General features: G+C 39.6%; 4 protein-coding genes and 1 long non-coding RNA gene across 14 annotated transcripts; 2 read left to right on the forward strand and 3 right to left on the reverse strand.

The window, feature by feature from the left end:
• Window positions 1–3,502: 3,502 nt before the first annotated feature.
• LMBRD2 (LMBR1 domain containing 2) lies at window positions 3,503–38,595 on the reverse strand. Of its 5 annotated transcripts, none has more exons than XM_074813499.1 (18): window positions 38,334–38,595; window positions 30,933–31,162; window positions 30,394–30,473; window positions 28,440–28,535; window positions 27,512–27,679; window positions 26,442–26,652; window positions 22,278–22,352; window positions 21,813–21,926; window positions 21,001–21,184; window positions 19,978–20,159; window positions 18,473–18,606; window positions 18,157–18,262; window positions 17,326–17,423; window positions 15,476–15,579; window positions 14,233–14,279; window positions 12,369–12,471; window positions 11,003–11,132; window positions 3,503–9,076 (listed from the first exon to the last, which is right to left on the reverse strand). In XM_074813499.1, the coding sequence occupies exons 2-18, from the start codon at window positions 31,104–31,106 to the stop codon at window positions 9,016–9,018; spliced, it is 2,067 nt and encodes a 688-aa protein (XP_074669600.1). In that variant the 5' UTR covers window positions 31,107–31,162; window positions 38,334–38,595; the 3' UTR covers window positions 3,503–9,015. The 5 variants fall into 5 exon arrangements, with proteins under 5 accessions (XP_074669600.1, XP_074669601.1, XP_074669598.1 ...); XM_074813500.1 differs by having other exon boundaries at window positions 30,933–31,142; window positions 38,317–38,595; XM_074813497.1 differs by having other exon boundaries at window positions 38,317–38,594.
• A 135-nt stretch (window positions 38,596–38,730) lies between these two features.
• SKP2 (S-phase kinase associated protein 2) lies at window positions 38,731–51,008 on the forward strand. Its single transcript, XM_074813209.1, has 10 exons — window positions 38,731–38,808; window positions 39,570–39,817; window positions 41,150–41,261; window positions 41,539–41,682; window positions 42,255–42,389; window positions 43,723–43,821; window positions 45,367–45,494; window positions 47,678–47,729; window positions 48,435–48,542; window positions 49,703–51,008. The coding sequence occupies exons 1-10, from the start codon at window positions 38,801–38,803 to the stop codon at window positions 49,914–49,916; spliced, it is 1,248 nt and encodes a 415-aa protein (XP_074669310.1). The 5' UTR covers window positions 38,731–38,800; the 3' UTR covers window positions 49,917–51,008.
• Window positions 51,009–51,547: 539 nt separating this feature from the next.
• Window positions 51,548–69,849, reverse strand: NADK2 (NAD kinase 2, mitochondrial). The gene is made up of 11 exons (XM_074812281.1): window positions 69,806–69,849; window positions 69,384–69,472; window positions 67,778–67,859; window positions 66,379–66,462; window positions 63,311–63,447; window positions 62,294–62,372; window positions 59,804–59,899; window positions 57,529–57,584; window positions 57,392–57,445; window positions 56,815–56,938; window positions 51,548–54,344 (listed from the first exon to the last, which is right to left on the reverse strand). The coding sequence occupies exons 3-11, from the start codon at window positions 67,846–67,848 to the stop codon at window positions 54,206–54,208; spliced, it is 840 nt and encodes a 279-aa protein (XP_074668382.1). The 5' UTR covers window positions 67,849–67,859; window positions 69,384–69,472; window positions 69,806–69,849; the 3' UTR covers window positions 51,548–54,205.
• Window positions 69,850–86,810: 16,961 nt separating this feature from the next.
• Window positions 86,811–109,496, forward strand: LOC141918697 (uncharacterized). 4 transcript variants are annotated; one of them, XR_012621777.1, is made up of 6 exons: window positions 86,811–87,375; window positions 87,943–88,018; window positions 93,617–93,681; window positions 94,420–94,511; window positions 94,928–95,109; window positions 108,791–109,496. It is a non-coding gene; the product is annotated as an uncharacterized LOC141918697 (long non-coding RNA). The 4 variants fall into 4 exon arrangements; XR_012621776.1 differs by lacking the exon at window positions 108,791–109,496 and having other exon boundaries at window positions 86,811–87,089; window positions 87,192–87,375; window positions 94,928–97,312; XR_012621775.1 differs by lacking the exon at window positions 108,791–109,496 and having other exon boundaries at window positions 94,928–97,312.
• On the reverse strand, window positions 91,140–128,171 carry RANBP3L (RAN binding protein 3 like). Of its 3 annotated transcripts, XR_012621774.1 has the most exons (16): window positions 127,730–128,171; window positions 115,878–115,936; window positions 115,575–115,611; window positions 114,886–114,963; window positions 113,733–113,807; window positions 112,534–112,605; window positions 111,742–111,866; window positions 111,195–111,298; window positions 106,737–106,821; window positions 105,573–105,672; window positions 104,312–104,442; window positions 103,287–103,407; window positions 102,556–102,698; window positions 99,125–99,317; window positions 93,479–93,732; window positions 91,140–92,411 (listed from the first exon to the last, which is right to left on the reverse strand). XR_012621774.1 is itself a non-coding variant. In XM_074813502.1 (15 exons), the coding sequence occupies exons 1-15, from the start codon at window positions 127,983–127,985 to the stop codon at window positions 93,689–93,691; spliced, it is 1,623 nt and encodes a 540-aa protein (XP_074669603.1). In that variant the 5' UTR covers window positions 127,986–128,171; the 3' UTR covers window positions 91,140–93,688. The 3 variants fall into 3 exon arrangements, 2 of the variants coding, with proteins under 2 accessions (XP_074669603.1, XP_074669604.1); XM_074813502.1 differs by having other exon boundaries at window positions 91,140–93,732; XM_074813503.1 differs by lacking the exon at window positions 99,125–99,317 and having other exon boundaries at window positions 91,140–93,732.
• Window positions 128,172–144,179: the final 16,008 nt, after the last annotated feature.

Genomic DNA, 144,179 nt, shown 5'->3' on the forward strand with positions numbered 1-144,179 from the left:
ACAGGCTTTTACCACTGCTCTGCAGTGAAAGCTACATATTCTTAGACCTCGGGGGCCAGCTGGCAGCATGTTGCTATCAGATTTCCTACAGAAAATTTGAGGTGAGGCTGTAGGCAACGAAAGGTGTAAACTTAACCCAGGAGCAGGCAGAGCTCACACCCTCCTTGTCACCACGGCTCAAATACTCTCCCACGCTTTGCTTTGCCTCTCAACCCACTTCCTTTGTCCCGTCTCTCTCCGCCCTGGGTTTGTTCTGCCTCATTCCTTTCCACACGCTGTCTGACACACACAGGCAGCCTCTGAAGGGGGTGATGCTGTGTCACACTGGCTGCCACGGGTGCTAGTCTCTTACAGTAGACTTGCCAGTTATTTGTGAAACCTGGGCTTGAAAGCTGTTGTTTGCTCACTGAAACATGTCAGAGTAGTACACCGCTTTTGCATCTTCTCAATTCCCATAGACTTAAAAACCAGCAAAATCTTCCAAAATAAAAAGCATGATGCTTTTACAGGAGTACTAGTGCTTAGGGAAGGAGGCAGCCTCTGGGGGACAAAAGGAACACAGAGCACACAAGAAAAATTCCCACCAGCATCCAGCCTTTGTGAACTTGTCTTAGAATAGATGACCTTTCCTAAGCTTTGGAAATCATTTTGTCTGACAGTGAATTGTTTAACTGTGAGTGTTCATTTGGATTTCAAAGGCTTAGCAGGTTTCCACAGAGCAAGTCTAAGCACTGCCTCAGTTACACATTTGATGTTGACTGAGCAACACAAAACACACAGCTTTAACCAGGTAAGCTGTTTCTGTGGAATGAACCTGAGAGCTTTTCTTCTGTTTGTGCATAACCCACATTCATAAACCACTCCAATGCCTGATCTCTATTTATGAGTTGAATCTTTCTTTGCAGCTCAGGTCACGTTCCCTGAGAAGGGAAGAAAAATTGTGTCTTTTGTCCAAGTAAGGCCCTGGCCAGCTTTGGCTTCTTGATAAAGCTCTCAAAAAATCCTGAAGGCAATGGTGTGTAATGAACCAATGCATAACACAATGATGTAAAGATAGGGCATTCATGAAGAGAAAGGGTTAAGATCTTTATCACAGTATGCAGAGCAGAGACTAGGAAGAACAAGCAACACACTGTGGCAGGCACACCATGGCACTGCGCAGGCGGAGATGGAGTGAGAAGGGCAGAGCAAGGTTAATTCACAACCCTGACAACTGACAGTAAGTCAAACGCTATTTCAGAACACTTAAAAGTCACTGAGCATACAAAGTAGTTTCATTAGCAACTGCTGACAATGAAACAACAGAATTTACACTGCTCTCTGAGCAAATAAAAATATGACAATGAATAATGAAAAGTTAGTATTTAATACAGGAAAACTCCTATCCTCTGAACTATATACTGTTGGGCTTACAGTGGCTACTTATCACAGCAAGTCTGGAGGAAGAGTGTCGCTGGTTAACCATGCTGAGAGTGATTCACTTCAATATGCAAACTGGCTCTGGAAAAAAATAAAAAACATACACAGAAGATCATTCATAGAATCATAGAATGGTTTGGGTTGGGAGGGACATTTAAAGGTCATCTAGTTCCAACCCCCTGCCACGGGCAGGGACATCTTCAACTAGATCAGGTTGCTCAGAGCCCCGTCCAACCTGGCCTTGAATGTTTCTGGGATGGGGCATCTACCACCTCTCTGGGCAACCTGTCTGCATTTCACCACCCTAATCCTAAAAAATTTCTTACTTCTATCTAGTCTGAATCTACCCTCTTTTAGTTTAAAACCATTACCCCTTGTCCTATCACAACAGGCCCTACTAAAAAGCCTGTCCCCATCATTCCTGTAGCCCCTTTAAGTACTGGAAGGTTGCTATAAGGTCTCCCTGGAGCCTTCTCTTCTCCAGGCTGAACAACCCCAACTCTCTCAGCCTGTCCTCATAGGAGAGGTGTTCCAGCCCCCTGATCATCTTCGTGGCCTCCTCTGGACCCACTCCAACAGGTCGATGTCCTTCCTATGATGAGGACTCCAGAGCTGGACACAGTACTCCAGGTGGGGTCTCACCAGAGCAGAGTAGAGGGGCAGAATCCCCTCCCTTGACCTGCTGGCCACACTTCTCTTGATGCAGCCCAGGGTACAGTTGGCTTCTGGGCTGCAAGCACACGTTGCTGGCTCATGTCCAGCTTTTCATCCGTCAGTACCACCAATCCTTCTCTACAGGGCTGCTCTCAATCCCTTCATCCCCATTCTGCTATTCCTATCTCTTCTCCTCAGTAGAAAAAATGCCATCCACTGGATTATAATATCTGGCTCAGTATGGTCCACTGAACATTCTGTTACTAGTCTTTCTTAAAATCTGCATGCACCATTCATTCACTACATTATTCTAAACGCACGTATATTAAAAATGCCTTACAAAAAGATCCAGAAAAGACACTTAGTAGTCCAGCAGATCAGAGAGGGTGACAGTCCCAGAAGGGGTGTGACACAAGTCTTTACTAACAGTGCCAAGACATTCCTACTGCAGTGATGGCACAGACTGGTCTTGAGCATGCAAAATGTTTCCTGCAACTCACTTAGAACAGCAGTTGCAGATTAACTAGAGGAGACAATAAATAATCAAATACAGGAATCACTTAGTGTTAGTTATTATAGATTTTCTGATGTGCTAAAAAGATTAATTGCTCCAGGGTATGGCTTTTCAATTTACAATATGCAGAAGATACTTCTGTACCTCTCAAGAAAAATGCCACTTCAACGAAAAGAGAACCTAAAAACATACCCTGCCACTGTAGCTGTATAGAGACAATATTTAAATTTTTAAAAAATTCTCTCTCTTCAACTTATTTTTGACTTTTTTTTTTAGCTGGGGAAGACAAAAGTGATAAATATGCAGACAATGAAAGAAGAGAGTTAACTCCTTCATTTTGCTTGTCTCCTCACAACTGTAGTGGAAAGTCTCTTGCCTCTATTTGTACCAATGGCTAGGTACATCTAGAAGGCATTATATCCCAGCTTGACTGCTTACAGAAAGGAGGCAGGGGCATAGGAGCCCTACCTTCTACCCACCTTATGTCCCACAAAAATACCCAGTGCCCAGTCAGCCCCATTAGCATACAGGCTCCTTACAGGCTTCCTCCAGGCGCTGCAGGAAGCCCACATCTTCAGCTAGCCTGGCTGCACTTTGTCTCCCTGTCTTCGCAGAAGCTGCTCGCGCTTCCACAGTTGGAGTGAGTGGTCAGTAAAGATACCAGCCCAAAGTGTGGTTCCAAGTCTCGTCCCCGAACTCTGTCAATGACACGTCCAGGTATACAAGCTCATTCTCAGTTTCCCTTTTTGATCCGCTTTAAAGAAGAAGCAAAAAGATCACTAGAACAAGGTTGGATTGTCTTCTAGAAAAAACTTAATTTCCACCTGTAAAAAAGAAATAGGTTCAATTTCTCCGAAAGATCACTATCAAAAACACTTCAAGGAATTATGAGTATCTAAAATACACCACGGAAAATGTATTGCAGAAATGATTTATTTCATGCCAACTTAACTCTTTGACTAGATATTTTAACACACATTTCAAAAATATATCCATTACAACAATAATTTAGAACACTACAGAGAAAAATGTGTAACTCAGTGAATTTCAAAACAAGTATTATGCACACATACTTATATCATAAGGCAAAAGAAGTTAGTCTATCCGTAAGCAGCACTCCTACAGCTATCCTCGATATACACTGGAGAATGAAGATCTTCTATTACTAAACCTATACTTACAAATAAATTCCCTTATCTTCCAGATATCTCTATAGAAATGTAAGGTATTTCTATAGAAAATAATTAATTTCTACAGTGATAGCTAAGCTATCACTCTGAATGTATTATATTTCACAGGAATATGTAAAATATAACATTATTCTCAAGAAATAAATGAAGTTGCATATTACTATTGCCTGCCAATTACAATTAAATCACACACACACATAAAAGCATGCTGAGGAATACATTCCAGTGCATTTTAACAGAAACAAAGAATAAACCTGATTGGGCTCACTATATGACTGAAACAGAAGATACTCAATATAATGCACCATAATCAATGACAGGAATTAATGTATTAGAAAGGGATCTAGTTCAAGGTGCTTTTCTGCTAGCAATGCTGGGGTTCTGTTAACATAATGAAATGGTGTAGGAGTGTCTAGGCTTCAGACTAGACTACTTACTTAGAGGCACAGCTAATATCAGAGAACTGCCATGAAGCTGTACATATTCCCGCAGAGCCAATTAGGGAAAAAAAGGAATGCAAAAGTTTCAGAAAGTTTACAAGATTCATAAATAAGCTCCTCTGACAAAATTAATCATTTTCTGAATTTTAAAGAAAAATTAAAAGCTAGGAGACAATATATACCCTAAGTAGTGTTTTTGTTAATAATTAAGATGCAGATATTTGTCTGTAATTAATAGGTCAGATTTCTTTAAGAAGCCTCATAAGAAGTCTTCCTTCATGAAGTGATCTCTATTTGGTATTGTAAATGCCTCTCAGATTGGAAGTAATTACAGCAATAATGAAAACTGGAACAAAACATTGTATTTTTCACATAATATTTACAGCATTCCAAGATAAATTTAATAAAATACAAATTATCATTACAGAAAGAGTAATCACTTTTTTAGTACTTCATATGTCAAAATTGTCATGTTTTAAAATAGCAAGAACAAATATTCGAAAGATAGCAGCTTTCTGCCATTCCCATTAATACTGTTAATGACTATTTTACAAGTGCTTGATTGCAAAATAAAAGCAGATTATATACTATGATCTTTCCAGTAGTGTAAGTTACAGTAGTATAAAGTTTGTTTTTTCTTAATGTTATCATACCTAAATAATAAAATATATCATACTTTGCCCAAGGTGTCACTATGAGCACAGACTAGAAGTTGCACATCCTTTACCTTCCCTCATAAAAAGACTCTCTCACTATACTGCACTGCTAAGAGCTGCACCTTTCTTAAGCAGAGTGCAGAGGATTCATTTCCCAATATAGATATCAGAACATGTATATCTTTAAACGCCTGAAGAAACAGAACTACAAATCTAGTAAGAGTAGTAAGCTTGACTAGAGCTTTTTGCTATGCATACTTTTTAAGAAATCCAGAACTGACACAGTATGAAAGTAGCTACAGTTTTCGCTCCCACTTTTCAAAGTTCATTACAACTTGTATGGATTCTTTTCACTGGTTTAAATCTTTGACATGAAGATATTCAATCATATGTGCTTAACTTGGGTGGGTTTTTTTGGTGTTTTGGGGTTTTTTTCGTGTTCACAGCTGAAGAGGAAACTGCAGAAATGATAATGAAGTATACCTTAACTGCTCAGTAATTCAGAAAGTGAAATCAGAAATACATAATTGACATTCTTTAGCTGCAAATAAATACGACTATATACCAACAGACTAAATACGTCAACATTCAGTTCTCAAAAGCACAGTTTGCACAGCAGTTATATTTTAAATCACCTAATCTGGAGCATCAAATGTGATGCAAGAACACCAGTAACCTACAGTACAGTCACTGCTTAAATGTATCAAAGCTAGCTGTAACTTTTTTTAGCGGTGATACTGTTAGGACTAGAGCTATAGTAGCAAAGAACTCATGGTTTGGAAGGGACATTTAAAGGTCATCTAGTCCAACCCCCCTGCCATCAGCAGGGACATCTTCAGCTAGATCAGGTTGCTCAGAGCCCCGTCCCACCTGGCCTTGAATGTTTCCAGGGATGGGACATCTACCATATCTCTGGAGTGGGGTAAATCCTTAGGCACATAGCCACCAAGCAAGTTCTGCATTATTCGTACTGGCAGTAACCAAACTAGTTTAAAACTAGCTCAAGCACACAGCAAATGCTGTGCAGGCATATCCCTTATTTCTACAATGTTCTTTTATAGTTGTACTTTGTATTTATTTGTTTAAAATCTTTCAGATTTGTCTTCCATATGAGTCATAGGAACTTTGACTTTTCAAAACTACTTTTGGAGGAACTACTTGTCAAAACACACTTTAGATTAATTGGCCTACAACTTGTGCATAATTACAGCATGAGTAACTGTTGGTCAGCAATGAAATCTATGGATGAAACCTGACACTTATCAACTCCTTACTTTAACACCCAGCATCCAGGGACCACATGACACTGGGGATCTCCAGGTGCAATCCAGAAGAGAACTCCCGAGAGATTTTCAGAGCTCTAATTCCCATGCTTGGAAAAAGCAGCCATTGGTTACTCCACTTGATTATCAAAAAAAGGTCAGTGGATTCCCACCTCAATGAACTCTGAATTTCTATGTTAGCAACTGAAATCCCACTGCCATTAATTTATATAGTAAACTCCTCAAATTATTGTATCCCAATGAAAACTGCACAGAGGGCTTACACCAGGGACTAGTTAGCTTTTGTATATAAAATCCTGACCAAGTTTCCACTGAAAATTCTGTTTGCAGCCATTCCACCAGGAGGGGGAAAACCAGGCCCCAGCAAGGCTCAATCCAACTCTTTGAAGTCAGCAGGGGCTAGGTAAGGATCCACAAGCATTCAGAAAAACAAGTATTCCCTCTATAATTTTTACACTAGCACTGAATTAGATCCCTTTGTAGTGACATTTCAAGAGTCAAACAAAGAACTTGAACCTTATTTCATCCAAAGATTTTTAGAAATAAACTTTTGGGCAATTAAATGAGATGCAAACTTTAAAAATAGAAATATAAAGTCTAAGAAAATTCATGTGGATGGATGTCCAAGAACATATACAACTCCTTTCATATAAGGCTGAATTCAGGATAACATTTTTAAGTAGATCTAAAATAAATTAACTTGGTGCTAGAATAAAGTTGCTAAAGAACAATTTGAATAAAAAGAGTATCATTTTCTCAACTTCCAGTCCCTGACACAGCCATAAGAGCCATAATCAAGCTTTTACAATACACGAAATACCCAAACTGAAAAAGTGCCCTCTTACAGGTAATCTGGAAATTGCATGAGCTTGAATACTTGTGGGCATGGCTGTTGTTCAGTGTATTCACCTAAGAATAAAACTGATGATTATTTTATGTCTGCCAATTTATTAATGTAGTTATTTCTATACAAATAGAGCATTTTTTCTCCTTCATAGTAACAATTTTAAAACAGGCAGATCAATATATTGCAAATGCCACTACTGTTAGAACACATGATGTACTAAATCACAGGAGGTAGTAGATTCCCATTACCAATTACTTCAGAAAACAAAGACTATTTTGAAAAATTAGTAGAACACCTCATTCACGAAAACTTACTTTTCAGAAGAACTCTTTCCTAGCTGCTTTAAGGGATGTCATGACAGAAACATGTCCTGTTTCAGTTTTCAACATAACTTTGCAATAAGCACATAAGAAAACCTCCAAGTGGTAAAGACTTAAGACAAACCGTAATAAAGCAACATTTTAAATTAATCAAATTTCCAAAGATATCATGAATTTGACCACATCTTTTACCTTATGATTACATTTGAAAATTCATTCAACTAACTATGGTTTAAAAAACATATCTATACAATGAAATTAATGTGAAGCTTTTTTACACTGTTAATAATTGGCATTTTTGAATGGCATTCAAATGAATCTTTTTGCAACAACTTATTGCAAAATACAGGCACCTTAAAAACTGATACATAATGCAACCAGGGCATTTGGGACGTTAAAGGTGTTAACCATTATCTAGTCATGCTATGTATTTCCCTTCTTTTAAAGAAATACTCTACAATTTGAAGCTGTGCCTGAGGTGTGTGCAAATTATAATGTTTCAGCATTTAACTCAATTTTCACATTATATTTCTTTTACAGTTACAAAACCACTAATGTGCCAAGATTTTCAACTGTTGTAAGTGTAAAAAATCTTAAGCAAACATTGTATCTTCAATAATGTATTCTTGCTATTGCACATATGCTCATATGACAGTGAAACTCTGGTCCATATTCAATTTCAACTATTTACACATGCTAAAATCATTTATCTGCATATAATGTTGGAAAAGAAAAAATACAGCCTTTCTTGACCAATCTACCTTGCTCCAAAATTTATGCCACCAAATTTCATAGAATCATAGAATACCAGGTTGGAAGGGACCTCATGGATCATCTGGTCCAACCTTTCTTAGCAAAACCATGGTCTAGACAAGATGGTCCAGCACCCCATCCAGCTGAATCTGAAAAGTGTCCAGTGTTGGCGAATCCACACTTTCTTGGGTATATTATTCCAGTGGCTGATTGTTTTTATTGTGAAAAATTTTCCTCTTGTGTCCAATCGGAATATCCCCAGCAGTAACTTGTACCCATTACTCCTCATCTTTCCCGTGTGACTCCTTGTAAAATGGAGTCTCCATCACCTTTGTAGCCACCCTTTAAATACTGGAACATGCATTTTATGATTTTATGAAGAACAGCCTGACATTCAGTCTTTCTCCTTATACAGGGTCTGATTCAAAGACCACTGAAGCCAAAAGAAGCTTTAATTTAATTCAGTAGATTTTGGACTAGGCATAAAGTTTAAATAGAAAAATTATAGAAATTGTTTACTATAGTAATTGATATAACTGCACTTTGGATGCATTAAGATGCTCTTGCAGCATCTGATAAAATACAAAAAAATTCCTTCCAAAAAATCCTCTTTCTAAAACTTATGATGTTACAGTTCAGGTTGAGCCCTAGGTATATTTATGACGTTTACCCTCTATTACTTTAATTAAGTTTTCTCCTTTTGGTCATGACACAAAAGCTCACACTGATGCACAACAATATCTACAATAGAAGAAGCATATTCTTGTCATAAGTAGTAAAGTTACCATACAGGTGCATTTTCAAAATAGTTGTTCCTTCATATTCTTTTTTTTAAACAAAAATGGTCTTTCTGGTTCAGTGACATATCATAAATACAGTATTTTCCAAGCAATGAGTAAGAAATCGATTTCCACTGAATCTTCATTAGCTTTGAGGAGTTTAGACATCTTCAAATATTTCACTTCGAGACATTGACAGGTATCTTCCACCAGGCTGGTACCTGCAGAATCAATTTTAAATATGAAAAAGTATCACAGGAAATAGAAAAATAAGGACCCGTGAAACCATATAACTCTCGAAATAGAAAAATAAGGACCCGTGAAACCATATAACTCTCACTGTACTCTTACTCCTTAACTCTCAATTAACTATAGGATCTGAAGTTCTGCTTAATTACTGTTTCTGTGAGAACTTGATAGGCAGTCATTAAATTAAATCTCATGCGACCAAGAAAAACAGTGATATGAATACTGGGAGTCTTAAAGAACTTTGTTTCCCGACACAAAGGAAAGAAGTTGAATGTTTTGTTGTTTTCTTTAAAAAAAAAAAAACAAAACCCAAACAAAAACAGCATCCAAAAGTAGTTTGGGCAATTAGCAGAACACCTCATTGGGTATTCTAGAAGAAATACAGTATCAAAAATAATTAAAACAAATGGCCGCATATTTAGTGGGAAAAAAGAAGCTTCACAAATTGCTGGTCAAATATATTTTGAAAGCATTTTAAAAGCACAAATATATACTTCCTCTCTGCAGTACTTACCAAAACCTGAACAGACACAAAGTGAGAACCCACTGTCCCTAGTGCTCTTACTGTCCTAGAATGCTTGTAACTATTGCAAGGGCTATACTTTTAAAAAACAGTGTTACACAAGCTATTTTTAAGTTAATTGAAATTTCATATGCAATTATGCTTGATTTATTACCTCTATGAAATGTAATGCAGTTTATTAGAGGAAAACTCAGCTAAGCTCCGCGGCTCCAGATTTTCTTTTTAAAGAAAAAGTTCAGAATGTTCCACTCTGCAAAGTCTGTATAGGTGCCAGAAATCTTCAGATACTGTACTTGAAAAATATTTGCTCCAAACCAATTATATATGCATATTCCTAATTTTGTAGACTACTATCCCTTTCACACTGTATAGAAGTCAATAGCTGACAGAACTGCTAGGCTACTTCCTCTTTAAACCAGCTTCAGAAATGTAGTGACATTAGACTACAGGAGTTAGCTGTTGATACAAACTAACATTACAGAATCAATCTGTAAAACCTGGCAGTGCCATTTAAGAACATTCCTTGCATGTTTTTGAACTGGCATTTACTTGTTGACATTATAGATCAACAAAAATCAACAAAAAGATTTATGATCTTTTATTGGATTGGGTATGCTACTTCTAGCTGAAAAATAATGTAAACTATAACTTTTTATAAGGGAATTTAAACTTATTATCATTAAATGGTTCTACATCATAACTGCCTGGATTAAAAAAGCACCGATAAAATGTATTACTTGTTTCTTAAATATGAGCAGAGCTTAGGAGTTATAGAAGATAGTCTGTTTCGCGACTAAGGAAATCTGGTGTTGCAGTCACACCCACAGAATCACAGAATTCTGTTATAGATGGAGCTATACTGTGCAGTCTGGGACTTCTTGTTCACTAAATTCAGATTTTAATTTACTTCAGTAGTTCCAAGATCTGATCCCCAGGTGTATTGCTGCAACTACTGGTTCTGCAATACTCAGTTTTCTTTCTTGCATTCCCTTATAATGGTTTTTATACAGACAAATCAAGTAAGCTTTCCAAAGTCTTGTAGAAAATTAGAGAAAACCTTATATTCTACATATGCAGGACTCCAGTTTTCTGATTTTACATACAGTATTTTTCAGATTATGCCAATATAAAAAATAATATTCAACTCAAATCTTACTCAGACATTTCTAAAAAACTGAAAAACATCAAGGTTTTAATTGGTTTTAAAACAATTCCCATATCATGAGGGAGAAGGAAGAAAGGGAAGGAGCCAGGTGAGATGATAAATTTTGTTTACAAAACTATTATTATGAAACCATCCGATACAGCTGTCAGATGTCTGAAGACAGAAGACATGAGTACCTTTTAATTGTAAATAACACAGAAGATTCCTCACCTTCCCAAGTCCAATTCAAGAGGGTCATCATTAATTGAGTCTGCGTTAAAATCCAAAGGTTCTGCATCCTGGAGGAGTTCTATTGTATCTCTTTCAGTCCTACCATTTGATCGGGTATACTTTGATAGTGCTGGAAAGTAAAAACATTCATTTGCTCTGTGAACATCCTGGAGCATGTGGAGACATCAAACTCAAAAGACCAGAATAGTAATTTGCTACTATCTCATCCAAAGTGTAAGTATAATCATTTAGAGTACATTCAATATTAAGCCAAATCTGGCTAAAATGCTTGAATTTGTAATATTTCATTTTTGTATCTCCATACCAATATAACTACAACTTTTCTTTCACCCCTCAAGTAGATGGGATCTACTTTGCAATGAACCAAAGAAAACAAGAAGTTATATGCAAACTTTACTTTTAAACCAACCAATCATCCGTTCATCTTCCCAACTTCCCGCTTTAAGCCAGTTGGAGGTTTTTTGGTTTGGTATTGTTTGCTTTTGAAGAGGCAATCTCATGAATTAATGAAATACACCTCTTCTGCAGTTCACTCTGCTACTTTCACTAGGCCAGTACCTACAGCTTGTTTTGGTGTTGGAATGCTACATATTCATATGTTTAAAATATAATTTTGTATCATTTCAGCTAGTCTACCACTGAAAATCTGGGTTTCCAACTCTGGAAAGAGAATGGGGAAATCTACCAGAGTTGTCTCAAAACCACGTTTAAAGCTTCCCTCCTCCTCCCCCTCTTTTTCCTTCCATTTTTCAGTTTCAATTCTTACTTCTTGTGAGCTTACAAGAGCACATAGAATACATAAAAAAACATTAATGCTGTGATAAATAAACATTTTGGAAGTTCAGAGCATCCACAAAAAAGTTTTTTGCTAACAGATGTTATTAAATGAGCATGTATACACTTGTGTGGTGTGTTAGTGGCTTTACATTTGTTGGTCATCTGAGTATTCCATTATTCCAGTCTGGGAGAGTTCATTTGCAACTAGAAGAGGTAAATTTTAAGATTTAAAACTCTCAACTTCAAGACATATCTTAAATAAAGTCTCTTTGTTGACAGCTGCTACTCTAATTGCAAACATTGTAAGTCCCAGAAGACTGAGTAATTGAGACTAGTCAGAATCTCCAACCTCAACTAGTTGAAGTGTTGAAGATGGGAAGAAACACAGCACTCTTTCAGGTGTCTTTAATGGGAAAGATGGCACTGTGCCACAGAAGGGAATACATCAGCACATCATCTAAGACAAAAAGGAATATATTTGAAGCTAGTCACACAGCCAGTGTTGTGCAGACAAGATATTAAAAAAACCAAAACAAAACAAACTCCATCCAAAACCCACAAAGCTTACGTCTATTGGTATTTGTCTCTGAGAAGCTGGATTCTTTTTGGTCTGTGTGGACAACTCTGTTTCTAGTGGAATCATCTCTATTTCCATACCGTTCCTTCCATTCCTGGAAAAAAGACAAAAAAAAAGAAATGTAAGCTGTGAGGAAAAAGCAACACAACAAAAGCATATATAGGATCAAGAAATATTTCAGATCCACAACTTAGAGCTAATTGATCAGTCACATCAGACTATGAAAGTAGTACTTTGAAAATGTTCCTGTTCAGTTTCTTGATACAGGAAGAATTTCTGTTTTGTTTTAAACTCAAGACATGTCCCTTCACTAAACTGGTTGCCATAACTGCTCTTTAGAAAAAAGACTTGCAGAAAATAAACTACATATTAAATCTGCATGCAAAAGTTCACTCAACTGTTCTGGTGGGAACATTGCTTTTTTTTGATTTCTACTTCCATCTAGTGGTAGAATGGAAAAATAACCAGATGCAGATAACAAAAAAAAAACATTTGGACAGGCCATGTTTACTTGTTGTTCTGTTATGCTTCCATTTCATGCTTAGTATGTAAACATTTTTGTATGCAGTATAACAAAATTTTAAAGAAGAAAATGTCTCACGATTTTATCAATAGACAATTTCATGTCTTAATAGAAACTTTTCCAACTGCTCCAGTTAACTTTAATATGTTTCAGATTCAAATCTAGATCCCAGATTACTCACTGGTAGGAACTGGAATACTCAAAGTTACTGTGCTAATTTATGCCACATGTTACAGTTCTAAGATCCAGAAGGATCAAACATTTAATCATGATCCACTCTCAAAAGCTCCAAAAGTTTCAAGAATTACTTATTTGCTATGCAAAGTCAAAAAACAGGTACATCTGAAATTGTTTGCTGTTGAACTAAAATTGTTGATTAATGTTGATTAATGAATCATTTCAGTGTATACCAAATGCATCAGGCATTTGCTACTATTTTGTTTCACAATAAGTTCAAATTCTAAAATTATGAGGTGGGGGGGGGAGAGGATCAGAAGAAAGGTCTATTCAGTATTGGCTGTCATCCAGAATTAAAGTATCCCTGAGCTTGAAAAGTCAACAGGTTTTCCCCTTCCTCTAGTCAGTTCATTTTTTGTGTGCATCCTTTCGATTTATCTCTTTGTGACCTTCTATACTAAATTACAAATATTATAAATTAGCAAAAAAACGAAACTATAGTTAACTGAAGCTCCTTAAAATGAAGCTGCCTGAATATTTTTTATTCATATTGACTATCTTCACAAATCTCTCAATTCAGTATGCAAAGTACGACTTGAATCAAACATTCTGTCCCTCAGTGCTAACAGTATTAATCCTGTCTTAAATGTAATTCCCTCATCTGAAAAAAAAAATTAAATAAAATTTAAAAATCTGTGCCAAATACTTTCCAATGAGTCCACAAAGCAACAGGTAAGTTTGGGAGGAGAATACAGTCCTCATTTCAGTGAATATGATGACACTACAACTGCAGTTATTTCAAGAAGAGCAGTATCAACGTAAGAGACTGATAATAAGCCATTTCAGGTTATTCTGCATCCTAGAAATTGAGACCCTTTTTAATGCTTGTTACACCTATTGGCACACACTGTTCTCACAGCACACTGAGTAACTGAAGTGTCCAAGTAGTGTGACCACAATCACCCTCTTATCATTTAAAACTGAAATGTAATTACTTTTTTCCCCCCAGAAAAGACTATTCTGCAAGATTAAACTGATTCCATCAATTATTGGCGACTTATTTTTTTGTGAAATAGATCATGCTGAATTAAATAGCAATGGAAAATCCTATCAGATATTGAGGTATATTAATAATTAGCTAAAACAATCTCATACCCTTCTTCTGTTTTCACCTTCTTCCTGCCTTTGTCGTTTTCTTTTCTCTATAAATATAAAAAAAATAATATCATCTGAGCTTCATACAAGAAAAAATCATTACCAATATTTTTGTTTAAACAAACAATGAAAATCTAGCAAAGATTCTTATTGAAATATATGGCTTATACAATTAAATAAAACCAAATGACAAAGTTGCTTGTCTATTATTATGGAGTTGCCCATTAAAGTGAATTCATCATGATGATATCTTGCACCAAGGCGTAACATCTGGATACCAGTTGGCAAAGCAAAAACCAAGCTTCTTAAAAATAGCTGGAAAAAGTATGACATTAAGAAGAAACTTGAGCATTATTGAATCAAGATCTTCCTGAAGTTTTATGAGGCCTAAATCATGACCCAAATAGTTTGTGTCCATATCTGCTATTAAGCTGGAAGTGTAACATCACAGTACCCCTCTTGTTTAAGGGAATGACAGACATTCCTCTTTCTCCAAAAAAATACTACTACTCTAAGTAAATCTAGGTTTTGTTTTTCATAAACTATGAAAGGAGAATAAAAGTATTCCATAATATAACATTGTATCCAGAGATTTTAATTTTGAAACACTTACTCAAGAACCACAACAGCTTTTAACAACTTTCAATAAAAAGAAACATTTTTTATTTTCTTCAAGAAACATTTTCAATAAAAATTATCATAAAAAAATTTAAAAGGCTCTCCAAAACAACAGAAAATTACATCTCTATAGAGCAACAAGCTTTCTGTGATAAAACACAGTTAGTTGAAACAGAAATGACAGCAATGACAGAATTTGGGCAGCTCAATCAATGCACTTACACAAAGAAAGATTAAAATTAGTTTGTTGATGATAAAGACAATTTAAGTGCTAACTATCCTTTCTGACATATTACACAAGCACCTGCTCAGGTATTATTAGATCAGTAATGACTTCAGAGGAGTACCACTTAAATGAACTGTAAAATATTTAGAAATATCTGAATTCAGATACTGGATAAGTAAAACTGATACATTACTTAAGATGTCAGTGTAGTCCAGCACTGTTTATATAGCACATAATGCTGTAAGTCTATTGTATTTTGTGCAGCAGACTGCCTCAGTACAGTTTGCAAAATACTGACAAGCTATATGTTGGGGCTATTTTTGTGCAACGTTTCAGACAAGTTTAATGCAACAACATATTATATTTTGTATGAAAACTGGGATAGAGAACCTAACTTACCTCTTCTGATGAGCTCTTTTCCTTCATCAATCAAATCAGAGGTCATTTCACTATCCCCCATGAACTGCTGGAATCCCAAAAGATTCAAACAACGAGTTCCTAAACTGGTAAAAGCAGAAGGAGAAGCAATTTCCTTTGTTAATCTACAATGAATAGTTTAGATGTATTACAATGAAAAATGTAAAACAAATTATTCAGAAATTTATGGACAATTCAAGCAAAAAAGCAATATAGAAGACAGGTTATTATACTAGCTCAGAAATCAGAAAATTCAGAAGTGACATGTTCCTAAATCCAATTGAAAGTGATAGAATAATCCTATTGAAATAGAGAGATAAAACTGTTTATAGTCTGAGATTAGTGCAAATGATTAAGACAATTGCTTGAAATGTTCACATATATAACAGAAATTATACCTATATCTCATTGACTCTTTTTTGTCAGAAGACAATTACTATAAAAATTGTGCCTATTATGATTTCTGCGGTTTTGAAACAGTAATAACATAGGAAAGCTACCTTCACCTCAGGTTTCACTCAGGAGAAATGTTTCACACACTCTTAAGCTGTAGGGATGCTGGCTGCCACTTGCGATACCTGTTAGACAGCAGCCAGATAATAAGCTTGCTCCATCTTTTTTAAGCTACTCCGGGAACTAGATAGCATGAAGCCACTTTCACCTTTTCAAATTCACACCAGAGAATGCAACTGTTGTTTTTGTTATTGTTTTCCTCTCTACAAACTGTAGAATCAATATCATGTTCAAAATTGGCTTCATTGTATATTTATGTTGAAAAGTTCCTTCTCTTATACTATCTGAACTTTAAGACTGCTGGATTAAATAAGGGAGACAGCTTTCCTTGACAGATTTTAATTAAACATTCAGTTTTGCATGTATCTGAATTATTAGAGGGCATTAAGGTTCATGCAAAGCAGCTTCCTCTCCTTTAGTTTCTCTTCTTCCTTTTCACTATGGCATTCAAGACCCAGAATCATCATGGACAAGAAGCCACACAAACTATAATCTTGTCACTGACTTTCCTGTTTAGGTTTTTTTTTTGCCTCCACTACCACTTTTGCCACCTAACCTAAAGGTAAGCAGGGAAAACCCAGGACTGGATCCTTGTTGTCTTACCATCTATGGATGTATTACTGGACATTCAAGGCATTTAACTACATTCTACATGACTGAAAACATACACGTTGCTCCTGACTGAATGGTAATACAAAATATAAGAAGTGAACGTAAATGTAGCCAAGCAAGGTCAGACCAAAAGTATCTCATGCCTTACATTGGTCAAAAGCAGATATTTGGAATGTAAGGATAAAGTAAGCCTACAACAGTATTTTCCGCAAATACCCTTCCAGCCAACAAACTGTGGCTTAGGGAAACAAGATCAAATGATTTAAACCACTATGCTTTCAAACTGAAGTCTGGTAACAAATCAGAAATTTGTTATGAGTCTGTTAGAAAGTTCATTACCTAAAGTTTCTGATAATGCTTATTAGTTTATTAGAAAACCTTGCTGAAAACATGGTAATTTTAATCTCAAAAGCAGAATCTAAATGATTGTGGGCTCCAGAGTTTGAACAGATCAGACCTCAAAATCTAGGAACGAAGTTTAATGGGGAAAAAAACTCCACAACTCACTTATGAGTTAATACAGTCAATATTCTTAAAATGCACACATTTCACATATATAAATAGCCACTTATTGGTTTAGTTTTTGCATTTTTATTAATGTGTCACAATTCAACTGTTGGAAAAGGAGAGTGAATCTTTTCCTGATCACTGAAACTAATATTATTAATGTAAAGAAACATGGAGGATCTGTCTTGCAAATCACTTACCTAAAGTATGTGGCAATACAGAGAATGACAACAAGCATTGGGTAGTAAATATAGAATCCATCTGCAATGAAGGACAGCACTCTCATGGATCCCATTATCTGGAAAAAAAATCCACAAGAACAAGCTCTAATCAGATATATTCTACCTATATCCATAAAGATTGTGCCATCTCACTATTTTCAGTCCACTACATACAAACACACAATCCTTTACAGTTACTGAAACCTGTGTAAGTATTATCATCACAGATCTGATTCAGATAGTTGACCCAGAATAACTAGATATAAATGCCACCTCTAACAGTGTATCCATGTAGAGGTTTCTAAGATGCTAGATCTTCTTGTCTCACCTAATCCAGAACCAGTTCAAATCTGGTGGATCTTTTCACCTGCTGTGAAAGGAGTGTCTGGACAATACTAAGAATCTACTTGCTAATTAAGACATGAGACTTAACTTGCTGTCCTACAGAAATTTGTTGTTTAGTAAAACCAAACTCACTGGTTTTCAGTGGCAAGTTAGGTTTGCCCGATCTATAAAGGTGTCCCATACATTAAAGCCAGTGGAAGCTAAAACTATTAGGAAGTGAAGAACAGTCTGAACTCTTCAGTATAATACTTTCTTAGGATAAAGAGACCAAAACAAAATAATTGAGCTAGTGATGACCCCTAGCAATCATTACCAAACTCCTGGTCTATCAGTAAGTATTTGTACCCTGTTTAATACTAGTGAAGAGATTTGAATGTCTGAATCTTACTATAAGAAGTATTTTAAAATATTTTGCCTATTCTCCAAACCATATAGAAGGCTCAAAATGACATTTTCTGTACTTACAGATGTATAAGCAGTTGGCTGAGTGTTTTTGTGAGAGATTGTTGCATCCATATGGGTCAAACCCAAAAAGTTCAAGCATAATGGTGGAGTGAGACGGCAAAATAACCTTCACAAATGCAAGAGGCAACAGCATTTAAAACAATTTCTTGCACTAGAAATATCAAGAAATCATAACTGGACACATCACAGAATAATGATGTACAGCTTATTAGGATTTATACTCGTATGATTATAAATGAAAGAATATAAATCAAAGTTTTACGGACACTTTCAATTATTTGACAGAAAATCTGGAAAATATATGCCACATACTCACATGCCACTGAAAAGGAGACTGTATGCATCTGTCTGATGATGTGAAGCTAAGTAATAATAGTTAAATACACGGATCCTGAAGACAGTAGAGTAAACACAGATACTTAGGAAAAAGATGGTAAGAAAACAGGCCATCTGAGGGAAAAAAAAAAGTTGTTTGAATATAGAACTCTGCTAGAAGTTGTAATGCATTCAGCACATAGTGTGTGCATGCAACAGGTCGACTGCAGTCTAATTTTTCATTTTGAGATGGGACAGTAACACCAGCTTTAAGAAGAGTTTCAGGAGTTTTGTTGACTAATTGTTCTGGTTTCAGCTGGGATAGAATTTATTTTCTTCCTAGTAGCTAGTACAGTGCTGTGCTTTGGATTTAGTGTGAGAATAATGTTGATAACACACTGATGTGTTAGTTGTTAAGTAGTTCTTATCCTAAGTTAAGGATTTTTCAGTCTCCCATGCTCTGCCAGTGAGCAGATGTACAAGAAGCCAGGAGGGAGCATGGCCAGGACAGCTGACCTGAACTAGCCAAAGGGATATTCCGTACCATAGAGCATCATACTCAGTACATAAACTAGGGGAGTTGGCCAGGAGGCATGGATCACTGCTCAGGCATTGGTCAGTGGGTGGTAAGCAACTGCACTGTGCATCCCTTGTCTTCATTTTTGGGGTTTGGGGTTTTTTTTAATTATATGCCTTTTCATTACAATTATAATTATTATTTTTTTTTTAGTATTATTATATTACATTTTATTTAGTTATTAAACCCTTCTTATCTCAACCCACAAGTCTTACCTTTCTTTCCAATTCTCCTCCCCATCCCACTGGGAGGGGGAAGGAGTGAGCAAGTATCTGTGTGGTGCTTAGTTCCTGGCTGGGGTTAAACTACAACACTAATTTAAATTAAGAATGATACTTGTAACATTCTGCACTTCATATAAGCTAACACAGTGGAACCTAGGAACACTTATTCTTCTACTTTTTGTTATGTAAATGAAATTGCTGTAATTGCCTCAATAATTACTGACTAATTTGACAGTTTTCTTCCCACAAAAAGTGATAAAAACAAGTGCATTCAATTCAACCTATTTTGTTAGTATACTGGAAGTTTTCAACTCGGTTCCTTTACTGATAAATTTGTTCATGCATGTGTCACACCTGTGACTGGATTTCTGATCAGCAGCAAATTCCTGTTTAGGAAAGAGAGGTCACACACACGGCTAATCAGACACAAAATCTGAACACCTATGCTCCAAGTTAATGTTTCACAAATTACTCTACACAAGATATTCAGCTGAACTGGGTCACACCTTCATCCCATACTGGAGAGTTGTAAGAAGTGGCAAAAGGTAGACTCCCTCCACAGAAACAAAGTTTGGTATTATATATATTAGGGATCTTCTGAAAGTTGACAGATTATTTAGAGACTTATTTTTAAATCAATCTCATCTACTATTGTAATAAAAATTTACCTGAAAAGATTTTGTTGAGTGATTAGCTCAAACTTACCTCTATGTATATATAATTATATGTCTTTTCTGCCAGCTGTATGAAAACTGCGAATAGCGATAAAACTGGTTTTGTGCTGAAAAATGTGCACTCTGACCACACAACAATTACAGAGAAAGTGGCCAGAACAACTGCAAGCACCCTGTAAAACCATGGTCGTAGAAGACATTCCCAGTACCACTCTGGAAAAAACAAGCACACACACATTCGGAATGGGTTAATGAAAATTACACAGCCAGAAATGGAACTCCCTCACAAAAACTGTTACAAATTTCTTGCATGCACACCTGGAATCTTTGGGGTCACACACTTACTTTCAGGGCTTTTCCAATGCCTAGAGATCTGGCTCAGCCCTAAGGAATCATATGCACAACTGGGGAAAACAGAGTGGGATTTGGGAAGCAAATTTTGCTAACGGATTAGGGGTGTGGGGCATGTAGAACAGAACTCCACTTTGGCACAGATACTATGGGTGACGCGCTTCTTGTCTGTTCATCTGTTAGCCTCTCAGAAACAAAGCTTAGACTGTAAAATTATATTGTCCTATCCTGGAAATAACTCATTGCTAGTACACAACCAATTAAAAGTTAAAACATTATTAAGAGAAGACACTTTCTGAAAAGATGCACAAGCAGGCACATCTCCTGATGTGTGGTACGTGACAGATGAAGAGTGCTTTCCTCTTTGCTTTACTAGAAGAGCAGTGTCACCTCAATAACATCCCACAAATGTAGAAGGTAGCCATGATCACATAATTTAAAGTTGTTATTTTTCTTTCTTCTTTCTTCTTCTAAGGCTTCAAAGTTTTCTATTGCTATTACAACATATTACTGTTGTAAAAAAATTTAAGCTTATGGTCAAGATCGTAAGTCAGTATCTGATGGCTACTCCATAAATGCATTAAGATGTATATTTGCTTCCCTTCTACTGTAACTGAACTTTTTACAGAAAACAATCAGTTCTTCTTACAAAACAGTACCAATTACTCCTTTACATATTCAAAATCTGTATGACAGCACTTACCAACAGTTGGTGTGTAGAAATACTGAATAATTTTATTTTCTGGTTCCTGGGAATGAAAGGTATGAACAAACTGTCGAGTTGCACTGGTTTCATTTTTTGCCACATCTTCTAGGTAAAATGCTTGTTCTAAAAGAATTTGCCACTGGACCTGTGTACGACGATGTCTTTGTACTGAATAGATTACCTACAATAAATTCCAAGAAACTATGGTTATAACATACTTGTTTCAAGAAATGAGAGAAAAGCCTTGCAAAATCCCTTAAAAATGTCTACATTACAGAATTGCAGAGATTAATTCTGTATACTCAAAAAGCAGGCAGTTAATTCTCTAAATATATAAATGGTAAGAGGACTGCATACATGACTGCTGAGCTTTGCAGTTCTTTTATCACAATCTATCTGTAGCAATAACAGCCTACTTTTTCCAATACACCACTTTATTTTGTTATTTTTTTATATTTGTTATATAAATATATATATATTTATTTATATTATTTTCTTAGTGAATATAAATCTTTTATTACAATTTCTTTTCTAGAATGCACTGTCAAGCAATCATTACAACGCTTACTCACAGACAGTTAAAACACTGTCAGGAACACTTTTTACACATCCAGAAATTTGATCTGGACGTCATTTGGGATATTAAACTTCTATGTTTTCTTTCATTGAGAAAAGTTTCTGTTAAGTAGCAATCCCCAAACCCCCTATACTCAGCAATTCAGGTAAAGTGCATTGAAAATCCTTGTTTGACTAGCATTTAGTCTCACTACGTTAGCATAAGTGAGGCATTCTCTCATTTATTAGTATACCTGCTTGTGAAGTTTGACCAAACTTTTTTCACTTGGATAACTGTTCTGTCTTTCATCAAAATCTTCATAATCATCCATGTTCCTACCCATTCTTTCCTGGTACTCAGTAGGACACTACAAGGAAAAGGGAAAATTAAATGGAAGATGAAGGAATAGCAAGTGCTCTTTGCTAATTATTTGTAAATGTTTGGGGCATTTCATGGAACTGAAAAGTTCACTCTAAGTGTAGATTTTTCTGTTTCTAAAATACTACATATGTCGAAATAATTACAGCAGATAATTACAAACATCTTAAGACAGCATTGCGCAAAGAATTTCAACTCAAAGTCTCATCAGAAATTCACAAGATGCCAGTTAGAGATTTTCTGTTAAGGGAAAAAGAAAATAATGTACAGGTATTCAGTAGGTGCAGGAGGCACCCCCTCCCAGTTGAACAATTATGGCTGAAGATGAGCAATTTATTACCTTTTTCAGTATTGTATCAACACATTTTCTCAAAGGGTGGTTATACTTGATACTCTCACTTACTTTACGGACTTCCTGTTGAAAAAAAATAGAGTTGTTTGATTATGTTTAATAGATTAAAAAATTTTACAGGGTCAGATAAGAGTTCCAGCGCTCTCAGTGGAAAAGATAACCATCAGAGCTTAAAAACAATAGAACTTCCTAAAAGCCACAGCTTTACTAGACATGTAATAAGAGGTAATTGAAGGTACTTTTTTTACATGTATGTATTTTCTTTTAAAAACCACAATGCCAGTGTGAAAACATTATTCTGTGTGTGGAGGATTGGTTTCTATGCATATATGTTGAAATGGAAAATACTTTCTTGATTCAGTTGTAGGTAAAGAGGAAGAGTTTCTATCTTACCTGGTTTAGTTTCACTTTTACTACTTTAAGCAGCTTGATGAATATCACTTTACACTACTTCATTTTGTACCTCCCTCACATTTATCTCCATATAGCTCACTTCTGAGACCATTTTGCATTTATCAGTAATGAAAAGATGCCACCTAAAAGCTAGGTAAGTAGCGTCAGAACTGGCTCTAGCAGTTTATCAGGCTTAGTGTGGTGGTTTAGTCCCTGCTGGGGTTCGAGACCACGCGGCCGCTGCCCTCCCTCACAAAGGGAGGGAAATACAAAGCCCCGGGGCTGAGATAAGGAGAGTTTTAATACAACAGTGCAATAGCAACACAACAAACAACAACAATAACAGTAATAACAATGAACAGAGCAAGGTATGTACCGATAGAGCAGTGAGAGCAGAGAGATCACATAACACACGCGTTCACCGATTCTCCCGTGCTCCCGTGCTTGGGTGCCAGGAGTTGACGTCCTGCTAGAGCTTCCCCCCAACTGCTGGGGAAACTTAATCCTATCCTAGCTAAACCAGGACACTTAGTGAGAACTAGCTTTTATTCATCATCCTATTGGCAATCCAGAGATAACCTTCTGATGCTTTTTTGTTGCTATTACAAACAGCACTTTAAAAACAAGATGTAAGTTCTAGAGTCTGGAGGACAGAAATAATTGTAAAGCCTTAGAGATCTTGTCAAATATGATTAGGCAGACAGAATTGTATTTGTTTAGTGTGACAGGGGAAGCTAAATGCATATAGACAGTCCTTCAACATATAAAAGGCTGTTTTAACAGATGACTGTCAGTAAATCTGGATTCCCTCCAAATCTCCTAAAATCTCCTATCATCACAAGAGATCTGATTAGTGTGGCAATTGAGTGTGTGGCAAAATAAGTCTGTGGCTATGATCTTACTGACATCACAGAGACTTGGTGGGATGACTCCTATGACTGTAGTGTAGGAATGGAAGGATACAGGCTCTTTAGGAAGGACAGGCAGGGGAGACGAGGACTCCAGTGACCAGCTGGAGTGCAGGGAGCTCTGCCTGGGGATGGGTGAGGAGCCAACCAAGAGCTGATGGGTCAGGATTAAAGGGAGGGCAGGGACAGGAGATGTTATAGTGAGGGTCTGCTACAGGCCACCTGACCAGAAAGACCAAGTGGATGAGGGCCTCTATAGACAGACAGGAGCAGCCTCAAGTTCACAGGCCCTGGTCCTCACAGGGGACTTCAACTACTCCGCTACCTGTTGGAGGTACGACACAGCAGGGCAGAAGAAATCCAGGAGATTCCTGGGATGCATTGGTGATAACTTCCTTCTCCAAGTGGTAGAGGAGCCAACGAAGAGAAGTGCTATGCTGGACCTTGTTCTCACTAACAAGGAAGGGCTGGTGGGGAGTGTGACCTCAAGGGCAGCCTTGGCTGCAGTGACCATGAAATGGTGGAGTTTGAGATCCTTAGGGGAGCAATGAGGGCACACAGCAAGCTCGTTAACCTGGGCTTCAGGAGATCAGACTTTGGCCTCTCCAGGGATCTGCTTGGCAGAGTAACATGGGGTAAAGCCCTGGAGGGAAGAGGGACCCAAGAAAGCTGGTTAATATTCAAGGATCACCTCTTCTAAGATCAGGAGTGATGCATCCTGACAAAGAGGAAGTCAGGCAAAAATGCCAGGAGCTCTGCATGGATAAACAAGGAGCTCCTGGACAAGCTCAGACACAAAAAGGAAGCCTACAGAGAGTGGAAGCAAGGACAGGTAGCCTGGGAGGAATACAGAGAAACTGTCCGAGCAGACAGGGATCAGGTTAGGAAGGCCAAAGCCCTGATAGAATTAAATCTGGCCAGGGACATCAAGGGCAACAAAAAAAGCTTCTATAGGTACATTGGTGATAAAAGGAAGACTAGGGAAAATGTGGGCCCTCTCTGGAAAGAAACAGGGGACCTGGTTACCTAGGACATGGAGAAGACTGAGGTATTCACAACCTTTTTGCCTCAGTCTTCACCAGCAAGTGTTCCAGTCACACTGCCCAAGTTCCAGAATGCAAAGGCGGAGACTGGGAGAATGAAGAACTGCCCACTGTAGGAGAAGATCAGGTTTGAGACCATCTAAGGAACCTGAAGGTTGTACTGGGTTTGTGTGGCAGGGTTTTTGGTAGCAGGGGCGGGGCCTACAGCGGTGGCTCCCCCAGCTCGAAGTTGGACCCACCTCTGGCAAGGCCAAGCCAGTTAGTGATGGTGGCTGCACCTCTGCAATAATGTATTTCAGAAGGGGAACCTGAGAGGGGGTTGGAGGACTTGCGAGGAGGAGTTACAAGAACAACATCTGTGTAACACTAAGGTCAGTGGAAGAAAAGGGGGGAGGTGCGCCAGAGCAGAGACTCCCCACTGTATCCCATGGTGAGAGGGCAGGTCCACGCCCCTGCCACCCATGGAGATCACCAGTGGAGCAGAGGCTGACCTGTGGCCTGTGGAAGACCCCACACCAAAGCAGGCAGCTGCAGTTAACGGAGGCTGGGACTCTGAGGGAAGAAGAAGTCCCTGCTGTTGTAGTGGAACAGTAGAAGAATGCCAGAAGCTTCCCTCCCTCCTTCACAAGAAGGAAGAAGCGGCGAACTGACTGCACCTCTGGTCCCCTGACCCCTGCACCACTGAGAGGAGAAGGAGGTAGAGAGATTGGGAGCAGAGCTGAGCCCAAAAGAAGGGAGGGGTGGGAGGAAGTGACTTCTCACTGTCCCACTCTGTCTGTTAAGTGTTGTTGTTGTTAGTGTTTGAGTTAAAGTAACATTCTTTTTTCCTTCCCCTAAGGAGTCTGTTGTCTTTTGCCATAATGGATGAAACATACCTCCCTGTCCTTATCTCAATTCCTGAGCCAAGTCTTTTGCTTCATTTTCTCCTTCCCAATGCTGGAGCAGGGAGGGGGTGAGTGAATGGCTGCGTGGTGTTCAGTTGTCCTCCAGGCTCAAGCCACGACAAGGTGCACAAGTCCATGGGACCTGGTAAGATGCACCCAGGGGTCCTGAGGGAACTGGTGGATGAAGTGTCTAAGCCACTATCCATCATATTTGAGAAGTCATGCCAGTCTGGTGAAGTTCCCACTGACAGGAAAAGGGGAAACATAACCCCCATTTTTAAAATCACAGAAGAAGTTACCACCCTATCCTACAGCTCTTCAGAAGTCTTATTTCCAAGCCATGGTATCAGAGCAGTAGAACAGGAAATAGCTATTCAATGGGTTGAATTCTATTCTTGAACTACATTAGAGCCTATTGCTCACTAAACCATTTGAAAAAAAACAATGATCTATATATTCTCTTCTCAAAAGGCACATAGCATGGTCCTGCCAATCCAGCCTGGAAACTCAAGAATCCAGAAACGTAATGGGAGCAGAGCATAAAAACAAACATACACAATTTGCATGAACACTGGTGAAACATCTGTACACTATACTTTCAAGTTCACTCTAGAATGTTATTTCATTAGTGACCAATATAATTCCAGAAGTGTCACTAAAAGAATAAAACCAACAAATAATGGTTATCAAGTTGCCATGGCTATCAAGTTGCCAAGTTCTTCACATCAGGGCCTATTTCTCTTGATTTTTACACAGGATTGAGCGCCATCAAGTAGCACACTATGATGATCTTCTTAATTTACTGGTATTTCACAGTAAGTTCATGCTACTTATGTTTTCCTGCCACAAGTACCCAACACCCAGAAATTCAGAGATAATTAACAACAGCCTTCACTTATTTCATAGCAAAAACTAGTTACTTACCTCCATAATATCTTCTAAATTCTCCTCTGCATCTGCTTTTTCAGTTGTCAGTTTGGCAGCTTTGAAATAGGTCTTCATGAGTAGATAACCCCTCTTGGCCCCATTCCAGTGAGAACGTGGAATTTCTACCAAACCATAACCCAAAAGCAACACAAGAAGAAATAGACCCCATGTGTTTGCTGCAGCTATCCCAATAGTCTGAAGCTGGTTCCTAAGGGAAAAAAAAACAGCAAAAACAAACAAACAAACAAACAAACAACATCCTCCTACCCCACCTGCAAGAAAGCAGCCTTGAAGCATCTATGCACCAATATGGTTTTAAAGTTTACAGAAACAGACTTAGTATCTGTAATTCTTGCCAAGTGCCAGTCTGCTACTTGGTTGCAGTTAAAGCTGTCATGATTTTTTTGTATCTCCCATGTTTCTGTCCCCTCTGGAGGGAAGACAAAAATGTTTGTTCTCAAAGGAGTATGTTCCTTTAAGAAACAACATGAACTTAGCAAACTTGTTGAAAGTGAGGTCAAAACAGCGTAAGGGCAGTCACTATAAGAAACAGCCTCAGAACCCAGGATTTGTACTCAGCAGTGGAAGTTCAAAGCAACTAGGCATTACATGACAGTGTTTACTACTGTATCTAGTATGGAAGACCATTAGCAATGTTCTAAATACCAATTATTTTAACTTACCTTATCGCCTTTAACAGAATATACAGTAGATGGAAGCACTACACAGGAACTACTGACAGACTTTTTGAGGGATGTTATTCTGAAAACACTGAGAAAGTTTCTGCACTAACTTTGCAAATGCATTTGTAGGGAGAAAAAAAAAACTTTGCAAATATAAGAGGATTCCTCTGCCTTACATATCAAAATCAGAAAACCAAAAGACAAACTTCCATAAACAGTCTAAAGAACCCTTTCCACAAAAAAAGTTAACAAAACTTTCTAACTGCCTATCAAAAAAAGATCAACTAAAATTGTTTTTTAAAAAAGACCCATTTCATCTACAGAAGAGATTACCTGTGACAATTTTGTAAGAACTCATGCAAGTACTTACAACATTATTCTTACCATTGTAAATTGAAGTTTGGATTTACAGCCACATATATTAAAAATGCTCCAAAAATCAGCAAGTAAGTGCCATAATAGATTGCATTCTCAATCAATGCAGTTTTAATCTTTCCAGTAATGGAGAACCCTCCTGATCTAGCATATGACTGCATGAAAGGTAGCAGAATCCTAGGAAGAAAGCAAACAAAACCAAATCACATCAGCCAACCAGGAAAAAAAAAGAAGTAGTTTAGTAGTGGCAGGATACTGAGACAGGGGTGTTTAAGCTAAAGACTCCAAGCTTAATTACCTAGCTATATGTTTTTATTCTAGATGTACTGGTCTGATGGCAAACCTTAAACAAGCTGCAGACAAAAACAATACAGTTAGCTTTCCTATGAAAAATCTGTGTTAATTGAGAACTCACTACCAACCCTGATATTCTTGACTGATCTAGCAAAATAATTATTTGATAATAGGTTGATCAGAAACCACACACCAGTCTAACCCAAAAAGCATAGACAATCAGTTTGCTGTAGCTATATCTACAGCTTTATACAGCACATTCAATAAAAACAAATAATTTACAATATTACTCAAAAATTACCCAACTTATTCATGGAATTATTTTGGTGTTCTTTGGCCTAAACCCCATTATTTTCAGACAATCTATCCATAAACACCTCTATATGTAAATTGCTCAGTTTCAACTATAAAAGTGAGCCAAAAGCATATGGTTGCCACCTGAAAAGGAACAAAAAAAAAAAAAAGTATGCTCAATTTAGTACAGTACTTATTCAAGAAAATTCACTGCTAGCAAATAATACATGATTAGAAGCTCTGTGGAATAGTGATATATATTCTTAAAGACTATGCTATGACTGTTAAGATGATGTACTTAGAAGTTGTACCTGTATCATAGTCTGTCATATTCTTTTGCCTTACTTACCATGTTAAAAACTGCGACGTCCAATATACAACACGCCAGAAAATTGGCATAATTCCATTAGGAATATAACTCCATGGCTTGAAACATTTTTGCTTGCTGTAACAATGTAAAGAAGCTTATTGTTAGTTGTAGGGCCAAGAGCATAAAAACCATTTTCTATAAATTCCCCTATCTAGAAAGGTCGTTGAAAATAGCAGAGGTAATACACTAGTATTTGAGTACACAGACAACCATCAACCATCTCAGAAGAAAATAAACTAAATCACCACTTAAAAACATTTATCATTCTCCTCACTGCAAATATCTGGACAAGACAGATTTCTTAGAGAAAAAAACAGTAGCTCAAAGACTAAAGAGAAATAAGCAATTAAGCAATTTAAGGTTACAAATTTTGGGGGGGACAGGAAGTACTTTCTTCACACAAAGAAAAAACATTTCTGTAGACAGAAGACCACTCAACTTTAGTTACTGCAGCAGGTTTTAAAAAAATATCTAGGGACCCCATCATCTAGCTGTTTCTTCTGTCACCCACCCTTCTGTCACAACTAAATACTAAATAAGTATTTAGTCAGGCTTGTATAAACTTTGATTTGTTGAGCCAATACTTTTCTGACAGGTAGTGTTTGCTTCATAGGCCCAGAAAAGCCATGAGAGCCTTTTTAGTGAAAGAAGAGCAAAAGACAAAGTGCCTATCCACACTAAGACACTTGGGTTTTTTTTTCCCAACACCTGCCTGGGTAATGAAGCAATGGTGAGTCAAGGGACAATACAATCAATTTAATAGGAGTATCTATTGAGAAATAATTAATGTTTTCCAGGGTCAAACTAGTTAAGCTTGAGTTGTGAGTTTTTATGTACACAGCCTAAATATTTTCAAAACTATCAAATTACCATAGAATGACAGGTAGTGTGACTACAGGTTTCAAACAAAGTTTTAAGATATGAGTTGCACCAACACAGTATCTGCTCTGTTACTACTTAAATTGATATTTCTATCTGATATACTTGTCATATACTATACTATAACAGGCACCAGCATGTTCTGAAACTGCAGGTAAATGGAAAGGCTATTGAATATATTTCAAATTGTGTATTTATCTAACTATGTTTAATTAAATTACACTGGGTGGTCTCAAATAAAGGGTACAATGTTGTGTCACTGAGTCTGACATTTTACTGTTCTTCCATGGATATACATCCAAAGAGCCTCCACTTTGGGGCAACTAAACTGGCAATACTTTCCATGGACGTATCAACTGACATCTTAAATGCTCTAATCATCTTACAGATAACTATACTGCACATATCCACAAGATGTGGAAATAGCCAATGGTGACTAAAGAATGAGCAGCCACAGAAAGAGCCCACATTCACCTACATTCACCATGTTTTAGGGGTTACCTCCTTCCTGCCAGAAGAGAGCAAGAAAGCTATTGTTACTTTGGTAGAATACAGTAAATTTCAGATAACTCCAACTACCACATACATGCAATTATAATAAGCAATTAGATATGCTGCTTACATATAAGACAAGCCTACTAATTTCATTCATAAGATATAAAATTAGATTTTCAGATCTAAAGTCCTTAAGATTGTGAAGAAAAGATAAGCATTCACCAAGGCCTCTCCTCATAGATAAGCTTGAAAAGCTTAGTTCTAACACTTTACCAACAAAATAGAAGAAATCTAGCATGAAATTAAAAAAAAAAACAAAAAAAGAATATTTAGGATAATCAGCTAGAACTACTGTATAACTACTACCAATAGATGCAAGGCACTTTTCTTCACCTCTTCCCTCACCTTCCTCTGTGCTTACAATCTTCAAATGTCGTATCGCACAGATAACACTTGCTTATTAGTCTTAAAAACATGGTACATTCCTATCATTTAAAAAAAGAAAATCATAAAATACTTCTTTAAAAACAGTCCAATGAAGAAAACATATAGCTCATACCTTGGAGCAAGTGTAACGTAAGACCCGTTACTTTCTGCAGGGCTGGAGTTAACAGCAAGTTTGCACCGATTATAAATAGTCTAAAAGACAATTAATTTTATATCAGTGACCAAAAAAGGTATAACATTTAATTAAAAATAGTTAGTCCCATTTTTAAAGATGTTTCCTGTATTCCAGGTTTACATTTGGGAACAATTATGCCAATAAACCCTCAAAACAACATACAATTTGCAGGACAAGTAAGTAAAAAAGTGGAAGTGTTTTTATGTTGCCTAAACAGATAAAAAAAATTGTTATAAACAAAAAATGAAATTTTAAAACATTTGAAATAGATTTGTTATCTGAGGAGATCACCAAAAAATAAAATTAATTGTAAACACGGACATTGTCATGCAAAAATGTAACAAGTGTTTAGTTTAATAAGATACTATTTGGAAAATTTATTTGCTGTTTAAGATACTGTCCTTTGAAATAATGATTTTGAAAAAATATCATACATATTTTACATAACTAAGCGGGAAATCTCACAAGTTTCTTACCGTACTGACATCCAGAGGCAGTATAAATACAATAAGAAAGCAGAGATACCAAGCTAATAACGTTGCTATGATCACCAGTCTATGCTGTTTCTTGAAGTCCCCATAACGATGAAGTAGGAATAAGGCCAGAAAAAAGACAAATACTATCTCAAGGCCCAGCGCTGCACCACTCATTATTGAATGTTCACTCCAGCCACACAGCACAGCTCACTTAAGAAAGCAGATAAGAACTGTGAGACAAAAAGACATTTAATTACATTAAAATCTCTGGAAAGCTATTTACACAGAAAAAAGACATTTGAAAACATATTAATAGACTTCTAATTTCACATGACAAAGACTCTGATCAGATGAAGAACAGGATTTTTTCAGCAAGGTGCTCTAAAGTCCTCTGCAGAAATCAAACTATCATGTCATTCCAACATTGTCATTTCTAGGAACATATTAGGACAACTTCTCTTCATCTTCTTGATATACAATAGATCCAAAGGTCAAATGTCTAGACTATAAGCCTAACTTTTAAGTCTAGTATAAATTTCAAAAGAAAATACATTCTGCTCTTTTTTTTCTTTTAGAAGAAATAAACTGATTTGGACAAAGGGTTAAACGTTTAAATTAAATGTTTCTGGAAAGCTAATGAGCAACTTTTTTAATGGACCGTTCCTCAACTATGCATTTAAATTCTGTACTGAGTGTTACCAGAGCATAAAAATACAGCAAAGTATATGCTAGTCCACTTGTGATATACCTCTTTTAGGTTTGAAATTTCACGTAGTGAGAGGAAACATGCTAGCTAATTCACCTTCCTACTACTCTTCTGTTCTTGTTCAGAGATATGGAAGTCTCAATTTGTTTGTTACTAGTCTTGACATAATATATTTTTGCTTTGCTCATCCTTCTGTGTTTAGTTATTCTGTGTTATAGTCAGGACTGCTAGAAGTGTCTAGGAAGTACATACACCTTCATGCAGGCATGCATGAAAAGGGCCAGTGAGCTGCACAAATCTATTACAGAAAATTTCACTGACTTGGTAGATTGCTAATTAAACTGCTTCTAACCTTTCTAATAAGTATCATTCTACCACAGGCACTTCACACATTAACAAAAAAAAAAAAAAGTTTATTACTATGGTCAGGCTGACTTGCTGCTCCATCAAGATTATCATTTTAGCTGGTTTGATTTAACAGAAACAGTTTTTGCTATGGCTTCCCCACTGTTGTATTTTCAGTGCTTTCACTTTTCCCTGGAATTTTAAAGATTTAAAAGAAATGCTACTACTAAAATTTCCCTCAATTTACTTTTAAACCCCTTCAGAATTTGTTAAAGTGAACCATTTCTTTTACTAACCTCTCATTATACTGCTTAAGCAGATCTGTTATGGATGAGGGCACTAAGCAGTGATATCTGTCTTATTTCCACCAAAAAATTTCAAAGTTTGTAATGCCAGTACTTCCTTGAGGACACACGGGACAAGTATTCTGTGATTTTTCCCCAAAGATTTGTTTCCTGCCATTTTGCTACTTTCACATTTAATTTTCAAATAGCGAGAGCAGCCTCTTTACTCCATGTTGGCTGTTATACACAGAGCACACCATATTCTGATAATAGCTCAAGTTACCTTCCTGTTTCTTATCAAAGATGCACACACTTTTTATCTTCTGCCTTTCATCTAACATGTTTATCAAATAATTAGCATTTCTGTTAGGTCAAAGCATCCCCTTACTATCTGCCTTTACTACATTTTGGCCAGATCATGTGCAAATCATGAATCCAGGATATCTAACATATTTCTCAATCACTTACTCGAAGCAAGTCCTTTTCTATTCTATTGTACCATTCTTGTTTCCTCGGAAAACAGTCTTTTGTATTCAGAGTATAGTAGCAAATTCCACCAAAAAATTAATGGAAAAGAAATACTATATATCAACTTCATCAAGGCAGTGCTATCAGACATATGTAGCTTTGGGTGCCCATTATAGCCACACCTTATGCTACGTAAACAAGAAAAACTATACAGCATACCATCCATTAGTCACACCTATATAATTTTTTACTACAGTAACACCTTAAAAGTTGCTATCAAAACAGAAGGCGAAAAGTTTTTGTGTAAGATGCTGTATTCAGTTACTACCATGAGGTAACTTCCAAAAAGATTATAAAAATGTATGGAATATCCTAAAATAGAGTGGCAATTGAGTCCTACTGCAACTTAACTCACTTTCAAAGTCAAAAGCAACTTTGTAGTTATCAAAGCAAACTCCATTTTTCTGTTCTTCACCTGGTCCCTATTTTAATCTCAGAATACAAAATGAAACGCCTGATTTTCACCAGACTGCAACTGATGACTAATAGGAGTTGTGCTGAAATAATGTATACACATTTTCAAAATTACAAATCATAATTTTTAGATAGAAACCACTTAAAACTAGCTCTCCATACAAATAACTTGAATGGAAAAAAATCTACAAGGTGAGGAATACAATGCTTAAGAGGAGCTCTTACTATGAACTAAATCCTGACTAACAGGACAGCTGTACTTGGGACTCGTGCTACTAGAATTATTTGTATCTGACCTTAAAATGTATTACTGCAGGCTATAAAGCCATGCCCTTCCTGTGGCAAGCAGCATTTGCCTCTGAACTTGGTTGGTTAGCTCAAAGGAAGTTAAGTTCCTTACCCATAATTCTGTTTCTTCATTTTATTTAGACAGGCTTCTCACTATTAGGTGAGAACACAGGTCCCTAGTATCAGCTGAAATTCCTGAACTCCTAAAGAATGTTCTCTTGAGATCCATGAACTACTTCAGAAAAGTTCTCTCGTACTCTACAACCTTCAACTGCTTAGAAGATGCTCCTGTTAAACAATGACAAAAGTAACAGAGAGTATCTATTGGTATACTCCATTTCTGGACAGTAGGGCAGCTACAGATTAGTACAAGTAGTATCAAAAGCTGAAACAGTGGCACTGAAAGTGCAACGTAACCAGTAAAAGGCAAGGACATGCTGTTGTGTAGGCTTAGGATTTTCTTGCTTTGTTTCAGACATAGACAAAATCAGTAAGCTTTTTATTCTGTGAATTGAAGAGTTTGATTACTCCCATATAGGACTTATATGTCAAAATTCTAACATGAAATCCTCTAGAGTCCAAACCCAGCTAATAACTCTTTACAAGCACTATAAAGGGCTCAGTTCACACTTAATTCCCTTGGAGACTCCCTACTATCAACAGTATTAAATTACCTTCCCAACCTCAAGACTAACCACACTCATAACCATCTACATTACAAATGAACTAACTACTCTGCCTGATACAGAAATACTCAAGTTACTAAATGGAACAGCAGAGAATGAAAAAAAACCCCCACACCTCCTTAGTGCTTTCATATAGCACCAAATTTAGCAACAAAGACACTCCAATATTATATTCTTAAAAAATGGCTAAAAAGAGTAGAGCATATCTGTGAAGAAAGGATCTTGGTCTCACTAGAGTGGACTTCAATACCCCTTTAATCAGAAATTCCAGATCAGAGTGTACCACAGTTTTATTTTTTTCAAACTTTGCAGGAAAGCATTTTACCAACAGATTGTTCGTTTTGCCCATTAATGTAATTGGTGCTTCAATCCTTCCCAATCTAGTATCACACTTTCTGCAGATTTCTCATTACTGCCCTTGACACTCTTCCCAGCTTACCCACTTCCTTCTGCAATGAGCTGGAACCCATGCAGTATCTCAGCTAACGCCTGAGAAGGCCTGAACTGAGGGTCAACATTGCTTCACATGCCTTACTGAAATGTAAAAATAGAAGTACAACCTGCATGACATTCCTTTCATGTATCCAGCTTATTATGTCCTCCAAATTCTTTCCCTCAAGAATCACAACACTGTTCTCCATCCTGTATTTGTGTAGTTGATTGCTCCTTCTTAAGTGCAGGCACAAAACTCTACTCATTTGTACCTTTTCCCCTCCCACGGGCTCATGAATCTTCAAGGCATTTTATTTTCCACTACCACACTCAAAAGGGTCTGCAATCCCTCCTAGCTTTATGCCTTCTTAAACTTTAATAATCACATTATTTCATTATGAAACTCTGTGAAAATCATGAAGAGTAGCTGACAAGGGACTGGTCTCCTTAATCACAACAGTAGCTGTTCCCAATTGTTCTTCCCCAGCAAAAACTGTTCTTCCCCAGCAAAAACATCCTGAGAAACAGAGAAGTCCTATTAAAGACCAAATATAGGACATCAACTGATCCTCTTGTATACAGCAGGCCAATCAGTGAAGTAAGTTAGATTACTTCAACAATTTTTCTTGAAAAATTGATGCTTTTATTCAGCTATTATATTCTAGATGCTTATAAATAGCTTTTGTTCCAATTTTTTTTTCAGGAATTCAAAAGGAAGTAGACTAGTCTGCCAATCTGTAGTTCCCCTTGTCCTCCAAAAATCAAAGACAGCCATCATGCTTCTGGTTTTCATATCTTTGATACCTCAGCAATTTCTAGGATACTACAGGCTTTTTTTCGTGTTGGTCTTGGAAGTATTCTCAGGTAAAGATCATCAAACAGATCTGGAAAAGTTAAATTTCTAGAAATCTTGCATATTTCAGTTAAAACACTTGAAGAACCAAGCAGCTAGAGATTTTCTTGCCTTACTCTGTATTTTAAACACCATAATTACAACTGAAAAACATTGTCACCAAGGTAGTTACCAAACTGTGAAAGAGATATCAAAGACAGTAATGAACAAAACTGAGTGAGAGACACAGCATACTGAAAGAAACATCTGTGCCACAGCATCTGCCACGTCAAGCTGAATTTACAACTCAGTAGCAAGTATAAACTGAAACCTGCCGGCTCCAGCAAAGTATCAATGACCAGTTCAATGATGACCTTTTGCATTTCTGTCAGGGAATAATCTGCTAGTTCCTATTGAGTTTCCTCCAGCACAGTTCACTTGGGAAAAGAAACATAGTATGCCACAACACCTGTGATAGGTTTCTGAAGCCTGCACTACTCTGCAAAACTATGCTGTTAAGAATCCTAAAGTAAGATTTCACTTTACAGACATGATTAAACCTTTTGGACTGATAGAACTGCTCCACACTAAGAGCCCTTGATGCTTCCATCTTTAAACAACAAAATGGGCTACCTTCACATTTTAGAAATCTTACAGAGAAAAGAACAAGAGGTCAAGCAACAATAAAAATAATCCTTTCAGTCATTTTCATATCCAAGTCTGCTTAGTATGTTGTTGGGGCTTCTTTTTTGTTTGGTTTCAGGTTTTGGAGGGGGGGTGGGTGTTGGGTTTTTTTACTTCCTTATTACACATTGACCCTTGAAGCTCAGGGAAATAGCACGTATTCATAAACAGACAACAGACAGACAAAGAACTGCTTAATCTCAGCACTGTGAGAAAACTATCTAAAGAAAGAAAATAGCCATGAACTGCCTGAGACAACCAACTAGAGAAATTATCCGATCGCACTATTTTGGAGAAATAACCTCTGAAATTAATCAAAAAAACATAATTTGCATAGCTTTGCTCTTCTAAGAAACACTAGTCTACGTATGGATTGATATTTTATTAGTATCTGTAATTTCAACTATTTTGCAATGAAGATTTTAAATTTACTAAACATTTCATTGCTTGTGTATCAATACTTAGGGAAACAAGTTTTTTATCTGCTAATGACAAGAAAAAAATAATAAAATGCTGTGCTGACTCCATTCAAAATAGCAGTATTCTCTGATTTGGTGGGAGACTAGGGTCTCCACAGAAGCACTAAATAAGAGACACAATGCTTGACCAGGGAACATAGAGATTTTTGTGTTCAAAAGTAAGCAGGGACCATTAGTACAAAACCACAGGAAGCTTATTTGCTTTACATGGTGCTGCGTTGTCCTCTAATAAGGGATACTAAGTATGACAGAGGCTGATGCTTTCATAGGGTTTAGAGGAGTACTCCAGCAGTAACACATTGAAGAAAACAAGGTGCTTGGCTGAACTAAAATAGAATCAGATACAAAAGCTGTAGAGTTGCAGTGAGAATCTAAAAAAGAATAGAAATTGCTACCTGGGCTGTCAGACTAATGCACTCACACAAAAAGATGTGTCAGTAAGGCAGTCAATCACATGATCATAACCCTAACACTGCATTAAGGCAAACTTAGACTATTTGGTAATTCAAAGCTTTTTAAAAAATAATTAGATTTTATCTCTTTCAGTAAGTTCAATTTTCCACACATTAATAGAGGAAAGTGAAAAGACTGACAATGAAAAAAAGGGGCTGCAGAGCAGATTAAATATAAACAGCTTTTTTTTTTTTAAACTAAAAAACTACCTCTCTTTCATTTGGTTATCCACTTAAATAACCTTTAAACTGTTCCATGACTTTAGTTAAAACTGGAACCGGTTAACACAAATTCTTTTTTAAGATTATATGAATGCTAATTTGAGTCACATTATTGACTACATCTGACTTAATAGATTTTGTGCATGATTTGCCACTCAGTCCATTACCGTCTTCAATTTTATAGGCACGTCTCTCCGTCATAACGCAGTAAACAAAGGACAGCGTTTACAAGCAAGTGGCTGACTAAGAGTGGAGTTGTAGGTGTGTTCAGAACTAGTTGTCCATCCCCACCAATTTCAAAACAAGTAGTTTGGAGAAAAAGCACGAAGAACTGCATTACTGAAAGAAAGCCTGGCATAAATCTGAAACACGGTGTAAAACGATTGCAGAGTTTAAACTAGCGTGGCTAGGTATAGGACCAGAATACGTTGGCAGTCCCTCAATTTCAGGCCTTCACAGTGAAGGCATTTCCAAAACGCAGAAAAACCTTTCACAGTAAAATGTCACTGTCAGCGCGATTCTGGTCTTCCAAACCAGATACTGCCGTTGCACATTAAAGCCGTTAAAGTGGATGACTGTATATACATTGGCCTGTACAGCGCACAGAGTTAAAGTCTCCAGACTCTTAACAAACACCAACATGAATGCCTTAAACGTACGTGCCTGGGGTCCCTGAAGGAAGCAAAAAATTAGCGGCTAAAAGCAGAAAAACGAACACACCGACTCCTCCCGCCCTTCTCGGACACTGCCCCCAGCCCACCCCACCCCGCCTCCACTCCCTAGTCGAAGGGAGCCCGGGACGCCTCCAGGGTCTCCCCACTTCCGACCCGGGTCGCGCACACCGGGGAAGGGGGCCGAGCAGGACACGCTGCACCCTCCACCCCCCCGCCTCCGACGGCGCCGCGCCCAGCCCGGCCCCGGCCCCCGCAGACCCCCGCCCGTCCCCCGCCGTGACTCGGCGCCGCGGCACCCCCGCGACCGCGGCGCCCCGACCCGATCCTCGCCTCTCGCCGCCCGCCCCGGGGCCCGCACCTCCACCTGCCGGCGACCTGGGCCGCGCCGCTCCCTCACGGCAGCCAGAGCCCCCCGCTCAGCGGCCGGTCCCTCGCGGGGCACCGCCGCCTGCCATCCTCGCTGCCGCCGGCCTCTACGCGAGCGCTCAGATCGCCACGCAGAATGCGGCGGCCGCGCCCGGCTCCTTCCGCGACAGGGCGACCGGGGCCGCCGCCGCCGACATTTGCCCCTCGCCAGCCGCCTGTCGTCCCCAGCAGCGCTGACGTCGGCATCGCCGCCGCCCCGGAGGCGGGCGCAAGGTACTGTGGGTACGGCCCCTCCGCACCCGGGCGGGGGAAGGTGCGCTGGCGGCGAACTACAACTCCCGTCAGGCCTTGCGGCGGCGCCGGCCGGCTTCCGGCCGGGGCGGGGAGCCCGGTGCGCGTGGCGGGACGGCGCAGTCTTAAAAGCGCGGGGCGCGGCGGGGTGCGGAGTTACCGCTGATGCTCCCGCTCCCGCCGCCATGCAGAGGTATGGGGGCAGTGGCAGCGCTCGCCGCCCGAAGCGCCGTCCCCGCGGGTGGGCTGGGAGGGAGCCGCGTGGTGCCCGGGCCGTGCGGGAGGCGCCGGCGGGTGGAGGGGTGTGCATGGGAACCCCGGGAGCCTGCGCGGGTTCTTGAGGTCCCATGAGCGTTCCGGGTGGGGGTGCGTGGGTCCCCGGGGTGCCTGGAGGTGAGGTGTGCGTGAGACCCTGGCGTGGGTGCTTAAGTCTGGGGGGGTGCGGGTGGCTGCCCGGGGTCTCTCCCTCTCCGCGGCGGGCAGTAGCGGCTCTCCTCTCCCCCCGCGCCTCCCTGCGCCCCCGCCGTGCGTGGGGCTCCCGCTGATCCTCCCTTGGGCGTTCCCACTGTCCCGCCCGGTCTCTGCCAGCGGTCTGGGTGCCGGCCGCGCTCGGGTCCCCGGCTGTACCGGGTTTGCGTGGCACGGTTTTGTTAACGGGGAGGAGGCGGGTGGGGTGCGTACAGGGGCAGGTCTCCATCGTCTTCTCTCGCCAGTCCCCCTCCCCGCTCGTCCCCTCGCCCCATCCGGGAGCGGGGTGGCTCTGCCCGCCGCACACGCCTCCGCTCGGCCGCGACTTGCGCGTCCAGCGCCGGCGGGTCCTGCAGTTGTAACCGCCCTGCACCGGGACGTGGATTTTCTGTGGCTGTGAAATGCTTCTGCACGAGTAGCCCCGTCCCGTGTTTGGTGTCAGTCTAGCGGTACCTTGAGAGCCTGTGGGTTTTGTTGTGTCTGCAGAAAACACCTCCAGGAGATCCCGTCTTCCAGCAGCAATGTTTCTACCAGCTTCACCTGGGACTGGGACGCAAGTAAGACCTCAGAGTTTCTCTCTGGCATGGGAGTGTCTGTCCTTAAGAAGGACAAGACGGGCACTGAAAACATGCCAGAGGACCTGCTGGTGACGTTTCCTCGTCCTCCGAAGCGGCAGAAGGTGAAGGACTTTTTCATTGCACGGCGGCCTCGGCTGCTTCAAGAGGGAGAGTCAGGTACTGTTACCCTGGTCCAGGTTTCATTTGCCCTTCAGAAGGGATAGAGAGTGGACATCACAAGTCATTAATACTTTAGTCTTTGCTTTTTTTTGCTCTATCCCAGCAGAATGGGCACTTCTAGATCTAGTGGCTCTCAGGCTTGGGCCGACGAGCCTTGTTTTATGTAAACCTTTAAGCAGAGGTGGTGTGTCTGACTCCAGAACTGTGGGAAATTCACATAAGCTGTGGTTGGTTCCTGCCAACCCCTGTCTGTGTGCTGGGTGTTTATGCTGCATGTCCCTTTGTCTGTCTGCTCATGCTGCTTGGGACTGGATGGCACCTTGGCCCAGCAGGGCCCTGAGCTGCATCTGTTGCTCTGCCCAAGGGACCCATTCCAGGAGATGTTTCACCACATACCAAATGGGGCCAGGCTTCTCAGAATACAGCTGCAGCTACCAGATGAATATGGACCATTGGCACTGCTGTCCCCAATATAATTTTGAAACCCAGAGTGGGGCTTGATTTTTTTTTTTTTTCATGTAAGCATCTAAGAAGTAAGATACTTGGTCCTCAAGACCAAAGGGATCCTGATCCACATCTCTTAGTGCAGGCTGAGGTATGCCAGAGGGGCAGCATCCTAGCTGCTGTTGGAGCTGAGCTGTGAGCAATGCAAGGGACCCTTCCAGATAGCTACAGAGAGGGTGCAGCAAAGGGTGTAAGGCTCCTAGGCTAGAAAGGGACTGACAGGGAAAGAGCAGGGCTGTAACCTGAAGACCTGGGGCCCTTGTAGAAGGGGTTATAGGATGCTGGGATCCTTTCCCTGGTATCAAAATATGGTTTCAGTCTGCAGTGACTGAAACAGCTCTCTCCAGATAGTAAGCTATCATAGGAAAGGTGGGAATGCCCTCAGACAACCCTGCTTTTAAATAAGATGGAGTGCTGGGTCATGGGCAGCTGTTCTTGAGTTCCACCACCCAGAAATCTCCCATGTGAATGGCAACACCTGGAGCCCTGTATCTACTCATGAGAAGCTGAGATCACACCACATCCTTTCAGATAATTCTTGGGTGGGGTGGTGGTTAGTGTGCATGTTTTAAGGAGCACTTTGCAGTACCTGCTTTTCTCTGTGTACCACACAAAAACATAGCTTACCTTGGTCTCCCTTGTTGGAGCCTGACATACATGTGCATTTCAGCTGGGGAAAAAAGAAGACAGCACAAGCCTTAGAATACAAAGGAAGTAACTGAAATTTTCTTGTTTCTAAAACGAATGTATGAATAAAAATTGTCATTTTTTTCAGGGAAACTGTTTTTCCATAGCAAACTAAACACGTTTGCTCTTTCTCTAAAGGTGTTTCTTGGGATGTAATTCCAGATGAATTGCTTTTGGCAATCTTTGCATATTTGCCTCTAAATGACTTGCTAGAAGCTTCCCTGGTTTGCAAGAGATGGCGTCGTCTTTCGTAAGTATTACTTCTCATAGTTTAGTACTAAGAAAACCTTTGCCTCCATAGACTGTTAAATGATCTGGTTCTCATCTTGTTTATTCATGTATAATTCAATATATGCTGTATGTGGGTTATATGTATAATCAAAAGATGGCTCATATATTTTAAAATCAGTAAATTCTATTAAATAGCTTTCTTCTCCCACAGTCTTTTGTGACACTGAAAACTTTCTGTGCTTGTACTTATAGTTCTGACCCTTTCTGACTCACTAACAAGTAAAATTCTGTTGTAGGTTTGATGAATCTCTCTGGCAGAGTCTTGATCTGACTGGTAGACATCTGCAGCCAGGAGTGATAGGACAGTTGCTGCCTGCAGGTGTTATTGTATTTCGCTCCCCAAGATCTTTTATTGGGAATCCATTGTTTAATACAAGCAAGTAAGGCTTCTTCTGCATGTTCTGGATGCTGAAACCACATCTCAAATATTCAGTTTCTCTGTGTATTTTTGATTTTAAGGTCTCCACCAGTAGTAGCGTTTATGCTCTCTGTGGAGTGTGGAAGAGCTGATCAATGATTAGGCATGTGTTGAAATAAGGGGATATGCATTCACCTGTCAGTTATTTAAAACCAAGTTAATGTGACTTTTTTGAAAGTGTCAAGCACCATCATCCACTTCCAGTTTATATCTTGTAGAACCAAGAATTGTCAGCATCTCCAGCATTTTTGTATGGGAAGCTCAGAAAAATTATTTCACTCCAGCAAGATAGACTTTCAGGTGTTACGACAAATCTTGTAAATACCTTGAGATAAGAGTTCTGCAGTTTTGGCTGGTAGCTTACCCATAGGCCCGATATGCTTAGTAGTATGTCCAGTGTGCAGCTAAATACAAAGGTATAATTATTTTCTGCAAGCTTTGCACAGTTTTAGTGTATGGGGTATATTTATGATATGGGGAATTTGTAGAGCAGGTTTTAATGCAATTTTAGTAACCTGCCTTTCTCCTTTTTAGACATCTCAAAGTTCAACATATGGATTTGTCAAACTGCACAGTGTCTGTCACAGATGTCCAGAGTATTCTTTGTCTGTGTGAAAAGCTGCAGAACCTCAGCTTGGAGGGACTAGTGCTTTCTGACAACATCACTGAGTGAGTGACATGTTTGGGAATACTCAGTAAATACCTTCTGTTTGGAGCTATCATTTTGTGCAGGCTGGCGAGAGAATGCAATTGAGTTGTTCATTGTGGGAGTCTTTTGAAATGGCTGGTTCTAGGCACCTAAGAGAGCTAGCTGTCAGGCTAGATAAGTGGCCTCCATCCTCTCTATCCTCCAAGAGATGAGGTAAGGAGGAAAACACCCATCTGGAAGAGTGTTTCCTGGTGGCTTTTTTTTATTCTCCAGAGTAACAGAAGCCTGGAGAAACTGCTTATCTCTAGACTTTATGTGTTCATTGACTGTACCTGCAGCTAAGCTGTACAGCAGAGCTACTTTTATTTTCCCATTTCTGTGGTCCCAAGAGAGCTTTGTTTGTTGTACAGGTTCTTTTCTATTTTAAGGGATCTCAGCAGCTCTCCAACCAGATGTTTGTTGTGCTTCTGCACTATTTCTCACTTCTGTGTTGAACTTCACTCTTTGAGTGTCTGAAAAATTATAGATTCTGTCAAGCAGATGAACTGTTTGGTTAAACTGGAAAGACACTAATGGGTGTGCAGTCAACCTCCTGTTCAATCACATCAGGTCATTGTGGAGGTGCCAGGGACCATAAGTCAGATAGCTGAGACTCTGGATATCTTGCTTTCTACTTTTGAGCTTTCTGATGCCTTCCTCACATCAGAGGGGACAGGGAAACAACCAATAAACCCATATAGTTTAGCTTTTGATACCAGATTAAAAGTGTCTGAAAATTGGGCACAAATTGTGGACCAGTGATGGAATTTTACTGCCTTGTGTATAAAGGTGGATACTGGGTGTAAGGATTTTTCCAGGTTTTGCCAACTGCATGTCTGCTCTAGTCTTGCAAACAAATGCATTCAGGGGGATGCTATCTGGACATGTTTTTTTCTGGAATAGTCTCCATCTTGGAGAGGGGTAACTTTGGAAATGGGATGATTGCTTTGTCTTTTGTAGAGGTATAGTTATCTTTAATAAGCCATGTCACCTGTTTAATGTCATACAACAGGACAAGGTGAAAAGAAATTGTTTTCTTTTAAACTTAGCATTTTATAAGTACGCAGACTTGTCAGGCATGTCAGGCAAATAGGCAAGTATCCCTTTCGAAGTTGTGCTGTGATGCAGCAAGTACAGAGTTAAGATTCTTAGTGACTCTTAAATTGGTCAGTTTACTGAAGAGGCAGTGCTGCATGTTTAATGAATGATTCTGTGCCCTGGATCTTAGCTCTTAAAAATAATTACACATCCTAGCAATGCAAGCAATGTTCCAACATGAAATTTTATTGGACTTTTCTTTTTTCTTCTCTACAGGAGCATTGCTAATAATCCCGGTTTGATACGACTAAATGTCTCTGGGTGCTCAGGGTTTTCTGCAGAAAGCTTGGAGCTGATGTTGAGAAGCTGTTCTATGTAAGACAAAAATAGTTTTTGCTATTCCTGCTTACTGCTATTCCTGAGAAGAAGGATCCTTTTTATTTTTTTCCATAGGCATGCCAACTGTACTTGTCTCTTAATATTTTTATGAGCCTGTTTCTGTTCCTAAATGTCTAGCAGTTGATTATTAGCTGAATAGTCAGATAGTTTCTTTCCATCAAGTTATTTTCTTCTTTAATAGCAAAGATGTACTTCAGTATTTTTTCATGAGTTTTCTTAATCATCCTTAAAAGAAGTCTTGTTGATGGGTAAACCCCACTTATGTTCTTTTGATTATCATGTAAATTTGATTTTCTTAATGAAAGCAGTATGTGATCCTCACAAAGTGAAAGTGTGTATTTTGAAACTGAAAAGTGGAGTCCCAGAGTTCCTTTTGCAATCAGTGATTAGCAGAAAACATTGTGCCTTTCCATTCATGATAGAATAATCCTTCAGAAACCTTCTACTTTATGAAGCACTGTGTTCAGATTGACAGCTCCAGTGATTAAACTGTCTGCTGGCAGGAAGTCACTGAACTGAGCCACAGTCAATCTGGGATTTATATCGTGATCTTTCTGCTGCCTTCCTGTGAGATGCTGGACAATCTACTTAATCTTTGCTTCTGCAAAAGCATGTTTTTAATCAAACTGTAAGTTAGTGGACAGAAAAAGCCTTAATCTTTCTCTGCCTCTCATGGGTAGGTAACGCTTTCTATTGCTTGGTCTGATTACTTGGATCATGAGCTCTTTAGAGAATGGCAGTCTGTACAGTGCACAGTGAATAGCAGATGGCAAACCTGATCCTAAGAATGCCAGTGGCAGTTTAACTGTTTTTTCATTTACATAGAGACTGCCAGCTAAGTGCTCTAGTTGTGCTGTGCACTGTGTCTTTGTCCTCTGGTTACATCTACAATACCTACACACAATACAAATACTTTGTCCCAGCCCCAAATGGTGATAGCCTATAAGTAATGAAGCATGTAAAGAGAGTTAAAGTCACTGTGTGGCCAGTGCTTATGTAAAACTAGGAAGTATTTTATGCTAATTAGGATTAATTGGTCATCTGACCAGTGCTAATAATGGATAGCCTTTTTTCCTCTTAATGTGAACATCTGTTCAGTAGTAGCAGATTCAGGTCAAAAACCCAGAAGCAAGATGAAAAGATGTCCCAGTGGCAGTCTCCAGAGAGAACCATTTCACTTCCGAAGATATTATTGAATGACTCCAGTTGGAAGTGGCCTTGGGAAGTCATTTTAACCCCTTGCTCAGAGCAGGGTCTAAAATCAGCACTGGCCAGGTTGATGAGGACTTCCTTTGGTTAGATCTTGAAAACCTCCAAAGACAGATTCCACAGGCTCACTGGGCAACCTGCTTCACTGCTTAATTATTGTCAGAGCAAAATTTGTAGTCATGAATACAGGAAGTTGGTAGTAGATGTGTTACAAGTTCTTGCCTTGAAAGTATCAACTGTAATAGATAATATTGGAACTCTTACTTTGCTTCAGTCATTCTCCCAAACAACTCTTTGTTCATTTGTGTGTAGGTTGGAGGAGCTGAACTTGTCCTGGTGTGACTTCACAGCCACTCATGTCAAAGCAGCAGTCAGTCATGTTAGTTCAAAAATAACCCATTTAAATTTAAGTGGATACAGACACAATCTACAAATATCAGGTAAATAGCAGCGTGGCAAACTCTTATTCCACTATGGGACAAAGCAGCAGGCTTTATATTTTCTTCTTGTTGGCATCTGCTCTGTGTGTAGAAAAATCATGCTCTAACATTGATTTTGTGCTGTACAGCTTGATGTTGTTGCTGTCAGAGACTCTTACTCATATGTCTGGCTCAGCCATGAGAATGAGATGATTTGTCTTCTGAATTTAAAAATAATCAGGTGAAAGCTCATTTCATCTTCAGTTGAAAGATATAGCCCTTGCTTCTGAAGTAAGTCCTGGAAGCAGGATACAATGGATGCCATGGTCCACTGTGAATTAGCCTTCCAGATACAGTTCTTGAAGTCTTGTTAAGGCTTCTGCTATTGTGGCTGCTGAAGGTGTCTGTTGTGGTTTAAACCCAGCTGGCAGCCAAACACTGCGCAGCCACTTGCTTGCCCTGCCCTGGGGCATGGGGGAATAAATTGAAGGGGTAAAGATAAGGAGACTTGTAAGTTGAGATAAAAACAATTTCATACTTGAAATAAAATTAAAATACTGATGGTGATAATAATAGAAGGTACAAATGAATAATGCACAATGCAGTTGCTTACCACCCACCAACCAATGCCCAGCCCATTCCCAGCTAGTGATCCCAGAGGAGGAAAATCCTGAAACCACAGTCCTGGAAGAGAGCCAACTAGCTTCCTGGCCAGCCTTCATCTATATACTGAGCATGAAACTGTATGATATGGAATAGTCCACTGGCCAGTTTGGGTTTGTTGCTCTGGCTGTGCTCTCTCCCAGCTGCTTGTGCACCTGCATGCATGCAAGATATGGGAAGTTGAAAAGTCTTTGATCTCTTAGCAACAACTAAAAACATCAGCATATGTAAACATTCTTCTCATACCAAATCCCATACTGAATCCAAAGCTCAGCAATATTCTAGCTACTAAGAAGAAAAACTAGCTCAGTCCTAGCTGAAATAAGGACAGCACCTTCCAAAAGAGAACAGTCATAGAAAATACCTGAGTTTACTACTCGAGGACACGATGTCCTACAGATACCAGTTAATTTGGAAGGCAAATAGTCTTGGTAATCAACATTTAACTATTTAGTTGCTAATAGTTCTAGGAGGAAAAGTTGGGTAAAGTTGCAGAGTAACAGAAAATGCAGAGAAATCTGTATCTGGGGAGAGGGCACAACAAAATGGACAAGAGCATAGATAAAGGCTGAAATGTCTTTGGTAAAGAGAAATTTTCTCAGTGAGCAAATTGGTGATAGGGCATTGGCTGACAAGCAAGAAGGTGACACACAGGCTGTGACCTCTCTTTTTTTTTCTGTTTAAAAGTCACAGACCTCTGCATGCATTCCCTTGTGGGGAAATACACCAGTTGTCTTTATCTCAGATGAAAACCCATAAAAAAACATGCTACATAATCTCTTCCAAATCAGGAATTTGAACCTTCTGTTGATCTGACCATTAGAGACAATGTGCTGAGCTCTTCTGGTTGCAAAACGCATTCTATGAGTAATTTCATTCTGCTTCAATGCAGTTTATAAGGTGTAAAATTTGAATAGTTCATTAATCATAATTTAGGTATTGTTTTCTTTAGTTTTTGCATGTGAAATACCAAAATCATCCTTCATGTTGATTAGCACCTTGCTAATAATAGTGGCCTTTTAGGTGATATCTGAGCCACAGGTGGTTCTATACTATTTGCAGACAATGAAAGATGGTCTCAAGAATTTAGATCAGGAAAACCATAACTTTCTCTCATGAAGAAAGAACTTTTTGTCAGTAAAATGGAGATGCCTAAAGAACTTGATGCTCTAAAAGGATATTTGACGTGTGGCAAATTTTTGGTATTTTTTCACTACATGTAAGAATTTCAGGCATCTCACCATTAATGTGTCTTGGTAGATTTCCACAGCAATATCCTTTGAATTACTCACTTTAAGTTGCTGGCTCAACTGACTTTTAGGGACACTTCTTTGGATGAAATAGATCTGTTTTGCTGAGGATTAAAAAAAAAGTCTGTGTAAGGTATCTTGCTAGACAGTCTTGTGTATCTTTTTAACAAAAAGTTGTTTCAGTTGTGGGATTCCAGTAGGGAAGATATAAATGAACATATATGAGTAGCCTGTATAAAGCACATTCGTCTTGTTACTGAGATAGACTGACTCTGCGTGACCTCTTTTCAGATGTTAAAACACTGGTGGAAAGATGTCCTTTACTTGTCCATTTAGACCTAAGGTAAGAAGATTTGTCCAGCTGGTCCTTAAATCTTTATGATTCAGGGAATTGCAAATTCTATTGCAGTGCAGTAATTATATAGCAATAATGCATGATTGTGTAGGGTTGCACAACCAGAAGATACTTTCTATGCTAAACCTACAAAGATTTGCTATCTGGCATGACCTAATCTGGAGCAGGTAACTAACTTGAAGATTTCTTTGTTACCTCAGCATAAATGTTACGTACATACAGGATTTGTTAACTAATAAGTGACTGTAGTCAATAGGTAGAGTGGAAGGAAGCATTTAGATGCATACAGTTTATGAGCCTAGTATCCTAGACAGGGTTCGGTTCAGCTCTGATACCAATTTATTACTTGGCCATAGATCTGTTAAAAAAAAAAAAAGTGTATTTTGGTTTTGACTGAGTCAATTAAAATAACTTGAAGTGTCTGTGTAAAGTAATTGCCTTTTCATGGCATGAGTTTGCTGCAGAATATCTGCCTGCAGAGAAGCTTGTGCTTCACTTGCCCTTAAGTGGAAAAAAAAAAAATTCATCCCCACAACACACACACTAGAAATGGGTTACTTCCATATTGAGCAAAAAAATACTTCAGTGGTAGCAAAAGAAGTTGATATTAAATTTTTCAGCCTGAATTTTGGAAATACCAGATTTACTGCTGCTTTATATTTAAACCTCTATTTCATATGCTCTTGTGTACAGTGACAGTGTGATGTTGAATCTTAAGTGCTTCCAGTATTTTCATCAACTCTCCTTCCTAGAACATCTGTGTCTTAGCCGATGTTATCAGATAACACCTGCTGCCATAGTGTAAGTAACCTCTAAATGGCTTTGGTTTGCTGTTCATACAGAGGATAAGTTAATTTAAACTTGTTTTATTTTACATTTAGAATTGCAAGTACTGTCTTGAAAAGTTACTGGTATGACGAGTTAGGAATAAGGAACTGAGATAAAATAACCTGACTGCTAGAGCACGTACCTTTGAGAATCCAGACTGGAACCGAAGGTATCTGAGATAATCTTTCCATGATGTCAGTCAGTACTCAGGGAACTCGCTGTTCAGTGCATGCATCGTGTCTTCCTTTAATGGCATTATACTACTGGTAGTCATTACTGTGAGGTACAGCTGGAGGTTCCAGTCCTGCCAGTGACCAGTATCGGTGTTAATATTAGGCTTTCAATTATGCAGCAAGGAAGGTATAGTCCTTTGGAAAAGTTAAGAGTTGACAGTACTTGCTGATTAGCCAATATATTCCTTTGCTTTTGGTGCACCTGCATCAGTTATTGGTTGCCACTGAAACACAGAGTTACTTGCCTGTGGGGTTTTTCTGCCTTTTATTAGGATAGTATCTATCCATCTTAATCCTCTCAGGAAGTATGTCAATCCTAAGGAAATGATCAACATGAAAAAGATTGTTAGAGGGACAAGACTATCAAAATGTGACTCTGAAGAACCTCTACTGTAGCACTGTGTTCTCATGATGATAGCTTGTGTGTCTGCCTTTCAATTTTGTCCAATACTTGCTTATACATACACAGGTCACATGATGACTGGGCAAACATGAAGCAATCAAGAAGCCAGCGCTGGCTACTTACCAAAATGTCGTAACAAATGGGAGACTGATACTACGTAAGGGCTTGTGGCCTCTGAGCCACATCCTGAAACTTCATTTGGGGCAATTCCTTCTACTTGTTCTTAAATATTTAAGTCCAGGGAAACAAAAGGGTAGGAACGAATTTGTTTTCACTCAGAGATTAGCAAGAAGCAATTTATTCAGACAGTTTACTAAATTACCAGTACAGAGAACTAGTTCCAATTAAATATGTGCTTTTAAAAAGTAGGAAGGGGAATTAAGCTTAAGTAGTTACCTTCTAAAAAAATTAGTAGAAATGCAGTTATCTAGTTTGGGTACAGACTGCAAAAGAGACTTTTCAGGTTCATGATTAGTTTCAAATTTTTATCTTTCTAGACAACTTGGTGAAATTCCAACATTAAAGACTCTTCAGGTATTTGGACTAGTGACTGATAGGTCCCTACAGCTCCTCCAGGAAATGCTTCCTGACATGAAGATCAACTGTTCACCCTTTACAACTGTCGCAAGGGCAACTGTTGACAGTAAAAAGAGCGATGAGATTTGGGGCATCAAATGCAGATTGACACTGAGAAAACCTAGTGTCTCATGATCATGTACAATGCACTGGATGCGATGGACACACTGTGTGTAGTGAAGATCCTTAAGAAGCAATCCTTAAAGGTGCTGGAGCACCTTTAATCATAGTACTGTTATTGTAAAAAGCATTTTGACTTCCTTATATGCCTTAACGTAGTTTCATAAATATTTTTGCAGTATTCTTCTACTTAAAACCTTTAGAAATCTGATGCTCTCTGAGCAATTGTAGAATTTTTAAGTCCTTTTCTTTTTTACAGGGGAGCATTTTTAAAAAATATTATGAAATGCAATTAAGCAATGTCAGCCTGTAACAACTATTGCAGGTTCTGATGCAGCTAGGTGTTCTAAGGTGTTCTAAAGGTGCTTTTAATGATCTCTTCCAGCTCCTCAACTCCTGAAACAGCTTGCAGAGGTGGTAAGAACTTTGGTCTGTGTCTATCATCAGGGTCCTCATGCATAAGCATGGAATGTTCCAGCAGGTATAAGCGTTAGTTGAAAAATTCTAGGGCAAACTTGCACCCTGTCTAGGGCATGAATACGCTGCTGTTGTTCCCACAAATGCAGTAAGCAAGCAGGTGGTGAATTTATTCATGGATGTTTAAGGTTGGCCTATAGCATTACTGTAGGGCTGTTGCACAGGTATAGTGCTTCCCAGCTCAAACTGAAGAAAGGAGTTCAAGAATAAATATGTGCTAGTACAGAATAGATTACTGTGGAAAGATTGTATGATTACTAGGATTTGATATTTAACTTGACTTTTTATAATATAGCAAATACAGCATTACCTTGTCAATCTCAGTTGTTTTGGGTTTTCATTAAATTTAAGAGTGTAACACTTCAGTCACTAATGAGCTTGTGCTCCTTAAAAGGAGTTAATGGGCAACAGACCTTGTGAAAGCTGGAGTGGAGAAGTGATGGGAGCATACTGGATATTCTGTTGCTTCAGTCTGCAGCCTTAGGTTTATGCCTTAAATTACTTCAAGAAAAAGTAAATCTTTGCAGCACAGCACTGTTGTAAATTCTTCTTCTCTCTATGTACAATGTAACCCTACACAACTTCTCTTGCATTTAATAAAGGCTTATTGAATTGCTGTATTGTACAAAATGACTGATGGATGGGAGAACACTTCCTCTGGCTTGCCACCAACTTTGTGTCATGCGTTTAAAAAAAAAAAAGGGAGAAATTTGTCCAAGCAATGTCTAAACAGTGGTGGTTTAGAGGACAGGGTCTTGTCACCAATACATTTACCATTTAATAGACTGCTTTAAAAATGTGGTTAGTAGTATGGCTTTAGCTAGAAGGAATAGTCCTGAACTACTTGGGTTTTTTTTCTAAGTACCAGGTTCAGTGTTCAAAGAGGACAAACATTTCTATTGCAAGTCTATTGGTTGTAATGGCAGCTGTAGCAGACACATAATAGAAGTCCTCTGGGTAAGGTGCACCACTGACCTTTTATTAACTGAAAAAAGTTATTTGGGACCTCCAAGCAATCCTTACCAAAAACTGCTACATAATCTCTGCATTTTACCTAAAGCATGAAGGCTTAGAAACTGTTCCTTAAAACAACCTGCACAGCAAGTGAGAAGATAGTGAGCACATGAAACACTTTTGAAAGTTGAAATAAAACACAGGACAGCTTCATCTATCAGTTAAGTTTTACATTTTTATTACATAATGTATAAACACCACTTACTTTAAAAAAGCAAAGAATGACAGGTCTAGTTTAGCAGAACATGGTGTGGACTGGCACTAAATAAAAATACCATGGATTTGATTCAGCAGGTGGAAGAGGTGCAGAGTTCCCTGCCAGTCCAGGCAGATTAAATCAGTGTTAAACCCATATTCAGTCCTGTCACTGAATACTGTCTACCAGGTTAAGTTGTCTGTACTGCAATCCTTTGTAATAAAGGATCCTTAAAAAGGATTCTACAATTATTTAATTAAAAAAAGGTAGCTGCTTACTGTTTATCTATTATCATCTTATTAAATCAAGCATTCACCAGTAAATGCTTCAACAGAAGTGCAATTAAATACAGACAAAACCAACAGAGGCCACTCATGAGTAGGTCAGGTTTCCATTTTGTTAAGTTAAGAATTTGACTGTGAAATCTCTTACTGAGCCCTAAACCAGATTGTATGTAGGGCCAGACAACATGGCCGTTTAGTCTCAGCATTCATAATAGGGAATGACAAGTATCTTTAAGAGGTATGCACCCTGATCAGATTAATCAGTCTCCATTAAAACATTACAGCACCCAAATGTCTCTAAATAAGCAGGGGACAGGGTTTTTACATAAATTTATCTATGCAGGTATTCAAGGACACTTTCAATACCTAAACCTCTGATCTAACACAGTGGTCAAGTCCTAGGAAGTCACAAATTAGTGTTAATGGCATTGGTAGGTTGGTGGTTTTTTTACTCTTAACAGCATATTGACTAGTGTACTAGACAGAGGCACATAAACCATCCTTAATTGGTTCTAGATGGATAAGGAATAACTAAAACACCATAGTCTCTGTGCAGCCAACTTCCCAAAGAAAGATTAGTCTTTTGCATCTTCACTTTTAGACCAGGTTTGCAGATTATTTTAAACATTAAAAGCTTTATTCTGATAGTTCCCAAACTTACCAAATTTTTAAAGAGTATTTGCTTTGGTTTTCCCCTTCTGGTCTGCAATCCTGATAACTCAAGCAGATAGTGTAACTAAATCTGCAGCAGACTTAAAAGGTGAAGTGTACACAAACTGATAGCTTATTCAAAAAAGTTCCATCAGTATCACATTTTCCTAGAATTGAATGGTCTGGTCAAATCAATTTACTCTAAATTCGGGTTTGGAGTGGATACAAACAATTAAGTAGTAGAAGGAAAAAAATCCTTTATCCACTTCCTCTACCTATAAAGATCAGTTTACATTTTGTGGTTGGCAATAAATACACCGATTGGCAGCACTGGAGAACAATTCCATTAGACCTGAGAACATCTGTTACAGAAGTCTCTTCACTCAAAAGCAGTTTGAAGAAAACTCACTTTTGGAAATGCACCTGTAGTAGACAGGACAAAACACATTTGTTTCAAGTCACGTAGCAGAAGAGTTCCTGCTGTAGGAATCTTCATTTTGTCAAATTCTGCCCCCTCATCTATGTGATTATCAGCACAGATTTTCACAGGCAGTCATAGTTCACAGTTTCTCTAAAACATTATCTAAAAAGTCACTTCCTTTTCTATAATCAGAGCTTCTTCCCTATTATCAACTTGCTTACCTAACACATAATCAGAGGCATGTAAAATTAAAATTAATTGCCAATTAAATATCAGTAGAATTCAGCATAGGATTGGAAATTTAAACTTTCTGGTGAAGTTAAAAACACATATGTGGAAAACTGGGTGACATACAGGTATTAACTTGTGCTCCAACTACTAGCACCCACCTAAAGAAACTCAGAACCTAAAATTCCAAACCATTTAACTTAATAAGGCCAAATATCTTTCCTAATGATAGCCACCTACATATACTACTGTGACTGAACACCTGCTAGCTAGCTAATCCATTCAGTGAAGGAGTATATCTTCCTTCGTCATGTTTCCTTTAGTTTGTATATGCCTATTAAAGGGCTCAAGAAAACCCTTGGGTTTCAAGTCCCTCTCTAGCCAAAGAGAAGGGTAAGAGCTACCTCATTCAACATGTGATTAAACCAGACTTCTACTTTAGATGTAAGTCTACAAAGTAGAAAAAATACCAAAAGAGCAAAAAAAACATTGTCACAAGTTGTATGAAACTACAAAGTTGTAAAATTTGAGAAGCATACAAAAGGTTTGTATTTCCATTTCTATTACATCAACATCAGGATTTACCAAAATCTATATATCCTTGCTAGATTGACAGTCAACTTTTCTACAAAAGTATATGTATGAAGGTGTTTAGGTTCATCAGTCCCAGACTGTTACTAAAAAACTGTACATCTGAATATTTAATGCTACTGACTTAATACTTGAACCCATCTACCTGTGTTTAAAAAGATATTCTTTCATGTTTGCCTTACAGGTTAAAATGTCAATTTTCACTGAAGTTAGAGGTAAGACTTCAGATATATTTCTTTTACACCAGATGCAAAAAGAGCTTAAACATGAGGCTAAGGTTTCCCCAACCCAAAGGAATGAAAAACATCTCAAACTTCCTTCAAATGCTCTTGCATCCAAAAAGGCCAACTTCCAACGTAATGCAGCATTGTGATGTGCTGTCTATCTCCAGGAGTTCTCTCTCTGGATCCAGCATTGTTTCAGCAGAAGACACTAGGGTCCTTCATTCTTCCAGCAGAACAGTGCACAGTGCATCCTCTGTATCAATCATTATTGAAGCTATCGCCCCATCATTGAACTCAAAAGATGTTCCTCCATCTACAACCATACATGCATCCCAACAACGGGAACGAACACAGACTCTGCAAAACACAAAAAAATAAGTTTTCACAAAACAGTTTAGAAAAAATTAAGTATTTCACACAAGCACCTACCTGAACAATAAGACTGGTTCTTGGGCATGCCTTTGCATGGGTCAGTAAAAGCTTAATCACACAGGAGCACACTTAGAGAAGAATTTAGCATGGTACTAAGCACTAGAATCTCCCAGCCTATCAGTACTTTGTATATACTTAGCGAAGAGTCCAGAGAGGACTGAAAGACTTGCTCAAATGAAGACTATTGCTCCAAGAGTCTGAGAACGGCCTATAACATAACACTTGATATCGAAAGCTGCAGTTTAGGTGTATTTTTTAAAGAAAGGTACTGATGACCCCATTTAATAGTGATTTACTTAATTTTTCACAGAAAAATTTTCAATTAATTTGTGATACTTATGTATGGTCTTCATGTTAAGTGGAATATGCAGCTTCAACTAGCAATGCTTGAGATTCAAATAATATGGATACTAATACAGTCTATTTTGTTACATGAATCATTCACAGAGAGAAGGGAAAGTAATTTAAGACACAAAGTTGAAGGTCTCCAAACTTTTTTCATATTGCTAAGTAGGAACCAATAGTTATGCCAGAGCAGCTGCAAGACTGCAGGCTCACATGGATGGACTTGATTGTTTCTGACTTAGGTCTTAGTCTAGACAAAGTTCTGATGTCCAAAATTTATTCAACAATTATCCAGTGACTTAATTTTCAGGAAGACACATCTTTCACAAATACTAAAAGCTTGGAAGCACAGCCACAGTGTTAAAGCTTAATTGGCCTGTGCATCACTAAAACACAGCCAAGTCTCGACACTGAAGAACGTGGAGGCATGTTCCACTCCTCCATTTCACTCTGGGCAGCTATTATGTCAAAAAAGATAAAGAACAGCAATGGAGGGATGTCTAATATCAAGAGCTAAAGATCAACTGTGACAGGCATCAAATTCTACTTAAAAAAGGAAAAATGGACAGATATCCCTCATAGGTATGTAGACATTTATAGCTCCAGTATAGTTTTTATAGTATATCCCATGCGGAGGACTCCAGATAAGACAAGATGTCATCCTGCAGAACCCATGGATGAAAATGCAGCTACTTGCTCCTATTTTAATCTCTCCTCTTACCATCTCTTAAGATTTGCTCACCCTTGAGAACTCCTAGATCCAAATGACTAAGACACAGTAAATGTTTAAAGACATGACACATACACAGTGGGCATCTAATATTGTAATATTTAGTCCCAGTACCAGAGATGTCCTTTACTACTAGGTTATAAAATGTTGTTGTAAAAATGATGTGGCTGAAAAGAAGCAGAATTACATCTCCTTCGAGTCAGAGCTCCTTTAGACATATGTTTTGATATAAAAGATTGAATTAACAATTAATACTGAGATATCGTATTGTTCTCAACATAGTTATTCTGAACATATAACTAACAGTTGCGTGTGTTTATATTTAATTGTGGCAAGCTCCAGAAAAGTCACAGAATCATTTAGGTTGGAAAAGACCTTTAAGATCATTGAGTCCAACCATTAACCTAATACTGCCAAGTCCACCACTAAACCATGTCCCTAACTGCCACATCTACAGGTCTTTTAAATACCTCCAGGGATGGTGACTGAACCACTTCCCTGAGCAGCCTGTTCCAGTGCTTGACAACCCTTTCAGTGAAGAAATTTTTCCTAATATTTAATCTAAATCTCCCCTGGTGCAAATGCCCTAAGTTAAAATGACTGAATTACCAAATAATTTAGGTTGGAAGGGCATCTAGTCCAACCTTCCACTCAAAGCAGGCCTTACTTCAAAGACAGATTAGGTTGCTTAGGGCCTTGTCCAGTCAAGTTTTGAGTATCTCCAAAGTCAGTGATAGAACAATCTCTAGGCAACCTTTTCTACTGCCTGACCATTCTTACTGTGAAATATTTTTCCTTTTTTATCAGAATCCTACATCCTATGAAATCAGGGCTGTTGGCTCATACTCTGCCCTGAATAGAGTTTTTAACTCAGTCTCCTCTGTAACCATCATTGGTAGCTGAAGACAGCAACTGGATCCACCCTGCTTAGTCTTGTCTCCTCCAGACTAAATAAAAGCATGGTTTGAGTAGCTCCTTTATACACCACATGTTTTGGCCCCCTAATCATCTCAGAGGCCCCTTCCTGAATTTACTCTAGTTTGTCAGTGCCTGTGTCTCATACCGAGGGAAATGGCACACACCCAAAGCTGGGCACAGTGAGATTCTTTTATTCTATAAGATTGTGCATGGATTAAACATTAAAAAGGCATTACACAACTTGGAAACATTTTCTTCCTGTTATTCTGAGAACAATACTCAGGCCCCTCAAAACACAAACTGGATGTTGAAACACTTCAAGGGAAACTCCTGGATTACTCATATTTTGACAAATACACAGAATGAAATAACTCTTCAGTGACTGCTACAGCCAACACTTACTTTGAAGAGAAGCCACGCTGCCGGCTACTTGAGAAAACTCTATTTACAATAGGTTCTCGAATACTGAAAAACATCTTTGGTTCTTCTGGACTGTAGAGCAGGGACTCATTGAAATCATTTGTTACTGTAAATAGAGAAATCAGCCATTACTTTTTCCAGAGAAAATTAGTTATTCTCAAAAACACACATTCCTCCAGGAAAGAGCACCTTCTCTATTGAGGGAATATTGAGTCTTGCCAGATGTTTAATAGCCTTCACCTGCAAAAAAAAAATTAATTTTACAGAAATCTCCTTTCAGTTCTATTTCATGATGAACACTCAACAGTTCTCTTTAGGTGATTAAGTGTCTCAAACCTTAGGAGAACTGAAATTCTCCTGAAGAGCTATACATACAAAAGTCTAAATAAGTGCTTTCATATCAAGTCAGACATTTCTCACCAAATGTGTCTAAATAAAGTTTGTAACAAAGACTAATATTGCAAGAGCGCTAAAATACTGAAATCAGTGTTAAGAATCCAAACAAAATGAACTGGTCAAAGTTAAGATACCTTAAAGAAATCTTGCCATTTTCACTAACCTTTTTGTACTAGTTCTGCATTCAATGGCATATTCAAACTTCCATGCTTTTTAGCTGTTGAGCCAAGAGAAAGAGCCCCAGTTAGGTAGGTGTATCTTTATATAAACTTGGCCAGTAATACCACACTGTTCACTCACCAATCTTAAGGATCTCTTCAACAGCTTGATGTGCTACCTTGTTAATATTATAGGACCTAGACAGAGAAGTAGAAGTCTTGTTTGCTAAGAAATAAAACTTGGGATAAAACCAAAACAAAACAAAAAATGCTGCATACAGATGAAGAACTACATTCAACATCAGGAAGAAAAAAAATAAAGAATGCTATTAAGTGTGAGCTGACACCAGTTTCTTCAAAAAAAATGCCTTAAATTAACTCTTGGTTTGATATCTACCTGTGGCTTTGTAAACCTTAATAATCCCTTAAGTGAAGTCTTCAGGAAAGAAAATCATGATACACAGGATGTATTCTTCTTATCATTAATCCTCCTGCTTTAAAACCCCAATAACTGCTGATTTAAGTCTGCATTTAAAAAAATGAAGCATGATAGTTCTACAGATTGCGTGTGTTCTTTCTTATCCCTTCTATCCACCTCTTGCTAATTAATTCCTTCTGTTAGTTCTCATTTATGGGACCCAACACTTCTTTAGAAATACTATGCCTCTTAGTCCACACCCTAAGGTGTGGGCCTGAATTTCACAAGAATCAGTGCAGAAAAGGAACAGTCAGATCAGACACTTTTGCATTTGCCACATTTGGATGCACAACACTTCAGCATAAAGCCTCAGTATGAACGAAGTCTAAACTCCAGTAAAGTCTCTCTCCTGTGCCCAGGCTCAAAAGGGTTTAGGTACTAATCACAACCTCCATGCAGCAGCACTGTGAACATCTCAGTTGCCCAGGTCTCAATACAGCTTAAAATCCTCAGTCCAGCACTTCTGTTCCAGCAGTAAAACACCTCAGACTGCAACAGACACCCACTCTAAGAGTCTAAGAGCCATTCTAAGAGACTACAGAGCTGCTGAGGGTGGTTGTCCAAGGCTCTATTACACTCATTGCCTACCTGCAGGCCTGAGCAGATGCCAGCAAGAAACTGAGATGCACAGTTTGAAGCTATTCTCTCTCTCAACTAGATATCCTTTTATGCAAGTTTTGGCAGCTGAAGGAAGTACTTGGACATTTAAATGGTTCTCAGTCTGAGCAGGTCTGAAGTTCCAGGAGAGCCCCTAAACCACAGGCTAAGGAAGATCACTCCACTGAGGCTTGGCCTCAGTTTAGAGAAGTCCAGCAGTACACACTGGTTAGAGCAATGGAGATGGGCAATCCTGGAGTTTGGTCCCTAATTCTGGGATTGCTCAGTATAGTGTATAAGCAAATGAAATGCATAAGAACAGCTTTGAACTAAGACTGTACATTCATAAGGTACTGAACACTAGGAAAGTTCCTCTAGCAGTCTGCCAATTTAATCCTTGGCAGCCTCCAGAACTAAGTTATGCTGGCTGAATACAAAATTCTGAATTACAATGAAGAGTAAAACCCAGTAACCATGGTTACAGCATGAATATTCATTTTTGGATTTAATTAAAAGCTTCAGTTTTAGTTCATCTCAGCCTGCCACATAAATCTAGGGCCTGTTGTACAACTTTAAACTACAAGCAGTCAGATTTCCAAATGAAAAAGGCTCTCACTGTAAATGTCTCTCACATCTCAAAACTAAATTGATTAGACTTAAGTACAGTACTGCAGCTTGTTTAAACTGAAGTTAAGATAATTTACCCCTTTCATTAAGCTAGCACAGCTCTGCTTAGATATGCCTGCCTTTGTTTAGCGGGAATATTTTGTCAAAGAGACTGTGCCCTTTCAATTAAGTTTGAAAGAGGCAAGAGGCTTGGAAACAGAATGGAAAATAGATGTGCCAGAGAACACTTAACACTGTTTCCAAGTACATGTTTTCCCATTCTTCTTAAAGCTTAGATTTTTATAAGTTTTCTAAGCTACTTCATCTAAGCATTTTAATTTTGGCCAACAAGAGTAGTTCAGAGATCCCACTGATATGCTCTGCAAGTCAGAGCAGAATCTCTTTCCCTCACCACTCCCAACCATTCACCTCCACGTGCAGCATGCAATCTCTTTCACTAAAAATACATGTAAGGTAAGCTTCTGTCTCAATGCCTTGGCTCCTCTCCCTTTCAAGACCTCTCTCCATACCTACGAGTGAGGGGTGCTCTGCTCTTCTTATACACCTGAAAGAGCTTTGAAACATATCAACAGTGAGAATATTTGGACATAACTGACATGCACTGACTTACCCATAGCCCAGAAGAGTCTCAGTATGGACAAAACGCTTAAGCAAAATAGGTCCATCTAGCTTATCTGAAGCAATATTTTATATCAAAGCAGCAACATGTACTTACCATGCTTTTGATCCTGTTCCAGTACACACATTAAGCCCTGAACTCTTCTGTTTTTCCCAAGGACCATCATCAACTGATATCTCATAATAGGAGGCCCTATGAAGCGAGAATTTAAAACTGGGTTTGCAGGACTTAAAGTTCTCCCTGAATAAGACAGAACACACAGCCTTATCAGGCACATAAAAATTTAGAGGGGCTAGTTTCAAATCTGGATGACAATTTCACAGGCTTTGCACAGTGTTTCCGACTTGGCAGCCACTTTTGATCCACTGATTTGCAGCATGAACTTTCAGGCAGTTTTTCTGCAGCCACTTTTCATATAAAATTATGCACAAAGAACTCTGTGATTCATCTGAGAACAGCTCCATATACAAGCAGGGTTTGCTGGACTTACAAATGAAAGTACAAATACATTACCTTCCTTGCATAATTGTCGAACTACCACAAAAATTATGTTTACGCTGTAATTGGGTCTCATAAAATTAGATCAGGGAACACTAAGAGGTAAGACACTCCAATGTCAGTAAGTAATAGCATGGGTTCAAGCTGAATTCTTGATCAATTCATTAATTAAAAATCCACTGTGATTCTTCACGAACAATTTTAGTTTTACAACAGTCAGCACACTTACATTTCCCTCCAGGGCAAATTCTTCCTAAAACTCAAATGTACTAAGTCTTGGGGCACAATCATCACCCTGCATGGTATTATTCATATACCAGGTGATTCCTAATGTTGGGCCCAGAAAGACCAGACAGTCTCACTCTGTAAGCTTCAGAACATCCAGGGGTATATTTAGGAACTAAAGTTGTTAATGTGCATAGTGTCTAATTCAAACGGTATGATACCGTCCTCTGATTAATAGATACTCTCTTAGAAAACCACCACATTCACTGTGTTCAGCATGACTGAGTTTCACCTTTCTTAGTAAAAGGAGCTTACTGAGCTGTTTAGGTGATGAATGTTTCAGTTTGGATCAGCTAGGAATGCACCTCTCTAATATTTGGTGTCAAACAGTTTAGACTTCTAGTAACTAAGGGCATTTTGTGTACTCACTCTTGAGAAGATGGGAAGATGAAAGAAATGGAAGCAACTTAAGAACACAGGTGCACAGCCTGATTCAGTTTAAGATAATTTTTGCAAGCTGGGGATGAAAGGTTTCTTTTTTTTCTTGAATTTTGTTGTTTTCTTAACTGACATGCAGAACAACCACTTGGAAGAAGCACCTAGAGTCATTTTGTCTTAATATACATCAGACTTGTGTATTTGAACCTTACAGAAGATTCATCTGTGTGACATCATTATTTAAGTCTTCAAGTGTGAAGTCCTATTAACACAATATTACTAGAGATTTGTTCCTACGGGCTTTGTGTTCCTCAATGCCTTTGAAATATACTGGAACCAAAGAGCACAATTTATTTGTGACATGCAGTAGAGGACCACTGTAAAGTGTTGGAAAGCAGCTTTGTGTTTTTCTATCGCTGCATGTTAAAGAAACTTTTAAAAATCTTTCTAAAATTAGGTTTGATTTAGTAGAGAGAAAATTTGTATCTCTTTGAGACTAATTCCTTCTGCCAGTCTGAGGCTGCAGTCCAGATGGAAGATAAAGCACTCATGGAACATTTACACTGTTTCCAGCAGCAATCACAGTGTCCCAGGCACTGTACAAACACAAGAAGATGTTACACTCTGAAGTTAAAAAAAAAAAAAAACAAAAAAACAGAATAAAGGGAAAAGGGATATGAAACACAAGTAAAAGTTTGGCCAAATCCTGATCAAGGATCATGTTTTAACTCCTTTCCCGCAGCCCCAAATCACATTCCCCACATCCTTCTTGTTATCTTGTTACCATTTGGCTGGCTGAAATGCATTGATCTTCAGGACAGAAAGGAGAGTCAAAGGTATCCTGGATAATACAGTACCAGGATTTGATACAAACTTGTTTCTTAAAACAAGGAAATAAGTGTTCTCCCACAATAACAAAGCTTCTGCCAAAAGCAGGCTGATACCTTTGCCTCTAATGACAGAGAGGCAGGGAAAGGAGCACTTGGGTCATGCTAAAAGCTGTTTCTGCTTGGTCATGCTAAAAGCTTATGAAAAGATATTAAGAAGAGATGGAGGAGAGGAGGCAGTTTAAGGACAGATATTTAAATCTTCAATCCACTGTAAAGACAGTAACTGAAGGCATCTGGTTACATAATAACTAATCAGAAAAGCTGTAAAACAATGAAGCGGAAAGAAAACAGCTGGGAATAATGAAAGATGAAGGAATGGCCAGACAGGAAGGTGGAAAAACTGAAATTAACATCACTGCACTTACATCTCTGAAAATACACTTTGTAATCAGCAAAAGACAATCAGTGTTACATATTCATGGACTAGAACTGAAATTTGACAGTAGACATCCCACCACTGATTTGTTCATTGCAATGTCATAAAAAGAAATTAAGTCGATTGTGCCTTGCTGCAACAACAAACAATTAAACATACCTGGATGAAAGAGATTCCCCAATGAAGACTTCATTGAGTGCTCTCACTGGTAAAAGATGTGGGCCAGAAATGTCAGATCCTGCAGATATTGAATATAACAGTTTTGAATAATGGCTCTAAAACCAAAATTTTCAAAACCAATCCACAACTCACTGGAGGACACACTCTGCTGCCTGGGTTTGTATTCTAGTGCTCCATTTTCTTCAAGGACTCAATTTTTCACTGACTTAGTCTGTAGTCAGTCACTGCCCTTTACTGGAAACTAAATATTTGAACCAAGGTCAATAAGACAATGACACTTATGGTCAGACATTGCTTTCCCTGAAAACTCATGGGCAACCAGCCAGATGGAAGTCTTCTCTTCTGTCAGTCTTCCAGCCTAGTTAAATTCACTGACAGTGACTCAACAGACATTTCTGATAAAGTTCAAACAATTAGACTTTATACCACAGGGTATGGTTAAGGGGGATTAACAAAGTGTTTATGTTGACTAAGGACTCTCAGTGAAGAAATGCAGTGCTAGACACAAGTTAAGGACAGAATCATGCATCTTCCATCCATCGCAAAGAAAACAGTTGAAGGTGTCTGATGACCAAAGAACTAACCTCAAATTTAGCATAAGAGTGCTTGCAAGTGTGCGCGCACACACACACACACACACACTTCTAGTGTGGTGCAGCTAAACATATGGTAAGATGTTCATGTCTGTAGTAACCCTAAGAGACAGCACTTTAAAAACACTCAGGTATTTTGCCAGCAGATAATACTATTTTAAAACATCTCTAAATTAACTGTTAATACTGAAAACCTGTTCTGAGTGTACAGTCCAGAATAAACATACAGAAAGAAAAAATACTCCCTTCTAAAAAACCTCAATCTGGGTGATCAGCTAATGAGAGCTGTCTCTCCCTGCCTCTCAAATACCAGACTTCAAATACTTCAACTCTTACAAATCTTTATCTCCTATTCCAAGCTATCATAGCAAAATTATTATATTCTTGTCAGATTTTAACCTACTTTGATCCTGGAATCTTTCATTTATGTGAGCCCTGCTGTGTTGCTCTTGGCTTAGCTGCTGTTCATGTAAATCTACAGGGGTTGGGTTAATACCAGTTCCTTCAAGATACAGTCGGATTCTTTGTCGCCACTGCCACCTTAGAGAGGAGAAAGAAGTTGGTATCAGTAGCTGAAATACTCATTACAGAATTAGACAGGATCAGAGAGTCTTAACTCTCAAAGCAGAGTATCTTAAAAGTTAAATATATTCAAAGTCACATTTCAAGTTTTATAGCTTCCACTATAATTTCTGAATTTAGAAAGCTAATCATAATAAAATCTAAATACATTACACTTAACAATTTGCTACCTAATGTTTTTTATATGTGTAAAATAAGAGGACACTGGCCAAAAGTAGTCCACAGACATTAAAGATAACAACTCATCTTTTTAGGCATGTGATCCTAACTTACGAATTCACAACTGATGCAACGATTTTGAGAACAACAAGCTCTCAGGAATTTATACAGCAATACATGCTGTAATTTTACTATCTTTTGTTTGTATTTGTAGATGTTCAGAGAAGCAGCCCTATCCACACCTTTATAAATAAGGGCCACAAGTATCCTCTCATTTTAAGAACTCTCCTAGCCTAGGAACTTTAGGATGCTTAAGATGAATTCAAATGAAGAAAGAGAAGGATATCTTAAGCTATTACAAGATTCAGATTTTTTGTTTTTTACTAGAGGAGGTATCAATTCCTTTTTCCTCTTACTATTTAGAGATTATGTAAAACAAAATAGCAATAGTTTTGATTTAGAAAGCAAATCACAACAGAGTGTTATAAGAACATCTTTTCCCAGTTCATACTGTTGATACCCAGGTGACAACAGCCAGTTTATGCTTCTTGAAATTACACCAAGGAACACTTACACTTCATATGATCACATCACTAGTTTTACCTCGTCATCCTTGTAGAGCCTCATTCAACACACCCTTATTATAACTACCTATCTGCCCTTAAATTCCAAGTATGTTTTCAGGTAGTCAGGCAGACAGCACGCAATGAGTATCACTGTGCTAGCCTCCTTACAATACTCATGCTAGAACATGTCAAAACCCCCACAAAATTGAAAAATGGGACTGTACCCCTATCATATCCCTATTCTGAGATCCTGTTACACCAGTGACCATCAAAAAAAAACCCCATGTGTAGTCTGATATAGTTTGTCCTTTACAAAGCAATGATGTTGGTTGTTTCATGAGACTACAAGGAAAGTGCTTATATGGACACTTGTACTGACTGACACTTCAAGGATAAGGAGAAAAGACAATTCCCCTTTTCCAGTCTTTGGCACCTCACCATCCTTATGCAACTCTGAGACAGCAGAAGCTCTTCCAGACAGGCTGATCCAGTTACCCACCTATTTTAAAGTTTCTTTAGGGCCTATACCTGAGAACTGCCAAGTGAAACACTCTCTCAGGTCCTTGCTTACGAATATCAGTTCCTATTATTCTGAGAAAATAACCAGAGAGATCCTTTCTGTTTCACTCTGGTGAGGCTTCAGCTCCATAATGAGCAACAAGAGGAATGTCAGCAACAAAAATACAACATGGCATCCAACAAAACATCAGAAGTGCCTAGATTATCAAGGTTACCTGCATTAACACTACCAGCTTTACCTAAGCAACTTAGCATGATGGAAAGTTAAAAGCTTCTGTTTTATAAGTCTCAGAATATGTGAGTTGAAAGTACCTTTTCATTTAGCAATACCTGAGGAAACCCCTTCAGTTATTTACAATCAATCCTGACAACTGTATTCACCTCATTTCAGAGCTTTTCTATGACACAGTTACACTTCAAGCTAAAAATTAAATTTGCAAAAACTATAAATAAAACCCAATTGCAATGTATTTTCACATGAATGACTCATTTCTGTTTGATGGTTTGCCATCTAAACATATTCTGGAATGTTAATAGACCACAGAACAATGTCTCTTTTAAAATAGTTATTAAAATACTCTTCCCTAGTCTGTGCTTTAAAATTCAGCTTGCTTCCTTCTTAATTCTAGTGAGATTTTTCTATTTTAAGAATACCTAGTATTGAAAAAAATCAAGCTGTCTTCAGCATAAAGAAAAACTTTGCCTTACACTAATCTGTTAACAAAATTTAAGTCACTCTAGCTTAACCACCAAAACCCCAGATGCAATACACTGACCATTTCCTAACTGTGTAGGCTTCATCAACTTCTATTAGTATGGCCCATCACTGTACTACATATGCTTTTGAGTGTTAAAATATGTAAACCAATACACCCTTTACAAGAATGCAGTTCCTCATTTATGAATTTGCTAATCACAAAAGTAAATCAATTATTCAAGGTCATAACAAGTCTTTTTTCTGGAACTGGCAGTCAATTTTATTCTTTGTATTCCAATCTCACTCTTGACCACTGTGGAAATACAGTGGAAGATTGGTGAGGAGGACTGTAAACATGCTCAAGTGACTTGTAGCTGGGGTGTTGAAAAATACATATATCATACTAATTGTTGTTTAGCTTTGTGTGCTTGATGGGTAGAACATCTGCATTTAGATAACAAAGGCCTGTGATAGCCTCAGAGGCACTTTATCAAACATGCTTGAGATTCCTGGCCTGCTGTGGGAATAATCAAAGCACAGTGGAAAACTACACCTGCAAAAATCTCTGATATATACAGGTAAAAGCAGCAAGTTCAAGATGTTTTTCTTTCTCCTCCTCTTTCTGGCTAGCAAGGACTGAGCTACGTGGTGTCTTTGTCCCCACTTGCGTGCTGCCCAGGTGCTGCTGCGGAGATTCCCCAGGTCGCAAGGTAACGAGAATAAACTTACTCTTTTCATTTCATCCGTGGTTTTGTGGTTGCTCCTGCATTCTGCCTGTGTCAGCTGCATTCACAAACCCATTTTTCAACATGGTAAACATCTACATAGAATTCACAATTTGAGGCATTAAGATTTTACTAAGCATCATCTGCTCCTTAGGAATTGCACATCATTAAGTATTTTCCAATCATAGTATGTTTTGGAAAACCAAAGATCAGTGAATCCTACCTGAACTCACCACGATAAAGCTTCTGTAGTGCTTCAGGAAACGAGTGCGTGTATCTCACAGGCAAGCATAAGTGACCCTCTGATCTGGTAGCAAAAAAGGACAATGAAAATGTCAGTATAACTATTAAGATTTGGTATCTTTAAAAAATAAAACAAAACACACACGTCTTTCTGTTACATAAAGCTAAGCTACACTTTGACCTTTATGAACCTATACTATTCTTTCATAATAGCATATCAGCAACAATACACCTCTTTCAGATCCTGGCATGTATGTGTGTGAGACATAGGATGTTTCTCCCACTAGCTGTCTGTTCAGCTAGTAATCCTGCAGGAATATGTAGGTACTAATATAGTTCCTGTCACCATAGTTCTAGGCAAGGAATTCAAACGCATTAAACCTTGCAAATTAGAAAGAAAATTTCCTCCTTTTACATGCAAGTTAGTGATACAAGACAGGTAAGCAACATGCCTAAGATCAAAAGAATCTCACGTCAAAGCCAGAGACTAAATACTGCTCCCCTTTCATGAGTGATATTTGATAACTTTGAAGGCACTTGTTATTTGAAACTCAGGCCTGATACTGTAGAATATCTATTCACAGCATTTGAAAAGTTTTGGAAGAGGAGTAAGGTATGGAAGAAATTAAAACTTTTGACCACCACTTTCTTATACTAAGACTAAATTTACTGGTAATATCAAAAGCAGAAACCTAAATCTGGAAATTTCAGCAGACAGCACCTTGGTGAATTCTGAGTTTTACTTGCCATCCATTTGAAAGTTACACCAACCAGGCAGTACTTACACACTGCATCCACCTGCCCAAATCAATCTTGTGGCTAGGTGGATGCAGCTTGCATGGAGTTTATAATAGGACAACTAAATGCCATTAATTGGCTGAGAAGACTGGGTCCTCTGAGGTATGACATGGTTTAATGAAGAAACCAGAACAAACTTCTTCATCTGAGGCCCTATCAGATTTCCAATAGGATTTGCCTTCTTCATAAAGAAACCAAGTTTCTGTGCATTCAGGTACCACACCTGGTTGCTTTTGTTAAGTCCCTTTACCTGTCTGTTCTATACTGCCATCTCTAGCCTAACAATTCTGGTTGGTAATACACCTTAACTAACTGCAACTGCTGTTACACTGGCGTGTGAAAACAGCTGTGGCAGTTTAACACAGTCATGCTTATCCAGTACTACTTAATGTCCTCTCAAATGAGACAGGATAACTCACTGTTGAAACTTTTCTAATAAAACAATGGGTTCACTTGATATATACACAGTCCACTAAAACCTTCATTGCCAAATGCTACAGGCACGCCTCATGCATCACGAAAACAGATGCATATTGTGCCTGATATTAAATAAAGCATTGCTTTCCCAAATGTGTTTTTACCTTTCAGGATCAGTATTTACTCCAATAACTGGTTTAAATTTATCAAAGACCTTACTGGCTGCCAACAACATTGTACCATCACCTACAGAAAAAGCAAAACAAAAGTTAGTTTCATTTCTCATTCTAGTATCCCAAACAAAATAGTCTCACATGTACTGCAACATTATCACTAAGTGCTTTTATATCAACAACCAATCAGGTAAGCTGCACAAAAAATAAAATGGACCACAAAACTACTGACAACTTCAAAGCAGAGTAGTAACAACTGAATCCAAGATGGCAAATATGACTGGAAAAAGTACAACTTATCTGACAGCTATACATGTCCGGGCAACTGAATTTGGCAGAAGCAAGTCTGAAAGGAGATTTATGGAAATTTCTGTATGCTTATCAGCTAGTTAAAGAAATACTTTGGGAAAATAAATTTAGAAAGTATCACTAATCGAAGCAACAGGTCACAGGAAACAATACCAAATTTTACTGTGAATCACATGAAAACAATGACTTTATTTCCATTTCAATTGCTCTCCTAGAAGGAACAATTTAAAGGTCTTATTTGGCCCCAAATAAGAAAGCTTGGAAAAGGAGTCTTAGATAAAACTGTTGAAGTAGAAATCTTTAAGTGTCACTGGTTTCCTCAAATACTGTTATCCTTTCCTGTCTGTTAAACAGAAGGACAACTATAACCTGAATCAGTCTTTGCACCAAGATATAAACTCTGAAAACCTTGGATGGTGTATCACTTCCCAGCTGCTTGCCTCATAACCGTGACAAATGTTGCGACAGACAAACTAGCACTTTAACCTCCAGCTTAGAGTTCTTTGAAATCTATAGGAGTATATTAGGATGCTTCAGGAATGTACACATATCCCTTTCCACCCACACATTCTGCGTGGTAACCAGTAGCTAAGGGCAAAGTGGACCAGTGGGGAGGAGAGAAAGGCAGAGCAGTCATCAAGTCTAACTGCCACAGATGATTGAACATTATGTCAGAGCCCAGCAGCAAATCACAAAAATAACACTGAATGAACATGCAATGCAATGTTAGAAAGAAACAATCAGGTTAGTTGGTCTGTTGGTTCATTTAAAAAGCTCATCCGTGGCACAGGCTGCTCAGAAGTTGCATACTTTTACCTGCACCATCCAACTAGATACTCCAGTCACTGGAATTAAGTGTGAAAGCAAGAAAGGGGAAGGGGAGTTTGAGCAAGGGAGGAAAAGGTAGTATGTTAGTCTCCACCTCACATACCAAAACCCAAAGAGGAGGGTTTAGGGCTATGTATAATCATATGACATCAAGCATTTTATCCTCTTTAGTTGAAAACTATAGTAAATTCCACAGTTTATACTGTTTTACACAAGACAATTAAACATTTCCAAAGTGGCCATGCACTGGGATTCACTTCCTAGTGCTACAATTTTAGACACTAGACATAGAAATGATGGTCACAACCATTGCGTTTTGTCATATTTTCCGACAATTAGATACACAATTTGTTTTCAAAATGTGCATACCTCCAGACGCTTCACACACTGAAAAATATTTTTGAAAAATATATCTATGAAAATGTACTGAAATAAATACTTCCCTTCCATAAAGTCGTACCTCCTGCTGATATAACAGCATCTGCCCACCGAACAGTCTCTTCATTATATTCTCGACGTTTAACAAGACGAACTTCTATCCTCTCATTCCTATAAAGCACAGAAAAAGCCTAAATGTGTCTTATATTGTTGTCACATCCTTCTGAAAAACTGACATGTAATTAGGAACTAATTACAGTGGTATATGGCTGATAAACATCTTTTACATCTTTTTCATTTGTTTTCAAGAGAATAACGTAGTGTGTTAGTTAACTAAACTGAGCTAGTACACATTACAATTGTTTCAGGAATGTATCTGCATCATCCTGTTTTCAGTATTCCTATTTTATTAGAGCTTGTAACACAAAGCCTCCTTTCGTTCTTTTACACAATCCATGGATATTTGCACTGTGTCTGAAATTCTCAACATCCATATATTCTTACCGTAAACTGTCTACAACATGCTCCACGTTTTCTGTATGAATGCGATGCCGCTCCAGCAGACCAGCATAGTTAGATCCCTTCAAGGCAAGCTGTAAGACATAAATTGATTTTGTAGAAGTTAATCACTACAGTAAGTGCTCTTGAGTAACACAAAGAGAAGCTAGAAAAAAGCATGTATCTTATATCCTTTTATAAGCATTCCATTAATTACATTTCTACATACATACCAGTCAGCTTACATTGACTAGTTCATTAAATGAGTTACATTGCCACGGCAGCCAAGAATCACAGACCTTTTCAGGCCTCTACACAAATATGCAAACAAGTATGCTACACTGATGTCTATGCCACTTCAGACACTTTGCTTTCCCTGCATCTGTTAAGTAGTTTAAACTCTAGGTAAATCTACATAAAATAGTTATACTAACTATACTCTGGTCATGTGCTAAAAGCTAGCTAATTACCTTAAGAATTATAAACATTATGCTACAGAGAAAAGAGGACAACAGAAAAAGCAACAGGAATGATAATTAAGAAAACAGGAATTTCTGAAATAACCGAAGTATTAACCTTCAAATTGCATTTGAGCTAAAATGGGAGACTGCCAAGTGCTGACCAAGGTGACATTTCCCTTACATCAAAAAAAAAGCAAGGACAATCTACCTACTACCTCTGATACTGTCCCCTGGATTATAGAACAGTTTTTCAAACAAATTCACCTCAATAACAAGACAAACAGTATTTAGCAGTTGCATTTCAGCCTCATTCTGCTTGGGAACTGGAGAATTTAAATACTTAATCTTGACACACTCTCTAGACCATGGAAACATTTTGCAGTTCATATAGATAGACTCTTGTGAGCAGGCAGGTGAGACAGTTGGGTGAAGATTATTTCTTTGCAACAGGCTTCTGTGAAAGTAATTCAGTCACCATCTGTACGCATTCATTCTTCACCTCAGTGTGCTCATCTGGGGCTGTTACTGCCAAATACGTGTTTGCATGGAGATTAAGCAAATAGAGGAAAGAGGGTGAAAATGATATTAAGTAAAAGGAGTATAAATACATTCATAACAAAACTGATCCTGCTTTAAGGAGCAGGCTAGACTAGATGACCTCCTGAGACTCCTTCTAGCCTGAATTGTTATACAATGATACTGTCGTTACTTCCTTTTCCCCAACCAGTTAAAAACAATTTACCAGCACAGAAACAGAACTTCTCCTAGAGTTTCTGTAGAGAAATTCATCTGTGCCAGAAGCTTTGAAAAGGCACTTCCAGCAGTTTATTCAAGTGCCTTTACTCAAAGTTGTACACCATTCCAAGGGAAAGCGATGCCAGACAGCCAGATCTAATCCCATTTCCATAGAGACCCACATCACTGAACTCCACAACAAAGGGGAGAGGACTGGCAGGATATGACAGTTACAGTTAACTGCAATCCAACACACACAAACACAATCTTTCTTCATCTGGCACCCACCCACAGATGTCAAGAAATCCAACCATGAGCTAAGCACAAAGACAGACTCGGTGCTGAAGAACCTACAGAAAAGAATGGAATTGGTTGCTCTCAAACTGCATCGCTGTTCTGCTCAGTGTGTTTACAATCAGTGATTAACTTGCAGGAACAAAATCTTCAAGTGGTCTTACAGCTGGGATCAGGAAACCACCTCTAGCAGAGGGGCTCCTAGACTTTGTCTGGATGTCACCAACAGCACTACAGGCAAACAGGGGGAGTAGCTGCCAGCTCTGCTTGGTCACACACACAGATAAGCATGTGGGTGATCAGAAAATATCCAGACAAAGCTTTCAGGTCATCTTTACAAAGCTTGTTAGTATTGATTTACTGGGGTATGGGGTCTTATGTCCCATTAACTGCCTCACACATTTAAACACTTTGTTTCTACTCCCCAGCTACAATACTTGCGCACTCCTGTACACCTCTTGCTCCTCCAGAGCCCATGTTGCACTGTGAACACGAACAGTACCACTGTGCTGCTGTGGGGAGGGGAAGAGTACACAAGGCTATGGCCAGTTACAGCACTGCCCATTGCTGGATCTGCTGTCAGACTCTCATCACCCATTTGGAACAGAAAGGAGAAAGTGGAAAGGAGAAAAGAAAAAGGTATTTGCCTCCCACAGACAGCATCTGCCGCTGAGCACCACAGGTCTCATTTGCCAGAAGAGGGATTTTCAATTACACATTCGAAGCACCAACTGACCTTGCTTTACCACCAGAAAGAACAAGAAATCCACAGCAAATAACCTCAAAAAAAATCAACTATGTTACTAAAATCAGGATTCCCATTCATGCTTCCTCTAGAAAGATCTGCTGTGAATAAAACACCAGCACCTGACAAGCAGACTGCTGCTGCAGCATACGTTTTTCAGGCTGCTATTTCCACAGGCTGTTACTTCCACACACACCAGATACTGCAAACTCCATCTTGCAATTTTATGTACCTCATTTATTTGGCTAATTCACCAGCATGCTGTCTTTCAACGTGGTTGAAGAGAGCTTTTATCTCGGAACAATGACAATGTAATGACTCTCTATATGATTATTTGCAGACTTCTGAGCCATCAAAATCAGTGGTGAGCCTACAGCGAACATTTCATCGGCATTTCTAGCAATGAGAGGTACAGGTAGTGTCATTGCTGTGGAACAGAGTCTGTTCTGTAACTTACATTTGCGTCGGGTGTGTTAAATTATTTCATGAACAGCTTCAGAAAGCAGAAAAGGATGCTCAGCAAATAAGCTGCCAGTACCCTGACAACTGGCTGAACAATTTCCGTGGATACTTCTACCCTTGCTAAAAGCAGCACTGCAGAATGGGTATCTAATGCATAGAGGTTTCCTCTTTGAATTTAGCTCTAGAACAAGTAAGCAGGTATCATTAAGCAACACGATAAATGAAAAGTTAGGGGCTTGAGTTTAAATGGCTAAACTACATCTACGAAGTTAATGAATCAGCCTAATTTGCAGACTCCAGAGATTAAAACAGTCTGCTCATCTCGGGCCTCATCCCTCTAGCTCAGAGATAAATAACTCACCAGTTCATTCATCTAAGAACTCACAAAGGGACAGCCTGCCCGAGCCTAACCACAGTCAAGCATATAAAACAGGAATGCTAATCATCAGCTGCTTTTCATGTAACTACTCCAAAGAACCAGAGAAGTGCCTACAGCCCTTGAGGTCAGAGGCCATGGAATGACAGAGTGGGAAGGGACCTCTGGAGGTCATCTGGTCCAACTCCCCCACACAAGCAGAGCCACCTGGAGTCACTTGCCCAGGACCACGTCCAGATAGCCTTAGAAGATCTTCATAGGTGGAGCCTCCATCACCTCTCTGGGCAACCTGTCCATGTGCTCAGCCACAGTCACTCTGAAAAAAAAAAGTGTCTCCCACTGTTCAGACTGTATTTCAGTTTGTGCCCACTGCCTGTGGTCCTGCCTCAGCACCTGAATGGCATACTAAAACTATGACAAATACTGCTTCTTAAAAGAGCTCTGCACTGAGGATAAAGAATAAGACAAACTGAGACAGCCACATCCTTTTCACTTTAAAAGAGCTTTTTATGAAAAGTCACTTTTTTCCATGGAATATGTTGGGCCCATGAAAATGAAGAAAACCTCATAAAATTGGAAAAAAGCTAAACTAAGTGTCAAGGTTTAGCAGTATATACTCCTGCAAAACTTACCCATAATAACACAGAAAACCTAAAAAATTACAAAAACCACTAAGAAGCCTGCCAGTACAGTTCAAGGGAGTATACTGCAAAACATAAGACATCTAAACTTAGCGATATTTCTCCAGAAATTGCCAGACTGCAGACTGACTTTCTGGACACGAACTAGAAAATAAAACCACTATTCCTATAGAGCTTAGGATCTTCAAATTGAAGTATGCTTGGCATTTCTTGACATTGACATTGTAAAAGCCTATGCGAGGCACCACACACAGGTTTGGAGCCAGGCACTGCAGGTTAAGTACTTTCTTCCAGCAGTTATCTGGAAAGATCAGTAAAAGCAAAGGAAACTGAGAAGTACTGATGAATTGAAGTTATCAGCTATGGATCTATAAACATACAGGAAACATGGCATTTGCTGAGTTCCACTTGCTGAGGCTCCTGGAACAGGAAAAAATAAGGGTAAAGTGTACAGGAAATGTTGCATCAGAGCACAAGGGTAGTCAGCTACGGGTGACATTAGCAGAAGTACGCAAAAGCAGAAGTATTTATGAAGAGTGGGAACAACAAGAAATACAACTGTAGGCCTATTAATGTGACCTCAATACCATGCAAGATTGTAAAACAAAATGCATGAATATATACGTCAGCTACTATAGCTAGAAGTGTATTAGCATATGAAAACAGGGACAAACTGGCCAAAAATACATTCAGGCATCATTTCAGTAGTGTTCTTAAACCCCACAGCTGAGATTCAGTGCAAAGTAGTCTTTCAGAAGAGCTTGCATTGGAAAACACACTCAGGTGAACAGAACATGTTCTATGATGGAGTTATTTTTCTTTAGGAGCCTGAAGGAGAAAAGGTCTAGACCAAATGCCTAAAAAAAGCTCTTCTGATATCTTCTGGCCTGATCCTTTTTTAATGAAAGGATAATTCTTCACAGAGCTCCTTTAACAGTCATTTAGGCAAGAGACATTTGCCTGACTGCCTTCCTTCTGGAGTCTTACCTCTCACCTCTGGCAAGTCTCACCCCACTCGGTTTTCAACTGTGGGTCTGCTCTCCTTGAGTAATGCTGGCCCTCCAGGAATAACACTGCGCAAAAAGGACATGGCGTGTAGCCACGAATACAGAAGCAACACGAAGCCGAGCAACATCCAAATACCCACTGTTGTCTACATATGTGGATTATGATCCCTGATTTAGAGAATGGGGAAAAGCCATAGCCAAGTCTTACTGACATTGCTAACCTGATCATGAGGATAAAATTGTATATATAACATATAGGATAATATAGGATAAAATTGTATATATAACATATATTCATATTCTCATTACTAGGCTTATCCTGATTTTACAGCACTAACCTTCATGTTGCTTTAAACTGCCACTGCACCAGAGTGGCGTTAATGCCTCGGTGTACCTATCAGTTGTTTTACAACAGTTGATCATTCAGAAGTTAAACTAAATGTCTGACTAGAAGGAAAAAAAAAAATTACAGATCTAGAAAATATTATTCTCTCAAATTTCCACAATGAACTTAGCCACACACATACCCCAGCAGGAAAACAACTGATCACTGTTTTCCAATCTATATAATTTCTACAGAAAGAACCACGGAACAGTGGATTTAAGGAGCAACAGCTAAACACAGAAGTTTGAATTTTAACCTTAAGGGGAAAATACCATGACCACTATAGGTATAATCACCTAACCATTTCTAAGCAGAGTACAGCGCTATTAAAAGCCCCGTATTTTCAGAAATTGTCTCTCTAGATTAACCACATCTCCCAAGTATAGACAAAGTTAGCACTCTCAGTTTTGCTCTCGGTTTATAAAGAAACAAGCATTTATTTTGATAGGAATATGGGAGAAAATATTTTTCCAAATGTGTTAAGTTTTGAACTAGAAACAGCTTTGAATATAGCATGTGCTTCAAATAATACACTCTTCTTAGCTTCCCTGACAAATAAGAAACACTGTCTTAAAATTTGCTTGAGTACCAAAGTCAAAGACCGGCAGTCTATAGTTGCATACAAGTGATTTTACTATGTTCTAGCGTTAACTACTAGTTAAGTTAAATCTTTATCTGTCACGCTAAAAAGAAATCCAGTTTTCCTCACAGGTCAGACACGACACTGAACTTTCTGATTTCTGAAGAGCTCAAATCACATATTAAGCTTTCTTGTTTTGTAATGTAAAAATAATCTGCATACAAATAAATAGGATTAAAGCATGGTTCAACTTCTGAATCTTAAAGCGCAGAAGACAAAAGAGATTAAAATAAACAGAGCAATTAGCCATGGCAGAACTTGCCCAGTAGAAATCTGCACCTTAAGAGACATGTTTCAAGTGCTCCACCGAAAAGGGTCTGCTAGAAGGTCAGCCACAGCAACCTTGAACCACAACCCTGAATCTTCAGTGGGTTTTCCAGCATCAGCTGGAACTGATGAGGGAGTTGAATTTGGTAGTTGTACACAACAGATGTCCAGGTTTGGATATGACACCTACGTACAGAACAGCATGCCCAACCCTCAATTTCTTCTAACTAGAGAAGAATTACCAAGACAAGTACCATTTATGAGCTTCAATTGCTGTATTTATACTAATGACAGCAAGTTTGCGGAAGACACCAAATTGAGTGGTGTGGTTGATAATCCAGAGGGAAGGTATGCCACCCAAAGGGACCCTGACAGAGGTGGGTCTGGCTGAACCACATGAAGTTCAACAAGGACAAGTGCAAGGTCCTGCACAGGGGTTGGAGCAACCCCTGATAACAATACCTACTGGGCAATGAGTGGATTGAGAGCAGCCCTGTGGAGAAGGGCTTGGGGGTACTGGTGGATGAAAAGCTGGACATGAGCCAGCAATGTGCGCTCGCAGCCCAGAAGGCCAACTGTATCCTGGGCTATATCAAAAAAAGTGTGACCAGCAGGTCGAGGGAGGGGATTCTGCCCCTCTACTCCAATCTCATGAGACCCCACCTGGAGTACTGCATACAGCTCTGGGGACTTCAACATAAGAAGGACATGGACCTGCTCGAGTGGGTCCAGAGGAGGCCACCAAGATGATCAGGGGGCTGGAGCACCTCCTTTATGAGGGCAGGCTGAGAGAGTTGGGGTTGTTCAGCCTGGAGAAAAGAAGGCTCTGGGGAGACCTTATAGCAGCCTTCCAGTACTCAAAGGGGCTACAGGAAAGATGGGGAGGGACTCTTTATCAGAGAGCGTAGGGATAGGATGAGGGGTAATGGCTTTAAACTGAAAGAGGGTAGATTTAGATTAGATATAAGGAAGAAATTCCTTACTGTGAGGCTAGTGAGACACTGGAACAGGTTGCCCAGAGAAGTTGTGGATGGCCCCCTCCCTGGCAGTGTTCAAGGTCAGGTTGGACGGGGCTTTGAACAACCTGGTCTAGTGGAAGGTGTCCCTGCCCATGGCAGGGGGGTTGGAACTAGATGATCTTTAAGGTCGCTTCCAACCCAAACCATCCTATGATTCTGTGACTCTGCTTTCATAGTAGTTGCTTGACTTAAACTTCTCAAACTTCTTAGAAGGGGAAATGTGTTCCCCTACTTGCTTTTGCACTAGAAACACTAAATGCATCAAATTTGATCTTACATGGTTTTGCTAGAGAAAAAACAATGAGGTGGTAGGGTCACCACACTTGAAAAAATAAAGCCAAAACACTAGTCAAATTTAAGTCTTTATTGAAAAATTCCAGGCTCATTGAATTGATACTTTGGTAAGGCTCTGGTTCAACCTTTTGCCAAAAACAGGGCATGTTTCAGTAGGATCATGCTTGTGGTACTAGTGGATTAGCCCATTTTGGGACACCCAGCTCTTTCATACACCTGCAGTCCAGCTCATTCAGACTGGCAGGAGTTAAAGTAGCAGAGAAACCACACAGCTTCCCAAAACAAAGTCCTACTAAGAATTGGCATTACCAAGGGTCAGCTTTAAGTCCTCTGTAAAGCTTTAAACATGAATCAAGTCTTCAATTACAAACTCCTGTCGAGTTGCAAGCCACAGACATTAAATCCAGTTCCTCCTCCCTTCCCAGTCTGGCTTATTAGGTATTATACAGGCCATTAACTGCTTGCTTATAAAAACATGTGGTAGGTTAACCGATAAAGGTCAGTACCTACCACAAAAGAAAGGCAGTAGGCTGGTCCTACCTGACCAGCACTCTTGACCCTCTACTGTTGCCTGATGTACTAACCAGCTGTCAATTGCTCAAAATTGTTCCTAACATTGTTCCTGGCCCTATGCTAGGTTTCTACCAGTTTGCTACATCACCCCTTGTGCTGTAGAAGCCCAGCAGGCTGCTTTAGCTAGGAACTTTTTTTCCCCCTTATACTTTCCTCACCATTTTCTTCAGCATCTCAGACCCCTCACTTTCATTACATGGTCACAGCAGCCTTTCAAATGTTGTCTAACATCTGCTATAAAGTAATGACTATGAAGTACTTTGCATATTGTAGCATTTTCTATGCCATTACTTCTGTCGTAGCTGACTTCAATTCTTCACTTGGTAAGTGAAACTGGCAACATTATGTTCCTGAGGCATTACGGAAATGCTGTGTTGGGACAAGAGTTTGATCTATATATGAGCAAAAGTAAAAATGCCGTAAACTGTCTTCTAATTCTTTATGTACCACATTAAAATATTATTGTAATTTTAACCGCAACTGAAGAATACAGTGGTTTGTAATTCAAAGTTTAATGCAGAGCAAATTGTTGTGTTAACTATAAACAGAGCAGTAACTACTTTCTGCACTAACAGGTTTCTAGAAACCCAGTGCAATCCAGGCAATTCAATCATTCAGTTCTCATTAATTCAGCAGAACACCAACATAATGTCATAAATCACAACTAAGTACTTAAAAACAATATTAAAGTTACATCCAAAAAGCAGCCCTCTTCAGCTCTATAAAGTATCACATGCTTGATGAGATAGTCCATGAAGTTTAATTTAGGTACACTGAAACGCTCTTCTTTTGCATCTATTTGCTATATATGACTGAGTACACTTGAATGGTGTGCTAGAAAAAACAAATGCTATGGAAAAAGGAATTATCACATTTATTTGTTTCCATCATCTTCCAGACTCCTCTTATGACAGAATTACATCATAGGAAAAACTTTTTAATAAAACAGATGTAACTGAAGTTACTTTACAATTATTCATGTATATCAAATTTCAAAGATAAAGACAAATATATGCACATTGTGGTTGTGGAACCTGAAAAACCTTCACACCCATCTCAGTTTCCAGTGGACCAGCACGCAAATTTTATTTCTGAAAAAAAGTGTCTTTAGCTTTGTATAATCTTGGTGTACTATAACCCGTGTCTTGCATTATGCATGCTTCAAATTCAGTAGATTGAGATGATATTTTTTCCCCCCTCTTTTCAGGGTGAAGTAGAGCCAAGTACAGTCCTAACAGTTTTTAAACACTTTATGTGCTCCCTAGAAGAACATCTACTGAAACAATTCACATTACAAAATAAGTAGAGATAGGTAGTCTGAATTTAAGAGAACAATTAAAAGCTTCACAGTACCACTTCATTCAATAAATTTCTATTTAAAGATACTACTTTCAAATGTACCACTGTGCATTTGGATGCACAAGAGAACACAGGGGTAAATATACTAATATCCACTGCTTTTTAGAACAGCTTTTTTTTTTTTCCCCAAGAAAAAAATTAACATGATTTTTGAAGAAAAAAACTCTGCTGAATTATCTGATTTAATTTTAAAATTAGAATTCAATTGAGCTTTGAAGTTTGCATATTACCTTTTCCTTCTGCTACCTTCCTTGCATCTGTAAAAATCCTAGTGTTTTGAAAATATTTGAGTAACATTTTCCACATGGGAGTTCTAGTGGAACAAAGGCATCCGGACTGAAGTGCAGTTCTCTAAAACAAAAATCTAAGAATTAAATACCTGGCTAGTTTCCAAAAGCTTACCTTGACATGATGGTATGACATTCACAAACCTGAAACACCAGTACTTAGGAAAGGTAATTCAAAACTTATATCAAAAATGTATCTTTCACCATTTAATGTAAAAGAAGGTAAAGAATTTGTTTCTGTAATTAAAAACTCAATCACCTATTAAGTTACAGGTAAAATAGTACATTTCCCCCAAGAGAGAATTTTCTAAGAATCATGAAAACTTTAATATGCAGGTTAGTAGCAGCTGGTGCTGTAAGCATCTAAATTAGGAATTGGAAGGGGGAGGGGGGGTGGTATTGTTCTACACAGACACCCCCCCACCACCCTCCCCAGTTCTGTGGGTTTTGTTTTGGTGCACAAGAACATACGAGCTCCAGCTGAAGCTCTCCTATCTGCTGGAGACATTTCTTCGTTCCTTCCTGACCAGCCCTGCTCAGTATGTTGTTGGTGCCTGTGGTGGTGCAATCCTTACCCCCCCCCGCCCCTCTTTGTTGGGCTGCTTGGTGCTAGGTGCGATTCCACCCACATCCCCCGAGCTATACACCAGTCTGTGGAGATAAGGACTGACAATGTTAACGAGCCTGGCTCCTGCCCCTCCCGATTGCTCGGAAATGGTTAAAATGGCCCATCAACTCCTAAGGGCCTGGCACACCTGTGCCTGGGATGTGGTCAAATGGGAACAATAACAGAGTCGCACATTAATCAAATTCTTTTGTAACTGCTGGAAGGCACCAGAAGGCATTTGACAAAAGTCAATTATCTTGGACCCTATAAATGGCGACCACCAGGGAGACCCTTTGAGCTCTCCTGGATCGCAGTGGGCCTGTGACCAGCATCTCCCCTGAGCTGGGACGCCTCTCAGGTACCAAACCCTTAAGGTGTCGTCTGCTCCAGACGGAAGGCCAGGGCGAAGTCCCCCGCTTGAGTCTCAATTATCGCCCGTTGAGGAATGCCAAGGCATTGTGAGTATTTGCTCTAAACTCAAGAGGGAAATTTTCTTTGAGCTAGCTTCTCTTTACTCTGTGTGTGTGTGTGTGTGTGTGTGGGTACGTACCCTTGTTTCTGTGTGTGTATGTCTGTTCTGTGTTCATTCCACTGAATCCAAACACCTTTGTTTCTGTATGTTTGTCCATTTTGTTATGTGCATGCATGTGTATATATGTGTATATATATAGGTACCGTTAAGTAAGTTAGTGTGAATCTTGTCATTTTAGAATCTGAATAAGTCGCTTTTCTTTCTTTTAGTATTTCTGAATTATTTTATAATAACAAATTGCTGTTAGTTATTAATAAACCTAGACTTCTTACTAAATATTACCGTGTCAATACTTTCATCCGCGACAGTGCCCTACGCTGAATATGAGTTCACATTGTGCCTCTTTTAGAGGAGGCAATATCCTGCTAACAAGTTACCTTTTCTCCACCCAGATACCAGTTTTCAAGAAAGCTATATAAACTTCACATTGCTGAGGAGACCACCCTTGACAATTTGTTGCAGCAGTCCAAAAGAGCCAAAACTTGTTCCAAACCTCCAATTCCTTGCTCTCCCTTCCTGTTCCAAATATACACAAACCAGACACAACAGGGTGTCAGCTGTGGTCCACATTGAATGATTTTCCTCCAATTAAGACCAAAACAAACATAACTTTTCATCTGACAAGACATTTTCAAAGCTAATTAAAACTGCATATGAAGTGTGCTTGGACAGCTAAACCGTTGATCTTCTCTAAATACCTTCCAGCAGTGAGAAGTCAGCAGCTGCATCTCAACCACACTATCAAACAATAAAACAGGAATCAGGAAATTAGCTTTATCTACTACTGGGATATTCTCTTAGTTTACATAAGGACAACAATGCTTGCTCTGCATGGGTTTGCCGAGAGCAAAACTAACAGTTGGGACATATAGTAGCCTTTAGTATTAGTTGACTGGATCATTTTTACAACCAGCCACAATTAGATGCCAATCCCAATAACCATGTCAGAAGAAATTAAAATTGTTGTCATTTCTGGTAAGCAAACTGTTTGTACAGACTTAGGAAAATGACTAGTATTTTTATTTAACTTAAAGCTGGTAACTGCAAGTGATAGAAATCCAATTGTCTCTTTAAATCTCATGAAGGCAAACAAAATTATTCCTTGTGTGATTTGGTGCAACACTTTTTTTTTTTTTAAAGTGCTGGGTCATTTTTCTTTGCTGGTATTAGAAGAGAAATCTCTCATTTTTATAGGTCTCATCTTCCTTCTGAACTGAAGACTCTGAAAACCTCCCCTGTACAACAGTGTTCAGAGCACTTAATTACACTTTTCACAATAGTTCAGAATCAGAATACTAATTATGATAGTCTGATGTGTTTAGGTACAGTTATAAACATTTAAAAGACTCATTTGTAAGTGTGTAAGAGTATCTGCCACAAGAGACATAAAACCACCATCTGGAGCAAGCATGCATAACAGGTATGCAGAGATGCAATGAAAGATTTAATCTTTCATTGATCTACTAAACGTTCTTTCAAGTGTTTGCCCTAGCTCTCCATCTCTCCCACTCTTCAGATCGCTTCTTCACCTCTCCAGTATCTGTTTGCACAGAGAAAGAATTCAGGAATTGTGACCTTGTAGCTTTGACTTTGCAACATTTAATCGTGTTCCTATAGCACAACTTACTTGGTGTGTCCAAAAGAAAGGCCACGGAAGTATTTAGGCCACAGCTGCTCAGGGCCTCTATGGCCTGTCAGAAGTGTCAGCCAGCAGCTTCAATACTGAGATATTCTGCTTCTTGAAGTATACTGTGATTTATATAGTATATCACATATATGATTGTGGGAATGTAACAGAAGCTTGGCAAGGAGGATTGTAAACACAGTCAAGTGATTTGCAGCTGGGGTCTTGAAAAAAAATATGTATCATACTAATTGTTGTTTAGTTAGGTGTGCTTCACAGGTAGAACATCTGTGCTTAGATAACATAGGCCTGTGATAGAGGTACCTTGTCAAACATGCTTGAGATTCCTGGCCTGCTGTGGGAATAATCAAAGCACAGTGGGAAACTACACCTGTGAAAAATCCCCAATATACAGGTGAAGGCAGCAGGTTTGAGACATTTTTCTTTCTCCTCCTCTTTCTGGCTAGCAAGGACCAAGCTCTGTGGTGCCTGCATCCCTGCTTGCATGCCTCTGCTCAGGTGCTGCCGCGGAGATTCCCCCAGGTCGCAAGGTAGCAAGAATAAACTTACTCTCTGCATTTCATCTGCGGTTTTGTGGTTGCTCCTGCATCCTGCCTGTGTCAGCTCACACGATACATGCTATGATCTGTGTCATATTTCAGTATCTATTGGTGTATACCAATGATTCATCTTTAGCCTCCTTAGATATGGAGCAAATCCCACCTAATTGGGATGTGTGCCCAAAGGCATACTTCTGTCTTAAGTGGCTTACTGCATTTTCTGTCTTAATACATAAACACACTGACTGCAACAGTTAAATTCAGGTCCGCTTTCCTGTAACCATGATCAAGCACAACGGCTTAATTCCACGTGATCATTATTTGTGCTATGCTAAAATCCAAAGCTTCCAAGTAGAGACATCAGTTATCTACTATGAACTTGCAAACACCTCTTCTGCCCACAACTGGCAAGCAAACAAGCCCAGGTATGGCTTCTCAAATCTAAGCCCTCCAACATTGTCTTGAAACTGAATTTCCGTATTTCAGATAGCCAGCGTCTGGATGTCTGAAGATCTGTGACAGACAACAGCAGCACCGTGCTCCTCCGCTGGCACAGGTCCTGCTTGCCATGATGCTGCCGCACCACAAGCCAGCTCTAGGGTCACCTGAGCTTGAGCCCCTGCAATGTAACACAATCCCCACCCCCCAAGTCTGGGTTAGCTAAAAGCTGACAGCATCAGGTGAGCCAAACCTTTCCTATGCACTTTTGCTTTCATTCTTTGCTGCTACCCCAACAGGCTTTTATGTGAGCTTCGACTCCCACCCTGCCCTCTGTGCGGCCATTCAGCACGACTGAGCTCCCACACCAAATTCACAACCACTTCAGTTCACAACGTTCAAGATGAACTGAGTTTCACCCTGGGTAGCAGCAGTAGGGACTTGCTGCACGTCCAAGGGCAGCATCTAGCCTCATTTCTCAGAGACCATTAGCCTTGGGACCAGCTTCTGAAGTCTCCCCAGGAGAAGCAGGGACTCAAGGAGCACAGAGGAAGAAAAATGCATCATGTTCCCCAGCTGCCCACAAAGGATGTGGCACAGAGGGGGAAGGACACGTTGCAGCAACCACTCTGGTAAGAAGTGACTCTATCCACAACAGAGAGGGTAAGAGTCTCCTGAACTATCACCTAACATATTTATTGAGGCTGCCATTAGCTCAGAAAGTTTGAAGAAAAAAAAATCTGAGACCAGTGTCACAGCAGAATGCAAATACAGAAATTTTTACAGGTCAGCTAAAAAATTTAAGAAACAGGCAGTAAGAACAATTCCTTCACTCCCTTAGTTCCTGTTTCAAATATATCATTCTGGAAGAGCTTTTCAGCATATTCTTGCACAAATCTTTGCACTTCCACCCATACGTCAAGAGCCTACCTTAATATTGCTACACACATAGTTAGGCAAGTTAAGCTTTGTCTACCTGGCAACATGAGGAGTTTTATTGTTGCAATTCCTCACATGGAGGTATTTTCATGGTAAAACTACATTCAAAAAAGCACCAGTCCTAGAATAAAAACTCTAGAATTCTCCCATATATGGAGAACTATCTTACACCTATAAATTTCTCCAAAAGGACAAAATCTAAGGTGTTCCAGAAACTACTACAATCAGGCACTGTGCATTCAGGTACTTGTTTTACCAACCAGACAAAACATGCATTCTTGTGAGAAAAGAAACTGCAGCTATTGCGACATTCAGTGAAGAGCGCCTTTAGGGATGTGCAACACTAACCACGCTGCTCACTAACTGATTGACTGTCCCAGTCCTGCCTGTACCCAAGCAGTTAGAGAAATTTGACCAAACACACCATTTTGTTTTTCTTGGTTTTAGCTGCACACTGAGGACAATCTAATTCTCTATATTTAACAGAAAGAAATGCTTCCTCAAGACAAGCTTAAAGGAAGACAGAAAAGCCTTACAGATGAGCTGTGAGAGACATTGCTCTTCCATAGCCACCACATGAAAGTACAAGGACATCTGAACAGGAACCTACATGTAGGTAAGAACAAGAACACAGACTGAGGTTTCCACATTAAACTTGGTGCCATATGAAATCTGACTAGAGAGCTTTACAAAATATGTAAAAATGTCTGGACAGGAATTCCATAGGAAGTGGATGACCAACTGAAGTACACAGAAAAATGTAGGCACTATCTTGCTTTAGGTACTGTACTTTTTTTATCCTAGCAATTTACAAAGCAAAACTATGCAACCATAGCATTTGTCCCTGCTACACAAGTTGAGCACATCTGCAGGTGTAATCCAAACGTTGCAAATGAACAGAGGTCTAAAATATTTCCAGTTGTAAGAGACCAAAAGCTAGACACACACAAATTAATGGTCTTATTCAGAATATAGACAATGATATGAGCTCATGACCTGGTGGTCTACAGAGACTGCTGGCAATCGAAGTAACTCCAGCAGGTACCGTCCTTTAGCCCACCATGCAGATGAGCACTGGAAGGCAACAGTCACAGCGTATATGGAGGATAGCGTGAGGTCACTGAGCTTGGTGAAGACACTACACACTGGGTGCACGTATCAACTCTTAGAGATACCTGCTTTCCTCAGTATACCTTCATTAACGGAACAGCCACCTGTTTTTGTCCTGAATGTTTCTTAAAGGCCAAAGAAAAAGGCTTTTCTAAAAACTGTAACAGGACGAGTGTCAATGAGAGATTTGGCTGCTTAGCTGGAGAAGTTGTTAGAAAAATACCTTAAGGATGAAGCAAGGAATCAAGGCAAGGACACAGAGCAAAGGAGCAGGAGGAAATGAAAGCGAGTCCTAAAGTCTGAGAGGATTTTCCCAACATTGTGCTTTCCTCAGCATGCACTTCTCTAAACACCGTCTTTACATTACACACTGCAAGAAAGAAACCGCAGCTTGCCGAAGGCTGCTGGAATCACTACGAGGATAAAACCCGAACGCGCTTACTCCACAAATCCCTCGCTCATTTGCAATAGATGAACGAAGGGCGGTTAAGCGGCGCTACCGGTACCCCCTCTCCCAGGCTACGGCGGCGGGCGGCGCGGCTCGCCAGCTCAGAGCCGGGCTCACGGGCCCGCGGGGGTGGCGGGACGAGCACAGCCGCCCAGCAGCGGCCGAGCGCGGCGAGAGCAGCCGCGCCCCCGCCACCAGCCCGGGGCGCCGCCCCGCGCACCGGGGCGAAGGGAAGCCCCGGGCCCACTCCCGACACCCCGGCCCGGCGGGCCCCCACGGACGCCGGTCATCGGCTCGGTAACTCCTCCAGCCTCCCCGCGCCCGGCCCCGCCGCAGCGCCCGGGGAGGCCGGGACGGCCGCCCCCTCCCGCCGCTCACCAGCTGCTTGAGGTCCTCCTCGGAGAGCCCGGCGTAGCGGTACCGCTGCTGCTCGAACTCGTACCGCGTCGTCTTCACCACCACCGCCACCCGCGACGGCCGGAACCCGCCGCCCGCCGCCCCCAGCCCGCCCAAGCCCCGCCGCCGCGGCGTGCACGGCCCGGCCCCCGCCGCCCCCCGCCCTGCCGCCGCGCAGCGGGCGGCGGGGCTCAGCCCGCGCAGGGTGAGGAGGCGCCGGTGGGCGCCGCCGGGCAGCGGCAGCCACGGTAGGGCGGACGAAGCCGCCGCCGCCCGCTGGCAGAGCAGCAGGGAGCGGCGGGCGGCCGTCCGGCTGGCGAGGCCGAAGTAGCCGTAGAGGAAGCCCTGCGCGGAGGACATCGCCCGGGCTCGCCCCCGCCCCGGGGCGGGAGCCTGCGGCCGGCGGGCGGGAGGGCGCAGCGGTGCCCGGCGGCGGCTGCCCCTGCTCTGAGGCGGCCTCCGCGCCCGGGCAGCGCTCGGCACACATGGCACGGCAGCGCCGCGGCGCTCCACCCCCCCCCGCCCCACGCGCAGGCGCTGCCTCCACCAATAGGGAAGAGCGTTGGGGGACCCGCCCCGCGCGGGGGCGGAGCAGGAGCCGTGGCTAGGGGAGCGCCCGAGCCGGGCCCGGCGCCCTGTGCGCATGCGCCCGCGCCCGAGCTCGCGCCCGCGCCCGCCCCGACCGGCGGCGCCGGCCCGGGGAGGCGGAGGCGGGGGCGGTGCCTGGCGAGCGCTCGCCGTCCCGCGCCCCGGCAGCAGGGATTGCGCATGCGCCTGGCGCCAGGCGGCCCTTCCCGGCCCCTCCCGCCCGCCCCCGCCTCCTGGCGGCCCCGGCGGGCGGGACGGGGATGGAGGCACGTAGCCTGTGCGCGGGCTGTGCGCACCTGGCGCCGCCGGCCGCTGTGAGGGGCTGGGTCCCCTCAGCCGGGCTGCCTCGGCCCCCCCGCCCCAAAGGGACACCTGCGTCCCGTCGCAGCCTTCCCCTCGGCCTCCTGCGCTGCTAACCGTTTGTAAAATAAGCTCGGTTGCGTCCTCAGTTTTAGCGGATGGAGGCGCGAGTCAGTGCTAAAGCAGGCCGTGGAAACCCTGAGGTGAGCTGCCAGCTGGGAAGCTGGCGTGCCTCCGTGTGAAACTTCTCTGAGGAATAGGACTTCGAAAGTTAGAAAAGCTCAACAGGTTCTGTGTTTTAAAAGGACTAAATACCGCGTCGTGTGAGGATCTGACGAGAAACACGTAGTTCGAGAAGTCCATCTCTTATTCGTGACTATTCTGGTCGTTATTACGTTTATCGCGCTGTCTGAGGAAGTGCAGAAAAAGGCAACGTGGTGAAAGCACCGGGCTTGAGAAAAGACCTGTGCGGCAGCGCTGTGCATGCATGTGAGTCTGCGCTTTGCAAGTCCAGATTAAAAAAAAATAATAATCGATCCAGAGTTACCTTTTAATATTGTAAGCAAACTATCTAGAAACACTGTGGAGGTTTTATATCATTATTAATAAAACTGCCTTTTCACGTATTGACTTTCACAGACAGTACTTCTGCACTGAAAGCCTCATTTAGGCACGTTTTTCTCATTACTCACCTTGTGCCTGTTCTTTCCCTGAGCGAAGGCACGCTGCTCGCTGTGGGGAGGAACTGAAGCAGCAGCTTTTACCTGTCAGGGCAGCACCCTTCCACACTGCTTTGCTAAGAGAGTCTTAGGAAATTAGAGCAGCTAGAGCAGCTATAGGCATTCAGCCCTTCCCTGAGCTTGTATAACAATACAAAATCTCCATCCAGTCTTTACTGACAGGTAGGAGGATTTTCTATCTACTGATTAGCTTAGCCTTGAAGGAAACAACCACGAACCAGATTACCAGGAGAGTTATTAAACATAACTAATTCCCTTGCTAACCAGAAAATGCCTCATTTTGTGTAACCATTAACTTTTGGATTGTATGAAGCAGTGTACCCACTGATACAAGATCCTGGAGACCAAAAGGATGTAAGAGGTTTTGAAAATTTACGGCTCTGTTCTGAATGGTATGTATTTTATCATTTATTTGACCATTGAGCTACTCTAGGATTCTATGCTTCGTGTATTACTTGTTTGTACTGAACTGTTTTGATCTTTGAAAAACAAATAAGCTTCAACCACTAAGGCAAGCTTGAGTATGGACCAGTATTTTACCCTGAGGCCATGCAATTAGCATGTTACAGTCTTTTGAATTAATGCCCACAGCAAGCATTATAAGCATAACATGTGAAATATGTATTTTAAAATGGAAATTCAAAACGTTCAGGAAGCAGAACTGAGGCACAGAGCAGGAAGTGGTTCATCCAGGGTTCCCAGGAGGAAGTCTCTGACAGACTAGCTGAAGGGTACACAGATCATCTGACACCCCCTTTTCTATGTGGAAAAAAGTTTAAACTTTCTGTAATACGTAAAATAGAGTTTATGGATTGTTACTTACAGTTTGCATCTTACTTTGTAAATGGACCTACTTACAAAATGTTCGATAGACACTGCTTAACCTTTCTCTTACTATACCTTTTGATTTGAGCATACACCTGCTACACAGGAACAAGACACAAGTATCTATCAAATGACACTATTTATTTTGAGAAATATTCACAGTTTGTGACACATAACATGTCTTCATGCCCTGTCCTCAGTGACTTCAGAGCAATACAGGCAGCGCATTAAGGGACGGATTCATTCATACAGAATTAAGTTAATGAGCACAGATATTTTAGCCTGGTATTCTTATAGGATATGAGCATGGAGAAGGGGTGAATTCCCACTGTAATAACTTTTTAAACCCTTGCCTGACCACAACCGACTTTGTTTTGAGCACAGAGTGCTTAAAAATTCCATATGGAAATGGACAGCTCAATACTGCCTGCAGTAAGGAAAACGCTTCAGAGTAATGCCCATTTTAAGACAGTAATTGAGGTAAATTTCAAGATACAAATCCGTAGAAAACCAGACATCCTTAGCTCCGCATTCTTCAAGTTATATGGTGGACTTTAAAAAAAAAACCCTATGTAATAAGCTTAATTAATCTATTCTGTGTTACAAAACAATGTACGTGGAAAAATTTCTATGTAAACACTAAATTATTCCTAAGCCGTTACACTAGCTGCATAAGAGGGACTATACCACCAGTTTTACATAAGATGGTCTCCAAATGTAGCCTTTTTTCATCCAAAAGAATTTACATATTGTTTCTAGTGCAGTTAGTTACAATCTAGCACAACTGTTCCTCTCCTCATTGAAGTCTGTGAGTAATGCCTTCTTGTGATCATTTAATTAATAACCAGTTACATAATTAACTCATCCAATTATTTACATTCTCTAGGCTTTCTTTATATGCCCCTAAGTACTACCAGTACCTGAAAATGATAGCGCTATCTTTGTGTTGAAAATGACAATGCTATCAGTGTTAGCTGCATTCACAGAGGAGGTAAACAGACCATCACAGTAACGTTTCACAAACTGAGTCCTCAGATTTAGAGCCCATCTGACCACAGCTGTTAATTCTGATTATCCAGAGGAAAACTCCAGACTAATGCTTAAAGAACATGTCACTCATGCAACACATCAGCATCTTACAACACAGGTATATTAACAAATTGGCAGGTGTAGTCTGATTGAATTTCTGATTCCAGATTCTATTCACGTGCGCTTGCATTTTGCTTGCAACATATGTACCCTCATCAGTGATTACATAGTTGGGTCCTGTAAGTTGCTTCATAAATTCCAAAATAGAGGCAGGTGCTTCAGAAAAAGCAGAATAAATGCAGTTATTCTTATGAATGCAAATTACTGAATATTTTTCATACAAAACCAATGAGAAGGGGCAAGCTTTCTGGTCCACACTTTCACTGGAGTATGTTTCAATTAACAGAAATTTAATTTTATACTTTTCTTCCCACTCTTGCTTATGCAAAGCAAACTACACTATCCCTGAAGTGGACTAACACAACTGACTTTACCATTTCAGAAGCAATTTGAATATGCTGAAACAGCTGCAGACACGTTGTTTGGCAAGAATAGTGTTTCTGAAAGACGACTCAGGAATCTGAACTCCACTTTTTAGACAGACAACTGCTGTGGAACAGGCAATGTGTGCTTTTTCTAGTTTTCCTACCAGCATGCCTCAGTGGTAGGTCCTCTAAAACCCAGTTAGGGGAAAGAGGATGCTCTTTCCCTCCCTGTCCATGTCGTACAGGCTGTCAGTAGCATTGAAAGCATATCAAATGTGCTAAAGGTTTTCCCTGTATTCATTCATTCAATAGAGACATTACCAAACTCTTAACTTCATACAGTTTGACAAAACTAATTTAGGGGTCACTAAATATCATGACATAAAACCCTGAATGACAAGATTTAGGAAGAGATACAAACACGTCCAGAATGTTAAATAAGCCATATAGGCTATCCCATCCAAGTAGATTTTGCTAGAAACTCATAGTCTTAGTGGCAGTTATCTGCATATATACCCTTATATTAGGAATTGTTAGTTTGCCCTCCTTTTGAAAATTACTACTGTACTAATACATAAGAGCTTCCACCTCTGCATCCCTTATGTATATAAATTAATTACTGGGATTTGTTAGAAATCAATAAATCTATAACATTCATCTGAAAAAATCACAGAAGAACAGGTTGCTCCACAAACAGCAAAATTAATGATGTCTAGTTTCATATGGATTTGGGTCATGTCCCTATACCACTCTTCAGGCCACAGTAATCCCAGGTATCCATCCTTCCATGGTTTTCCTTTCTCCTCCCTCCTCGCAAATGCTGCAGCTTCTTCAGAGGCAAGAATGTGCCACTCAGCCCCACAAGCCTCAGAGAAAATACAAAGTTTACGCTGAAACTTTCTCCTCAAAGGATACCTTCCTCTGAGTTCTGTCACTCAACAACTGCTAATTTTCATGAAGAACTTAAATTGTCTTTGAGCTTTCTACCTCTCATCCAATTTTTCTGAAACCAAACAGTGGGCTCGAAGTGGGTCTGACAGATAGATGGATGAGTACACAACTGTTTAAACCTTGTTTCCTTAGGAAAACAGGCTTGAAATTCTGTGGCAGGGAAGGAGCCATCTGTAGGAAGCTCTAACTGGGACACAAAATAAGACAACTAGTTAGATGGAAATTATAGCTGTAAGAAAATTGTTTATTGTTCAGCATAGAAATTGTTGCTCTGGCTGGCATAAAATGACAAACTACATTTTAAAACTAAGTTAATACATTACATATTAGCATACCTTCAGTCTTGAGAAACAATGAATTGTAGTGCAATGAGACTAAATAGAATAAATAATTAGGATCTCAAGAGTAAAAATTCATACCATAAATATGTCTGCACATAAGTGTATTTATACATCCTCTATTACCACAGTACCCAAACTCTTCCAGATAAACACCTCTTTTCCTCCTCAGCTTTTAGGAGACATAGCTTCATGTTTGAGAGCATGTGTGCGTGCATGAGCCTGTGTGGTTTTGTGTATACTGGTGCATGTATGTAACAATCTTGGGAAGAGGCAGAACAAAAGAGAGTTTATTTGTGAATGATCATAAGCCTTGTTCTTTATGCTGTGGAAGCAAATGACAAAGTTTACGTCCTGTGTCTGCAAAAGTTCTGTTCTGACTCTGGAACACCCCTTCATTTACCAAGGATTTTACAGCAGTAGTAGAATTTAGAGGGATGTCATGACACTCAGGTGCTTAAATCCTATTTCACAAAAGGCTTTGATTATCAGGACAGACTTTGAAATCAAACTCTGCATTCAGTGCATAGCCAGCTGAACTCCAGGGCAAAGTTATCACCATGACCTGTTGCTAAATACATAGAGCTGCTGTGTTTTACAACTGTTGAAGTTTTTATAATACGGAGCTTTGTTCCTGAGTATGAGTTGCAGCAATGAAATATGAAGGTCAGTGTTGCAAATATTGTTGTGGTCAGGAGTGAGACTGATAGAAAAGGACAAAATATACAGCTAGTCATGAAAAGAACATTTTTGTTATCAGCAGACTGAAGAGTCAAAGAGAATTCCAGTGCTTCACTATTTGACACAGGTGCTCTGATGTGAAGAACTTCCCTTTTCCTGAAGGCAAAAACCCAGTCCCAGTTAAGCTTACTGTAATCCAGATGCTAAATCAATGTGAGACAAGTACTAATTTTGGCAGGTTATTTAGGATTCAGCATAATCCAGATACTAGTTCAGCTTCATCTGGATGCTGATCTTGACAGGGCATTGAGAATTGAGAAAGAAGCTGGTATTCTTCCAACTACATACATGTGTTCAGATGGGAAAACTAAATTGTAATTTGACTCTTCAGGTGTGATGCAGTTTTTAAGATTGAGAAATCATTACAATTACCTTAATTAAAAGGACTTCAGATATTTCAAAACATTGTTTCAGGTCTGAGGATGAGAAAGAAATAGTATTTGGTAATCAACAATATATAAGGCAGCAGAAAGTTAGAGCAGAATGATTACAGACATATTCTCTTTATCTTTTGACAGAACGAATAGAAAACACAGAGCACAAATAGTGTCTGTACTATGCATGGGTTTATGAATGATCCGTTAAATCTTAATTCACAGGTGGCATTAGAGAGAATTGATTTTTCTAATTCCTCATGATAATGGTAGGTAGAAGGCAGTAGTCTGTGGAATCACCTTTACAGAGTGACTGGGTCTTTGGCACTGTTGGGATTATTGCTCAAATTAGGGTGTGTAACATATTCATCTATTTCAAGGAATGATGCTGTTTAGGGATAGCTACAGCTAAAGCAGAAGTAATCGTAGATAATCTCACATATTTAAGAGAAATTTTTATGCAGATATCCAGTTATACTGTGCATGCCTTTATTAGCGTATATCAAATGGACAATTAACAGGGCAAGAGCTTGTCTTGTGCAACTGAAAAGGTGTTCACGAGTGTAAGCAGATATAGTTTTAGATTTTAAAGCTCGTATGCCCACTAGAACTGGCTTGCAGTACTTCCTGGTGAATCCTCCTAGTGCTTATTGCTGTAAAGGCAGATTATGTTTTTTTTACCCTTTAACAAAATTCTACAACTAGTATACAACTCCAGATATTTTCAAAACGAACAGGAAAAAATCCTGTTATGAAGGCTGGTTTCTATAAACCTTGGTCATGCTAAACTGCCACTCCCAACTCTGCTTGTATGTACGTACAAACAGGATGCTGAACGTTACCACACAATTTTAAATAAATGTTTTCAGTGAAGACCAATTTAAACCTTTCCGATTGTATCTTTTAAATAATAGATGAAATGTAACAAATATCTCTTCATGTATATAATTAGTTCATGGTTATGTGGTTTTTATCCATCAATATGATGAATAAAAATTTATTCCCTACAAAATTCCTTAGTTTAGTAATGCATCTAAATATATTTAATCCTAAAATCTGAAGCCTTTGTAACACTTCTTGAATATTGGAAGCCATTGTGTCATTCCCACCTCAGTGCAAAGCAGGCTGATGTGAATCCTCAGAAGTGCATCTCAGGTTCTTTCCAAATGCATTAAACTTGAGCTGTGCCTAAAATTAATCTTTGCTTAAAAGTCATAAAGTAAATGCATCTGATTTCCTCCCTCCAGGGACTGATGAGTCAGCTTAGACATTTTGGGAAGATGAGTTTCCAGCTGTACTGCTGTAACCTCTGGTAGGTGTCATGAGCAGACTACGGACTCCCTGTGGTTCCATCTAGAATGATCTGAAAAAGAATTTCAAAAAAATCTTGCTTATTTAAGCATATTCATGTTTTGAAACAATCCAGCATTTCATAATACCAAAGCAGCAGGTTAAAGTTTGGATATGATCCGCTCCTGGTTTAGGTAAATATCTAACAAGATAACACAGGATTATTCACAAATATTTGAGCATGTGAATAGTGAATGAAGCCTGTGACCCCCCCATGTCAATAAAGACAAGAACATAAGCACTAAGGATTCAGATGTCTAGATAGGACAATGTGTCTGGGATGCAAATCATCTCGCTCTACACAGGGAACACTGTCTTAACACTTCATAATAGATGCTCAGTAAACTGTGAGAGATCCAACATATCTTCAAACAACTCATTGGTCATGATAAAGTATCCAGGGGTGGTTTTGGTGCATAATCTCTATGATTTTGACTCATCTGCGGAAGGTAGATGGAGCTGACTAATGCCCAACACATAGTATCACTATCTCAGTATCTGTTTAAAAATTGTTGCTACCATCTGGCCACCACTAAATACTTACTAAAAGTTTTAAACCTCTTACAGATGAAATGAAAGGCCTTGAATTTGTCAGAATATAACATCTGATTCCACCACCCCACCCCCACCCACCCCCCTGTCTTTCCTGATAAGTCAGCATTTAAAGCCTATCAAAGTTGTCTTTTCTTCTCTGCTTTAGATGTAACTGATACCTGCTGGAAAGAATACAGAAATTTGGACTCCAACTAAGAAGTTAATTCTTAACTTTTCCTCAGTTTTAATCACTATCAGGTAAGTGTTTGTGTGATTTATAATTTGGAATCCTTAACAACTGGTAAGAATTTAAATTAAATTGACAAGAAAAGTCAAACAAGGATAGCAATTTTTCAGGAGTTCCTGTGGTGTTGCTGAGCAGTAGTTCCTTTAATAACTTTAGAAATATTTTACTTAAAAATAAAAAAAAGCTTTCATAACATTTTAAATCTTGATAAATGCCAGCATATGACAGAGTCCTTGTGAGGCCAACATGGGAGGTACGTGCATAGTGGACTAGGAAAAAAAAATCTCTAAAATAAAAAAAAAAGATTGCATTTCTGTGATATGATACTGTCCTGCTCTCAACACCAGTAGTCTCCAAAATCCATGCAATTCTTGGAGGACCCATATGGGACACACCATGATATTGCACACTATGTTTTTCTCTTAAGGTCTATGGCTACATATGGAGACACTTCTTGGGAGTTACCTAGCCCTAGACTCCAGCATCTTTGAATTCACCCTAATAGCTTCTAAAAGAAAATTCCGTGCCAGGAAGGAGAGGACATCTCAATCAAAACAGAGGATCCCTCAATGACGATGAAGTCAGGAGAAGATTTTAAGAGAGTTATTGGTGAGGTGCAGTATAAGAAATAATGCATAAAACATTTCTTTGCCCAGTGACACTGTCATCCTTGTCCCTCACATGTACTTTTCCAGCTTCTCTGTTCCCTCTCAGGGATACAAATAAAAAATTTCCTGCAAAATCAGAAAAGGGAGAAGGATGGAAATCATAGGACCCATCCTACCTATAGCCCCACATTATTCTACTACTACAACTGACAATTCATATTCCCCTGTGAAGAAATGCCTTATGTCTCTCAAGGAATAACAGTTCCTTCTAAATACTAACGGGGTTACAACACTTTAAGGACTTCCACTATTTCTGATGACCATGATGGACCTGTTTCTAAATGTAAACAAAATGCATTCCTTTGGAGCAAGGACAGAATCTCCTTATGGCTATGAAGAAAGCACAGAAAGATCTCTTAGAGTTGTCAGAAGCAAGGAGTAACATTTTTGGAGACATCTTAGTCACTTATGGTTCTAAGTAGTGAGTTCCAAACACCTGCTACCAATGGCAAGCTTAGGTGTCGGGACTCTTAACAGATCCATGTTCTAGAAGGATATTTTTTTGGGGGCCTGACATAGGTACCTTGTTTGTGCTGACAGTGGAAAGAGATGGGCACCCTGCAAGAGTTGCACAGTGTCTATGTTAGAGAACTGTCTACCCGATAGATATGGCATTTATGCATATTAGCAGTGCAACTCAGTACTCCCATGTGCTGAACTTGTAACTGCCTGTAGTCAAGGTGCTTAAAAAATAGGAGTCAGAAGATGTTGTCTGCACAGATACCCGACACAGGTCTGCCAGTATAGAGGAAAGCCCCAGATCCATGGTTGAGATTTATTAGCTAATCAGGAGGAGGTAGGAGCAACAGTTTGACATTATGTTACTCAGTGCAGGACTCATCCGCAACACAGACCTATAGTGTGCTAGATTCTCTTTATCCACAGAGGTCGGGTATAACTCAGTGCCTATCAGGAGACCATGCTCCCTTACTAGGCTATTCTATATGCCTGGCTAAGTGTAATGTAAGTGTTCTGTTTGTTGAAGCAGACCTACCACACAGCAAAGAACATAAGGTTTACAAGTCCAAGGAGAGGAAAATTGAAAGGGGAGAGTCAAGCAACTGAGGCCAGTGGCATTTGCCTCAGAAGGGAGCACTCTTGGTCCAATCATTCACACATTGTCATTTTTAATTGTTTTATTTGCTGCATTATTTAGTGAGAAATTTTTTCATATGTGTAATAAAGAATTCTGCTGATCTGTCCTCAGCTAGATATTACAAAGACAACTGGAGGCAAATGCAGTTACAATACTTGGCAGAGAAATGAAATAGCAATGAAAGAAATGGAGAAGTGATTTGCTTGAATATGGTCTGCCTAGAAGTTTGCTGTCTAGTCTAAATTCATATCCTCAGCTCACTTTGTAGTCAGTGGGAAAAGAGAAATACTTTCCAGAGAGTTATTGATCCCACCCACTCTCGAAATCTGTTTAAAGATTAATTGTTTCATTTCTCTCCACATAGATTTATGAAGCAATTTGTTGGTAAAAATATCCAAGCTGTAACTGGTGAAACATGGTCTGATAAAAATAACATGTACAGCAACTTACTCTTTATGGACTTTACGAAATTAGTATCTCTCCTTGAAAGTAAAGCAATTCAATGAAGAATTTAAAAAATACTGGAATATATGTCTCTACTGAATTTGTAAAATGGTATAAATATCTCTACTACCTTATAGTGTCCTTATACAGCATTAACAGTCTGTGGATGTTATAGTGAAGAATTCTGTGTAAATAATTCTTACAAAAATGTCTTGCAAACATATAGAAAGACTTCAATGTTCATAATGCTTCACTTATTACATATATCATATTGCCTTTCTTCTTCAGTCTCTAGCACAAAAGATAATTCTTATCTATTTTCTCATGTCTTTTACAGTGTCATGAAATATATAGCATAATCTAGGGAACTGTGTTAGTTCAGTTTAACAAGAAGGAAATTATATTAAGAAAAGAAAGAACTATCACTGGGTTTTTTTAAACAAAACAGAATGGAATGAAATAAAATGCAGGCATACTTTCTAATTGTGTTTCTTGTAATGAAACAGTCACTGAGAACTTACGCTTCTTAACATTTGTGTAGTCTTAAGTAGAACTAATCTCTGAAACTGAGTTAGATCAATAAAAAAAAGATGACTTATTCATGCACATCCTTCAATAAAAATGAAAGATTTAAACAAATGCTCTTAAATATTCAGGATTTAATCTCTTGCATCTAAATGGACATTTCTATACTGATATTTAAAACTAACCTCACTGTTCAAAACACATAAGGTATATCTTTCCTCCCGTTTTGGAAATGAGAGTTCCAGGGATAGGCATGTGTAAGATGTGAATGTTTGCATGTAAAGGGGGACTTGGATACCAGTAAATGAAATGTCTTCAAAATTAAAACCTCGTGGCTCTGAGAATAGCTGAAGAAATTAAGGTAAGCAGGAAGTGCTAGAAGTCAGTGAAAAAGCACCTGAAAGGGATTGTTAGAACTGCTGTCAGTAACTGGACATAAATGAAGGACAGATAACTAAAAGGTGCAGAAAAAAAAGCACCTGACACTCATATCTCAGAATCTGTTTGCTGGCTGCCATCTGAATATTTGTATCAGAAGTCTCTGCAAATCAAAACAAATATTTAACTTGTAAATTTGTGCTCCCACACTGCTTTGACATTCCCTTTCCCCTCTTTTTTTTTTTTATCCCCCTAAAAGAACGAAGAGTTCTTATCATCAATAATTCTGGAAAGGAATCAAGCTCCACCCAGAGTTTTCAAGATTCCAGAAACTCTTTGTAAAGTCAATAGAGACTATTTAGGAATTACAGAGGGAATGTTTGATTATCTGGGAGCAATCCAGGGAGTTCTCAGAGCTAACAATTTTCCCATTTCCTAAACAGAATGTATAAGAGCATCATGCTTTGTTTAGAGCACTGAATGATACTGAAATTAATAATGGGAACAAACTGCAATCTATTTGCCTAAAGGGGAAAAAAGACTTGTTTCCTTAAGGAAACAGTCACTCACAGCTGTTACTTGTACATGACTTGATTCTTCCTGAATAGTTGTTAAAAGGAAGAGTTTATAATACAGGGACAGTATGTTATCCAGTTGCAGAGGGAAACTAGTGAGCAACAACTCAAACATGCCTGCTGTGGTTCTTCTATTAGAAAATCGAATGTAATTGGCAGCTCCTCTATCCCCTGCAGCACTCTGGCACAAGCATGTGAATTTGCCCCAGAGACATGACTTGTCTTGCTAAAACAGAAGAGACCTTAAGTCTGATAGGTGTTTCTGCCTTGCTTCCTGCAAATGTGACCCCAGCCTTGTTGCGAGCTGTATTAACAGCTTCTAGAGGACTAAGTCAGCAGCTTGCCCCTTATATCTTATTTTAACTGCATTCTTCCCTTTGAGGAGCCTACATTTTTGTTATGCTGAAGAAAGCTGGCAAAACTGGTGTGCAAATCTTGACCTGCAGATTTCCTAGTGAGTTAGTTGTTACAGCTGATCTGTACAGAATCAGTGTTTTAAATTAACCACTGCATAATAAATATCTTAGTAAACACATTATGCTCCAAGCCATTAGTAACTACCTAAGCGCTGATGTGAATGCACTCAACTTTCACTTACTCAAGGAACAACCAGTATTTTAACATCCCTAGTAATTTCTACTGAAATATACTGAAGAAACCTTTAGCTAAAGCCTGACAGTATTAAAATTTCTTAACCCCTAGCCTTTGTCAAAAGCGTATTCCACTGCTATAAAGATGTGTAGATAGTTGATCTGTCAAAACCTTGCATTTTCACAGTAATAAGTCAAAATACTAAAATGAATTATCCTCTTCTACTTGAAAAGGGGTATTTGTAACAGATGAAATTTATAGTCCGCATGAAAAAAAGGACAATTTTCATTGCTTACAAGAAAATGCCCTGAAAGAATTACAGCTTTCCCAGGAAAATTTCTGCTTACCAGATCCACTGCTGCTCACTTGAGTTATTTTTTCATCATCTTCATCATCACTATCACAGTTTAATGGCTGAAAAGCTATTTCTGACTCTGTGTCTACTTGATTAGCATCTGACTCTTGCTCAGCAAAGCTTCTCAATGCCACAAGGCGGTGATGTATTGCTGCATACAGGTATCCAGTGTCTTTTGAGCTTGCCTGCAGAACATAAAATGCATACAGTCCAAACTAACTGAAAAAATTCTCCATTTTTCACAGAGAAGCTGACTGAGAAATTTTCAAAAGTAATGAGAGTTGTATTTCATCCTTTTTAAACAAAACGATTTAAGATTCACACTTGACAATTCATTTCAGAAAATAAATTTAAATCAAATAATGTCAAGTATCTTTTAGTGGTCTGAGCCTTATAATATGTAGCAGTTGATTATTTTCTCTATATTTACAAAAAACATAAGCCTGAAAGTTATTAATTCCCCTGAAGAATGTCTCAGATTGTGTTGAGTACTTGATATTCCAAACAATTCCTGAACATGATTTTAGAAGTAAGAAAGCACTGAAATTGCATTTTGATTTACAGGATAAATAAGAATTTTAAAATCTTACTACAAAAAATGATTTGTGATTATAAAATTTAAAGATACCATGAATTCTGCTGCTATTGTTGAACAGAAGATGAGCATCATCAAGAAGGATATTGAGAACTAGACAACGCAACATTTTTCCAGTACATAAAACCTTCAAGCAGCCATGTCCTGATAACTGTGTTCCATTGTGGTCATCACAGCTCAAGGACATAGCACAATTAAGAAGGTAAAGAGAAGGGCACCAAAAATGTCAAGGGTGTGGTGTAGCTCTTTATGAAGAGTTGAGACTTTGAAGAGAAGGATGAGAAGGGGGCATAACTAAGGTTTTCAAAATCATAAAAGTGGTGGATAAACTGAATATGGTATGTCTGTCCATCAGACCACACAATAAATGCACTAGTGTATATGCTTAATGAAAGCAGTAGAGGATCAGCATAAAAGAAAGTGCTTCTTCACGGAGTGAGTAGGAACTTCTAGAATCTGCTACCTCAGGAGAGAGTGGGGACAGACAGTATAAACTAAAAATAAGAGGCCAAAAATATAGTAAGAAAAGTTTTAAAAAAGGAATCAGAAAAATTCAGGGGCGATCATTTCATAAAATAGCAAAGGAAACATGTAGGGGTGCATGCTCTCAGATCCCTAATACAACACTTCTGGATGCTGGCGGTGGATGAGGTGAACAGACCATACAAAGTGGCCATGCTTGCCTGTGCTTCCTAAAAGCACTGCATTTGGACGCTGTCAGAAGTGCCAGCAGAGCACTTCTTATGTTCTTATGAAGCAGATTATCTGCCAGAGGGTAACTGAATGCATATGGTCTTCTGTAGCACAGTTCTCCACTTCTGTGCACCATGTAGAGTAGTTTCTATCTGTAGCACTTGGCAACAGGAAGAAATATGTCTTGTTTGAATTGGAATGACATGTTTCAGTGCATACAGGTGGAAAAGCTATGTGACTGGGAAGCAGCAGCAGATCAGGGTTGCCTTCTGTGCCACCCAGACTTGCAGCAGCAAACAATTATCTCCCTACAGCCAGGCAAAGAAGAAAGTAAGTCAGAGTTGTTCAGGTGTCTCAAATGCAAATGCAGTTCTCAGTGGACAAATCAGTGCTCTCAAGATAACAAGGTTTTTCAGGAAACTTAGGGTTATAAATATGAAAAAGGCAGCTATTCAGTCTGATCATTTCTATCTGTAACTTTCTACTTACTCATTTAAAAGCCAGAGTTTCTCTGTCACTTTAAATCTAATATAAACTCCTGCTTCTGCCAAGGGGGGTTGGCTCACCTCCATACATCCTCTGACTCTTCATTTCTACCCTCTCCATTGTGCCAGTACCACCATTATGGAAATCACAGGGTGATTTATAATCAAGCTAAAAAACTAACTTAGCAAAACCAAAAAAACCAACCCAGATCAGTTCTCTGATCTGCCTCACTCACAGCTGTACAAATTCCAATGCCACCAAAAGCAAGGAGGAAGAAACAAGCATGAGGGTAGGAGGCAGGGTCAGCGCTCTGTGCAAACCTGGGTGAGTACTACGGGGCCAACCTAATGGAGTCTTGTGGACTGCCTCCTCTGTAGTCAGCATCATATGACTCTTCTCCCTCACTCATGAGAAGCCCTTTGGGTAATATCCCTGAACCAAATGTATCAATCATTCATGTGACAGGGGAAAACCAAATTTAAATAGCAGTTAAAAATATCTGCTAGTGCCTTGGAGCAGTGGGCTCCACTGACTACCAGACCAGCCTGATTTAGGTGGCAAGGCTTTTGTGATGCCTGCTGGATGTCTCACGCATTGACCAATTTGCCTTCCACACTCAAGAGTCTCAGTGTTCGTTTGGCTGGATACTAGCTGTAGGGATGGATACCAGCCACTTCAGTGATGACTGTAACAGCAGCTTCCTGCAACTCTTGCCACACACATACAGCTGTCATGTATCTTGGTTTTCTAATACATGTCTTTTTTTACTGTCCAGAAGTGCCAGAATTTAAGGAACTTCTATATCTATATACACTAGAAAAACTGTGCAGCACGCCTGGAAGTCTAGGACATTTCTAACTCTTACATGCAGACCAGCTGTGCAGCACAGCCATAGTTAATCAATCACTGTTTGGAAGAGATAGACTTACAGTGATGGCATATACAGTGAGTGCACGGTGCCTTTGTATGATGTGACGCTCCCTGGAAGTGGTGATTTGTTTTGCTTGCCCAGGAGGCTGAACCCTTCCCAGAAAGGTCTGCTGGGGAAACCAGAGACATCCTTAAGCTCACTTCCCAACCTAGGACACATGTGCTATTTATTTCCAAGTAAGTCCACCACATTTCCATCCTCAACTTATCAGCCCTTCCTACAGAAAGCCAGGATTCCCAAGACTATTGTCTTACATAAGGTGACATTGCAAAATCTGTGTTGTCCTCCACTGAGAAATGGAGGACATACACTGGATGGATTATTGCAAGCACTGTGTCGAGAACCATGGCAGAAAGTTGCTGCCTTGTACAAAATAACTTATGAATATGTAACTGTGTATGTAGAAATTCTTACAGTGTGGCTTCCATAAGAAAGAGTAATTGCTGAATATGGCTGCAATGATATCCATTCCATCAGCAGTATGTGAACTAGATTCTGGAAATGTCTGTCCTAAGGCCAGATCCCATCTTTATGCCTTTTCTTTGAAATTCCAAGGGACAGCACTTTTAACTCATTTCATAATAAAAGCCATATAACAGCTAAGCTAAGCACAGCCTGACAGAGCATAAAAGGCCATTTGCTATAACCAAAGCCTCAGCAAGTCTTCAGAATCCTAGACGACATGGGGATTTGGGTGGGGTTTTTCTATCTTGCTTACCTGAATTAGAAATACTTGAACAGAATGGTCCTCTTGGTCTGTTGCAGTGAAGCACAGGCTCTTTCTGTTTGCTCTTTTTATAACCATTTGATCCCAGAGTCGGGTGTTGAGAATCAGTCTCAAGCTGCCTTGATTTCGCATAACTAACATAAGAAGGTTTATATGACAAGTCATTGGAACCATCTTCATTTTTACTGCAGCAGTTTTTCTAGCACTTGTATACAACTAATATTTTATGAATTATTCTTTTTAATTTGGTCTAAAACCTGACATGATGAGATTTTTTTTTTTAATACCAAAATACATAAGTTTCATTCAATACATCTGGCATACAAAGCAAATAATCTGCTGAAACTCTGCAATACAGTATAAAAACTGACAGCACAGTAAAAACAACATTCCAGAAGTGACTTGAAACAGTGCTCCTGGAAAAGCAGAATCAACAAAGAGCAAACTGTCAGACTGGTGACTGAGCTAAAGATAAATTGCAGTAGAAATACACAGAACCTATCAACATGCAAGCGTGAGTGCACAAACTGTGGAAAATGCCCAGAGCCTCGCTCTGTAACGCAGCTAGCTTTATCAGGAAATGTTAAGAAGATTCTCAGCAACTTGACTTACATAGAACTAGCTACTCAGTTTTAAATGTTCTGAAATAAACTTACTTTGGACAGCAATAGCACAAGTTATTTAGTGTTTTGTTATGTGTTACTTCATTATTTAATTCTTACTTAGCCTTGACTGCAACATTCCAGATTTATTGCTAGAAGTGTCATTAAGCCTCAGGGACCCTCTGCCTCTTTCAATCCAGGTTAGAGAAAGCTTATTAAATACAAAGAGCTTGCAGTTGATCTGAAAGAGAAATACATGATGGAAATTGCCAGTAAATGTTAATTTTATTGGTTCTAAAACTTTATGTTTTTAAACCTTTTGATATGGCTTTTAATACATCCATATGTGTGTACACAAAGATAAATATATCACCATTATTACTTAAAATAAAATGTCTCTCAGATTTGTGCTAAACTTTCTGCTAGTATGGAAAACATTCAGCATGAATCCCAATTTACTTTCAATTATTTCTTCTTCATTAACTGTTAACTCGTCACCTGTGATATCCACTAACACAGCTGAATTTGTTGCAAATGTTCTACAATCCTATTCCCTCACTCATTAGAAACATTATGCAGCCCAGGATACCAGTACCAAAGAGTACTACTCCAAAGAGAGTAAAACTTGTCCATGTTCTGACAAGACAGAAGATTTAGTCAATGTTAAAACAATATAACTTTCAATGTTAAGATTTTTAAAACCATATTCATTATTGTTATTTTCTGAGAAAATAATATTTTGAAGATGAAGAATAGCAAGATATGTCCTGCCAGGCCAGAAAGAGAATTGATATTTTACATGAACTGTAAGACTAATTACTTTGACAATACATTGATTTTTTCAAGAAAAAAAGTTTCATCATAAAAATATCTTTACTCAAACCACTTCCAGTTTTGAACTTTTAGTTACTGCTGGTACACAGTGTGAAGCAGTTATTTACTGAAAGGGACTACGACATGAACAAATACAATATGAAAAATAAAGAATCAGCCTTCAGAAAAATGGGTTAGCAGAGGCATATCTTAAAAAAGTGAAAATTTAAAATATAAACTCAAGTTATTTTCAGATTGCTGCAATCTGAAAGATTTAGGTGTTCTTTTCAACAACAAAATTGCTCACCATTAACGCTTTTTGAAATACATACCCGTAGCACATTGTGTTCTGCTTCTTCTCCAGTTATAACTTCAACTTTATCTAACAGAATTTTCTCGACTGGCTTGGAAACAAAAGCAGCTGCAGATTCAATTAGTGTTGCATTCCTCCACAAAGCTGTTTCTGTAGGGGAGAGAAGAAAAAAAGAAAATACTTTCTTTACAGGGAATATTTTCAGAACAACAAAACTAGAACATACAATGGCCTGTGACTTCAGCAATCCCTGTGGTCCCTGAGATTATTTATTATTATTAAGTTTTTGGTCAAAGCAGTAAATAGAAGAGAAAAAGGCTGGAATACTGTAAAATGTCTCACTTGTTTAGGCTCATTTTGAATTGAACAGGGCTCTCTGCAGTTGCAGAGGTTTGCCCCAAGGGACAACTTGCAGAAACAAGCCCTAAATAATTAGAAGTTGATTTTCCAAATGAAACTGGTCTGTCATATTGCTATGCAGATTAATAAATAATGAAAGACACATGTCCCAATATTCAGAATAGTAATAAACACACAGTGAATATTTGATAGGAACATGAAAGGACAAGATTTGAAAGGAATAACATTGTTACAAAGTTCAGTATATTTGCATAATTGATATACATTTTCCATAGGCTTTAATTATATTTTTTAAACTTGTCAGAATGTTCATACAAAGTAAGAGGATCCAATACATCCATTAGTAAAGAGGGGTGCAAAATTTGGCAAGAAGGCTCAAGATAGGGGCCTTCATGGTGTTCCCTCACAGCCTAGGTCTATGTGGCTTGCCTAGTAGAAAAGCTCACACCACAGTCAGAAACAACCCCTGAAATCTGTCTGTATAGAAGTTTGAGTCCTACAATTAGGATACAAATATGACAAAGTAATTTATATGAGCAGTCACAAAATACAAGCAGCAGACAGCTTAAAATTGTAGTTCAAAAATGTGGTCCAAAAGGCATTCACAGAGTTCACTGCATTCTTTCAAATAATACATAATAATAACCTGTAAGAAATAATAATAATATTAATAATCTGTAAAACTCTATCCTTCCCTGAGTAACTTAGATCATTTATTCTGAAGTTAGTCCAGTTCAAATGTCATAAACTGAACCGTGGCTGCTTTCTGAACACAGATTTGACACATACTGCAAGTGTACTAATGACTGGATAACTTGAGAATAGATGAAAATTATTGACCACCACTCGTTTGACATCCTCTAAAATGCAGTGGAACATAATAATAAAGCTAACTGTACTTGTTTCCCAAGTATGCTTACTTGTTTGTGGACTGGCATGAAAAGATTCTATGCACATGGATGTTATTTCTCCTGTGTATGAATCAGATTTATTACATGCCTTGGGATGCTTTTCAGGACTCTGGAAAAAAACAAGGGAAATAAGAATTCCTTTTTAAATAAAATGGCTATGTTACTTCATACCAAACAGAACACTGGATCATTTAATGCATGCTAGCTAAAGACTATAAATTGTAATATCTTCAGAGCGAAAACTGACCCAGACTTCAGTCTCTAGTGGAAGTAATTTTGTTATCATAAAATCAGTACATCATTCTTCCACCAATAAGAATAGCCTCTTTGTATGGATCCTGGACTAGGATTTAAATCCACAGAAGGATTTAGATATTTAATTATCAGCTAATTTCCAGTTTAAGCACTTAAGCCTGAGAAGCATAGTTTAAAACTCCCAGAAACCGCAAACTTAACCTCAGGTGAAATAAAAGATCCATGACCTTCAGTTTTTGCAGATAAAGTTTCTTTGGCATGCCTAAATAAATGCTTCTGGCTCCTGACAATGCTCCGACCTTATAACCAAATCCTGGTCAGAAGCCATAACCCAGACCTATGGTTGTCATTTTTCACTCACAGATATGCGTACTGCTTTTATTCTGCTTCTACTAGAAACTGAATTTCAATTTCAATTTCATTTTAGGTGGTACAGTCCTCAGCTTGGGAACGACCTTTTTCCGTTAAGCTGTCTCATGGTGTGCACAATATAGTTTAACATGGACACTATCTAGGATGAGCGTTCAATTTTCCCACCGTAGTAATTTCTCCCATCTCTTAACAGTTATAATGGAAACTATTAAAGTGGTGGGGACCACATTCTCTTATCTCTTACTGTGGCTGTCCCCTTTTTCATGGCATATATAAAAAATCCTATTTCAGGTCAAAAAAAGAGCAAAAGATAAAAAGTGCATACTGGTATGGATTAGTAATTAGCGTACTTGTCTAGGATGGGGAAGATAGGAATGCCTACCCCTCCTACAGCAAATATTTAGATATTTTCTCATCAACAGTCATTGGAATCATATTTACTCAAATCTTTAAAAGAACAGGAGGTGCTAAAAAGAATCAATTTCTGAAAAAAATTATAAGTACATTAACCTTGATAAAAAGCCTGCCAGCATTTACAGATCTTACCAAAACTCTCTCAAACATGTTTTCTCCAAACACAAAATCAGAATTGCTGCTCGTTTGTACACTTCTGTCTTCAAACAACCGACTTCTGTGGGAACAAAATAACATAAGAATGTGATTTAGAACTATTTAGAGCTTTGTAAAGAATATAAATAAGTTCATGCATTTACTTTACCACATCTTACATTAAAGACAAACAAAAGTGACCACTTAAGTAATCAGACTAATTCTTTAAAACAATCTGAGAATATTCTGTAAGTAACATTTCACAAAAGGAACAGAGATTATCACACTGTATTTCTTGAAGATTATTGAGGATGTTTCTTAAAAGCAAAGAACAAGAAGCAAAACAACATGTCTCCTTCACCTCCTCAAGGAAGTGTCTTACTCCAGAAACATTAATGAATTACATTTGTTACCCTGTTTCCTTCTGCCCCACCAAAAGACTACCAACAATTAACAATTACCCCTTCATGTTGGTGCAGGTCTGGTACCCTACAGGCACTCCTTGGTCATCCACCTCACATCTTGGAAAGGCAGAGGCAGTGTATTCTAAAACACACATTTTCAATTCACATAAATACTGAAAAAATGTAACGGTATGATAGGAGATGGCTTATGGTGAGGTATAACTAAAACAGGAAAGAAAGATCTTCTTTCCACTTTTCAATGCCCTGTTCCATAAATATACTTAAAATGAGAAGTGAAGAAAACTAAATACTTGCAATCCTTTGGTACTGGCCAACTATAGTTTGGGGATACAGATTTGGGAGAAAATTTCATATAGTAGATAAATCACTTTACATTTATGATCTGGAGTGTGACTGGCTTTGGCAGTAGCTACATTAAAACAACACTTGTCCTTCTTCTCTTCTGTCCTTTTTTCTCAGTGTCTCAGGTTTTCCAGATAAAAAACTTTTTTTTTTTTTCCATTGCCACCCTGAATTTAACTACTCTGTTAGCTTCTTACCTCTCAGGAGGTTTTAAGAGAAGGTGAATGCATTTTTAAATAGTGACATAGTCACAACTTGTAAAAAGTATTTTACTTGTGCACTATATTCAATAATATTCTAAGTAGAGTTGTGGTTTGACCTGCTAATTACATAGCCACTTTAAATTAACAGGATCCATTTTTTATAAAAGTCACTAGAAGATTCCTTGTAAACTTCTTTGTGTGGAAGTTGTTCCTGCTGCTGGTTTGGGTTTTTTGTTTTCATTTTTACAAAAGGCTTATATGTTGTTCATGTTTTCTCTAGAGCTTAATCACTGCATCTCTTGCTGGCAAGGGCAAAACCATACAAGTTCTTGTCTCTTCCTGTTCCACAAGGACAAAGTGCCAAGAAGATGATCTGATGTTCTGTCACAAAATGCACACATCAGAACCACTTATCTGCTCTTCCAGATCATTTATCACTCTTGGGAGGGCTTAACAGCACATATGTCATGCAGATGATATACCTGTTAATAAGCTGGATTTGTTGCCGGAACGTTAAAACTTTGTTTTCTGTTGTCAGGACTCTAAAACTTAGTTTCTGTATTCACATCTACAGCATGCTGAAAATCTCTTCACATAGGATGAAGAAATTTGCAAATACAAGCTATCTCCATTTTACACAAGGAAAAAAATATTCCTTACCATTCTTATGCTTGTGCTAAGACTAAGAGCAAATAAGAAAGAGAAATCAGAAAATCCATCTCTTTTCAGCCTTGAAGCCTTCCATATGTGTTTTAGACCATGAACATGGAATCTGAAGTGTGTTTAATGAGTTTCTTATCCTTAAGAAAACTCACTAAAATTCACTGAATTGTGATCAATCCATCCTGAAATTCCACTGCTACTTCTAGGCTGCTCCAGTAGCAACTTGGTAAGGAGAGCACTCCAGAAGAGGTAAAAACCAGAAACTAGAGACTTGTCTCAAATAAATAATGTGGGAAATGGATTTTCAGAAATGTGAGGGAAAAGTAATCAGTGCAGGATCTTTCTTTTTCCAGACAGTTAACTGGAAGTGCCAGCCCTAAATACTTATTAAAAACTCAATACCTTTATCTTGCTGCAGGACAAGAACAAAGTGTGCCATGGATGACATTGCCATGGAGATGCAAAACAGAGGCACTGAATTCAGGGAATGACCATTAACAAGGAAGGATGGGAGGAGAAATGTGGATAAGATACCGGAACAGGACTGTGGAATGGGAGTAGATCCAGGTACTGTCCTTCTCAGAGTGTCCAGAAGGGTCTGAGTAGCTGCCAGTTGCAGTGCTGGCCTTGAACCCTTGCAGTTTTCCAAGCTTGCGCAAAGCTGAATACATGACCAGAAGCCTGCGTTTTCCCAGCATTATATCTCTGTCATGATACAGTCTTGTTTCCAAGCTTTTAATCAGACTTGAGAAACTGCAAATTTCTCCTTTTCAGTTCATTACTACAGCCAATTCAGGAAATTGAATTGTTGGTGGTTTCCTGAGACATGAAGAGCTGCAGCAACTGCAGAGGGCTAACAAACCATTTTCATTCATCTCTAGAGAACTGTATCACATAAAGAAGAGGTAGAAGGGGAGGGAAAGTAAAAGGGATGTTTGCAGGCAGCAGCAATCCCTGCTGTTGAGTCTCTCTGCATTTTAATTTTTGTAGATAAATGCCAATAGTTACACCTTGATTGATAATTAAAAACAAATCTTAGCATTCTTAGCAATGAGCAGGTCTGCCTACAATGTTCACTATTGTTAACATGTATATGGAGTTTAATAAAGTTGTTTGTTTGAATACTTGTTGTCAGGTTATCTAAGAGAAAACAGCTATGCCAAAAAGATTTTACTGAAGTATTTTAAAGTATCAGTCACTTAATATGGATCAGAAGAATGGCACTTAAACTCCCCTGCAAACTCAGAAGAGCAGTAAGCATCTAGTTGTATTTAAACTAGTTTTCAACTTGTCAAATAAACCAACATTTACCACAATTGTGATATACAGAACTAATGAGGCACAAGTACCCCAAGCAGATTAACAATTCCTCTTTTAAAAAAGAAAAGGAAAAGAAATACCATAAACACTTTTAGGTGTTGTAACTTGTCAGCACTGAAACACTGCATTGCATTTCTCTATCCATCTACTTCACAAGAGAAAGCCACTCACCTATCTTTTCCTAGATATTGTGCAGGTGACAGAAGGTAAATAGACTTGGAGTTTCAATACCAACTGATTTTGAAGTCAGTACCATTCTGAATCTGCTAAAAATCCAGCATGCTGCGTCGCTCCATGTTGTCCTCACAGGGCATGATCACGGCATTAATTGTGATAGAAAAGAACAGGCTGGCTCTTCCAAAATCAAGTGAGCATCTGCCCTCTAATGATGCTCCTCTTGTTAATAAGGATTAAGAATCTAAGCTGTCTGTGCATCTAAAAATCCCTTATCTCCTCAGAACCCCAGCACTGTGCATCCCAAATGTTCTGTGCAAGAACCTTTATCTGTGGACCATCCAGCCCTGAAGAAGACTGGAATCGACTCCTTTGCAGTTAACAAACCACAGTTAACTCCTCCCTGTCCTCTTTGGGTGGGAGGGAGAAAGGAGGCAAACATCACAAATGTGTTATCTGTGGCTCTAGTAATTTTGAAATGTCGTTCTCTCATAATAACTGATCCCAGGTGTATTCATGATGCTCACAGCTTCCAGGTAAATAAACCTCATCAACCATCAGCAAAAAGTGTTAATACACACAAGATAACCTGCTGGCTAACTACAGACCTAATATTCTCATGAGCCAGTCTCCAGAGAGCTAATAGCCGACTTCTGCATCAATATAAGTTCTTTCAGTCACATACAGAGGAGAGGGCATGGGGCAACATTCTAGTCAGCTTCCTCATGCAAAAATTCTGAAGTCCATGCTGCCAACCCATATCTGCACGAAGATACCACCCTATCACTGTCATCACAGCCAGCTGTTCATGCCAGGAATTCTGGCATGTGCATGGACATAAAACATCAATTGCAGCATTTACCTTGTCTTGCAAATCAGTCCTGTATGGTTTTTTTTCATGTCTCCCGTGTCCAATATGCTGACATATTTTGGTATTTCCCAAGTTTATCTGCATCTGTTCTTGAGATGCAGGAGCTATGCTATCAGAAGAGAGTTCTCCAAAGGGACGCAAAGATGACTGTAAACATTCAAAACCGGGACATATTTTGAACTGCCAAAGCTGCATGAGATGGCAAACCAAAATAGTTTCTGGCTTGGGCGTCACTAATGAGAAACAAACTGTCCCACAGAGATTAATTCACAGCAGGAGTCCATTTCTTACAGCACACGGAGCTCATGTCATCACCCACAAATCCTGGCAGCACACACAAGTGCTGTGTGGGCGTAGACAGCATGGGCTTAGTGCCATGTTAGACGTGTAGGACAAAAAGGGCATGCCATAGGCCAAGTGACAAAATGGTGTAGAAATACAATAAATAAAAACTTACTGTGTTGTTTTAGAGCTAGAAGGATTCATGGTATTAGATGACCTCACTGCTGTTTTGCAACTTACTGAATTCTCAGTTGAGGCATAAGAGCTGTCTTCAGATGGCTAGGAATAATAAAACCAGATTAATTAATTAGACCAAGCTTATTTTCTGCTATAGACAGATCTGCTAGAAGTCCAGAGTCACTGAGGTATATATATATGTGGTAGTTGGCAGAGCTTCCTCCAGCTGTGTACTAAGCTGGTGCCCTTAATCAAAATGCTAAAATGTTACTTTCTAAATAACCAAAATCCAAAAACCCCCCAAAGCTGATTTCCCCACAGAACCCCACTATCTGAAAGTTGAGACAGTCTGCAGGGAAAAGATGTTCTTTCAAACGCAGTCAGCGTGACTTTAACATTTCATACCATGTCATTGAAACTGATATGAAAACTTTCTTGAAAACCATGCAGGGGAATAATTAACTGCTTTAAAACACCACTGTTTTGGTTTCTTTTAATCTGAGCTCCAAGCATATATTAGCCAGTAAACTTACTTTTCTTTTTACCTGAACATGTGTTTTTTTCTTAGTCACTAGAGATACTACAGGATTTTCAGGACAGGATAGGGCTTGTGGGGGTTGTAAAATGGCAGGTCTAATGACATTCCGCAACTGACTTTGTGATGAGGATCCTTGCAAATGACAAAGACAGAATATTAAAATGGAGACTTTTTCTTCATATCTAATTCATACCTATGTGTCTTGCCTCTTAACTGAAAGCTTCAAAGCATATTTAGATAACATTTATTGTTATTTGCTACATATTTTGAAAAATTGTAATCCCTTCTAAAATACACACTCTGAAGTGACACCAACCCCTGTTATCCTATCAGAATAAAAATGCGTTATGTACATAAATGTATTTATTTAATTTATAAAATATATTTGCATTTATGTATTTTAAAATATCTTTATGTATTTTAAAATATCTTTACATTTATACTTATGTTTACTGCTTTGTGTTAGATCTGTCTTCTGGTATTTCAAATTTAATCCTGAACCTGCAGATGCCAAGAGGGTTCTTCAATGCCTTGTTCAGGAGCAGAGTTATTCAGTTAGAAATGTGGAATTTCACTATTCAAGGTTATATTCAATCCACCCAGGAACTAAGTAGTCAGAGCAGAGGCTCAGAACAGAGCTCACAGGATATTTACACTGTCAAAAAAATAACTTATGAACCTCATAAAGATACATAGCCTATCACTCAGCATAGAGAAGAGTTGTCATTTTTGTGTCTTCTGTATCTGTTAAGAACGTCTTTGTGGAGCTACAGTGAACAAATATTGCAATGCCAGTTACCTTCTTTTGCACTTTTGATCAAGTTGGGGTTTCTTTGAAGAGCTGAGGTCATGAAAGTGTTATTCTTCTTTACTACAGAACAAGTAATTTAAACTTTAATAATGAGTAATAACAAACTTTAATTATTAATTCATGTTTCTGTAATCCCTCCTTATTTTGGTAGTACCTGAGCAATATTCCTATCCATCTAAACAAGATCTCTGAGATAACTCTTACTGTCTCTGTTTTAGAGGTGTGTAGACTTAGGCACAGAAATCACCATGGGTTTTCTGGCTATGTCAGAGACAGAAGTCTTTTGGATATTAATGTATGTTTTAAACTCATAAAAAGCTTCTTCAAGTTTGAAAACCATGTGCTGCTTGTTTGCAAAAGCTATTGAAATGGCAATACTATCTGGTCCAGTCTTGGGCATTTTTAAACTGAGTAAATGAGGCCCAAGAACATGGGAATAAATAAATAAATGTACCCTGCCCTGCTCTGGTAAAAAGGCTTTCATACCTTACTATAATGACAGCTGATTGCTCATTACTGATGCTTTCACTGTTTCTATAAAGATACCAAACACCAGCCAGAAAGTGACGGTGACCATGAACCATGTCCTGTAAAATGACACAACTGAATTCTACACACAATCAGTACTTTTAATTGCAGAGTGTGGTCTGTTGCTATAAGAACTTTGTGTCCTCTTAAAATTGTTTAGAAATCTTTTATGCCAATCTTTGCCAAGGACCTGTCTCTGGTAAGAGACCACTCCATCGTTCCCATTAGTGATAAGTGGGAGAACACTCCCAGGGTTATTGGTTAGGTGCATAGGCCCCTAGGATAGAAAATTATATTTTTATAAGAACCATCATCATTAAATTGTAAGCAAACTAATTAATGTAATTACTTTAACTCCATTCTGTTTTTTTCAAGTATGATTTGTACCCCACTCTGTAAATGCCTGTTTGCAAATTCAAAGATTCCTACCCAGCACTGCAGGATTCCCTAACACCAAATGCAAAAAACATTTCTTCTATTGAACTGCCAATCCTCCTCCTAAAACATTCCTTTCTCCTGTCCAAATGCCAGCCTAGTCAAATGCACTTCAGCTCTGTCCTGCAGAAAAAGCATTTCTGTACACCTGTTTATTTTAACTAATACCTGTTTTTCTACATAAATATTTATTAGGTTTGTCGTTTTCTTTTTTTTTTAATTACCTGGCTGGGAGGGAGGGAAGATAGGAAAGATGGTAAATGAAGACGATCTCCCTCTTTTCTGAGTGAGAGTTGTATCTGAAAGGATAAGAGACTGAAATTATCATTTGTTTGGAGAAAAAAAAAAAAAAAAGATTAATTTTAAGGTTAGCCAATTTGATATCACGCCTTCATTGAGAGTAGAATAAATTATTATCTGTTAACTACCAGTTTTCTGAACTAGACTGTTAGGTTATGCCTATGCTGCTGAACTGGGGAAGACTCTGAGACCAAGTGGCACAACCTGGCTTGTGCACACTGCTTACAGCTAGTCCACTCTGTAACAGTTCTGTCTTGGAGACTGCTAGTTGGAGAGGTTCAAAACAGAACCAGGGAGTGAGCTATCAGTTAAGCTGTGTGGACAATCAAAAAGTCAAACACTCAAGCTTCCTCTTGCACCCTATTTTTCAGTAAGGCATACCCTGAAATTTCTACCATATCTATAATTTTCTGTGCATGATCTCAGCACAATTTTCAGAGTAAACCAAACTTAGCTTATCTTAAATCCTCTTAGCTACATTCAGGTGTGTCACAGAACTAGATAAAACAAAGTGTAGTGTACACATATTAATCCCTGAATTCAGAAATAACTTTCTGGTCCCATCCATATATTAAATAAACACTGTAAAAAACAGATCCTTTTGCACAGTAGCCTCAGTGACTTGTGTGCATTCCCATGGAAGGAACACACAGCCGTTAAAGGGCCTTCCAGGTCAGCTATTGGCTGGATGGAAGGAGGGACCGTACTGGAAACTGCTTTACATTTTCAGGGATTGCCCAGGGAACATGATCTCTTTCACAAATCAGGGAATCTCATTCCTTTCCAGCCCTCCTCCTCCCTTGACTGTGCAAGCAATTCAAGGAAATGATATGAAACATGCAGATTTTTCACTGCTTTATGTAATATTATGTAAGTATGGAAAATCAATATATTTTTACTTAAAAAGGGATTTATTGGAAATGACCAGCAAGTTTATATCAGTGTTTAAATTTTCATGACTTGCAGCATTTCTGCAGTGCAGAAATGTTCCTTAGACAGAAACATTCCTTCTCTTCTTTACCAGATAAGAATACAGAACTATAGTAATTAAAACATGACTGGAGCTAAACGTCATACCTGGGTTAGACTGAGAGTCAGACTTCTGGAAAGTGAAAGATGACGATCTTCCACGCTTTCTGGAACAACTATTAAAATCTAGAGAAAAGCAAATACAATGTTCTGCAGGGACAGACTGGCAGGAGATTTCAGCACAATGTTATGATATGAATTAAAACTGAACACAATAAATTCTAGGAATGACCTACAGAAACTGCTTTAAGGCAGTCCCTAAGAGCACAAGGGCTTTGGAATCTCAGTCAACACCTGGCACAAAGCCCTAGAGAGCCTTCTTTATTTCTAGTAAGTTCAGAGAACCTAAATCAAGCACTGAGAATCAGTTCATAGCCCATAGGCTCAGAAGACATTAGGAATGAGAAGTTACATCATAATGCAGCCTAAACAAATAGAAAAGGGCAGATAGGAACTCACACAGCTGATGAATATACTTGGCCCCTTTTCAGGGCTTCTGGAGTTTGGCTTTCTGGTAAATATGAGAAGTAAGTTGGGAAAAATCAGAGGTAAGATGGGGACATATGTATTAGGACATAGTAGGTGGCTCTACAACCCACATAGTAGTCTCACTCTACTCACAGGGATTTGTCCCTGCTTATACAAAGTAAGGGTCCAACCACTATTTTCACAGTCAACAGTCAGACCTGTAAATAACCCAATGTATTATTATATTGTTTCAATGAGATGGTTATTACCATTTTCAGCTTTGCAAACTGGGTCTTCTGCAGGCCGCTGGAAAAAAAATATAAGTGTGGAAAGGTCAAGGAGAGTACAACAGCCATTTTCTAGACCAGGAGACAAAGTATATCAATCCACCATATATGCATTAAAAGCAGTCTTGTTTCTAGTTTCTACTCTTCATTATGCTATTTTAAGACCATTTATTAAAAGTCTTAACCTGGGCTAAAATCTTTTATTACTGCTAGGATCATTGTCTGTAGAATCCTCATTCCTCAGCACTTTTTATCAATTATGGAAAAAAAAAAAAAGCTTTTTACCTTCAAAGGACGGTCCTTCTTTTCAAAAACAAATGTTGGCTGGGCAAGCACTGATCTCTCTGGAAAAGAGAAGTGATCACTTTTAACAACAATTCTGTAATAGCACTTGCCAACCACAGTTCTCAAAGTGCTGTGCAATAACAAACAGGACTTTATCCTTTTGTTACAAAGGAATCAGAGAATCATCTAGGTTGGAAAAGTCCTTGAAGATCATCTAGTCCAACCATTAACCTAACACTGACAGTTCTCAACTACACCATATCCCTCAGCGCTATGTCAACCCAACTCTTAAACACTTCCAGGGATGGGGACTCCACCACCTCCCTGGGGAGCCCATTCCAATGCCTAACAATCCCTTCTGGAAATAAATGCTTCCTAATATCTAGTCTAAACCTTCCCTGGTGCAACTTGAGGCCATTCCCTCTTGTCCTATCGCTTGTTACTTGGTTAAAGAGACTCATCCCCAGCTCTCTGCAACCTCCTTTCAGGTAGTTGTAGAGGGCGATGAGGTCTCCCCTCAGCCTCCTCTTCTCCAGACTAAACAACCCCAGTTCCCTCAGCCGCTCCTCGTACGACCTGTGCTCCAGATCCTTCACCAGCTTCACTGCCCTTCTCTGGACACGCTCGAGTAATTCAATGTCCTTTTTGTAGTGAGGGGCCCAAAACTGAACACAGTCATCAAGGTGCAGCCTCCCCAGTGCCGAGTACAGGGGTAAGATCACTTCCCTGTCCCTGCTGGCCACGCTATTTCTGACACAAGCGAGGATACCATTGGCCTTCTTGGCCACCTGGGCACACTGCTGGCTCATGTTCAGCCGGCTGTCAATCAACACCCCCAGGTCCCTCTCTGACTGGCAGCTCTCCAGCCACTCCTCCCCAAGCCTGTAGCGCTGCTGGCGGTTGTTGTGGCCCAAGTGCAGCACCCGGCATTTGGCCTTATTGAAACTCCTACAGTTGGCCTCAGCCCATCGCTCCAGCCTGTCCAGGTCTCTCTGCAGAGCCTCCCTACCCTCGAGCAGATCAACACTCCCACCCAACTTGGTGTCATCTGCAAACTTACTGAGGGTGCACTTGATCCCCTCGTCTAAGTCATCAATAAAGATGTTAAACAGGAGTGGCCCCAAAACCGAGCCCTGGGGGACACCACTCGTGACCGGCTGCCAACTGGATTTAACTCCATTCACCACAACTCTTTGGGCCCGGCCATCCAGCCAGTTTTTTACCCAGCGAAGCGTGTGCCCATCCAAGCCACGAGCAGCCAGTTTCTCCAGGAGAATGCTGTGGGAAACGGTGTCAAAGGCCTTACTAAAGTCGAGGTAGACAACATCCACAGCCTTTCCCTCATCCAATTAGCAGGAAGAAAATATAGAGTTGCAGGGATGTATAGCACAGTCTATAAATTAAAAAAAAACTAATGTGTGAGTTTTGCCTAACTAGATGCCACAGGATTTGGTCTCTTTTAGTTAGAAAGAGCATAAAAGTGCTTTTAGCCTTTACAAACATCTGCCATCCTTTAAGAACAAGGGTGAACTGGAGCTTTTGGTTCTCAAAAAAGTGCAAGGATGTGAAATGCAAAATGTTCCCCAAAGGAAAGGAAGGAAATGTGCTACACTTGGCCTCTCAGCTACATTCACTTCCCATTCTTTAGGCTTCAGCTAAGTGAATGCCTAGTGTCAGTTTTAATGTGTGAGTATGATATACAAACATATGAAGTTCTATAGAGCAAATTCTACTCTCAAGCATACCTCTGCATTTCTGAGGTATGACCAAACCCAACGCTGGATTCATGTTGGTTTGTTTGGGTTTTCTTTAATTAAATGTATTTCAGTATACAGTTGCCTCACCAACTTTTGTGTTGATTTAGGGTTCTTACATCTTACATGACTTCTTTAGGCTACTTACTTTGCTAAGAATGAGACCTTCACAGCCTGTGCAACTCTAATGGACTAACTTTGGTTGTCAGTATAGATTAAGAAGTTGTTTTCACTGGCACCACCATTTAATGACACATTTATTATGCCAATAAATAGCACAATTAAAGAGCAAAGAAGCAGACAGAAAGAGATTTTTTTAGACCACCACATAGAGGGTTCACTTCATGCTATCTTGACTTGTCTGTAATGTGCAGTCAAAAGAAACAATCAGCTTCTCAGCATGAGCATATTTCAGTTGTGTACATTAGAAGATGAATGGAGACCTAAATGCATATATTTCTCTCCATGGGTGATAAGGACAGACCAGGGTGACAACTGAACTATGTGACTGGACTTTGGCCAGGAAAATCCCACACTTGATATCTTGTTAATTGACATTTGACAGAATATCTATCATGTACATACCATTTTTGTAACACTAACTTCCTCTGTTTTATATTAGAATATTTACCTGTTCAACAAAAATGACCATGTGAAAATATATGGATCAATATTTTTACGTTGGCTTGCACACCTATCTGTGACCAAACCACTCTAGCATTGGTATCAATTACTTAAAGGTTTAATAAAGCAAATATCAACCTATCATGGAGGAGCTAAAATTACTAAATAAATATATATTCAACAATCAAGAAAAAGGTAAACATTGTTAAAAGAAATGCTGCATGTATGTAAACAGGAGCAAGAAGCACAAAACTATTACTCAAACCCAGTGATATACAGACACAGCAGTAATAACTAACACAGTTTTGCTGTTGTTGATGTTAATTTTGTATTTATTTGGGCATTATGTGTGTGCGAAGGACTGAATTTAGCAAACTTGGCATGCTTTGCAATGAAGGTCTGGTTTGTCCTTATTGTAAAAAGCAGAAAAAATTCACATTGTTCAATTCCAAAAACGATAACTCTCTGTCAATGAAAGTTGAAAATTTCCATAATCCAGCTGCAGCTGGGGGCCCATGGCATGGCATGAGGTGGAGCAATTCCACTTCTATTCGCTAGAGGGGAGTGGCACACACATAGGCAATAGTATCTCACTGAAGTATGATTTATTCAATTTAACAGGCTTTTTTTCCTGTGTCCTTTAAAAAAAAAAAAAAAAAAAAAAAAAAGGACTTGATTTCTTCTTGAATGAAGGAAAAATACAATAATTAAAGTGGGACTACAGAACTATTCTCTACAGCACCTCTCAAAGCTCAGAAGCTAGCAATATTTTTAAAGGTATGTTTACTACATCAAAGCAAAGAGTGAATTGCTGTGAAAAAGGAACTGACTTTCTATCACAGTTAACTTTTGATGGAACTAAAAGGCTATAGGGTGTTTGAAGGAATTAGGAAACTTCACTACAATTTAAACAACAAAATTCCAGTAATAGTTTAAAACCCAGAAGTTCCTGAAGAAAATTCGTAACCGGTTGATTACCAACAGAAACATGGGAAGCTAGGGTATAATGGTATCTCTTAAAGATAAATATGCATATTTTGAAATTGCAGTAAATACAAAAGATATATCCCATCAACTGCTTTTGAACTAAAAGGAAAACTTTCTTGCCATCTGTAGAGTTAGTCAGAAGTTGCTGATGCTGCCGTGAATATTTATCATTTTTACGGTTCTGTATGGCTTCTACCCAAATCAAGAAAACCTTTTTGTAATTCCTGAAAAGTATTCTATGTAGCTCATCAGTAAACTCTTCACTCCTCCATCAGGCAATTCATAACAGATTTTTAAAAAGATATTTGTGTTAACTATGTATCCTATGCATCCATTCCCATTACACTTTAAACTTCTCCGATTTTCAAGCACAAAGTATCTGCAGCTGATCCCCACAGAAAAAGCAATACAGAATTACTTGTGGATGCAACACATGGCCATCTAGGAGTTACCACAATTGTGTCAGCATGCTAATTTTAACATTGGTGAGCAACTTTACATTTCTCTCCATTTTCTTCGCTAAGGCTGCTGCTGCCAGGGCTGTGTGCTGGGAGAAGCCCTTCTGCACCCTCCTCTCCTAGCAGCAGCGAGGGCACCCAGCCAGGCAGTGCCTGACACTGTCCCAGGAAAGGGGCAGCAGCAGCCAAAGCCGGGTGCACACCAACACAGAGGGACAGAAACACAGTGGGTTGAAGCCACCCCTCCTCAGCACCAACAGGACGCAGACAGACACAGGCTGGCTAGTGCCCGGTTAAGACTGGGCTGCTCCAGTCCTCAGCAGCCTGGTACTTGTGGATAAAAGAGTTTGTTGGAAAAGTCACCAGAAAAACCTGCCAAATGGGCTGCCTCTGGCTGCTGGGACTGGAATAATCCACCAACATCAGCCAAGAGTCCAGACACAGGACCTGTCTGTCTGCCCATGAATAATCACCACAGATTGGGCTCTCTTTTCCTCACTATAGTTCCCCTGAAGCTGCTGAATTAGAAAGGTCTCGGTGTAATGCTTGCTGCATTCGCAGTTCAAAATAAGCCCTTGCCCAGAGGACGCATTAGAAATGTCCAGTTCCCTTGTTTGAGATCTTACCTGCATGGTGTCCTGGCTCCAGTCTCCTGTCCTGCACAGAAGCACTACCAAACATGCTCTGACCTAAGCTCCCTGACAGGGAGGGCACCTGGCTCTCAGGCCTGGTGCCTGCTCTGCTCTACTCATCCAGTGTGGGCATCCCCGCCCCATCACTCTGCTCGGCGCTCTGCCTAGTGCTGTACGTGCAGGCAATTGGTGAATTATGGTCGTTCATACACCCACATGGAGACTGCATTTATAGACTTCCATTTGAAAGAAAATACAGAGGTGAATTTTGGGAAAAATAATTGCTGGCTGCTGCCTAAGCCTAGGAAGCACTACTCAGAGTGACATGCAAGAAATAATGTAAAATTGCTTTCACCAGCTTTTCTTGTATCCCAAAAGCCAGCATTGTCCATGAGGTGTATGGGTCCTTCAGCCTTTGCTGTGACATTCCACTCTTCACTTTTACTGCTAGTGCTTTTCCTAAAGCTCTAGACACTTTACAAAATATATACATTAAAAAATAAGTGGGACACTGATGAGTTTGACAATTATTATTGCTCCATCTTGCCCAGAGAACAGATAGATGACCCTTAACCTTTGAGGGCTAAGGACACAGTAGAGAGAATATGACCCCAAATCTCTCTCCAATTTTCAGGCAGTCATACGCCTGAAGTTGTATGCGAAAAGTGTCTGACAGTGCTGTGGCCCTATTCCTCCCAAAGCAAAACAAAAAACCCTCAAATCTTTAAGAAGATAGGAATTTGTGATGTCAATAAAAGTTTTGTACTTCTGACTTTTAAAGAGTTAATTTTTACACATTCAGATTCAAAAGAAAATATTTTTTATTGTATCTTCATCATTAGCAAAGGCCAGAAATCTGAAAACATTTTAATTCATATTCATACTAAACACCTTCACATATTTTTATCTAAAGATAGCAACCTACATCCATAAAAAATAATAGTAGAAGGTTTTATATCATTCAGGATGGCTGACTCCAGTGAAAATTGTGAGTGTCCATCAACTCTAAAAATCAAACTCATTTAATATATGCATTAAAGTGTTAAAATGCGGGCATCAAAGTTTAACAGCAATTAGAGTTCTTATATGTGAATCATATTTTTCTCTTCCAGTCTTAGCAATGTATGCTATTGTAAAAAGTAAGTGCAGAAACTGATTTTCTCATTCAAATTTGTGTTCTGTTCAAACTGATTTCATTAGTTAGTGATGCCCTTTACCTAATTAGAAAGAAGTCACTATTTAAGGAATTATGCTTTCTGTGGTGTCAGAGGTATGCAACATCACCTAGATCTTTTTAATTCCTGCTCAGTGATGAGACAATACCTTTTTCAGGGACTAGACAGTCACTACTGAAGAAAGGTGTAACTACTTTTCCAGTAAATTAACGTAATACCTTATAAATTGTAAGGCTAGACACTTCACATGCTGTTGCTTTTTGTATTAGATTTTAAAATTAGGTTTAACTGAAAGCCATATGAAAAAACTGTACTTTTAAATATTTCACCACAGAGCTGGCAATACATATTTTTTTATTCTATCTGTCAATTGAGTGCCACTGACCAGTTAGGTGACAGGATTCTCATGTCTCTGTTGTTTCTTTCAACAGTTGCACACAGATAATTTCTTTAAAGGCCTAATGCCAATCCACTGGATTTTGCCCAGGCTTCTATTATTCCCACACCTTTATACGTTATTTGTGTAGCTCTTTAAAAATAACTACCAATCCTGCAATTAGATATTGAAGATTGGCTTAGCTACAAAACTGAATCCTTCACACAAAACCTGGAAAAACCCCACCCAGTAGTTAATAACTTCCAACAAAGATCTAACACTGATAACAAAAGCTGGCTTGTAAAAAAGAACATTTTTCTCATAATTCCTTAAATTAAAATAACAATTTGTACCTCTTTGGTTTTTGTAGCAATCCCATTTGCACCTCATAGGAAAACTTTTAATTCTAAATTAGAAACTACAGTTTTTACCTTACACAGGTGTATTGAGTTTGCGTGGCAAGGTTTTGGTAGCAGGGGGCCTACAGGAGTGGCTTCCATGAGAAGCTACTAGAAGCTTCCCCCATGTCCAACAAAGCCAGTGCCAGCCGGCTCCAACACAGACCCACCGCTGGCCAAGGTGGTGGCGGTAGTGCCTCTGTGAGATCATATTTAAGAAGGGGAAAGAAAACCCTGCACAACAGCAACTGCAGCTGGAGAGAGGAGTGAGAATGTGTGAGCAAACCAACTCTGCAGACACCAAGGTCAGTGCAGAAGGAGGGGGAGGAGCTGCTTCAGGCACCAGAGCAGAGATTCCCCTGCAGCCCCTGGGGAAGACCATGGTGAGGCAGCTGTGCCCTGCACCCATGGAGGGTAACGGTGGAGCAGATCTCCACCTGCAGCCCGGGAGGGACCCCACACCAGAGCAGGGGGATGTGCCCGAAGGAGGCTGTGACCCCGTGGGAAGCCCACGCTGGAGCAGGCTCCTGGGAGGATCTGTGGATCCATGGAAAGAGAAGCCCGTGCTGGAGCAGGTTTGCTGGCAGGACTTGTGACGCCATGGGGGACCCACGCTGGAGCAGTTCATGAAGAGCTGCAGCCCATGGGAAGGACACACATTGGAGAAGCTCATGGAGGGCTATCTCCTGTGGGAGGGACCCCACACTGGAGCAGGGGAGGAGTGTGAGGAGTCCTCCCCCTGAGAAGTAAAGAGCAGCAGAGACAACATCTGTTGAACTGACCACAACCCCCATTCCCTGCCCCCTGCAGCACTGCAGGGGAGGAGGTAGAGAAATCATGAGTGAAATTAAGCCCAGGAAGAAGGAACGGGTGGGGGAAAGGTGTTTTAGGATTTAGTTTTTATTTCTCACTATCCTACTGTGATTGGATTGGTAATAAATTAAACTAATGTCCACAAGTTGAGTCTGTTTTGCCCGAGATGGTAATTGGTGAGTGATCTCTCCCTGTCCTTATCTCGACCCATGAGCCTTTAGTTGTACTTTCTCTCTCCTGTCCAGCTGAGGAGGGGAGTGAGAGTGGCTTGGTGAGCACCTGGCATCCAGCCGGGGTCAACCCACCACAACAGTAAAATAAAAAAAAAAAAAAAGAAAATAACTTCTTAATCAAAGATCTTTTTCTCAAATAGAATGCAATTCTGCTAAATTGTACAATCTCTAAATAATGTCACTGACTTACAAAACCTTTAACTGCATCCAGCTTTCTCTCACAACACCCTAGTAAGTGTTACACAACACACAAAAACTGCTACATGAAAATTTATAATCAGATTATAATTTTATCCTATCAGAAGATAAGGCTATGACATAGTATTAGCAAGTTTCTGCACTCTGATACTCTAGAGCCTGAATTTCACTAACTTTGTATATTACTGCTTTAATTTGCAAAAATAAAAGCAGAAACAGTACTGCATTTTGGTGTTACAGCTTAGATTGCTTGTTTCTAAGTCATAGAACTCAAACCAAACAAAGTTAAGCAATAACAACAAATTCTTGCATGTGACATTGCCATTTTGTTTGTTTCACATACAAATTAGCTCAACGGGAACACGTAATTGGGGAAAATGTTGAGAAGAAAAGTAGATTTACTGTTACTTTAGTTGCTCCATCCCCAGAGGTAGTTTTAAATTACTAAAATACTAAGAAAAAATCCCAAGGAACAGAGCTTTGCCTCTGCCATTTATGAATATATGCTGTTTACATCTATTGCTTGAAAAAAACATGAAGAAAAAACATTGTACCTGGTATTTTGTGCCATTATATCAAAGAAAAAGAAAGCAATAATGGACTAGCATGTAAGGTGAAGATATGGATCCAGAAACTAGTATAGTTCCATTTAAAAAAAAAGGAATTATTTTGACTATGTTAGCTGATGATCTATTAACATGTTGCCTCAAGGAGCATCAGAATTAAACTATGTACTAATACAACCAATTTTTGTTCGATGGGCTGCAAAAACACAGGAAACTACCTATCTTTCAGATAACAAAACTTCAATAACAGGCAAAAGATAAATACATATAGTGAAAATATGCAGTAGGATAAATTAACAAAATACTTTGTTATCCAAGCTCAGACTCATGTTTAAATATTGTTTCTGACTTTTGATACAAAGACATCTGTCATATTTCCAGAGATGGACCATTTTCTCCTAAAAAGAGGTTAAAAAATAGTAAAAGCCTTCTAGCTAAGAACAGGATTTGCCAAACTTGCAGTAGAACCGTGGTTTCTGGTTTATAAATACTCACTGAACTTTGCAACATAAAATAGAGTCAGTTCACAGCCAAGGGAAATTGCAACAAGGCTGCCAGCCAACATCTCAGGTCCCTCAGTGACCTCACTATATGAGCCAGGCTTTCCTCTGCCAAAACTTAAATAAGGAAGGTGACACAAGGCAATATGGGGATGTCCTAGAACTGTACTTTAGGCACTCAGCTTAATAAACTGACTAACTGTAAGACTTACAGAAAAAGCTTTTAAAAATTTCACAGTGCTGATCCTGAGTAACAGGTCTGTTTCTGGAAGTGCTGAGCAGCTGAGAACTTCGGTGCAATTCACATGCTCAGCTGGCTGCTCAGCACCTCTGAAAAATCAGGTCACTTATTTAAGACTCTAAACATGGACCTGGAAAACTACTTTCAGATTCCCATTTATTACCCTTCATGCTTCTGATTTCTCTTTATGAAGCATGTTCAGTACTTTCTTTGACAACTCCCTTAAAAATTAAGATCAGCCTTAATGCCAGGATGGCAGGATTTTCCAAGCAAATTTACTTCTTTTTTTTTTTTCCTAAGACATTGTGAGACAAGATTGATTCATTTATTTGCATCTAAATCCATTATATGCACATGGTGGGTTTTTTTAACGGTAATCATTAGAAACAAAATGAGAAAATAAAACAGGGTCATAAATTAAATTCTAATCTGGTTAAATCTCCAATGCTAATCAGAGGAGTTTTCCATATGCAGAGGTACCAGAGACGCATGTTGGTTATCATGCAACAAATTTCTAAGAAACATAGACATATGTATCTTAGTCATACTTCCAGACTTGTAAGCTAATTGAATTTTTTCTTTTAGAATACTCTTCTATTGAAGAGTGTCAGTGAATCAATAAATTTGCAACAGGTTCTCATGAATCCTGATTTTCCAAAAATGTTCACTAGAAATTGTTCTAAATAACTGGTCCAAAACCATGCTGAAGTGTTTTATGGGAAGAAATAGTTTCAGCATTATTAAAATACAGTACTTTAAATTGAGAAGAAATTTTGGACAAAGTCTTTCATTTTTTGAAAAACAAAAGTTGTTGAAAATTTTATTTCCAGAGAACTTAAAACATATACAACAGACATTTGGCCACTGGCAATGCTTGCTACAGAAGTGACTGTACTTCACTGGCCCATGAAGTGACTGCTGATCTCAGCATTGTTCAAACACTCTATAAGTGTACGCTGCTTATCTTGGGTTCAGATCGCATCCTGTAAATATAGTTTGGGGAACTGATAAATAACTTCACACATCCCTGTTTGGATCAACAGAGAGTACATCATCAAAGAAGCAAGCTTCTGTTTCATCGTACTCAGAAAGACGAAAGGAAAAGTTCATCCAACTGACTATTGCAAAGTAAAATTTCTGGAAGAATTTCTGGAAGAAATTTCTGGAAGAATTTCTGGAAGAATAGGACAGCTTTACCGGACTGTTAAGACTCCAGTCTTGCACATTCTTTGTCATACAAATAGTTCATAACCCACATAAACAATTTCACTGTCATCAGTGAGACCAGTTATGAGAGCAAGAATTCTTCATCCAGGAAGAGCTGTGCAGAATCAGGCCCTAACTTTTTAGGCATGTTCACCCTCTCTTCAGTCACTCTTCTCAATGCTACAGATTCTAAATACAGTTTTCTTGACCAGTGTGGAAAGGTTTCTTCCACTGTGGCTTTATAGCATGTTATGTGAGATTTAAAAATGAATGTATTTCTCTTCAGCCATGGCAACTCAGCCAACAGCCTGCAAAAGTGTTTATAAATACAGCGTATGTCACACCCATTCATCTCTGCAGAGTACAGTCCTCGTCTTTATATGGGCAAGACAGATATAGGCATCAAGCAACAAAAAAACCCCCTACCCCAGCAATACTTTAATACAATTTCTGAGAGAAATGAAACACAGTTGGCTTTATTTCAAACATTAGAGTGAAGAAAATATTTTTGGGACTCTCATCACTACACTGTAATTCTAGCAGTGATGCAATGACAGAAGTAACCGTGTCACTAGACCAGCAGGACTGTGCCAAAGTATGTAACCAAAAATTGTTTTATAAACATTGAAACTTCTAACATCCTAGTGCTCATCATTTTTAATCTATCATAAAAACCTGTAAAATACTCAACACAAGGGAAATAAAATTCATAGGCATATAAAGCTTTACCGTTTTCAGGGCATTGTCCCAACATTAAATTTCATAAATCCCTACCAAGTAGCATGGAAGTAACACTCAGGGTTTTTGTGCAGAAATTGAACTATACAAGTAATAAGGCTGTGATCCAACAACACTCACACATCCTCAAATTTTGGGCATGTAAGTAAATTGAACTAAGTGTGCTCAACACTAAGCACAATCTGAAAGGCTGGTTGGCTCACAAATTAGCCCAAGCACTCTAAATTGTACCAGTCACAGCCTCAGGTTTAGACCTCGAAAGCACATGCTTCCTTTTGCTGTTTTGGGTTCATTCATCAACTTGTGTGGTAAAAAATGGTTGGTGGCATCATCTACAAATTGTCCTTAATATTAGCACTTGTTTCTTTATGAGTCTTCTTAAAAAACATTACATTTCCATACAAATCACTCTCAATTCTTGGCCCTCCTCCCTACCTAGATGATAGAGGATTTTGATGTTGATCTCTGTAGTCAGTCATCTCTCTGAGGAGCTGGACTGGGCAAGTTTTGCTCTCAGTGCCCAGGTGCGCAGGGCAAGGCAGGAATGGCCAGGAAAGCAGGCACTGTTCCCAGGAACAGCCAGGAAAGCGAGTGCTGTTCCCACCCGCTGTCAGGCCCAGCATTTTAGAAAGCTGCAGAAAGTTTAAATGACAGGGGAGTCAACACGCTTAGAAACACAGAGAGACCACTTTGGGGTGCTCTACAAGTAAAACCCCAAACATTCATTATCTGGTAGTGTCTTTTCTTCAACTAAAATACAAATTGGAGACTTCTGACAAATTACCACTAAAAACTCGCAATAAAGAAACCACAGCCAGCCAAGCTCTTGTTTTGCACCATCCACAACACTGTTACCAACCGGACACATTCTTTGTGCTTATCCCATTCCCCAGAAACCTCCTTGCAGGGGGAACACAGGAGACATGCAGAAGATAATAGCCAACAAAACCTACCTGTACAGCATTCCTCCTTGGGATTGTACTTGCCGCTACAGGAGCCGGGGCAGAGCCTGCGGGCGGTCTGTTCTTGCAGGCGAGCAGCTTGGTGCTGAGCCCAGGGGTCACCGGGCCGGTCTCTTCTTTTGGGGAGGTCGGGCTTAGCCTTCGCACCGCGCCCGCATCTGACTGAAACGTCATGGCCTGCACAGGAGCGCCCTATACCTCCGTATAAAACATCCCCTTTGCACGCAGGAATTGGCTGGTTCCTCATTATGAGGTCCTCAGAAGTACCTTTATATATATATGTGTGTAATCATATATATACACTTCATACATCTAAGCCGTAGTTGGGTCTAGAAGGTTGGATTTATTCTTCCTAGCTGTTCCCTCGGTCACCCACCCCTCCTCAAGACCAGCCAGGCGACAAGCAGCCCGGCGGGCTGTGGGGGCCCGGCGGTGCTGCAGGGACAGCTCGGGGCGAGCTCGGAGCGGGGCTGGCCCTGGGGCGGGGATATGTAAAGCCCGGCAGATTAACATAAGAGGGCGGGCGGGGGAGCGGCCGAGTGGTTTCCATTGCACCGGCAACGGCGGGGAGGAGGCGGGGGTCGGGGGTGTGCTTCAGTCACGGGTGGGCGCAGCGGCGTGTGCCGGGGAGGGGGCCGGGGCCGCCCGCCACCTCCTCGGCGGAGCGGGGGCGGCGGGGGCAGCCCGCCCGCTGCCCGGCGGCGATGGGAGACGGCGCTCTTCACCGTGCTGCGAGGGCTGAACGCCGCCGTCCGCTACCGCTTCCAGCCGGGCGGGCGGGCGGGCGGGCGGGGGGGCCGGCAGCCGCCCCCGAGCAGCTGGGCCCGGGCCCGGCGGACCGAGGCCTGCGGGGAGCTCTGCCGGGCGGCGCTGAGCGGGAGGCGGCGGAGGGGCCGCGGCGCCGCCCGCCAACCTCCAGCCCCGCCTGGGCCCGGCGCCGCCCCTCAGCCCTTGTCCGGGCGGGCGAAACGCGGCGTGCCGTGAAGGTGGGCCCGGTAAAGCCCAGCTCCCTGAGAACGGGGGTGCGCTGCCCCGATCGGGGGTTCATCGCGAAGAACGTGTGTTCTCCCTCTAATGGAATTGTAGATTTGGCTTAGCAGCTGTCCCCCTTGATACCGCCTCAGGTAACTGATTTTTTGGGCTGTTTTCGAAAAGAAGACAATACATCAAGTAAAACAGCCAAGCGTTATGATTATTCCCATGCTGACGTGAACCAGATGCAGTGTCAGCAAAAAAGGCGTTAGGGTCTCCTCCTGCCGATGCACTGTGCAGCAAGTTTATAAAGCCTAGCCTGGGTATCCTCTTGTTCACTTAAATGATAACAGTCCCAATTCTTTCAGTGCAAGTGGGAGCAATGTCAGGCCATTATATTGCGAGCCTGGTGTTAAACTGCCTCTAATCCCAATACTTTGAGACAAAAAGGTTGGAATTTGTGAAAAATTTGGCAGAACTGTACGTCTAGTCTAATCTAGTTTCTCCACGCAGCCAGTATCGGATGTTTCACAGAAAAAGATGCAAGACATCCAAGAGCAGGCAGATGTTGAGTAATTTTCCGTCATTACAACAGCAGTGTGTGATGGCATAAATGCTGAAGTTGCCGCTTTACTCCTACTGCAGTAGCTCTGGCCTTAACTGATAATACCAGGTAATTTGGGGAGCTCAAATTAAATGTGCAGCCTCTGTCTAACCCTTACCCAAACCCTTGACATCATGGGTGCATTATGTCAGCAAGTTCCACAGTCACCATATTGTGTGACAAACTGTTTGCCATTTTTGGTTTTGCAAATTTTCATTTTAACACTGCCTTGTTACTGGTATGTGCAACAGTCCCGATCTGGCTTCTGAACAACGTTATATTGTTTTATACTTTTATCACATGCTCTACTCACTCTTCTGAGGTAAACTGTTCAACACTTTTTGATCATTATTCCTCTGAGAATTGCTTCTTTATCCGTTGCGGCTCTCAAGCCTCGAATTCCAGAACACCCTTCTTCAGGCTGAGGTGGCCCATGGTCAGTGTTGCAGAAAAGTCAATGGCACAGAGATATGTCTGGTTTCTGCAGAATTATTTTTCATTCTCTTTCACATGTTTCCTAACATCTCAGTCGTTTTTCTGCCATATGACAGATTGAATAGAGCTGTTATCACACTGTTTGGGATAATGCCCAATTCCCTTTTTTGAGATTATCAAGAGTTAATTTAGAATCCTATAACATGTATTTATAAAGGATTATTTCTTCAAGACAGTAATTTGTCATTTGTATTATGTCATTGGTCACAGCATTTGCCATTTTATTGACTATTCACTTAGTAGGGCGGAAGACTTCTCAACTTCAACATCTTCAACTGACTGATTTAAATAACTCATTTGCAAATGCTGGATGGTTGGTCCCTTTCTAATTCTTCTATACTAGAGGCCTTAATATGAAATCTCTTTTTCATCTCTGCTCAATAAAACTAATCATGTCTTTCCACTTTCTCTCCCTATCTCTTCGGTAGCTTTTGAGTCATGTTAATACTTGGTCTGATGCCAAGAATATCTAGCTGTGGGCTACCTTTAGACTTACAAATGTCTAAATAATTGACATAACTGCTTTTTTTAATCTACTACATATTGATTTCTGCCAAATAAATGAATTCTTAGGAATTAAATATAAATCGGTGATACATTTTCTTCTATGTATTCTTACATAGTGATCTACAGATTTTCTAGGTACTCAGAGTTTTCACTTGTGCTTGTATATGTGCATACTGTACTGTATAATCTTACTGTGTATTCTACAACAGAATCAAAACCCTTTTGCTTTCGGTGAACAATCTGAATAATATGGTGAATAAAGACATAGATCAACAGACCATCTGCATGTTGGAAGATGCTGAGGGCTTTCTGTTCCTCATCAAAGTATCTAATAGAGCTTAAAAATAAAAAGTTTTATTTATTGTGCTGCTAATTTGGCAGAGTTGAAAATCTTAATGCTACGGGCCAATTTTAGAAGGTCAATTCTAAACAATGGTAAGCTAATTTATTTTTAAGTGCAGTGATTTTAAGGGCATCTTTTTCAGCTCTTTTGAGCAAGCTTCTTCTGAATTTAGCTTGAGTTGCAGTTGCTTAGTACATCTGGAAATTAAGACATTGTAATTTGACATCAAAATTACTGTCTTTTAAAAAACTAGTGTAAAAAACTGTTTTTACTTTTAAAATGAGGGGACTGATACCTCTTTACATTCAAAAAATCCATGAAGGTCATAGAGGTTAGCAACAGCTTGCAGGGAGCCTGAAAATGTACTGAGACCTAATGGTTCTGAACATTCTGTTCTTGTTGGGCATCTGTTGTGATCTGAGTGAATCAGTGTTCCCCATGGCAACTTATAATTGTAAAACCCACTTTAAATACTGTAAATAAGTGTATTTAAACACCAAGTGTGGCCAAGTAAAAGGCAAGTCTGAGTTTAGATGTTTATGAAATTGAATTGAAATGAAATGAATTTGATTGTTTATATCAAACATGAGTTTGGTTTGTAATCTAAAGCTCTAGTATCCCAGAACATTTGGAAAACTTGGATCCAGAGGCAGATCGTGGTCTCAGTTTTGCCAATGAGGCCCATTCTTAGTTGAGAGAATGTTTTCTTCATATCATCTACGTTGTATCACATGAAATTTTTATGTTCAGATCTGAAAAATCTAAACAATTTAATGGCTGAATTTACAGACATTTTCCTGACTTCCATTTTACCAACTTAATTTAGAAATTATGCGTTGCTCCATCTTACCTTAAATTTTGGATCCCACTTGTTCAAAACAATTACAAATATTAGAATGCATTAGTTGAACATAGTTGAGTTTAAAAATGTTGTAAAACTGCAGAAGAGGCAAGATTTACATGGTGTTACATTTCAATGACTGTATGTTGGTTTATATATCTCCAGATAGTGATCCCAAAAAGCTTAGAATATTTCAAAATATAAAATATCACAACTTATATAGTAGCAAAAAAAAAAAAGCCCAACAAATCTAATGTTTAAGTTTCTTTCTTAGAATCACAGAAACAACAATCGTGCAACCATAAAATTGTAAGAGCAAATATGATGAGAAACACTCCAGATTCTCCAAAAAGAAGCTCTGAGTATTTTCACTTCATTTGTTTTTCATGTTTCCATCAGTTTGATGTGAATTATGCTTTGATGCTTTTCATAATGTGAAGAGTCATCATTAATTTTTCCTCAAGCTGTAGCTTTTCTTCTTTACTCAGCAACACTCAATTTGGCCATTCCTTTCAAGCACCTACGTTTTGTTTGAAAATGCAACAATTATCTATTGCCATGTTTCACTCTGATTTTGAACGTCCCATTTCACTCTAGTAGAAGAATGCTTTATCTCTAGAGGTCTTATTTTTGTCAGCTAAATTGAACATTCAGAAAAAAAATGCTAAGGGCCAGCGTCCTTCATCCTGCCAAGTGATATGGTAGGTATAGTGAAAGGAAGCAGAGCAAAGCCTGCACAGCCCGCGCTGCTGTCCTGCTCTTCATGCTGCTGTCACTGCTACACCTTCCCTGGCATTGCCTGTTGGACTGACGTGGAACCTGCGGCCTATTGTATATCAGTGACAGGAGTCCCTCCAAAATCAGTGGGTTTGAGTGGTCACAAAGAACACATGTCTCTTAAACTGTTTTATGCATGCAATTATTGCTATCTAGGGACACCTTTGAAATAAAACATAAAGAATGGCCGCCTCAGCCATGTGATTGCTGAGCACACTGTGATCAGCCTGCAGAAAGCACCAGCCCTGACAGCAACAGAAAGTCTGCGGTGAAACCAGCTGCACCAGCTGATGATCAACAGATATAGATGTTTGAAATTAATCCCTATGACTCCCTATGATTTTATAGAATCCTTTGGCATCATTAGATGTCTAAATACAACTGCTGGAGAAGGGGAGAGTGTTCTGGGGAAGCATCACATCATCTCGTCCTGTTCTCAGCTTCAGAATCCATTGCTGGCCACTGCTGAAGACAAGATACTGTGGTCCAACACATCATCACCATTTTCATATCTTTGTGTTAATACCGTATTCATTTTCCATGCAGAACTACTTCAAATAATGAAATCTTTAATACAGTGTGACTGAGAAGTAAGTGCAGAACATCATTGGAAACTGTAAACTAAAAAAAGGCAAAATAATTAGTTTCAAAATCATAAACCATGTATCCTGTACTTTCAACATTTCATCTATGAAAATGTAAATTAACCAACAGTTAGCTTCTCCATAAGTAGTTTTTCATCACGTCATGATGGGATTAATTTTGGATTAAGAGATATAAAAGTAAAACCAGAGAAGTTAGCTGTGCTGTAGTCTTAGCTAGGTCACAAGATAAATTCCTTATTTCTTCAAGCCTCCAAATGATGCAAGGTTCTTTTATAGAGATAGCAACTATGAAGTCTAGACCAAACATTATAATCTAATTATGAGTCTAACAGTTTTGTGTACATTGATTTATAACAAAACCGAGTGTTTGCAATTAGTGTTCAGTCAAAGTCCTGAAAATGCCTGCATGTGTCTTGCTGTCATTGGCGGGGCTGGCACTCTCCCCTGCAGATCTGCTCCTCTCATTAAACAGAACCTCCAAGGATAGCACAGATTTTGTGTACGTCAGCATGATGCACTCACATGACTCCTATTTATCCAAAGATGAACTTTGAGAATTCCTTAACATGAATAAAGTAAGCACAATACACTCATTTTAATTTTCAGATACATTAATCACTCAACCAAAAGGCACCTATCACATGCTCTGAGCACTCGCCATTTACTACAGTTTTAGGAGGGAATATCATTCATATCACAATATCTGTCACCTGGCCCCCACCCTCATGAACAAATACAGTCTATAACGGCACCCTGTAGCTGCAAAATTTCTGTTCTCCACATCGAAACAACAAAAGAATGGACATGAGATTTTGATAACAGCTGATGTCTTCTATTTTCAAGGAATAAATACTTAAAAAGCAGTTTTCTTAGTACTTTATTCTTTGTCCTTTACTAATTTCCTATAACACAGTTTACACTCTTCTCAGTTTGGCCTAGTGCATCAGCCCATTTTACTGATTTTTAACCCCTTTCCACATTTCTTTTCTCAGACCAGTCCCAATGTTGTATTTGAGAGGGGTCTGTGTGCCAGAATTTCTGGCCTGCCTGTCTGTTAGTCGCATGGTAAAACAGCTGAACAGAGGGGAGCTCAGTGAGGTAACTATGTGCCTGTTAAGCTGTGAAGCCTCCATAACAGTACTCACAGCATGTTCTCCTTCACCTGCCCCAAAGGCAAGGACAACTAGATCTAGGGTTGAAACACACTCAGCCTTTGAATAGGAAGGAGGCATGAATGTGGTGAGAGAGTGCATGGTGCTGCCAGCTCTAGTTACTGCTTACACAGAAGGGGAGAGCTACTGACTGGATGTTTATGGCAGCCTCAGGGCTGGTAAGTGAGATCTAGCTCCTAACTTGGGCAGAGTCATGCAGAAGGAAAAGGACTAAGCTGGGTCACTTAGCACAGCTTCCTGACAAGGCATCAGGAGGAGGTACAAAGCTTGGTGAAGATTGCTGAAACTAGAGAGGAATGTGTTTGGCAGTAAGTTGCTACTTAAATTTCCACTATAGTATTCCAGAACAAGCATGCAGTGCAAAGCAAGCATGTTTTCAACAGTTTGGGGCCATGTGGTGTTCTGCTAACCAAAAGCTCAGGAAAATGAACTGACTTCCCAGGCACATTGCTCATTCAGGACATACGCATTCATTTTTTTATCCCCAGAGCTGCCAAATTAAACTCATTAAAGACTAGGAGACAGCAGCCAGTTCAGAATTAACTCTATGTTTGTTATATCATCCTCCAAGTACTTTGAAGTCCAAAACTGAAAGACATCATAAAAATGAAATGCATTATTACTAGTAGTACTATGTAATATTTGGGGGAATGCGCTTTATAAAAAGGGCACATTTTCCACAGATGTATGTCGGTGTGAATGTGCATGTGCAGTGCTTCCCATGTACTTATTGTGAAAGCAATATATGCACTACAGAATCTATTTATAGTGCGTATTTTTCACTAAAGAACAGGAACTATATATATGTTAATATAAGTAATTTAGTTTTTAAATCATTAGCTTGGATTTTTTAATATCTTTGTTTTTTCCATGTCAAAAGTTGTGTATCAAAATCATGGAATAACAGAATTATTCAGATTAGAAGGGACCTTAGAGAATCATCTCGTCCAACCTCCTGCTCAAAGCAGGATGGACACTGAAATCAGACCAGATTGCTCAGGGCTTTATTCAGATGAGTCTTGAAAATCTCCATGAACAGATATTCCACAAGTTCTCTGGACAACTTGTTCTTTTTTCTTTGTATTCAGTAAGATCCTCCCCCATTTCAATATATGACCACTCTGTCTTGTTCTCTTGCTGTGCACGTCAGTAAAGAGTTGGGCTCCATCTTCTTAATAAGCTCCTCTAAGGTTTTGGAAGACTATTACAAGATCCCCTTGAAGCTGTTCCTCCAGGCTGCAACAAGCCCAGCTCCCTCAGCCCCTCATCACAGGGCAAATGATGATCATCTTCATGGCCCCGTGCTGAGCTTGCTCCAGTTTATCAGTGTCTTTCTTGTACTGTGTGGGGCCCCAAACTGAACGCAATATTCTACATGCAGTCTAACAAGTGCTGAGTAAGGGGCAATAATCACCTACATTGCCTATGCCAATCACCTTCTCCTCCTTCATAGGCTATGTATATATAATATATATTATATATACTATATAGTATCTGGTCATCCATATTTCAATAAAGAAATAAAACTACCTCTTCAACCTCTAGCACCTATTACCTTATGTTACAATGTCTTGTAAAACAACCTGCCAGCTTACAAATTGTTTCATCAGCAGTTCTGTTAAATTTTTGTTGTGGTACCAAGAGCATTTCCCTGCTCTCGAATTGCCATGTGTGTATTCTGGCTGCATGCTGACTTCCTGTGTTGATAAAACCTGGAAAATTACCATTGTCCTTACTTTTTTTCCCTTATGAATAGAATAGAATAGAATAGAATAGAATAGAATAGAATAGAATAGAATAGAATAGAATAGAATAGAATAGAATAGAATAGAATAGAATAGAATAATTTCAGTTGGAAGGGACCTACAATGATCATCTAGTCCAACTGCCTGACCACTTTCACGCTGACCAAAAGTTAAAGCACGTTGTTAAGGGCTTTGTCCAAACGCCTCTTAAACACTGCTTGGAGCATCAACCACCTCTCTAGGAAGCCTGTTCCAGTGTGTGACCACCCTCTCAGTAAAGAAATGCTTCCTGATGTCCAGTCTAAACCTCCCCTGGTGCAGCTTTGAACCATTCCCATGTGTTCTGTCACTAGATAACAGGGAGAAGAGACCAGCACCTCCCTCTCCACTTCCCCTCCCCAGGAAGCTGTAGAGAGCAGTGAGGTCGCCCCTCAGCCTCCTTTTCTCCAAACTAGACAAGCCCAGAGTCCTCAGCCACTCCTCACAGGACTCGCCTTCCAGCCCTCCCACCAGCTTTGCTGCCCTCCTCTGGATGCATTCAAGGACCTTCACATCCTCCTTAAACTGTGGGGCCCAGCACTGCCCACAGCACTCAAGGGGAGGCCGCACCAGCACTGAACACAGCGGGACAATCACCGCTTTTGACCGGCTGGTCATGCTGTGTCTGATGCACCCCAGGCTGCGGTTTGCCCTCTTGGCTGCCAGGGCACACTGCTGGCTCACCGTGAGCCTGCTGTCAGCCAGCACCCCCAGATCCCTTTCTGCAGGGCTGCTCTCCAGCCACTCTTCTCCCAGTTTATACTTGTGCCCGGCATTACTCTGTCCCAGGAACAGAATCTGACATTTGTTCTTGTTAAATTTCATCCCATTAATCACTGCCCAATGCTCTGATCTATCTGTATCCCTCTGCAAGGCCTCCTGTCCCTCAAGAGAGTTAACAGCACCCCCCAGTTTGGTATCATCAGCCAACTTGCTAATGGTGCACTCAACTCCTGCATCCAGATTGCTGATAAATATATTGAACAGAACTGGCCCTGGCTTTGAGCCCTGAGGAACACCACTGGTGACCTGTCACCAGCCAGATGTAGCCCCATTCACCACAACCCTTTGAGCCCTGCTCTTCAGCCAGTTCTTCACCCAGCACACCATGAACCTGCCCATCCCACAGTTGGACCACTTGTCCAGAAGGATGCTGTGAAGGACATTATCAAAAAATCTAGAAAAATTACATCCATTGCCTTCCCTTCATCCCACTAGGCAGGTGACCTTGTCATAGAAGGTTGTCAAATTAGTTGAACAGGACTTTCTCTTTGTGGACCCATGCTGACTGTGCCTGATGATTGCATTGTTCTTTAAATGCCTTTCTTCCCACTCTCTACCCCCAATACGCTCTGCTTTCATACCAAGAAATCTAAGCAGACACAGACCTGTAGCTCCCTCCAGCCCATCCTCTGAACTTGCAGAGCAGGAGAGCAGGACTGATTTAACACCACAAGTGCACCCTGTATGCCCTCTAGTCCTTCCAGAGTTAGGGCTGTTCATAGTACATTTCCCCACTCTCTGCAGACACACACATTCCCACTGCTAGTCTTTTAACTTTATATTTTGCCATATTAAAGCATTCTTTCTTTAAACAGTTACAAAGTTACAAAGCCATCTAGACAATCCCCTCCAAAATCACTATGCCATCCATACACTGTTAATTAAATGTAGAACAGCTGCACGTTTCCAGTTTCTAGAAAAACCCACACATGTTCACTAGTCATTCCCTAAAGACAGCTACTTTGTGAGCAAAACCAGCCAATTTTTAATTCATTCTACATGCACTCTATTTATATTTTGATGAGGACATGATGCAGTACTAAATCCGAAGTCTTGCAAAACCTTATCTGAAAATATATAAGGGCCATATCATTAGTCTCAACACAGATGTACTAAACAGCTTTTATTCCAGAGCTTAATTTTATGATTAAAGTCTAAATATTTGGACCTTTATTTTAAATCACTCATGCTAATTTGCAAGACAATACTTACTTTGATCTAACATTTTAGAGTACATCATGAGTAAGTATCCAACAAAGCATTCAATATAGTAGAAAACCTAGAAGAGTACTCCTATTTCTGAGTTTCAAACAGGAATCAAGTAAAGAATTGTTAACAAATACTGTGAGAGCTGTTAATGACTTGTAGTTACTCAAGGAAAACACATTCCAGTTCTCTGTATCTGAAACACTATTGCCTGAAATTACACTCATCAAATCTTAGGCACTTAAGTAAGGCACCTAAATTGAAAGCCTTATTGCTCTGCTTCTACACTGTAACTCAGAGAGATTGATTTATTCCCATGATCTGAACTGTCTCTAGATGGACACTCTCCCTCCACCAACTATGGAAGGAGCCTAGACTCTCAAGGTTTTCCTTCAGACACCTCCAAAGTGTGATAGATGAAATCACATTTATGAAAAGATAGAAATAAGATAAAGCTTAGTTAAAATCAGTTCAGTAGATAAACACTGCTAAGTCGGTGAAGGGAAGCTTTGTTATCTTTCTCTCTCTCTCTTTACTCTCCTTCTCTCCTGCAAACTATCTGTGTGAACACCTCTACTGTGAGCCAGATGTCAGGTGTTGAAAGAAGAGCATGTGCAGGGCTTTATTCTTGTACAAAACAATAATAGGAACAAAGAAAATTCCATTGCTTCTAAGAGCGGACAGTTCTGCTAACTGCATTGCTAGCTAGGGGTTTGACTGTCGCATTTTGAAATGAGTTCGTGTGGCAATTTCATGTTTTACCACCTCCCAGCTGATCATCCATCAGTTTCCTGCCCTGCAATAGAAGGAAATTGTACTTGCATGGCAGTCAGTGGGCTAGTGTGTGTTGGTTTGAGTGGCCAGTGACAGTGAGTTTAATGCCAAGACTGAATTGTGATGAGTGAAAATATAAAAGCCTACCTATGCTCTACTGGGAACAGTGCATTCTTAAGCCATAATATAAAGGCTTACTGAAGCCCTGAAGTAGTAAGTGTCAGTCCAAAAATAAGGAAGGGCCGCAGTGTATGAATAGTCATTTAAAGAGAGAGGTTTGAAAAAGGTCAGGTGACTCACGCCCTAGAGATGTAAATTTGCCTACATCAACTGTGAAAGAAACCAAGGCTCATTACCCCAAATGTAGATACCCTCCAACTGCAGTCAGTTTGAATAGATCCCATCCTCAACATGAAATTTTCAGTTAAGGAAACTGATTACCAAGTGATATGACCAGGGCTTGTTAATGAAAATCAGGCTAATGTCTTTTGTTTTCAAACTTTAGAAAGCTTTATTGTAATGCCACAATCAGCTGACTTGGAAAAGTATTTTAATTAAGGTACAAGGAGAATGTATGCATCAGGTTTCTTTAAAAAGAATTCTGAAGCTAGCAAATTACTTTCTCTGTAAAGATTGTCTTCTTTGTGTTTCTCTCTAAATACTGTCTTCTTTGTGTCCTCTTTGGCTGGTATTTAGTAAACTATGCAAATCCTGAAAATTATTACAATCTTGAATAGTCCACACTTAGGTAACTGTCCCTCTGAAGTCTCTGGAACATTCTGCTACAGCTTATGCATAAACATAAATACATGAAAAGCCAAGAGTTTTAAGTATTTATAGAGTCATTCCTACTTCTTGTATGCATTAAATGTTTACCATTGCTTCTTAGTATAAAACGAGGCAGATGACAACAGACAGGCCTTCTTCTTAGGGTTTTATTTTATTTGTAAGTCGTTTTACCACTGGCATATCTTTGTGTGAAAAGATAAGGTATAAAGATTCATTTCTTGTTATTCTTCATCTACCTACTTCATTCAGCTAATTTGCTTTGCACTATGTTAACAGCATCATGGCATTACAAAGTGTAGAATCAGACTGTCTGATACTGTGCTGCATTGCCACTACTAGAATACTGTATGTTCTGCTCTAGGTCATATGACAAAATTAGCTCCATTCAATACCCTGGCAACTTTCCACTGTTTTTGTGAGATATTCTAGGACATTGTTAACATTATTTAATGGTATGTACAACAGACTTGGTTTTAATTAACCTGCCTCTAGTAATTGAAAGAAAATTGAAGAAATGGGAGAAAAAACTCCTGCTGTGCTCAACGGGACAGGATCAGAGCATGCACTGTCTTGTTTGCTCTTCCAGGAGGAGAGGACTTGAAAAGGTCTTCTGTCTGCTCTATCAGTAGACCTCAAGCCATGGTAACAACCACCTCAAAGATTTCTGTTGTAGCTAGTCCAGAGATGGAACTAAAAGGATGAAAAGCAATGAAGAAGAAACATTTAGGAAACCAAGAGAAAACTGATTAAAACAGTTAAATGAATGTGTCATAAATCTAGTAGTGAACAGAAGATTCAGTCCTTGAAACTGATTATAAAAGGCTATGCTTTTATTAGGAATATCTGGTTTTTGCCTTGCTGTTAACAAGTACTGTGTTCTCTGTTGGTATCTAAGTCTGCTTAATACACCCCTCTTTCACTGAGTTTTCCTTCTGTTTTCTGCTTGTATTGCACTCTTTTTCCTCCTGGGATAGGAAATGGGCTAATTGCTATCAGACCTCTAATCAAATACAGATGCACAAGGAGCTACAAGACTCACATGTAAGTCTCATTTTTATGCTGTAATTTATATAATTGAGATCTCTGTGAAGTTTTGAATTTTATGTAAAGTTGCTTTTGAATAGCAGAAACTTCACTAATTTAACAGGCCATTCATGTTTAATAATTAATATTATGTAGACTGTGTCTTAAAGTGAAACCGTAACACTGCAGTAGGTTTGTGTCTTCTCTATCAGCAGTTTGTGTTTTTTCTTCTACTGGTGCTGTTTAACAACTTTGTTGGCCACATGGACAGTGGAATTGAGTGCACCCTCAGCAAATTTGCCGATGACACCAAGCTGACACATGCTGGAGGGAAGGGATGTGCCATCCAGAGGGACCTGGACAGGCTGGAGAGGTGGGCCCATGTGAACCTCATGAAGTTTAACAAGGCCAAGTGCAAGGTCCTGAACATGGGTCGGGGCGATCCCAAGCACAAATACAGACTGGCTGAGAAGTGGATTGAGAGCAGCCCTGCAGAGAAGGACTTGGAGGTGATGGTTAACGAGAAGCTCAGCATGACCTGGCAATGTGCGTTCGTAGCCTAGAAAGCCAACCATGTCCTGGACTGCATCAAGAGAAGTGTGGCCAGCAATTCGAGGGAGGGGATTCTACCCCTCTGCTCTGCTCTGGTGAGACCCCACCTGGAGTGCTGTGTCCAGCTCTGAAGTCCCCAACATATGAAGGACACAGACCTACTCGAGCAGGTCCAGAGGAGGCCACGAAGATGATCAGGGGGCTGGAGCACCTCCCCTATGAGGACAGTCAGAGAGAGCTGGGGTTGTCCAGCCTGGAGAAGAGAAGGCTCTGGGGAGACCTTACAATGGCCTTCCAGTACCTAAAGGGAGCTACAGGAAAGATGGGGAGGGACTTTTTACAAGGACATGTAGTGATAGGATGAGGGATAATGGTTTCAAACTGGAAAAGGGTAGATTTAGATTAGGTATAAGGAAGAAATCCTTTACTGTGAGGGTGGTGAGAGACTGGAAGAGGTTGCCCAGAAAAGTTGTGGATGCCCCCTTCCTGGAAGTGTTCAAGGCCAGGTTGGATGGAGCTTTGTGTACCCTGATCTAGTGGAAGGTGTCCCTGCCCATGGCAGGGGGGTTGGAACTAGATGGTCTTTAAGGTCCCTTCCAACCCAAATCATTCTATGATTCTTTGAAGATTAAAAGTTCTACAGTTAGTAAAACTAAAGGTTCATGTCCCTGCAATGAGCAGGGACATCTTCAACTAGATCAGGTTGCTCAGAGCCTCATCCAACCTGACCTTGAACACTTCCAGGGATGGGGCATCTACCATCTCTCTGGCCAACCTGTTCCAGTGTTTCACCACCCTCATCCTAAAAAAATTCTTATATCTAGTTTAAATCTACCTTCCTTTAGTTTAAAACCATTATCCCTTGTCTTATCACTGCAGGTCCTATTAAAAAGTCTGTCCCCATCTTTCTTATAGGCTCCCTTTAAATATTGAAAGGCCACATCAAGGTCTCCCAGACCCTTCTCTTCTCCAGGCTGGACAACCCCAGCTCTCTCAGCCTCTCCTCATAGGAGATATGTTCCGTCCCTCTGATCATTTATGTGGCGTCCTCTGGACTTACTCCAACAAGTCCATGTCTTTCTTATGCTGGGGACCCCAGAGCAGGATGCAGTACTCTGACTGGGGTCTCACAAGGTTGGAGTAGAGGGGCAGAATCCCCCCCCCTTGACATGCTGGCTGCACTTCTCTTGATGCAGTCCAGGATACAGTTGGCTTTCTGGGCTGCAAGTGCACATTGTTGGCTCATGTCCAGCGTTTCATCCACCTGTAACCCCAAGTCCTTCTCCACAGGGCTGCTCTCTATTCCTTCATCCCCCAGCTGGTATTGAAACTGGGGGTTGCCCTGACCCATGTGCAGGACCTTGCACTTGGCCTTGTTGAAGTTCACATGGGTTCACATGGGTCCACTTCTTGAGCTTGTCCAGGTCCCTCTGGATGGTATCTCATCCCTCAGCTTGGTGTTGTCTGCAAATTTGCTGAGGGTGCACTCGATCCCAGTGTCTATGTCAATGATGAAGATATTAAGCAGAATTGGTCCCAGTACAGACCCCTGCGGGACACCACTCATCCAGATCTCCATCTGAACATTGAGCCATTGACCACTACACTCTGGATGTGACCATCCAGCCAATTCCTTATCCACCGAACAATCCATCTATCAAAACCATTCCTCTCCAATTTAGAGAGAGGGATGTTGTGGTGGACCGTGGAAGATGTGTATGAGTCACATATTCCTCTGCAAATTGAAAGTTTGTTAGATAATCCATATCTAACAGTTACCGCTTCTGAAAATCAATTACAGATGTATTTTTTAATGAAATGCAATGCCTGCCCTAAGGTTTACTGATCTGAAGAACGCAGTCAGATCATGTGTCTTGCAGAGGTTTTAATACTGTCAGTGAGTATTTTATGCACTGTATTCTATAGCATATTGCAAAACAACAGAACTAGCTCTTAATAGCTCAGGTGTAGGGAAGCATTACAGTTCCAGAATACATATTTCTGCACAGGTGAATATGTTCTACAGATTAAAGCTTCCTCGGATATTTTTGTACACTTCACAAAACTGGGAGATGCTTCCTTAAAGCTCAGTGAGTGGTTGTATTGTTACTTATATAACCTAACTGTAGAAAAAAAATTATTTCCAGAGATGATTGAAAGAATTCAGGAGGAAAGTGAAAGACATCTGTATGCCTGACTTCCATAAGTGTCTTAGAACTACACATGCCCATTTGAGTAAATGCTAAGGGGCAACAAGACTTAGTTTAGCTTCAAATAAAACAATGCTAATTAATAATAGATGTAGTTATGCTACTAATATAATTATGGCTTGAAAATGAAGACAATTTAAGGATGGGAATATGCAGAGTAGGAGACATATTACCTCAGTTATCTGTCAGGACAAGAGCAGATGGATTAATTTATTAGAAAAAATGATTTTCTATTTGACCATTTTGTTATGTCAGAGGAGCATTTTCACAAGGCAACCCCATCTATCAACTGAAAGACAATTACACCCTTCATATTTTCTGAAAAAAGAAAGGCTAGAGCCCTCTGTGGTCCTGGAAGGGTTTCCATACAACAACTCAGCTACCAAGAGCCGTCAGCAGATTATCACACAGTAGAACAGCGACTTTTGATCATTACTTCAGAATTCAGGCAAAACTAGGTTTTATCATCAGTTGGTTTCTCTTTCAAACATTTGCAAATTATATGATTGAATTGTAAGAATCATTCACTTGCTTTGTGGTGACATAGTAGTCCATTTTTATGTGCTTTCTTTTGGTTCTTTGCAAATACAACATGTCTTCCTGGATCACAGGGCAAGGATAACTGACATTCTTTGCCTGCACAATGTAGGAGGTCATGAAATGTTCAGAATTACCCTTTTTAGCAATATAACCTATTAATCTGTAAATCAATGAGTAGCAAAAGCTGCTCCAGCTGTCAGGAGTCCTTAGTTTTTTAGCACATGCAGAACAATCCCTTCTGACTTCTTTTGCTTCTGGAAACATTCAGAGGAAATTTCTTATTATTTTTCTGTATACTAAAGTTGTATTACTTTAAGTATTCAAATATGCTAAAAGTAGTACTGCTTCTCTAGTGGGAAGGCAGATGTATTCTTCAAGTCAATTCTCACTTACTCATGTATAGAAAGAGTAATAAGCCACAAGGTCCCTTTCTACTGGTGCAATTAAGTCCAACTTGGATATGA

The sequence above is a fragment of the Strix aluco genome, chromosome Z (assembly GCF_031877795.1).
Source record: "Strix aluco isolate bStrAlu1 chromosome Z, bStrAlu1.hap1, whole genome shotgun sequence".
NCBI classification, from domain to species: domain Eukaryota; kingdom Metazoa; phylum Chordata; class Aves; order Strigiformes; family Strigidae; genus Strix; species Strix aluco.

Excerpts from the sequence above, each read along its gene's own strand:
- LMBRD2 (XM_074813499.1), bottom strand. The coding sequence starts at position 31,106 with ATGAGTGGTGCAGCGCTGGGCCTTGAGATAGTATTTGTCTTTTTTCTG. Across the intron at positions 15,580-17,325 it reads TGTATTGCCACATACTTTAG|TTTAGGAACTCGTTGTTTGA; the intron begins GTAAGTGATTTG and ends TGCTTTTACCAG. Across the intron at positions 11,133-12,368 it reads AGAGACAAATACCAATAGAC|CACTATCAAAGTATACCCGA; the intron begins GTAAGCTTTGTG and ends TTTACTTTCCAG.
- SKP2 (XM_074813209.1), top strand. Across the intron at positions 39,818-41,149 it reads GCTTCAAGAGGGAGAGTCAG|GTGTTTCTTGGGATGTAATT; the intron begins GTACTGTTACCC and ends CTTTCTCTAAAG. Across the intron at positions 42,390-43,722 it reads CTTTCTGACAACATCACTGA|GAGCATTGCTAATAATCCCG; the intron begins GTGAGTGACATG and ends TCTTCTCTACAG.
- NADK2 (XM_074812281.1), bottom strand. The coding sequence starts at position 67,848 with ATGTTGTTGGCAGCCAGTAAGGTCTTTGATAAATTTAAACCAGTTATT. Across the intron at positions 59,900-62,293 it reads GGGGAATCTCTTTCATCCAG|GGCCTCCTATTATGAGATAT; the intron begins GTATGTTTAATT and ends CTCGCTTCATAG. Across the intron at positions 54,345-56,814 it reads CAGCGTGGCTTCTCTTCAAA|AGTCTGTGTTCGTTCCCGTT; the intron begins GTAAGTGTTGGC and ends TGTGTTTTGCAG.
- RANBP3L (XM_074813502.1), bottom strand. The coding sequence starts at position 127,985 with ATGAGGAACCAGCCAATTCCTGCGTGCAAAGGGGATGTTTTATACGGA. Across the intron at positions 115,937-127,729 it reads CAAGGAGGAATGCTGTACAG|AGAGATCAGTGCTTGCCCAG; the intron begins GTAGGTTTTGTT and ends TCTCTTTTCCAG. Across the intron at positions 103,408-104,311 it reads CAGAACACAATGTGCTACGG|ATCAACTGCAAGCTCTTTGT; the intron begins GTATGTATTTCA and ends TTTCTCTTTCAG.